This window comes from Pollicipes pollicipes, unplaced genomic scaffold (genome assembly GCF_011947565.3).
Source record: "Pollicipes pollicipes isolate AB1234 unplaced genomic scaffold, Ppol_2.1 Scaffold_3447;HRSCAF=4054_pilon_pilon_pilon, whole genome shotgun sequence".
NCBI classification, from domain to species: Eukaryota; Metazoa; Arthropoda; class Thecostraca; order Pollicipedomorpha; family Pollicipedidae; genus Pollicipes; species Pollicipes pollicipes.
Window position 1 is genome coordinate 31870813 of NW_023596297.1, and position 142987 is coordinate 32013799.

Below are 142987 nucleotides of genomic sequence, written 5' to 3' on the forward strand. Positions count from 1 at the left end.
TAGCAAGTCATCTCAAAACTGCATGACTTCGTCAAACATCCGTTTTTGTACCATATTGAACAATTTCCTAGGAATTGCCTTCACTGACAGCTATGGCCTGACTTTTATCTACCACAGATCAGCGGCCCCAAGAGGTTTGTCTTATTTTGTTATGGAAAATGGCTCTAGCTATGCAACGTTCGGCGCGACTACGCCGTATCGTTCGGAAGTTGGTCTGGAAAAACCCCCCTGTGGGGTGAATGAAACCAACCCTCAAACCGGCGCGTGTTCAATGAAAAGTGATTAAAGTAAGGCAGGTATTGCGCTAGAACATGGCTGATGAGCATTGCCCATCACTCACATCATCGCAGCTCAGTAATTGCTCGTGAGCCTTGTCTGAGGTCCAACGCCGACCGGGTTTATTTTGCTCACTTAATTTCAATAACTTGCAGCTCAGAATAGGAGTCTTAGGCATGGTCCAGAGGCGGTTCATATCAAATTATAAAGATAGTTTCTTCGAAAGTTAAAAAGATACGATGTTTTTTTTGTATTTGTGCTCTCAGGTGCGCGCTAACAAAAAAAAGCAAACCCTTCAAAACGCAGCCTAATCCACACCTGCCCGGGCATTTCATAAAACCTAACGTAAACACATGGCAGCGCGTACAATCTCAGGGAGATCATCGTCTTGGTATAATCGGTGAATTTTCGTAGTGTCCCTCTCGTTATCGGTCCCAGGCATTATCCCTGTGCATGCGACACAATGCGTGCAAAAGGTGTTGGAAAAGCCAGAAAGTTTCAGCGATCCATTCCAAGCCGTTTTGAGGAAACCGGAAAAATTATGGGGACGCCATCCTTTTTATTCCCATTTCCTCCTGTCCGAAATAGTTTAAATTGCATTTGATATAGGTCAGAATGTTCCTTAGCTCTTCTGCGCGTGCATCGATCCGTGCTGCGTCGATGTCGGACACGGGAGCTGCTCAGTGAATAGCATTGCCCAGACCTTTCACGGTACGTGGAGGCCGCCGGCTTTTTATGGCATGGATGGTATGGGAAATGGACCAGGCGCACAAGAAGTGGGCTTTTACCACGGGCAGTTGAGTAAATGACGTGCCATTACCTTTTGTAGTGAACGAAAAGGAACAGCGGGCCAGCATATGGGAATGAATTTGAGCATCTCCATTTTTCCCAGAAGCACGTGCAATGTTGTAATCCAATCGCTAGATCCCGATGTTATGTTGCATTGTTAGACACAATGAGTTCGCGGCTTATCGCATTCCTGTATTAATTTACGCATTCCTGGAATGCCCATGCCAGGCATTCAAGTCATAGCACCGTTGCATTGTGTTATGCCAAGTGATATTCCACGAGGCTGACGAGCGTTCAGGCTCGGGTGCGGTGAAGACATCGTTATTATCATACATATTTTCTCCGAGCCTGTTACGCAATCACATACAGAGTCTCATGCAGACGGCAATTATTCAACGCAAGCGCGCGCGCACCCACGCACATACACACGCATGCGAACGCCCAGACACCCCAATTATGCTGACATGCATGTTTTTTCATATGTAAGTTTAAATTTTAATCCGCGCCCGCCGAGAAAAGTTGACTTACCCGTAGTTTTTGTCGGGCACAGCTCACAAATAAACGTTCACAGCAGCAGAATTAAATTGTGTGTACCTTTCCCATTAATTTGGCACCGTTCGTGCAAAGTTGAAGTTTTGATCTACCAAAGTCAGCGATTTAGTTAAGGTCAAAGAGATCAACTTCTAAAAAGGCTTTGATCACGCATAACGTTTTTGTGCGTCATTTGCCTTCACTCAAACTTGCTACAGCAACAGAATATGATAGTGCCTTCGGTTTGATTATTTAAACGTGTTCGAAACAGCTAATTGTCAATTTTGCTATTTTTTGTAAATGATGATGCAAATTTGCACGCATTTTGCGTAGCTTTGGTGTTTGTTTGTGATTGAAAGAGCACCAACTCATATGCACAACCATTATATAGCAACAGAGCATATGGTATCGCCTTAGGTCATGACCCACTTTATGGGTGCCTTCCGCAAACACGTGGCGAGATCAAAGTAGGCAGTTTTTAGATAATTTTGGGCGCAGAGTTCCAATTTTCGACGAAAAAGATGTTATTACATCATTTAAATGCATAATAAGATCACAGTAGGTCACGTGAGGAAATGCAAGGTAAAATGAGGTCATTCAAGGTCAATAACTTCCTTTTCCGTAGAGGAGAGCCTAGATAAACGAGTGCGACGTATGTAACTATGTCGATATCGTGTTTGTGAAGCCGACGACGTATAATTGCATGTACTAACGTGCTGTTGTACTAACGTGCTGTTGTACTAACGTGCTGTATAATTTTATGTACTAACGTGCCTGTTGTCAGTTTGTTATAGACACATTGCCAAGCATCGAGGAGACTACTTTTAATGTGCAATATAATGTATACAAGAGCTATGCGATCTTGAGTGCTTGTAGATGTACAACACACCATTTTTTTTATAACAGAAATCACTGAATTAGTCACTTGGACCCAGTAAGTATTTATTTTTTCCATTTCGATGGTTTATTTACTATACCTAAGTTGACGTCAGCTGACCTCTAGGTCGGCCTAAAATGATATTATTGTGTCTGGAATGCTTTTCCATCCGAAAAAATAAGCTTTGCCAAAAACACCTTGTGATGGAAAGGAAAAAAAACATTCTTTGTTCGACCAATTTTGAACGATGACCTGATCAGGCACCATGACATCATTAAAACGTCCATTAAAATCTGTCACCTAATGGGGCATGCGGCATTCAAACCAAGAAGAATATAATCGTTGAGTCGTTCACATCTGGCGTTCGTGAACACGGTGTCCAGAGATAACGAACGTCAAGTGGCTCTTGATCAATAATGTACAGGCTGTGCAAGATTCAAACATAAAACACTTTTGGGCTACATAATGCAAGAAGTTGGACATAATTATTGGTTATAACGGAAATGACGTGCAATCGAATGGCTTAAGAAAAAACGTCATGCCTGAGTATGTACATATAGGAAAACACCCAAAAATCATGGGTAAATATGCAAGAATACTACAAAAAAAAGAACAACACACGAGCGCATAGCGATATTCGGTTCAGCAAACACCTCCAGCACCGTCACGGCACCATGGCCGACTCTCGGGAGATTCAAGTGCTTGGTAAGTGCAAGTAGGTGCTTGGGTAGCAATTACGCAAAGCTAGTTTGGCAGCACCTCATTGTCTTACAGAGCTCCATAAAACAATTAAATGATGACATATTGAAAGGAATATTTACAAAATAGAGCAGCACTGCTGTCTAGATCAGTCTTTTCCACACAAAAGTATGTCAACAGTTAAAAATGAGCTTATTTCGTTACATCTTATGCCTGTTTTAATGCCTTCAAATGGAAAACATTCCCATTAGGCTATGCCTTCTTGGAAAACCATCGGCCACGAGCTTGTGCATCATTTATCTATTGATGCATGACGCATCGCGAAGAGAACAGCACATCAAGAAAAAACTTACAACTTTAGCGACTTGTTTCCAACTTCAGTTCAATACCTGCACGGAGCATATGCTTCAAATGACCCAAACATTTTAGTAACGCAACGCACTTAACCCGCAATCGAATTCAACGCCCGCACAACATCCTCGCTAGTGAAGCAGGTGAAGCTGACTCCAACATCCACATGCCACACCCGCGGTGAAATAGGTGAAGTCGACATCAAAACTCACACAACACACTGGCAGGTGAAGCGGCAGTTGATTTCATGACGCGCAGACAATCAGACCATGCTGCGCCCTTTGTCTGCTCCATGAGGAGGCACATTCCTCACTCCATTCACCTGGTCACCGATCCGGCAGTCACCCCCATGTCATATTGGCACCCATCGCGCTGGCGGCAATACAATTCTCCATGAGTCACCGCGCGCGAGCGAGATGAGGACAATCACAGGGCACTGTCAGCACCATCAAGCCCATAAACGCCAATTAGCACACACCGTGTGGCAACCCGTTGAGTAAAACGTATCCGAAAGTGAACACAACGGATCTCATTCGGCCGGCACGCTCGCCGTCCGGGGTAATAAAGCGCCATTTACCCGCCTCCGCTTCCCCCGCGAGCACTTCAACCTCGCTGTGACGTCACAGCGCAGCCTCCGCGGCGCCGCGGGAGCGGACCGTCCGCGTCCAAAGCCCGTGACGTGTCCACTGCCGCCGCGGGCACTGGCGCAAAACGGGTCACTGGCAGCGATGACGCTGTATTGCTGGCCGGAGAGGCCGGCCTTCTTCGTCATCGCCTCACACCGCGCCGCCTCCGCAGCGCGTACGCTAATGACGCCCGTAACGGTCGTTAAGCTCGCTTTGAGTGCCATAGGTATGAGGCGCGGTTGCGCAGGTAGCGGGCAATTTGTTCTGGAGAGGCGGCCGCCTCGCGAGCGTGCCGAGCTCGGCCGCGGGCGCGGCGCCCCGCTCCGCCCCCGCTCGCTGGGTTCCGGGCGGCGGCTGCACACGGTGTGTCTGCAGAGCACGAGAGGCCGCGCCGCGGGCGGGATGGCCGCACCAGGAGCGCGGGACTGGCCCGGTTGCCCAATGTCGATGTTGCAGGGGCACTGGCGGGGCGAGAGGCGCCGCAGAAGGCTTGGCGGCCTCCTCCTCGGACACCTCAGGGGCCTCTGTCGGTGCCTCGCTGTCGCACTGGGCGTCTCACTGTCATCTCGGTACTGCAGAGGGCTTGGCAGCCTTCTCCTCGAGCACCTCAGCAGCCTCTGACGATACCCCGCTGTCTCGCTCCCGGCATCGCGGAAGTCTCATCGGCCTCCCCCTCGAGCACCTCGGCGGCCTCTGTCGGTACCCCGCTGTCGCGCCGGGCTCATTCTTGGCGCCGCGGAAGGACATGCCAGTTGACATGGCCCACGAATCTCCCGGCTTGGTCGTGGTTAACGTGGCCTCTCGGGCCAGGCTTGCCCGGACTTGTAAGAGCTCGGGCAGCCTGAACACTAAAAGTGCGCCAGAGCTTGTGCTATAGTCCAGCCAACACCACATCAAGTCGCGATTTCACCTGAACGTTGTCTTAGGGAAACTAAGAAGTCGCACAATCAGGGCTTGACCCAGAATCGGAGCCATTATATAGCTTAACATTGGTGATAAGGAACTCCGCGGGCTGGATAAGCCCATGGGTACCCATGTAGAATGGGAAACAAGCTGGGTTGGATATGTATTCGGGAGAAATTATGGGTGTAGGTAAATGTATGGGCAGGAGGACATTTGTAATGTGTTGGATGGAGATTTCAAGACATGGCTTACGATGTAAATACCTGTGATTTTTTGGGCTATAATCAGCCTCATGCATACTACTTCGCGATTATCATTTCAAGAAGGCAGTTTGGTGTATGTTTTCCTAAATTTTTCATGATTTAGAACAAAGTTTTAGAAAAGCACAAATGGGTGGGAACACGGGTGCGCACAGCTGATAAGGAACAGATAGTAGGTGGATATGAGTACAATTTTATAAGTAGCGGATGGACTGGGTAAACAAAATATTTCATGCGAATACCTCTAACAGGCACGTTCAACGTACACTAAGTCCTACTGGTTTGATTTCGGGTTAGAACCACAGTCATGAGACTTATAATGCATGATTGGCTTATCCCACTTATCTTTCAAGGTTCGACTCCTAGTTACTGTGAGCCGATTCGCTGAATCGGGTCGCGCTCAGGTCTGCTACCAGCAACCCGAGCGCCGCGGCGAGCAGCGGCGCAGGCGGCCGCCGCCGGCGCCGACAATCACAGCCGTATCACATCACTGTCCTTAGGAGGTGCTGCGATTACGCGCCATGATAGGCGAAGGCAGGCCTGAGGCGGTTCCACAATCCAGAGGCGCCCGGGACCAGACGGACTGCTCGCTAAATAACGGGCATTAGCACCCCGCTGACAGCCATACCCGACGGACAAAGTATGAAGAAGCGACTCCCGTGAAAATGACCCGCTCTCCCTACCAGGTGATTTCTGGTAATGGCGGCATGCTAAAAAGACGTTGGACACCATAAACAAGGCACAGATGATGAATCGTTATGGTGCTTAACGGGATCCAATTCGACAAACCATGTATGGACAGTTTCGCAAGATGCCTGAGGACGGTTGCGAAAGGTCGTTGTGTGTTTCCGTATTTAGCAAGGAACCCGTTGTCCATGCTAAAACTAGTCTGATTATGTGTTGGCTGATCAGGTCGGGTTGAATAATGGATGCAGCGTTTATGCATTTCTAAAAGCGAACCGGTGTTTATCGGAGCAGCACATCAGCATTTGCCCACTGCCCGAGCCGAACGCCAATGTCATCACCGGCAGGTGAAGAGAATGGCTCGATCTCACCGTATGGCCATTCAGCGAGCAGGTTCCCGTAGTCGATGTACACATGGGAGCGGACGGCTGCTGTGCGCAGATTTATGTTGAACTGCGTCCAAGTGAAGACCACCTGCGATGCTGACAGTAGACTGGATTTTCACAAGTCATGGACGGGTTCCCCTCCGGACAGCAAATTTTCGTCCATTTGAAATCCGATCGGACCAGCTATGGGCTGCATACGGATTATGGGCTGTGCACCTGGCTGGACCTATATTTATGGTTAAATAGTATGGATGGCTAGTTGAAAACTGCATTTTGCATTTCGTTGCCTGCTCGCGGCCACATGCATCTTCTTTTCTGTCCCTAGAAAGATGCAGAGTGGTCATGGCAGAATCTGTGAGCACTTTCTTCACCAGGCACCTTTTTCACGATCTTCTGCAAACCAGAAATGCATGCGCTACATTGAGCTCTGTAACCTTCAAGTTTACAGCCCTGTCCCTATTATCACCTAATCCTCTTTAGTTCTTTAGCCACATACTCGCAAAGGTGCGCACACTTTTTCGGGGAGACTGCTTCAAGGTCACCCAAACATTTACATCATAATGACGTCATAGATGTTGGACGCCATTTAAATCATATCTTTCCACCAGCTATGCAACGATCAAGGACGAGACAAATATACGTGTCGAGTCGTTCACAGCTGACGTACATGAGCACGATTTCCAGATTCAACGGCCGTCAATTGGTTCTCGATGGATATTGTGCGAAGTAATCTGACACAAACAAACAATGACTTATTAGGAAGTTTGTTTTTAGCAGATAAATTGTGTTTCCTGGAGCAATCTCTTCCACTTATAATCATGTCAACTGTCAAAAATGAGCTGATTTCATCATATTTCATACTTGCTGCGATAACTTCAAACATGGAGCATTTCATTTAATTGTGCTCATGCACCAGCTGAAATGGTCACCACACCGCGAAATGACGAGGCAAACGAGGACCTAACTTAGCTTTCACTGCGCCCTCTGCTCATTACAAGCTCACTATTGGCTGACAACTTGTTCCTATACGGTTGTATCATTCGTACCTGGCGAGTATCATTTATTTTCTTACTAAGTACCAATGCTACACAAAAGAAAAGGCAGCAGTAACCCACGGTTTCATCCCTCATGTGGTTAAAACATCTTAGAAACCTCGTTGCTAATGCGGCTTTTTTCGTAGACAAAATAAAAATTTTCGGCGATTCTAATTTGCAGCATTTACACCACTATTAATCACATCTGGTAGCTCTGAAAAGTTAGACCCACAAAACATTCAAAACAGTGATCCACTTCCGGTGTATCGATGCCAAAATCCCTCGGCATATGCGCTTACACGAAAAGTAATAATTCAACGGGAAACAATGAGCTAAACCGTTACGTTTAGTAACGGCTAAGGCCGCGAGAGTAAAGGGAATCATTCCATTCGTTACATTTTTTAGTATAAAGCTAGTATACTCTTTACTTAGAGGACTTATTTCGGTACGTAAAGGAACAACAGAGTAGTGGACCGTGCCCACTCATGTTTTTACAAATTGAACTAAAAAACGTTATTTTTGACGCTTGAATTAAATGACAGATACCGGTTGGAGCACAACCAAGGTTGTGACACAGTCTTTGTCCTATGTGTCATGCTTTTCTTTGAGCGTTGTCTCCGTATTCTGCCGCGAATGGGATTTCATACATTTGTTTGCATCGATAATATCGTTGAAGCGTGGAGGAAGCGCACGGTGTCAACATTACTGCATATCTTGCGGAAATTATGTCGGTTCCTATTTGTTGGCACGCACTATAGCACCATGCAAAGATGACGCATTTTCAAAAACGTGCAATATTCGCTTTAATTAGATATTGTCCGTTTTGATATGCATATGGCAGAAGGAGAAAACCGCAGCAACACGTCAGATTGCTTCAAGTTTTATCACCATCGATATTCCCGAGCCATAACTGTCCACCATAGCTCGTAAACGGTGGTGGTTTTGTAATGCATCCTGCGTGCTCTCCTGACAGCTGTACGGCCAAGAGTGCTTTGTCACGGGCATAGCAGCATTCCGCAAGTTTCCAGTTAACAATCATCGCATCCCAGCCCCGGGCTCTGTAGCGCAGCATGCGCATTGCATGGCACTAGGTTCAAAACCATTTAAGCTTAATTATGATCAGACAACAAAACGACAGTAAACTGTGTAAGCTGTGTTGCAGCAGCGTTTCTTGTCCTGGTGGTCTTGCAAACCAGCGACGCTCTTGCAGCCTGCAACAAAGTGACTAAGGTCAAGTGTGTTTAATATCCAACCACGCTCTCCGTAGTATCCCCGCCGGCCAGTTCGGTGCGGATCTGCAGCCTGCCCAACCTCGGAAACCACACACGTGCCGGGGCGCTGCCAACTGCGGACGCGCTTACCAAATCAGGGCACCCGTTAGGGCGATCTCATCACATCTGGCACTTTTACCCTGCTCCAAAAATACAGCGGTCACCGTCGGCCTCTGAAATATGCCGGCCTTTCCCGCTCGGCACGCGCCCGAGCGGCACGTACGTACGACAGAACTTGGCACCGCCCGGGCAGGCCGAGGTGCGGAGGTATTCGCTCGCAGCCCAACGGCACGCTTCCAGAGGGCAACTTGCTTCCCGCAATGGACCATTACGCCTAAAGATTGGACCACGTGTACCATACCTGGCGCCACTGTGCTGCTTGGTCGTCAGCTATTTCGCAAACGCGGCACTCCCACAGTTTCAGGTTGGTCATCCACGGTCCATGGACAGCCCGTAGTGGAATGCGAGATCACCCTGCAAACTGCAGTTAAGCAAGCTGGACGTTGCGATGTGCTGGGACACATGATTGGTTAAGTAAGAACTTTGCCGAGTCAATATGGTTGTTTAATCCTATTTACTTGCACGGAGGGATCGTGAGGGGTTCAGCGTTGGTAAACACACTCAGCGGCCTTTGCGTGTCCTCAGGCTGTATGGAGATGGTCTGTGTGTTCCAGCAGGAGTGCAGACTGCGCCTACCTAATCACCAAGTTTGGGACTTGAAATGCGCCTGACCTTTCTCCAATGGCTTCACCCCGGAGCAGTCAGGGGTTCCCGGTTGCACATCAGCTGCTACCTCATGTTCCCGGTTGCGCATCAGCTGCTGCCTCATGCATGTGTAGATGCAGCCGGGTGCTTCTGCCAACCAATAGGAAAGCAAAACCCACACGACCGTCGCCTCCCGATAGTTCAAAAGACGACACCGTCTTTTTCCGCCTTGGATGTTTTTAAGTCGATTGTACTGGACCGGCATTTACCAGATATTCTTGGAAACGTTTTAAACATGGGACTGTTTGCGAGCAGAGGACGTCAATTTTCGAACTAAATAGGTAGAAATGGTATAATGAATTTGTTATATATATATATATATATATATATATATATAATACTATATATTAATTAACGTAGTAATTGTATAACACCGGCCAGCAGTCAAGCAATCCTGCCATAGTTAATAAACTCGTTGAACTTGATCACGTTATTGACCCATTCATATCAATAAATACCCATGACTGCAGTCATTATTTGACGACTTTGTGTCAAGGGTACAATCCACTGCTCCGTAACAGCGCAAAACACCATTTGTCACAAAATGGTCTCGCGAGCTGTTAAAGCGACGCCATGGGTGATTCGCCTGGCGTGAACTAGTACCGTTTGCTTGCAAAACGTGGGTGATTAAGATATAATAAGCCAAGCCAAATTTCGTGCCACTGCCACGTTCCACTTTTGCTTCATTCCAAAAACACCGTCTTGAGGTGCTATCCGTCCCCTCATTCGGTGATGGGTCAAAAGTCATGTCAATCTAGGTGCATCACCAATATATTTCTGTCAGCTAGGCTGGGATTTTTATATTGTGTTATGTACGTACACAGTGCATAAGCATGTGTATGGACTGAATACACAGTACACAGTGCATAAGCAGTCTGTCTTACCAGCCGGTTACGGTCCATGTTGCGGGTCTATGCGGCGAGACAAGCCACTTAAAGCCCCAGGTCGCCATAGGTCACGGAAAATGACGCTGCATGATCAAGTCTCAAAAATGACATTTGTTTTTAAAGCCTGTTTAATGGTATGCATGATGATCCGACAAAATAATATCGGTGAGGCGCACTGTGACTGAAAGGAGAGTAAGTCAGTTCATCATCAAGTCATCCTGAGGCGTGCCAAGTCGACGAAAAATCTCCATCCACCGCATACGTAAGGTATTTTGAGTTACGCCAAATTAACGAATAATCCCCATCGGCTGCTGACGTGAAACGAAAGAGGCTTCCCTATTGTTACTCCCAGAAATTGGCCTACGAAACATGCCTGCATTTAGCTCTCATTGAGGCAGACTGTATTTTAGCTCTTGATCTATCATCACCTCAGTGCAGGCGCACACATATTCCATATGACGGTCAATTTAGGATAGTTGGTAAATGTGGGCTAGCTATTCCAGTGTCTGTATACTTCACATCTCGTGTCTTTCATGCCGCATATCAGCTCCAAAGGTGTAATCATTTCGCATGACCTTACCTGAGATGGTATCATTAACATCAAAAATGGAATATGGATCATAATCTATTTATTTTTATTCAGTGAAGTGAAATCACAGCATTCATTCGAAAGGCATTTGCAGTTTGGGGAAATTATCAAAAAAGCATGCTGTTTGATCCGACGTGTAACTTCATCAATGATCTGCAAGTCGATCGGTTAATATTTCCAGGCTTCCTATGACCATGCGTTGTATTTTGCCATCCGAATAACGCGATCGCCTAATTGGTCCAAGAGGCATTCGGAGCATGCACGACATCCGCTCGCTCACCGCAGCAAACTGGAGGTTGGGGTTACACCAGGAACTGCCGTGTTCACATGATGACATTCAAATCAACGCCGGTTTTCTTCAGAAGAGTCGCATGCTTTCGCCACCTACATGCAATGAATGTCACTTAACGCTCTGCACCAAAGGTGGCTGTAGTCGAGTGACGTAGCAATGACTGTTGACGGCGGCCGTGAGATGCACAACCAAAGCATTTAAAAGCCTGCAGCTGGTCAGCCCTGCACCGTGTTATCCGCCTCGCCCGCGGGGCAAGCCCACAGTCAGGCGCTGCACGCCCGTGGGTGGCAACCGCGTCGAGGCCTCGTGCTCTGGCCAAGGACTCTGCAACCCCGTATACGTGCCTCCTGTGCGTGGCGGCGTGGCATTTACGGTGATTGGGGAGGTGGCGAAACAGGGTTTTATCGCGCGCAGTGACCGGTTCGGGACAACGCTGGGCAATTGAGAGCATGGGTGCATGTCACCGACGCACCGGACCTGCAGGCACGCAGTAATCGTGGGAAGGAATGCTCGACGTCGCCTTGGGAATGCGTGCCAGCATAACGCTTGCAGTGCCCACGTAGAAAAAGCCCTCTGAGGGCCTCCAAAATACAGCGCCAAGTGAATTATTTCGACGCAACGCCCATGAGGAACAAAATAACTGAAAATATTACGAGACGCCTACATGCCACGTCCGCTGAAGGCATGCAATCTCCAGCCGATGCTAGCGCTTGTGGCTTTTGCGCTGTCAATGGCGATGTTGTAACCATTGTTTCTGAGGCGCTGCAGAGATACGCAACGTCGACAAACCAAACTGCGCGGAGTGCGCATTTCACAGCACACGCTATCCAATACAGGCCTGACATCGGAGGACAAAGCAGCTTCATCCACTGACGAGGTTTTCTTTGATATCTACTAGACACCACGGCAATGACCGTATCGTGTTATCCAAGTGTGAGCGAAGGGCTTAGTTCGTGGCAGCCTCATGGGTCTATACCGTACACACCTCAGTTCCGCGTAAGAGGTCGTACAATGACTAGTGTCTAGCACGGAATAACGCCTGTTTGGCAATGAGGACTGTCACACTACTTCTCGCGTCAATAATATCCCGACCTATGAGCGCTCCTGTTCCTTTGTGAGCTCGAGTGCCTTGTCATCCGTTACTTTCGCCCATCGCACGTACCTGCCTACTCTTTAACGTCCGTTTTGCAACCCGCCGGCTTCCCACCAGCCCCAGCCAAAACGAAGCACCCTCGAGCTCTCGCAGTCAGTGGACCGTGGCCAGATCACGCTGGGTGCAGGTCAGATGAGTCCCGCACGAGCCACCAGGCGGGCCCTCCAGCTCTCTTCAGGGCCTCGCTATCGTGTCACCGTCTTTCCGCACTCTGCTTCCCCTCCCCTCCCCTTCCCCGCGAGACGCGTGCTGCCTGGGTGGAGCCTGACCTGTCAGACCGGGCGCCGGGCGGCGCCGCTTCCGCGCCCCAGCGGCGGCGCCGGTGGTCTGGCAGGCGTCGGTCCGGCCGCTGCCGGCGGCCGCCGGCGCGAAAGTGTGCGTTAGCCGCACGCGCGTGCCGGTAATGCGCGAGAGGCGGACGCGCCGCCCCGCCTCGCGTGCCTGGAATGGGTCGGCTGAAATCGGTGGCAATCTCACCCGTGGTCTCGAAACCATTTGAGATAGTGATCTGATAGGAATGTAGCATTATATTCGATAGATTTGCTCCAGCTCTCTCAGAAAGTTACTGCTTAGTCCTGCCACTGATGGCCCTGTTAGGCATATTAGACCACTTGTACGTATTTTCGTAGGCAGACGTCGAGATGAGAATGGCCTTGTTTCATTTCTCCTCTGCAGGAAACCAATAAACAGAGAACCCACGACATCACATATTTTTGATAGTGAAAAGCAAATATTGCTCTATCCATGGGTACGTTATCCATCACTTTCGTGCTTTTGAAACGAAATATATTTTGCTTTTGTCTTGCATTCTCTCCTGCGTGAAATACATTTCACCCCGCGTGCTGGTCGTTAAGGATTCGATATATGTATTTCTCAGCATTCCCCCAGCTGTTTTGCAGCAGGCAATGCTTCAAACCTTTCGGAACGTGCATGTCAACACTTTACAGCGATCCATTAACGTCAATGCATACGTGATGACACAAGCGAATAATAATCTCAAAGCGAATAAAGGATAAATGCTCGTAAATGCCTTCTTACCACGCCTGCACTCCGTGAAATGTTTAATTCTACAATCCGTCTTTTAAGGGCGAATGATTAAGTTGCCGATTATACTATGATCACCATATTTAACGTTATTTGCTCAGTATATTTAACCAAATGTTGGCACAAGAATGTCGGAACGCACTGCCAATTTAATTGGCCACTTGAAGCAATTAATGTGATTCATGCTGATATTCCGTCACAATCATATTGCATCAGAAATTCATGATTGGTTTTCCTCACCCGCCTTTCAATTAGAGCTACAAAGCATTGCGGCTTGGCGCTAACAGATCGTATTAGCGCGATCGTAAGACAGCTCGATAGAAGACTAGGAAAACTATCTAGAATATCCCTTCGGAGAGACCAGCGAAAGAAGTTTTAGCTCAATCAGCAATCTTGTGCTATGTTCTTTTCATTAGTTTTAGCTTTAACTACACAGCGAGATGTACCTAAAAAGAACGCATGAAAATATCAGGATTATTTGAGATACTTGTTTCCGACACAAGTCGGCTCTGTATGATGCCTGTCCCTCAGTGTACTAATTGATGAGGTCTGATGGTGGGAGGATATATGCATGGCGCATTCACCGCTGCAAGCCTTGCAATAAATCCGACGTCGACATGCCATTTGCAGACACTTGCATTCGACGTGTCAGCCAACTGCGACATTGCCGACCTCTCGTGACCTGGAAGTGTGGGACAAACCGATCCTCAGCCGATTGGCCGGTCGGCCGATCGGCCGATGTCAGGACACACTGGCACGTGTCATGACAGTGTGAGAAGGCCGACAGCCAGCGTTGGGATGCGGAAAACAGCCTTGGTGAAACTCAACAACTGTGGATACATTCCGGACATACTAGTCTGCTTATCCGTCAATGCAGTTACACCAGCATTCATCATAAAGTGTATACGTAGGTACACTGTTCCACAAATTCTTCAGCCTTTTTACAGTTTGGATTTTGGTCACATAAAGTATGGTCTATCTTCATACCTTACCTCAAATCAAGGATGCCGGAAGCGAGGAAAGGGGCAAATGGAAAGGCGCCCTCGCGTTTTTTACAACGTGAACGTCAAACCTATGAGATGGAGTGGAAAGGACCTTAGCAAAACTCACTTTTGCCCCATTACCCTTTTCCTGCGGGATCCATCGCCAGTGCTTGAAGTACGTTATTCCTTCCATTGGCAAAATCACGGATGCACACATGCTCGTGTACGTGCATAACCTGGCACACATACTAGTTATTGTGGCGTGCGTGTCGGCAACATAAACCTGTCTCAGTGGAGCACGTGAGGCACCCGAGCACCTGCAGCTGGTCACGTGACACCGAAGTCACGCGGCGCCCACTCCCGTCAGCTTGCAAAACCCCGGAACCGACGCCCAGGAGGCGGGTGCTATTTGCGCTGCCATCCCCTTCACGGCCTGTCGTGCTGCTCACGTCACGCCGTGTCGGCGGCCTCGGGGCCTCTGGCGCTCCTCGTGACCGGGCTCCCTTTTCACCGGGCCGCCCTCCGGCGGCGTGCGGCAGTGCACCGCACCGCGGGCGCCCCCGAGCCGCGGGCGGGCTGCGACGGCGGCCCGGTCCAACCCGCCGGCGACACCCGGTGACCCGGGTCCGGCCTGACCCGCGGAGGTCTCGGCCCAGCCTGCCGCGGGCGGCACATCCACCGCTGCCACGACGGCAGCTCTCTGACAAATGACGCTACGGTGACCAACGCGAGACAAAAAGCGGCCGTCGCGCTGGCCGGCGCGCCCCGTGTGAACGCTCGGCGGCGGTGAGCGTCGCCGTTCCCACGCCCGTGCACGTGTCAGGCGAGCACGGCGCGCGGCGTGTCCGGCGACCTTGCTGCGGGCCGGCGGTGGAGGGCAGTGGCCACCGCCGGCCGTTGGCGCACTTTTACTTTCTCCGGCTGTGCCCGTAGGAACGGCGCGGACGGAGCGACGCGCGGAGCCTCGTCTCGCGGCGGGGTGGGCGCCGGGGCCGCGGGCCTGTGAATGATGAGGCAGTCGACTTAGCAGGGCGCTCAGGCCACGTAATTTGCGCTAGCCGGCGTTGAGAGACCAAAACAAACAGAGCTCAGTATTCCCATGTGGCTGTCCGTTTAAACGCTCGCTCAACGAATCCGAGACCAGCTTGACAACAGCCCTCGGATGCCGGAAATCACACATCTTGAAGAGCGAGTGCCTGTGTCAATCTCGCTCCACACCCTTTCTCTCTCCCCCCCCCCCAACTCCCCCCCCCCCACCCACATCGCCCAATGCGGGCGTTTCTTGTCACTTCCCCATTGTGGCTTTGGTTCATGATATTGGCAGGTGGGCGGGCTAACTACTCACGGCGGGCTATTCGACCCCATAAACTTGTTCCGCGCTCTGATGTCGGTGAGATTCGTAGCATGTGACGACGAGCATGCGGCCTTGCACAACTCCACCGTCGGTCGTGATTGGGGTTGCAGAGCTCTGGTATTCGCGTCGAAAACGGCCGCGGGGCGATTTGGCGTGAACTGCGCGTTCCACGGAGCATTCACCAGGAGGAGGAGGCCCGGAGAGGAAGCCAGTGCAATAAGCCCCACTTTCATCGCTTTGGTGCCGTTTGGCGTTGCTTCACGGGCCACTGTTCAGTCGGCGAGGGCCGCCTCGTGATTTGCATTGCCGTGACCACGTGCTGACGCGAATAGCTGCTGTGGGTAGTGCCTTTAACTGGCCGTCTCATGGCAGCATCTCTGCAAGTGACGTTGCGCAGTCGACTGAAATGAGGAGCTTTTGGGGGCAACCGGTAGTCATTTGGGTATTGGAGATTTTTTGCTGGCAAGCTCTGCTAATCTTTCGTTCTATGGATCTCTGATATCTTACACCATATCCTCAAGTCTTCTCAGTGTAACCTTACTTGTGCTCGCAGTCTGATCAATGTGTTTAATAGTAACAAGCCTAGTGTATCCTTTATACCGCATCTATGCATGAAGACGAACAACAATGCAAATTGTGGCGCAAATCGTGAGACAAATGGAGGCGAGCTATCGACGTCTATCTGTTAGAACTCATCCTTTCACTGAATCCGTTTGACGCGCCCATCATCGACACCAGACAGCCTGCAAGATTCTGTGCAGCTCCTGCAAACTAAAACAAACAATCAATGTATCTAAAATCCGTCACGTTTAAGGACGATAGGGATGCACGAGCTTTGCATGGTGCTAATGTAACGGCCCGTACGGACCGAGCGCCGCCAGTCGGCCTGCCTAGAAAGCGGCCGGTCGGCGCCCTTATCGCCCGTTACACAGCCCGCCCGGGGCGCCTCGGGGCATGCGGTCGGAGCGGTGGAAGTCACCACTCTGCAGCGTCCCAGTTGCCTAACGCTGATGATTGCGCGGACGCCGAGGAAGCTGCAGCGAATGTCCAGCAACGCCGGAGTGTAATTGCCGCTCGCGTCCTAAATTCAAAGGGGACACCAGAAAGCGGGGCTTACCCGACGCTCGTCGAAATGAGGAGCTTCGAATACAGACCACCATTATCGAGTGTTTCGGGTCTGAATGCGATCAGAAGGGAAGGGCTAAACGGTGTCTTCAGCCTGGCGAACCAGACCGAAATGCCCTTAAACAGCGTAAAAGCGGCTGTGCGATCGCCAATTTTTCTTTGATTTGAATATATTGTGCTGTTCAATGTGGGCGCCGATGGTGTTGTGGTTAATCAGCGCGCCCGGGAAATCAGGTACGGGGTTCGATTCCCCGCGGTGCGTGCTCTTTTCCTGTCAGGGTGAGAGGCAGGCGACGCCGCATAATCGTGGCAGCTGAGTGCGTCGTAAAGCCCAATGCCGGACTGTGCAGTGTAAAAGACGCACTATGCAATGTGACCTCATGCGGGGCCTCATGAGCCATAAGCGCGTTTTTCAATTACGCTTTGATAACGTTTAACGTTATGCCTAGGATTTTTCCAAGACAGCTTGTTTGCCACTGTCGGTAACGCAACGGTTAGTCTACCCGCGAAATGCGCACAAAATTCATCTGATGCCGAAAAACTATGAACTGAAGGCCTGTTTTGCTTAGGTAACGTAGCCTGATGTCACGTCGTGTTATACACCGCTCGAGCCAGCTCCGCACTCCGTGTGGTCGCAATCTTGGCGTGCAATGGGTGCCTTGGAATTCAGGTACAAGTGCCCATCTCGCTATGCTGTAAAAGGAACAGGACCTGTGATCAAAAGTTCACGTTCAGACCTCTCCTTGAAGTTGCATGCTTGCATTCGCACGGTACAAACATGGACCTTTAGTGAAATGCTGGTTTCCGCTGCAGGGAATCGCAGAAGCGGTGAGATGCTGCAGGTCACGTAGCTGGTCATAGTCTTGGCATGGGCGGCGACACGCATTTTTGGGCTGCGGGGGACGGAGATGAGACCAGCTGTGGGTGACTTACGTCAGTTCCGTGGTCCGGAGCTTTTCGACTAATCTCTGTACTGTAAACTGTAAACTCCCACACTTTTGTGAACATTTTGACCCTAAGACTGAAACGCGAAACGTATTGATCGGCTAATCTCTCAACATTTATGATGGTTCAGCGGTCGTTGAGGACAAACCAAATTTGTATGCCCGTGGGGTGCTGTGTGCTGCTGTTGGTAGTTGCACAGCCCTATACAACAAGCATGCCTTTCCATGGGTCGATAAATATCCCACCGCCATAAAAGACAGGATGAAAGCGAGCACTCAGACGATCCAAAAAATAAAAAGAAGATGACAGGCGCACTACCTTTAAGTACCGGAACCAAGTCAAGTGGCAAATTCAGAGATTTGGCTCGAATCATGTAAAGGCAGGCTTGAACATTGCTGAATATGGAGGCTTGTCAATGCCAGAGCAGGCCAAGAAATCACTCTCTAAAAGCGGGAGAGGGAGGCATCCAGGATCCAGGGACCTCGGGTCATTGGCCTTGCTCAGAATAGACGGCCCGCCCTCACTTAAAACACACCGGTGTTTGACCACTTCCTTCCTGCCTCAGGTCCTTTGATCCCAATGTTTTAAAACGAACAAAGCATTTACGTAAGTTATTCAGTGCATTAGTGAGTAACATTATTTACATAGATCAGACAGTAGTATTAGCCTTATTCCTCGGAAAACCAGACCGGATACATGGTTTGGTTGATATTTCGGCAACATGCCTCCATCTAAACAAAAGCAGAAGTGAATTCAAGATTGCCTGCTGATGATTCTACTTGATTTTTCACGTTATTTTTTTTTTTGAAACAGCAAGCAATAGTTTTTACAGGACACCAACATGCAGAGGAGGAGTGGAGTGAGTTAAACAAGGAGTGATCGCCAGCCATTACCAAGATACAGTGCCTATCTAAGAATTCGAATGCCCTGACATAAGTGTACATGCAAACTAACGAAACAAATAGCGACAAAATGTTCGTCTGCATGTACACGTAAGTCCGAGCATCATAATTCTTAGATAGGCGCTGTACCTTGGTAATGGCTGGCAATTGCTATCTGTTTGATTCCCTGAATGTTGTGCCCTGTAAAAACTGTGGTTTGCTGTTTCAAAAAAATAACCCGAAAAATTGACTTGGATCATCGGCAGGCAATTTTGAGTTCACTTCTGCTTTTGTTTAGATAAAGGCATATTGCAGAAATATCAACCAAACTATGTTCCATTCTCCTGGTTTTTCCGGGGAATAAAGCTAATACTGCTGTCTCATCTATGCAAGCAAAGCATTTGGTGAAAATTATTGTTCAGACCTGACTGTTTTTGGAAGCCAGTTGCACATCAACGAGAACGTTAAACATTTTGCCGCTATTTATTTGGGCAATGATCTAGTATGTGCATCCACGAATTTGACCCAATATTCACCACTCCCAGCCAACTCTGTCATCTTTTGCATAGAGAAGCACAACGCGTCGTTCATTTCTGATTTTTGACGAGCCGAGGATGTACAATTGCTACTCTTAGCTGTATACTGTTGAGCTGAAGCGTCTGCTACCGCCTGAACAAAAGTTTGTCATGCGTTTCCTAACGCCACTCAACCAAACAGCACACAACCTGGTGTTTGATCATTTGTACAAGCCACAGCTTGGAGCAACACCCCTTACTAGGATTTTTCACGCTGAATGTGAAACTAGATCGCTCATGTGGATTATCCATTTTTCCAACGGTGTCCAAAGCCGACCAAAATACTACCTAACCGTACCTGGACCATTCCCGTCGATCCAGGCCTCTACCTTTTATCGCACTATCATAGTCATGCATCTCAGCCAGGATCAGATCAGACAGCAGCAATAACAGAAACAAAACAAAAACAAAAACGCCACACAACCCCATGTGACCTCACAAGGACCTCCTGTGACCTTTACTTCACACCAGAGGGCCATTCATCTGCAGGCATGGATTTCTTTACGTGTCAGCAGGGTCATTATCAGGCTGACTCGTTTTTAAAGCAGCTTAAGTGTCCCTTACCAACCAGAGTCTATGAGCGGCAAAACGGGCGCTGTGGAGCTTAATGGGCCGGAAGGGTCCCGAGAGTCATGAAAATATAGGGGGCTCTGAGAATATAGAGGGCTCTGAGACTTAAAACATGCCCTGAGCGGGCCGTGACACCTAGGAACACTCAGAAGGGCTTCTTAATGACCGGAATACTTTTTAATGGCCAGAGTGATCCCTCAGTGGCCAGAAAGGTCGCTGAGTTGGTAAAAGGGCCGCTGGACGATTACAAGAATCTTAAGCGGGCAACGGATTTCTAGCATTTAACGCGACTTCTGGACGTCCGCAGCGTCCGTAAACGACCGAGGGGCTCACAGGGGCTAGATCCAAGACTACTGGAGTTTGGAAGGGATTTTTGGTGGTGCGATGAACGTTCTATGGAAATGATTCGCGCGTAGTGTGTCCGGTTTTCTATTTCCACGGCGTTAGTACGCCCAGTGTTCTGTGTGAGATGTGCTTTAACTCACTTTACCAGAATGTGGTAGATGTGTTCGACTATTTCAGGTCTCTCTAAGGTCGTGGGGGAACAAGTGGGGAGAGGGAGGTGAGTTGCATCATGTTCATTTAGCATCAGGGTGGCTTACTCTAAATGTTTGCGAAAGAATACCGGTCTTGAGTCACCGGGTCGAAGCACAGCAGCGCCCTCTTTTTTCATTGTACTTCTGGGTGCACAGGTGCGCGCATCCTGGGGTGAACGCTACAAATTTGCTTTTTGCGTGTCGCTGAAAAATATAGCGATCGGTGGAAATGAGTGATTAAGGTCTTGCAATGTGGCTAGACTAATCTGAATCTTCTACTGAGGGATGGGGCGTGCATGTGGCGCGTATGTTTTTGAAGCATTTGGCGTTTGGTTGCCAAGTAGTTCGGGTAATGCGAACATTCTTCCAATATGTTGGGCGGTACATATCGTGCCAGCCGTGCATGGGGCATGTTGGAGCAATGATACAATGTACTGGCAATGATTCCATTAGCTGATTTACTGATTATGGTTTACTGATTATGGTTGACTTTGTCCGTCCCGGTGGCTCAGTTGGTTAGAGCTCCTGCCTTCCGATGCACCCACCCGTGGCGGGGTGGGTTCGAGTCGCTTTAGGGCGCTCGCTATTTGTCCTTGACAGGTATGGCCTGCGGCCGGTGGCAGCGGTCGCGCCAAAGGTCAGCCTGACGTAAGGGGGCAGGACGGACCGTACCGAACATTGCGGCACGTTAAGCTTTCGCCCCCAAATTCTGCCGTTGACATGGAATTGAGCGCTCGGGTGGTAGGGGTCAGGGCTCACACAACAAGCACTGCTTAGCGTGAGCTTTGATCCCGGAAATCCATCCTTTCAAAGGGTTCGGATCAAATCTTTAAAAAAAGACTGGCATGATTGACATGACTTATTGTCATCCAGACAACGAATTCTCAAGCAATGCCATTCAGGCTATAGGCGGCGTTTAGAGTACTTTTGCACGGATGCATAATTCTTACCTGAGTAACCAGAATCGTAATAAGGTTGTGTAAAATAAACGCTGCCTGATTAGAAAGGACAAAATTTGTAATTGCGCAATCACAACGAATCACGAAATAGCAGAGACAAGTGTATTTTGCTTACATAAGTAACACCTTCTGTATCCGCGCGTTTTTACCTGTTCCATTTTGTCTTTCATTTTCTTAGTTTCTTTCTGTTTGTCTTCCCCTAACGCTTCCCGTGTCCTAGAGACGGCTCACACCTGCCTTTGAAACGTTTCAAAAGTTCATGTGATTTCAATACCTTTATTTCTCGTTTATTAATGTTATGATTGTTGTTGAACTATAATAGATATATAACTTGTCAACACATTACAAAAATTTCTTACTATCGTATTTTTTTCCAATTCCATGTCATCCGAGTGGATCTTGAACTGAATTCTAATCACTGAATGGGACTGGATGGGAACGGACGTGAGCAGGCGGGACCGCGCGGGATCAGATCACACCAGGAGGGACCGGGCGAGAACAGACAAGATGGGGCCGGATCAGATGGAGCCGGACGAGATCAGATGGAAGCAGATGGGACAGGACCGGACTGCACCGGACGGCACCAGACGGGACCACGCGTAACCGGACGCGGTCAGATGGAAGCAGATGGGACAGGACCGGACTGCACCGGACGGCACCAGACGGGACCACGCGTGACCGGACGCGATCAGGTGGAATCGGAACTCAACGGATATGGTCGGAAGGAACCGCCGGACTGCACCGGACGGTACCAAACGGGACCACGCGTGACCGGACGCGATCAGGTGGAATCGGAGCTCACCGGATATGGTCGGAAGGAACCGCCGGACTGCACCGGACGGCACCAGACGGGACCACGCGTGACCGGACGCGATCAGTTGGAAGCAGATGTGACAGGACCGGACTGCACCGGACGGCACCAGACGGGACCACGCGTGACCGGACGTGATCAGGTAGAATCGCAGGTCACCGGATATGATCGAAAGGAACCGGACGGAACAGCGGGGACAGACGGAACCAGATGGACCTAGATGGAACGAGATGGAACCAGACGAAACCAGACGGAACCAGACGAGACCGGACGAAACCGGGCAAGACAGGACGAGATCAAACAGGACTGGACGGGGCATGATGCTACGGACGGGGCAGGATGGGACCAGACAGGACTGAGCGGAAGTCGATAGGACTATATGCGACTACACAGGACCGGACACTATTAGGCGGAACCGGGCGACACCATACAGAACGGGACGGAACCGGACGGAACCCGACGAAACTGGAAGGAACCGAACCAAACCAGCTGGAACGTACGTAACAAAACGAAGCCGGACAGAGCCGAACGAAACCGGACGGAATGAAATGGAATCTCATCGCCATTCTCTTCCATCCTGACACTTAATTATAAGGCTCCAAGGTTTATACAAAACATTCAAACTCCTGTTTGGGCTAATACTAGATCATCTTACGTTCAATGCTGTATGTATTCAATGCTGTCTGCTGTATGCACTCATCTCGTATATATTATACTGAAAGTACCGTGTTTACTGCGGCATGGGAATTCCAACAATATTTTTACAAACATTAAGGACGAGATGAACGAACTGCCTGGTCTAAATACGTCATGCCTAAAATTATAGGATTTTGTGAGTCCTTAGCCCGCCGCTTACTCTTAGTTTGTAGCTTTAGTTCTAGCTCAATTTAGCTAGAATTGGGTGGGGCTGGAGCCCTCCTCCCTGACCTGAATAAGAAACTACACCTCTACATTCGACATTCTAAGTTTCTGGGCTATTCATATTCAGGATACCAGGAGGCATGGTTAAACGATGTTATAGAGCAAACATTAAGTGTATTGTTGGTACTCGGCGTTACAAGGAGCGCTCATGGTCCCAAATTTTCATCGTAAGCATCCGCTCATGTATCGTGGGCTACCAGTGGGCTTTTATCTCCTTGTTTTTTACTTTGACTTATCCATGTTGACCTTGCCCCCTGTCAAAGCTACCGTGGACTTTTGTCTCGTTTTTTTATATTTTGACCTATCCATGTTGACCTAACCCCTGTCAAAGTTTTGTTTTTGGACTTTTTCAATTGGATTTTCCCCATTACTACTTGCATCCCTTTTGACTATCTGGCCCTCAAATTTCATTCTTTAATCCCTGCTAACCTCAGTCCTTCGACGTTTTCCTTTCAACTCTCTACTTATCGACTATCTGTCGGCCACCTCACGGCGATGCCGATGATGAGTCCAAAAAGGTGGCAGCACTGCTGACGTTACGTGATGTGGTATAGGGGACGCTAAAGTACAGATGCCGTTTGATTTTGCAAAGAGATGGCTTTCTGCAAATCACTCAAATAAGTATCAACTATTGATTATGATGATTTCTGAACGAAACTATTTTTTTTGTAGGGTAAGGCAAAACTGTTTTTAGCAATAATACCATATTGACAGGTTAAATAAAAATATTGTTTGGAAAATGACAGCTATGTGCATCGCGGCCACAAACTTCCTTTTCAAAGTGAGGCGATCATGGCGGTCGGCAAAAGCAAAAACCAGGGGAAGTCTGGCAAGAAGGGAGGAAAGAAGAAGGTGTAAGTAGCCGTGTGACATGTCATACTTTTCTCTCATGTCCTCATTTTCATATTTTTGGTCACCTCGTTCATCGTCAGTTCAAAATCGAGCGGTTTCTTGCCTGGTGCTCTAGGCGGCATTCAACAGTCGTGAACGATTTTTCCTTTTTCGACAGGGTCGACCCCTTCACCCGTAAGGACTGGTATGACATCAAGGCGCCTTCGAATTTCAAGGTCCGCCAGATGGGCAAGACGCTCGTCAACAGGACGCAGGGCACCAGTAAGTTGGTGTTGGACTGGATGATCTGGGTCTGGGTCCAGGATGGGTGGTAACACAAGACAGCAGGCAGTCATTAATAGGACAGTCCATTGTGCTGTTTTTTTCTGGCTGGTTTTGTGCTTGAGTTATTGCCTGCTGGTTTTTACCTTTGCTGGTTTTTATCTTTGCATCATGGCTACTATTGGGCAAATCAGTGGTTATTTTAGCAGGCCTTATGTGCAGTTTGCAATCATATGCAAGTGGAGGGAGTTGTAAATGGTGCTTAAGAAAGTTTTAAGGTAATAAGCATGGGCTGAAGGGTCTGTTGGCTGGGCCTTTGTCACAGAATGCAAAAGAAACTGGGCATCAACTATATGTTTCTGGTATAACAGCAGCATCACAAACCTCACAGTGGGATGCTGTGAAATCTGACTGCCCAGAATTTGGCTCAGTTGCTGTCAACTTCAGTGCATGGAGAGCTATGATTTTAGGAGATTTTGATGTTTTAAGGTATGTTCAGATAGTGAGACACTTGTAATTGAGCATTAAGCATAATCTGGCCAGGTCTGGCCTCTGGGCACATGCACACAAGGCTCATTGCACCCATGGGTCCTGGCACAATGGGTGTATTTCTTTTTTGTAAACTGACACCTGTCTGCAAGCATCCAATCAAAATGTTATGCCAGGCTTGCCTGATAGTCACCATGCATGCTGATAGGTCATCAATATCTTGCAAATATTCTAAGTGATTTCAGTAGGACAGATCTTGGGTGCACCAGGCTGGTGCTGGTTAGTGGCAGTTGGTGAAAATTTTACCTTATTCTGCACTACTATGGTCTTTCTAGCATGGTGATAGTCATGGAGAAGGTGTGGTATGGTGTTTGCTAGGGCACTTGCAAAAAAGGAAAGATAGTGGTAATTAACTGCTGTAAGTAAGTAAATGCTAGATGCACCATGTTGCTCCCAGTAGTTAGGATTATGTTGAAAGCACCCTTGCTGTACTTGTTATCATTGCCCTTTTCTGGAGTATTGTTTACCCAAGTCACTTTCAGGTCTTAAAATAATTGGTGCATTCAACTGGTGTACATTAAAATTTTGCAGATTTATAGCCATACAATTTGAAATTTGCCTGGTGCTGGTATGGGTTGTTATTTAATTATTGTGCTAATTTCCTTGTCAGGTGTTAGTTTTGGGCAACTGATGCACTAAATGTTTAACTGTAAGCGATGTTCATCACTAAGCCACGTGCCATGCCTGGGCAAATAACATGCTTACTATGATGTTATATCTTTATCTTGTGAAAAGTGTAGAGTCAGAGCATGCTCTTCTTATTGGAAATGGAATACACTTGAACAGAGTTCTGGGATGGGCTGGTAAAATGGTGGAGTAATTAATCACAGATTGCCTGTCAATAGTGTTGTGGCTTGACAGGCGTTGACCCAGCATCATGGACAATGACCTTAGCATGATAAATCATGTGTTTGCAACAGTGGTATTCCTGTCTAGCAAAGCTTGCAGTCATGCCAGGATAATTTTTGGGCATATGCAACACCTAAGTTACATCCTATGCCTTTGCAGGGATTGCTTCTGATGGACTGAAGGGCCGTGTCTATGAGGTGTCGCTGGCGGATCTGCAGCAGGACCAGGATGCTGAGAGGTCTTTCCGCAAGTTCAAGCTTATCTGTGAGGAGGTTCAGGGCAAGAACTGCCTGACCAACTTCCATGGCATGGATATCACCACTGACAAGCTGAGGTCTATGGTCAAGAAGTGGCAGGTAAGGCAGTGATATCATTCATTTGGAACATAACATGCATGAGGAAGGATGTGCAGGATGCAGCTACCAACTCATGCCACCAGAATTGTAGCTCTCCAGTATCTTCCACATGTGATTCACTGGTGCTAATCCATTGTTCTTTGACCTCAAACCCTGACATCTGACCTGCCCAGCTCATTTTTCAGGGCTGAAGCACTTGGATGCTTGTTTGGCCACCTGTTTGGTACTTATGTGCTGATTTTAAGCAAGGGCAACAGGCAGTGAGCTTGAAGCTGGAATGTAGTAGCAGGAACATATGTTCACTTCCTTGCCACCCAAAGTGGCCAAATGTTTGAACACTGCCTCATACTGTATTGATTAAGCAAGCATTTGCAGTTTTGCTGCATAACTTGCCTTATCACAAATTTTGAAAATTGGTGGAATGGTTGTGGAGCATAAGTGTCACATCTTAGTTCTGGATAGGCACCTGATCTGGTCATCAATGTGACTATGATTGCTGATATGGTTGCCAAATGCACAAAAGCATTCATCGTTTTGCTGTGATGTGATCCAATGTTATTGGTTTGAGTACAGGTATTAAACTAGATGTTTCCATGCAACTGGAATGGAATGGAAGCTCTGCATGTGTTCTACTTCTTACTGTACCATTATGTTGTGCTGTGTCAATGGCAGGTTTGGCCACTGGCACAAGACCATCTAATTAAGCATAATTTAGTAAATTCATCTTTATGTTGTATAGCTTTCATGCATCAGCAAAGTTAAACTTGTTGAGCTAAACCTTGGCATCATTTGCGCAAGCTGCAAGCAAGTTCTAAAAGTTGCAATAAAGTAGCAACAAAGTTTGGAGAACTTGACCTGGTTTAACCCTGACCCTGAATTATATAAGTTTTGCATGCATGGCGTATTAGACGTGTCGTGCTCGCGTGTCCGACCTATTGCGTTGGCCCGTGAGCGATCTAACGATCAGTGAAGCTGCGCAGCCGGTGTTCCTGTAGTTGTAGCGGCGTGACGGGGGTGTGGGGTCCCAGGTAACCGTCGCCTTGTCCGCCGCCAGACTCTGATCGAGGCCAACGTGGACGTGAAGACCACCGATGGCTACCTGCTGCGCGTCTTCTGCATCGGCTTCACGAAGAAGAACCCCAACTCCGAGAAGAAGACCGCCTACGCGCAGCACTCTCAGATCCGCAACATCCGCCGCACCATGGTGGAGACCATCACTAAGGAGGTGTCGTCCGTCGACCTGAAGGAGGTGGTCAACAAGCTGATCCCGGACACCATCGCCAAGGACATCGAGAAGGCCTGCAGCAAAATCTACCCGCTGCACGACGTCTACCTGCGCAAGGTATCGGCCATTGCTCATTCAGTCTGGGGACAGCCTTTTTCGAGTTTTGGGTGCCAGAGAAATGCCACAGTTTTTGTGCACCAGTATGTGTTTAAGCAATCAAAGTTCCCCTTTTGTGGTGGGGTAATATGGAGTGATTATGCTGTCTGTGCGTCAGGTACCTCCAAATCATTAGTTTCTCCCATCATGTAGACTGAATCATTGGTGAAGTAGCACAATTTTCCCACCCCAGCATCACATTTTCAATCCAGTTTTGTTTCATTATTTGTATACATTTGTATAGTTATCCATTTTTAGACCACACAGACTCTTTGCCATGATGCTCCCAAAAATTATGTGCCTGATTTGGGCAGTGTCACATAAACAATGAAAAGAATCAAGTAGTTTTATGGTCACAAGACAGAATGGCAATGTACTTAAGGCACCTATTTTCTCCATAGAGTCTTGTTTCATTTCAAAACCTTTTCCATGGAAACCTAGAATGGCAATTTACTTAAAGCACCTATTTTCTCCATAAGGTCTTGTTTCATTTCAAAACCTTTTCCATGGAAACCTCTCAACCAGCAAGCAATCACATATTTGATGGTGTAGTGAGCCACTGTGTAGACACAGCTCTTCACATCCAGCAGATGAATGGCTGACAGCTACCATATCAGGCAGAGGACACCATTACATATCAGGCAGAGGACACCATTAAAAACTGGAATAATTGTTGATCAGTTCAAGTGAATTTGATTGTCTATGGGGTGATTTCAGTGGGATGGCAATCCCAGATATTTTCCTCCAGACTGGTGGACAGGACTGAAGTCTGAACCTCTTCTAAATTAGATCTTGGATAGGAAGTGTACACCATGGACCCAACACAAGTTTTGTCAAAGTTCATGAGCTTCTGTCCCTCATGACACCCCAGAATCTTAAGGCGTGTGGCAAGATTGACAGGGTCATGCGGCTCTGAAAGTTGTGTGGTTTTGGGACAGTCACGAAAGTGCTCAAAGAAGCTCAAAGATGCACTGCTAATTCTGACATCTAGATGATTTGCCATTTGTCATCCTCACAATGCTGCCCTGTTTAAAAGGGGTGTTCCACATTGAAGATATTGAAGTTAGGGTCAGATATGATGAAATCAGTTCACTTATTACCACCGGTATAGGTTTGAAGTTGAGAGACTGTTCTAGCCAGTAAAATTTTTTGTTTAGTGAATATGTTGCTCAGTGTGTCATGGTCTGAGGTCATCACACCTTGTTTATCGTCACCTTACATTGCACAACATTGAGAGCCAATGAGTGGCTGCTGTATCTGGAAGTCGTGCTCACGAACGCCACATGCGAACGCCTTGCCAGTTCTGTTGTTCCTGACCTTGATCTCTGCATGGCCCATGGAAAGGCAGGACTTGAATGTTATTATGACGTTATGATGCCAAGGTGACTGAAGTACTCTCTTCCATATGCTTTTTCACATTTTCTCGGGCGTGTAACTTAGCAACTAGAGGGGCTTAAGAAGGGTGGGATTGTGAACAGCTCCAAAAGGTCTTCAAGATGGTTTCAGTTTAAAATCCCATAGACGTATGAAACACTCCTTTTAAGACAGGCCGGGCTGTGCGCCGCACCAAATGCTCTTGAGAATGGCTAGTTCAGTTGAAAGCCTCACACAATTGTGGAATACGCCTTTAACATGATTTGTATACCACCATCGCCACGTGATCGCGACCAGGTACAAGCAAGACTAAATATTCCGAAGTTCTATTCTGACGAACGTCGGATTATTTACCATCCCAGCGCCTATTTTGTGGAAGTTTGACATCCGGCACAAACTTTTCCCAGTCGCGTTGGCATTGTGTTTTTGCAATGGCCCATCAACCCAGAAACAAAACTGGTCAGGTTGACACGATGTGCTGTAATATCCCGCCAATCCAAAAATAAGACTGGGGGTGTTCCACGTTTCGGGCCTGTTTCGTCGTGGGCTTTCCACCGACAAACCACGGCAAAGGGTTTGCTGGTCGTGCATGAAAGAGCAGACGTTGGCTGGGTCAAAATGTCGACAGTGTTCGCGGTTTGTAGGCATCACCTGAGTTACATGCATGCGTACGTGCATGTGGTGTTAACATCCATTGCAAAGACTTCGGAAATGTGCCACAGATCGCTGCAGTGACTGTGCGCATGAACGTGGTATCTTGGGTTTCACGTCGTGTCCATATTCCCCGTCCCGCCCCGTACTGAGTGCACTGCGGCTCGTACTGCGTGTTCCCGGCGCCCTGCCTCTTATGTGTGTGCTGACGGCGCCCCGTCTCTCCGTCATCAGGTGAAGGTGCTGCGCCGGCCGCGGTTCGACATGACCAAGCTGCTCGAGCTGCACGGCGACAGCAAGAACACGACGTCCAACGTGGGCGAGGCCGGCGCGCCCGTGGAAAAGGCGGACGGCTATGAGCCGCCTGTGCTCGACTCCGTGTAACTAGGAAATATACGAGCCGCCGTGTCATTCACGCGTCTGGTCTGGGAGAGACGGAGCGGAGGTGCGCGGCCGAGGTGGCAGAACGGAGCCGCCAGTAAGCCGTGGTGCACCGGCGGTATGCACACAGAGTGGGCACAATACTGCTGACATGCGTGGTCCCCGGCCCGTGTCGGTGCTGGGATTAGTCCTGCCTCCCAGCTAGTTGCCAGGTTTTCTTAAGGTCACGGTTTGAGGTGGTGCGCCAGTGTATTGAATCCTGGGTGAAGTGAGGTGAGCTTCGGGGGCTTGCTCGTGCGATTTCCTTGGCAGCGCTCTGCTGATGAGCTAGGGTGAGGGCCACGATTTAGTGCCCAGCGGTGCCGCAGTCGCCGACGCGGATCACTGCCGTCAGCGTCACGGTGCAGGTGTTGTGTTGGGCGGTTGGGCAGGGTTCAATATTAATAGAACTGAATTAATAGAGGATTTAATGTAAACTGCCGTCGATAACTGAACGTGGGCGGCTTGTTGCGGCCCATACCAGGTGACCTGATCACATTGTACGGGTATGCGTTCTCGCTGGATGACATCAGTCCAGTCTGGCCGGACATAAGCGGGATGTTGCACGCGTGCCGTAATTGGCTGACGTCGCCGACGTGCAACCGCGCTGCGGTCGCCGTGGCGCGCCACCTCGCGGGGTCTATCGCTACTGCGTGTGCTATACGCGGCGCCACCATCGACGCGGTGCACAGACTGAGCCGAACTCCACTGCCTGAACTGTTGGAGGCGGTATGCAAATGCACTCGGTAGGGGGTCGCATGGCAATGATAAGTGGACTTGACACTAATTGTATCATCAGTACCAGTCTGTCAGACGCCTCCCATACACTGGGTGAGTTCTCTCGCGTATCTTCCGTATTGGGTCTTGCTGGAAGTCGTCCACGGTGATGCGTCTCCCCCCCCCCCCCCCCAATGCGTCTGGGAGAAGGCTCGCATATGTATGTCGTAGCGTGCAACTGGGAGTGCTTTGGACGCAGTTGGCTCTTTTACAGCGACTGAAACCGTGCGGGGAGAAGGTGTCTCAGCCGCACGCAGATGCCCTGATACCTGCAATGGTTTCTGCATGCCGACAGGGACCAGCCGATACTGCAATTTTGTATCGATATCAGTGGGGTTTCTGATAGAGCAGTGAGTTGATAAGGTCCAGCTATAAACGAGTTGCCGCACAGCAAACATTCGTTAAACATAAGGATTACATCTAAGCGAGTTCTGAAAGGTGTGTAGAGAAGAATAGAAAACCTTTGTGCTCTTAAAAGACCCAATTAGTCTGAAAACGTATATATATATATATATATATATATATATATATATATATATATATATATATACTATAAGCATCCGACTCAAATCATAAACATCTGCAATATAACATTTTACAAAAATGTGCATTATTCTCGGGCAGCATTATGTCGAGCAAATATATAGGATACAAAATGCGTCAAACAGCGCATGGTGTTCAGCGTAGGTTTAAGGTTCCTTATTTAAATTGAGTCCGCAATTCTTGATTCAGCGCCATCTTTACATACCTGCAGGTAGGAATCTGCAGCGAATTCGTGTCAATTTCCGTTTGCTGTGCGTCTGTGAATTGCTCACCAAATGAAGTGTTTTGGTTCTCGTTATTTGCACCTCGGATGTGCTCGCTACAGCGCCCCCGAATGTTGCGTTTTGCCTGGCCAATGTAGTTGTTTAACGGAGTTGTACATAGTAAGCAGGTAAGGAAATGTATATGTGTGCTAAGGAAAGCGCACGGCTGAAATATGCGTGCGTTTTTGGGGCTAATTCGATGCATTACGATCTAAGATTTTTTATATGTACACATCATGATCTTGTTCATCCAGTTGGCGTTATCTTATATTCGTTTTCGGTAGTAAACTCGAGTAACATTTAATTGGGTATATCTGTTCAATCTAATCGTGCTGCCATTGACACGTTGTATTATGATAACATCAGACCATTGACTCTTTTTCACTGTACTTGTATGCCGTGCGTTTTAATACTCGCAAGGCATGCCATGTGGCTACTCAGGATCGCATCACTGGGCATAGAACCCCCGTTGTGACTGCCAAGTCGCTGACTGAAGCGGCTCCCAGTGGCCATGCCAGCCCCGGCGGCCGCCCGAGCTGCGGGTGCTGAGCCGGGCACGTACGGCGGCAACGGTCTGTCACCCTCACAGCTCGCGCAGACACCAGCAGGCAGGGTGTCTTGCATACACCCGTCACGTGGCCCATGCAGCGTACCGCCGTCACCCATCTCAGGAGTCGCACGCCCCCTGGAACCACGCCAGGTGAATATGTAAGCAGCCTGTCAAAGCGTTAATGATGGTGAAGTCGGTGCGTGGCTTGTGACTGTGTAATGGTAATTTACACGCAGCGTATGCATCACCAGACAGCGCGCGGTATATACTTAAGTTTCCAGAGCGTCAAGTGGCAGCAGGGTAGCTTGTATTGGGTACAGCACAGAGCAGTGCAGGGGCCGAAATGATGACGGGATGCACCAGCACGAGGCGCCCCAGCATAGCATCCGCGCCTGATGCTCTGTCTCCACATGGTCTCTGGAATAGCAGCACACCGGGAGGGGAAAAGCCTCGTGAAACGCACAGCTCATACCACTTAAGGTCATGCACATGGCCTGATGTTTATTCAACGTCAAGTGTGTTTTCAGCGCAGCCTCTCTCCGCGCCTGGCAGTGGGCCCTGTCCTGGCACAGCAGCCTTCCCACGGCCGGGGTGCCGGCAACCGGAGCCCAGCTTAGCGGCTGATTTGAATGGCGGCCTGCATTGCTATTCCGCGCCATGCCCATGCCTGTATACAGCTCCTCGACCAGCTCCTCGACCGTAATCAGCCGGGTCCATGCACCAGCCGTCTACCTCTCACGTCTGCACTCAGCAATAGATGCCGGTTATCAAGGCAGTGCGTGGTTTCATCTCCGTGACGTACAATGGCCCTTCGTTTACGGCCGTCACGACCGGCCCGTCGAAAAGGTCACGGGCGCGTCCAGGTTTGGGGGCGGGGTGGGCCCCGTGCTGGGGTGTAGTTCCTTATTTATCTGGGCTTCTACTCCCCCCCCCCCCATGTTTTGCGAAACCACACCCATAGCCCCGCAACAGCTGACAAAGCGCACTCATTGGCCGGCAGTGTATCTTGATCTTTAGCGGGACGAGGCAGTCTCTCGCAAAGTGTGCCTGTCTGCGCCTCTGCACAGGGTCAGTGCCGTACAGCTCGCCGACTGTAGACGGCGGCAATAAAGACGGCCGTGCGGGGGCGGCCGCGAGCGCCGGCGGCTGCAATGCTGTCACGACCGCCGGGCGCGCGGCGGCGGCGTGAGAGCGAGAGCGCTCAAGGGGGACCGACCAGTGCTGGCTGCGATACGCCAATCGTACTACTCGTTGTCGCGCAATAACCGTTCAGAAAATCAGGCCCGTCGCCAATGCCACGCCAGGATTCGGCAAGAACCATACAGCAGTGCCCAGCCCGCCGTCGTCGTGTGGATGTACCCAGCTTCCTTGAGTGGCCACGAGGACAAGCCGTTGTGCAGCCCAGACGCCGAGCCTCTATCCCGCCTGTACTTACCGTGTCAGCCGCCGAACTGCTGGCGCACCGCCGGAGCTCCGCTCATTAGTCTGAGCTGCTGTGGCGGTGGCGCTGCATTCAGATGAGCAGCGAGCTGGTCGGGCTGGCACTAGCCGAGGCGCGAGCCGCATTCTGAGCGCAGCTGTGACTAGCAAAGGCAAACGAGCGCTGTTCGACGGCGCTGGTGATTTGCGTATCTGGCCAGTGCACAAATCGTCCTCAATGACCAAATACGGCCTGCGTGCTCACCGCAGCCCACGTTGCTACCTGAGAGCCAGAGGCCTGGACAGCACCATTTGATGTTTGAAATCTATCTGATATTCAAGGACGCCTATACACGATCCGGACCGACACATGTTGACGCGTCGGTGTTGTGTTTGCAAACAGTCGGCGGTGTTCGAGTTGGGTCAGGTTTCGGCCGGCCGACCTCGGCTGTCGGCGCCGGGCGCCGGCCTGGTGACGCTGCCAGGTACCGCCGCTACACAGACAGCTACTGGTCTGGTGACACTGCCAGGTACCGCCGCTACACAGACAGCCGCCGCCCTGGTTACGCGGCCAGGTGCCATTGCTGCAAAGACACCTGACGGTCTAATGCAGCTACCAGCTTACGGTACATAATAAATTAACCATTTGCCTGCTACAGCCGTCAGCTGATAGGGGCACTGAAGTCATCAGGTGACGATCTGCTGCGGCCGTCAGCTGGCAATCTGCTGCAGGCCGACGAACAATCTGCTGCAGCCGTCGGCTGATGGTGTGCTGCAGCTGCCAGCCGTCTCCGCGCGTCGATTCCTCTCGGACGCTATGTGAAGGCTCCGTTTTCAAAGCAGGAGTTGAGTGTGAAGAGCATTTTGCCAGGTTCCCTTACCTAATTATAAATATATTTTGGATGGATCTGCTCAGCATTCGACCATTGGCCTTGATCCAATGCGTTGTATAGGTCGAATTTAAACCGCGCAGGAGTAACAAAACATGCGTTTGCGTTGGCACGGGGTGCTCAGTGGGCTCGTGCCCGGTTCTGTCAGATCCCACAGCGGGCTGCTGTTACCTGTCCCTCCGCCTCAACTTCGCGGGCATAGACCCAGGTTCTGGCCGTTCGACACGTCTGCGAGAATCAGGAACCGTTGTAGCGGAGATGTTTAGTTATGTCGGGACGTCGGACCTACACAGGTGGGGGAGTCTAAGGGATGGATCGACACGTCTGGCAGACCGGTCGGCAGCCTGTCTCGGTTGATGGACGGCTGCTGTGAATGCCGGCTCACCGTACACAACAATCTTTCAAGCACTGCGATCAGATTGTTTCATCCGCTGGCGCTGCGCTTATAAGAGCGCCAAGCCCAGTCAACGGGTAGACATGTTCTCGTACGCGTCTTCGGTTTGAGCGGCGTTTCAGTTTCAGTTTGACGTTGGAGCTGATTGGATTGAAACACGTATGCGGTACTCCGTGGACCGGAAACGGCTCGTGGGCGGCTGGGTGTGTGATAACATGTTTAGTGGATGGGTGTGGTAATCACTGCTCCCAAATTTGTCCGCTCATACCGCATGGAAATGGGATCATTGGTAAGTAGTTAATCTGACGCACGCTGCATATTCTGGGCGCGTTTCTACGAGTTCGGCAATCTTGTTCTGTGGCGATGGAGGCATGTCCCAACATCTGCTGAATCACTCTAGAAAGAGATGAAGCTTTCTATGACCGCTGGCTAGCGTTGGTAAGCTCCTACATCAGGGTTAGCAGCAGAGGGCTCGGCTTTCCATTCTGATCCTGCCATAATGGCGAGACAAATGCGGCCTCCAAGACCGCACTTCATGGCTCACATATCACTATTAAAACGTCATTTTATCTTGATGACCTCAAAAATGGGGTAATGAACGTCTATTTATTGCATTCTATATAAGCTCACGGCATCAACCCCGACGCATGATTATGGTGCCTTGTAATGCATAGACCATGGCCAGCGCTCATGCAGTCAGCTTCAACATGAGACCTCTATTCATCCGCATTTAACTTGACGGAGTGCCCGGTCTCCAATCACCATGTTTGCAGACTCGGGTCGGCACGTCCGCTCTGGCGAAGGTCATGGCGTCGTTGTCGGCGCTCCGGGTGTTGTTGGGGTTCGGTGCCGCCGGCCACCGGCGACGGGGTCACTGGCCCGCCGGCGGACAGGTCGCCGTCGACGCGTCGCCCCCGCCGCATCGACACCGACGGAGCGGGAAGGCACGCCGCGGCCTGAGCTGCCAGCAGAGTTAGCCGCAGCGCCAGCCGGAAGGCGCGGTGCCGGACGCGGCCGTGTTGCGAGCGCCGAGTGATTCACGGCAACCCCTGGCGGCCGTCTTGTACCACGTCAGATGATGCACCCAACTGTCTGGGCTAGCGACGTGCGGAGTGGTTGGGCAGGTTGGACAGGAGCGCGGCTGAGGGAGGGGCCGAGGGTTCCGTTCTTCCCTTCCCCACAGGCTCGGATGCTTTACGTCTCATCCTGAAGGCCTCACTGTAGAAAGTAAGAAATCGGCGTGATGCAAGCTTACCGAGCTCCGGGCCCCTCCCTCAAGGGAATTCTGGCTGCATCCCTGCGGTTTGGGAACGGGTTTGAGAGACGTGGCCAGTATTCTATGGCAAAGCTACCACTTGGAACGCTTTCCACTTGCATCTAGTAAGCTTATGAGATGAAGGGCGTTCTGCTCCGCTTAAATTTTCTTCTTGCCATTGTTCGACAAATACATACACATTACGTAATGAACGGGCAAAATAGGCGCGGTTGTCGCCCCGTCATTAAACTGCGATGCGTGCTGTACTGTTCCCTTATGAAACTGTCCGAAAATCAGCAGTTATAACCTGCCAAATAAAACACAGACTCAACAAACGGCGTGTTATCTTTACGCCGCCAATTGGAGCCAAACACCGACTGACAGCAGTTCGTCCAGCGCCACTTATGGTGAACGTTTTCACTCCCTGGTGAGTGCTGGTTTCATGCTAGTCACCACTGACACATAACATATTGTATGCATTCATATTATACCACGGACATGTATAAGTACCACTGACATGCTGCCATGCTCAACTCAACCCTCCCTGATCTCCACATCTCAGCCTTTGGTCCAAGGCTGCAGAAGCCAACACAGCCTTTTGGACCACCGCGACCCCGTTCGGTTGACCCATCCGTCAGATGACAGCCAGGGTCACCGAGGGAGCCTTCGGCTGCGGGCCATGCAGTGCTATTCTGGTCTGATTGTGCACGCCTCCTGCAGCAGCCGAATCAGCCAGTCACTGGCGTCGGCAGCCGTCTCATCCGGCCGACGTTGTGTAGGATGCCGTCTGGCGTCCGGCACGACGGCAGCCGCCGCACCGCCGGAGCACGTGACCCGCCCGGCCTCCGCCCACAGCCCGACACTGGAGCACGTGACCCGCCCCGGACCCCGCCCACAGCCCGGACACTGGAGCACAGTGACCCGCCCCGCCCCCGGCGGCAGCCCGACACTGGAGCACGTGACCCGCCCCGGACCCCGCCCACAGCCCGACACTGGAGCACGTGACCCGCCCCGGACGCCGCCGGCAGCCCGACACTGGGGCACGTGACCCGCCCCGGACCCCGTCGGCAGCCCGACACTGGAGCACGAGACCCGCCCCGGACCCCGCCGGCAGCCCGACGCTGGAGCACGTGACCCGCCCCGGACCCGCCGGCAGCCCGACACTAGAGCACGAGACCCGCCCCGGACCCCGCCGGCAGCCCGACACTGGAGCACGTGACCCGCCCCGCCTCCGCCCACAGCCCGACACTGGAGCGCGTGACCCGCCCCGCCCCCGCCGGCAGCCCGACACTAGAGCACGTGACCCGCCCCGCCCCCGGCGGCAGCCCGACATTGGAGCACGCGACCCGCCCCGCCCCCGGCGGCAGCCCGACACTGGAGCACGAGACCCGCCCCGGACTCCGCCGGCAGCCCGACACTAGAGCACGTGCCTCGCCTCGGTCCCGGCCGCAGCCTGACATTGGAGCACGTGACCCGCCCCGCCCCCGGCGGCATCCCGACACGAGCACGTGACCCGTCCGGCCCTCGGCCGCAGCCTGACAGTGGAGCACGTGACCCGCCCCCGCCCCAGCCGTTTAGCGGACTGGCTGGGTGTCCAGGCCGGAGTGGTTCAAAGTGGTGACTTCAGGCTAGTCATGGAATGGGATCACGACTCTGTCTTCATTGTCCAATGTTTTTATTATCGTTCATAACTATGTCCAGAGGTCTGGACATGTCCGTTGCAGAGGTCTGCGGCCTGTCTGAGAACTGCAGATTGTGCTGGCGGTGGTACTAACTTGAGGCCGTGTTTTGGTAATGCGGCGCTAAATGGCGCGTGGCGCGCTGAGCGTGTGCATATTAGGGCGCGGGCCCGGAGACAACCTTTGAACTGAGGTGGTCTCTGAGATGAACCGACAACTGAGCCGCGATCATCTCCGCAGCTGCCAGCGTTTTAAAGGTGACGCTCAAATTAGCAATCAGTCGCCCACAAAGATACGCTGAAGGAAATGCGTTGAATCGGCAAAATAGTCATGCTTTCCAACTGAGTCGGCTCTATGATACAGTTCTATGATACGTGTACTAGTTCTCTTTTGCTGACGTCGGAACACCGGACCATGTCTAATGAGCTGGCCAGCAAAACACCATGCTCATTTCACGCCCTGTCACTCGCGTTCACACCTCTCCACGGCAGGGCGCCTGAGCCGAGGTGTGAACGTCGTATGGCACGGTGCCCACCGCCGGAACGGGGGGCGGCGCTGGGACCACCCCCGGGCCATCAGTCTCAGGGGCCTCGGACGCGCCGGCTGACAGGGCTGAGCTTGGCAGCGCCTCTAACTACCGGGTGTCGACCTGACCTGTTGGCCTGCCGGCCAAACAACAGCGCCGACGTCTCGTCGGTCAGCGGACGCGGCCGGGCTGCAGGCCCCACGTCTCGGCGGGCGGTCCCAGCGCGGTAACTCACCGTCACCGACGGCCCGAGGCGGGCAGCAGCGCCGACCCACGCGTCCGCCCGACTGGGATCTCGTGTCTACAGAGCTACGCATCTGGGGTTTAAGACCAAGTGTTCACTTGAAAGAAGTCCACTGGTCGATGCAGTGTCTCATTGCGTCATTGACAGGTCTGTTCCCAGCCTCGCAGCCTGTTAGCCAACTCAATTTCTCCGATGCTCATGCGCCCCAAGCGTGCGAGCATGTTATCCTTTCGGCGATCGACAACTCTGCACGAAGCCTATCGGGCCTGTGGCACGATTTCATTTGCGGTGTTCACATGACGCCTTGGCCCGCCACGCCGGGAACAGACGTCGCCGCGCCCGATTCGCGGCACTCCGAAACTTTCAAAGACGTCAGCGGCGGGCGTAGCTATGGCGGCTTGAGGTGAGTGTTTTTCCAGCCAAAGCATAAAAACTACAGGTCGTCCCTCCTGAGGCTCCGACCGGTCTTTCAATGGGTGCATCTTTCTGCTTCTTTTTGCCATCTTCCACTGGTGGCTGGTCTTTTGCCCTCCGGCCAGGGCTGCCGTTGTCCCTTTTTGTTTCTGGTCTGGAAGGAAGCTTTGCCTACTTTTCACACCTGTTGTTCTTTCACTTGTTTATCTTTTCCGTTACCAAGAGCCGTTTGGCGTTCATCTCTGGCTTCCGGATTCTATTGTTTCGTCTGCGGACTCGGGTTCTCCATCTGTTCTTTTTACCTCTACACATTACCACTTCCCGTCAGTGTCGTCTCCTCTCGCTGACGCCCCCGCCTGACCATGGATCCTTCCTCCAGCCCGGTCCACCGGCCTGCCTGCCAGTGACGGGCCTGTCGCTGCCGGCGTCACTCCGACGTTGTCCGGCCCTGGCGAGCCAGCGGTACCCTGTATATGCCTAATCTTTCCTGGCCGACCGCACTCTGACATTGTCCGGTCAAACCGGCCCCAGTGGCAGTGCTCTGGCCGGGTCTGTCCCGCCCGACGATGCTTTGACCGTGTCTGTCGCGCATGACGGTGCCCTGGCCGTATCTGTCCCGGCCGGTGGTGCTCTGACCGCGCCTGCCCCGGCCGACGGTGCTCTGCCCGTACCTGGACTGTCCCGGCCGGTGGTGCTCTGACCGTACCTGGACTGCCCCGGCCGGCGGTGCTCTGACCGTGCCTGTCCCGGCCGGCGGTGCTCTGACCGTGCTTGTCCCGGCCGGTGGTGCTCTGACCGTGCCTGTCCCGCCCGGCGGTGCTCTGACCGTGTCTGCCCCGGCCGGCGGTGCTCTGACCGTGCCTGTGTTCTAACCGCGTCTGTCCCGCCCGACAGTGCTCTGACCGTGCTTATTCCGGCCGGCGGTGCTCTGACCGTGCCTGTCCCGGCCGGTGGTGCTCTGACCGTGCCTGTCCCGGCCGGTGGTGCTCTGACCGTTCCTGTCCCGGCCGGTGGTGCTCTAACCGTGCGGCCGGCCGGCTCTCTCTCCGCCGCCAGTCCGCCGCCGCGCCCGGCGCCGTGCCCACGTGCCAAGCGGTGCTGCCGCTCGGCCTTGCCATGGCCCGCCGCTGGCTGCTGCTGGTCAGCCTCGCAGCGGGGCTGCTGGCCGCCGCTGCCGGCAAGCGTGTGCCCTGGTGGAGCATCCGGATCGCCCAGCAGCAGGGGTGAGAGCTGGACACCGCCGGTGGCGAGCTGCCGGCGCTGGAGCCGCTCCAGCCGTCAGTCCGGCCGGCAGCCACCGGCGGGGTGCCCCGGAGCGGTGGCAGAGGCTGGGAATGGGTTTTGTATCGAGTATGCGTCTGCCCTGCTTTGTGGCGTGTCAAGTTATTTCGTGGCATCGCCCTTGTTTTGAATGCGTAGTTTGTGAAAACCGCGTTTTGGACTGCATGTAACCCGAGATTGGAGGCAGGAAATATGGTAACTGGGTTTATCGATGAGAGAAGGACCTAGCCCACACAATACGCGCATGTCTCAATGGATGCAGCTTGTGCGTCCGTGGCTGATAATACATCAGCTGTTAATGAAGAACCGGGACTGTGGCTTAGTTATATGCAGCATGCATACACAGAATGAGGGCGATCGTGGCGATCCGTCCCTGCGTCTGATTGGACAGTAGCGTGCTGCGCCTGCCTAACCTCAGCGGTTATCTCTGGGCATGAATAATAAAGCCGTTTCCAATTTGTCTTTTATGCACGAGACCCCAGTTACGTGGCCGACGCTGGAATACATAAGTGGCCAGATCATTACTAGCGGGATCTCATTTCCGTTCACCTGCGCACCAAAATGATCCTAATAATTCACAGGTTCATTGACCACAATGTCGCATGTGAAATTATCAACATTGCATTCATTTTGACGTCATGAATTGTGGCACTTATGATTCTGTATTTAACATGTGCGCAATATGGTTCTCAACTCATATATCACAGGGAGAAACCATCCAGAGAAGTAATGCAGGTAAGCATGCAGCAAAGCTGATTGGTCGCTGACCCATTAAGCAGCCTTGGCACTAAGCAAAGATGAACTTGGCACAGTGCCTCGTCCGGGGTGAGAGTTCATCGGATTGGACGGGCGGTGACGCGGCATGGTATCACTAGGCCATCACAAGCCGGCATCAAAGGCACGCGCAGGACATGGCCCGGGCTGGGGCACAGTCAGCACCACGTTTAAACAAATGTCAGCTGAATGTAGGTCGTCCAAACTCGATGATCATAATGATCATTTGTGTTTATTGGCGCGTGGGGCTCGACGATCGGTGTCAATGCTCAATGTCGACAGTCAATACTGCCGGCTGCCGTTCCGGCTGCGCGGCTCAGGCTATGCTGCCAACCTCCGTTCCGACTGCCTGGCTCAGGCTGCACTGCCGGTTTCCGTTCCGGTCACGTGGCTCAGGCTTCACTGCTAACTCCCGTTCCGACCGCCCGGCTCAGGCTATACTGCCAACTCCCGTTCCGACTGTCCGGCTCAGGCTGCAGTGCCAACTCCCGTTCCGACTGCGTGGCTCAGGCTATACTGCCAACTCCCGTTCCGACTGCGTGGCTCAGGCTACACTGTCAACTCCCGTTCCGACTGCGTGGCTCAGGCTGCGCTGCCAACTCCCGTTCCAATTGTGTGGCTCAGGCTACAAATGCCAACTCCCGTTCTGACTACGTGGCTCAGGCTGCGTCACTGCGTCACTGTGAGACCCATGCAATGGGCTATCAAAAGAGCTCACTGGCCGTGGGCTTCAACGCCAGTTGATAATAAAGGATAATGCTCATGTTTAAAGATTATATTTTACGTTGATAACATTAAGACTGCTGTATACATAGAACAAACACACACACACACACACACACACACACACACACACACACACACACACACACACACACACACACACACACACACACACATGCACACACACACACACACATGCTGTGTGTGTGTCTGTGTGTGTGTAAACGAGCACCCAAACTGCCTTTGCTCAACGATGTGGCCCGGGATTTTCGCATGCGTCACGTAGCAGACGATTGGCGGCCCGACCACCTCGATCGTCCTCCGGTGGCATTGGTGACCGGTGGCTGTGACCAGACCACAGGTCCGCTGCCTGGCACGCCTCAGGGCGATCGGACAATGACACCTCCGGAGCACACTGCCGGCGGCGCGCGGCCCCGGTCATATTGGCTCCGTGCCAACAGATTAGGGGCCGGACAACTCTTTTGAAGAGGTACTGACCCAGACACAGCTTTCGTGAGAGCTTGCTAGTAAATTAGAGGTTTGATCTTGTCAGCACTGTTCTCAGAACTGTTTCCTGGAACTGAAAGTTTTATCAGGACTACCTCGCCTGAACCAACGTTATTCCACGATAACTTAACAGCCACGGCTCCTCCCGTGTGGCGAGATGCCACCCGCCATCAGTCATGATATCTTGCTCTTCGATGACTGTGGACTCCCAGGACTTATCCCTGCTCTTGTGGGCTGCATCGCCCGTCGTCGCAAACTTATCGAAATGCCTCAAATGATAAATATTGCTGCTTTTAAAATGATACAATAAAGCACTGTACGTGATTCTGGCTGGACTGGACTGGCACGTAAAGTTCTCCGCGACGCCTCCTACTATCTGTATAAATATAGTCACCCTGGTGGCTATTCTCAATAGTAAACGAGCTATGTTATCATTTTACATAAACACATGCATGTTTCACTGATACAATAAATCATTCAAATTCTTGAACATCACCTACATCATTCAAACGAATGCTTGCATGAGGGTAGCGATATTTGAACTTTTCCCAAAAGTGAAGTTCTTGCCCCTTACGTGGGGAGATATTATCCAAAGTTTATGGAAATGCGCATCCTCTATCTACCGCTCCACTTCACACATCCCATTTTCTTCTTGAACGCTACAGTCTCGGGCGAAAGTGGGTTGGGTCTAATTTCTAGAGGCAACCGGCGGCGCTTCACCTGTCTGCGATAGCGCCAGATCGTTTGGCGGCATGGCCAGCTTGAGCAGTAGCATATGCGCCACCATTCCATCCTCGCGCAGACCCGTGGACGCCTGACGCGCCGTGTGGCTCAGGTGGTGTGACTGTGCCGTGTTCGACGTGGCTCAGGTGGTGTGACTGTACCGTGTTCGACGTGCCTCAGGTGGTGTGACTGTACCGTGTTCGACGTGCCTCAGGTGGTGTGACTGTGCCGTGTTCGACGTACCTCAGCTGGTGTGACTGCCGTGTTCGACTCGGCTCAGGTGGCAGGCTGCAGCAGGCTAACGATAAGCTCGGCTGTCTTGGCCAGGAGCTGCTGCTCTCTGAGCGCTCTGGCAACAAGCGCAGCGAGGTGGCCGTGGTGGCGGCTTGTCGAGTATCAGTGTATCGACTACTAGTGTCGAGTATCGGGGCAACTTTTGCCCGTGGAGATTACGAGAAACACGAACGACGACGGTGGGCACCTTTATTTTCGAACGCGTGCTGGAGTTCACAAAAACCCAGTGAACAAGTGTAACGGCAAATCTGAAATGCTTTCATTATCAAGGCATATTCGCTTCTTCACATATCTCCTGTCTAAAGTGAATGCGAACACGTTGGATGCTCTAGCGCGTTCCATAACACAGGCTGATGGTTGCCGAGCACATCCCGAGTTGACTCTCTTCATAAATTACGGGTCGGTAGAGAGACCTGGTTCACTGAGGCTGGTGATGTTCAACAACATCAAGTCAGGACCACCTTGTCTTACTGACTTTGATGTCCACCTACATCAGACCGGAAGCAGTGCAGTTTCATGACTCAATGAATCTCAAATGCATCATGTTTCTTTTATCAAGAAATGTGGCCGCATGAATTGCTTGATGGGGTGGTCAGATTATCAGGTCAGGTTCCTCGTTAAGCATAGGCTGGTGCGTGGACGTCGACCCCCGTCACCCAAGTGGTCTGAATTTTGAGACAACTTTGTTCCAGGCTGGTAGCCAATCGGTCTTGGGGATTTTTACCATGTCTTGGAATGTCATGACATGATCGCTCTGCGACAAGGTTTCCCTTTCTTATCGGGAAATGCCGTGTGGCGAAGTCGGCGCTCAAACCACTGAAGCCCCTGGGCAGGCATTTCTGCCAGGAATGGAGTGCACTCATCGCCTCGTGAGTAGCACTTGGATGCTGCGCAGGGGTGTAGTTCCCAATTAAGTTGCGGAAGGGCATCAGTCCCCCAACTTGGGATCTGTCCCCCCAACTTTGGGAAGAAAGTGGATACAATCTGGTGAGAAACCTGTTAGTTGGCAAAATGTGGGGGCATACTGATCTATTTTTCATTGCTCAGCACCCCCGCCCCCTCCCCCCCCCCAACTAATTTACGAGAGGTGTGCCCCAGGACCCATGCACAGGGTCATTTGACGACTCCCTGATGCTGATGTCAACCCGTGTCACCCCCCAGGTCTGCCTGTCTCCAGTTTGGAGGAGCGCCCCTTCCTTGGCGATTCTGTTGTAGGCCAAAAGAATGCCAGGCGCCCGAGCAGACGCCAACCAGGGAACTACCACAGACACTTCCGCGTGTCCGTCACTGTCGCTGTCGCTTGTAGTCATTGGAAAGGCCGGTTGTCGCGCCGGAATGGGAGCCTCTACCGGAGCCTGATAGATTTCCCAGGCTACAAAACCAGTTTTTAAGTGGTGTTCGAACAGGAGCTCGTAGAAGTCATCCGACGAGATGTTCTTAATGTCGTTGGCCAGCCGGAGCGCGGAGAAGGGCAGGTCCGAGCGGTCCAGCAGCTGCTCGTTCCTAGAGACCACGTTGTCAGCCGTCCAGCCGCCGCTTATAGTGGAGAGGATTTGAGTGAAGCCGCCAATGGTCATGCGGCAGCGCAGACGAAGCGTCTCGCCACTGACGGCGCCGAAGTAGATGCCGTCCTCGCTAGCGCCAAGTTGCATCAGCTGGCGGCAGGTAAGCGTGCGCCGGTCGGTACAGATGCGGCCCCGGCACCGGTCCCCCTCCTGCAGACAGTCGGAGTCGGTGCGGCAGAACTCCTCGTGCCCGGACCGCCTGGGCATCACGAAGTACTCGAAGCGGTCGCCGCGGGGCAAGATGCGGTCGTACCGGGCGACCGAGTCGAAGAGCAAGCAGAGTTGGATGTCGGCTCTGAAGGCGAGGCTGGCACAGTCGGCGCGCGCGTGACACTCGGCACAGCACTGGCAGCTGCTGGCCGTGAGCTGCAGCATTGCCAGCGGGACCATCCGGGGGTGTACGTCTGCCAGAGCTGTGGTCGCACAGCCCAGGACGGCGCGCGACAGCAGCGGCGGCAGCAGCAGCAGCAGCAGCAGCAGCAGCAGCGGCGGCCAGAGCCTGCCCGCCGCGGCCCTCGCGGACCCGGCCATCCCGGCGGTGCGACGGATGGGCGAGGAGTGGCGCGTGCTGAGGGCAGCAGCCGGCAGCGCGGGAGCAGGTCGGTCGGACACCCGCGGCTCACGGCCAGTAGTGACAGACACGCCGCCACCAGTTCAGCTGCAGTGCGGCAGCAATTAACACGGGTCAGGACTGACCGCCAGCCAGGCTCGTTATGCGGCCGGCCTACTTTTGGGGCATTGCGGCAGCATAACGGAGGCTTCATTAATAGTGCACGTGAATGTATGACCATAAAGAGTGCTGCTTACAAGGCTGCGTGTAAGGCAATAAGCGACGGATGTCATGGAAATGTTACAGCTGTACTGATCGGCCTCTTGCCTGTGCTTGGTGAGGAATATTAGAAGTCGCGCTGATGTACTTTGGGATTGTCTAAACTTAATACCAATTTGTTATCGACTCTTCGGAGCTGGTGAAGATAAGATGTATAGAGCGATGTTTGTAATCCGCTGCCAAAGTTCAAAGTCTAGCATTTAAGAGTTGAATAATGATCAGAGTTGACTCATTAATGCAGAGTTGAAATGTCCTTGCATGTGTTGCTGTTATACTGAGAATTATGAAGCTGTTCTGACAGCGTCAGTTTGTTAACTTAGTACTATCCGCTTGAAGTCCTCGCGACCATATGATTAAGTCATTAGCCGGACGTAATCACTGACGCACTGAGCTTCGCCTTTCGATGCTACCGCAAGCTATCGGCAGCAATAAGGTAGAAATAAGCAAGCGTCTAGATGTCAGGTGGCAACTGATAACACCTCATACTGCATGGCCGAAGAATGCTATGTCACCGAGCGTGGACCGATATGGATGACTACGGAAAATGCATTCATGTTCAGTGGCTTCCTTCCGGTGCAGTGACCTCAGGATGAACACAACAACCTCAGTGCGTCGTCTTCTCTAAATTTATGAAGTTACTTGTTCAGACCATTATGAGCTAGCGCCTTTGCTGGCGTACTTGACATTTTGCGCCAGTTATATCGCTTCTTTATGATATATTATCTGCCGTTTACTAATTTACTATGTTTACCATTATATTATTTTTATTATCACTTTTGTCGCCTTTTTTACGTCATTTCGTAGCAGCTATATTGACATTATGAGTACGCCGGCATACGTGTTGTTTTACTTCAGCTGCCACCCGCCGTTGCCGTGCTCGACGTGCGCGACTCCCGTCCTCTCCTACCGTTGCCGTGCTCGGCGTGCGCGACTCCCGTCCTCTCCTACCGTTGCCGTGTTTGGCGTGCGCGACTCCCGCACTCCCCTGCCGTTGCCGTGCTCGGCGTGCGCGACTCCCGTCCTCTCCTGCCGTTACCGTATTTGGCTTGTGCGACTCCCGCCGTCTCTTGCCGTTCCGTTCTCGTGACGCCGGGTTTCCAGCCCTACGCGACGTTCAATGCCCAACAGCCACCCAGCCGTCTCCGCTGGCAGCAGGAGAGACAGCGAGATCGCGTCATGTGACGATGGCCGGGTTTGCGGGACAGTGCTGGCTGGGGCTACTCGCAGAACTTCCCTTGGGCGGCCGTGTCGTTTGTCGGATGGAGTACTCCCGACATACCGGCAGACCCAAATGTCCGAGAGAAAAATTGGCTTGAGTGAATTAGTTCTCAACGCGTGAATGCTTGCCTGCATTATTTCCGTGCTCAGTTATCCCAGTCTTCAAGTATGTCATTACCATAACCTGTGATGTCATTGTTTGTGTTTGTAACCAAAGTCCTCTAACAGAGCAACTGCCGCCGGGAGCTGATTTAACACCAGCAAATGGCGCACGGAGCAATGATCTTGGCTCCGCTCACGGGTACTGTCGGCACCCCCGCTGGGTGAGGAACCGGCGCGGTACCCCCAGCGCCCGGGGAGGGGGGGGGGGTAAGCCGTGAGCCCCTCCCCACGATGTTTGGGGCGACTGGTGGCGATGTTGGTAACGATTCCCCTGTGGAAACGTACTATAATCACCTAGGGCAATCATCTGGAGAAAAAGCCCAGCGTTGTGCATGATTGCACGCCGGTGGACGCGGTCGCATGACAGCACAGTGTTCTTATCAGGCGAAGTGGAACGTCGCTCCGGAGATTAGAAGTGCCCCGCAAACAACGCTCTATGAAGATTAGCTTGTAATATGCCTAGGGGTCAATACGGCTGCTTGAACAACAACGCACCACCCAAGTCAACGAGGGTAAAATGGCACTGGGTCGCAGCATAATTGTGTTTTGGTCGGACGAATGAGCTTTTCGCATCCAATTAATCGCAGGAAGCTCGTCGTTGCTTTGTTCCGTGCTAGACTAGGACGCCGGTCTGCAAAGCCCTACCAGCACTCTTGTGGAGCGATCACCGTGTTTTAAGGGCATTGGCGGGTGAAGAAGCTGCCACGCACCCCGTTCCCGAAGCTCGCAAAGGGGTTTTGACTTTTCTGCCAAGAATAGGAATCTGAACTTGCGTCAGCGCAGTGCACACAAAACTTGGCAGCGGCGGTTTTGGAGCATTAACTACCCACAACCTGAGGTTGGTGAGCTTTCTGATGCATAAACATTGAACAGCATCAGAGGGCCGCCGACTCATCCCACCAATGAAAATAAATGGTCAGCTCTGCATGGCTATAATCAATCGTTATGGGGCTGTAAAGAGCCCCTAGCACGTCCAGGGCTGCACCATCCCCGGCGCGCGGAGACATAACAAGTCGTGGTTACGGTGGACAGCCAGCCTGCTCCGCACTTACAACTTCGGGTGCTCTCTGCACCATGCAGTTTGTCGTGTCCATTGTCCATGTCTGCGCCATTGCAGTCTGTCGTGTCCATGCAACCTTTGGTGGGACCCGTTTCTTGCAAGCCGTATGACGTCCGCAATTTTCATATCCAGTTCGATCTAACTAGTGCCTACAGGCGAGCCGAGTCGGATGATTAGAATGACTTTGAATCTATAGAAGTAACTATCTTTAGGGTCGCGCGAAATGCGTGTTTGGTTTCGGATCGTGCCGGCGAAAGTTGTGCTCAAGAATGATGCGTGGAAGAAGTCAAGAAATAACTATATTAATAGAAAAAGGCTGCGTACAATAAGAAAGATACCAATCAACCCCATCCCATTAACGCGTTATCCGAAATTGGATAGATCATACCGATTGCTTGCAAGACCAATTTAAGTTCATTGGGAGCACGCCGTCAAATGCAGCGAAGCATGGATCGAGTGACACTGCATGCCCCACGTGGTTAGATACCTCACTCAGCAGTGCGATCAACCAGCAAAAACAGCTGCCACTGAAACACCCTCATGGAGCTTGGTGCACAGTCTGATAGCAATGGTCCTGTCTGGAGGTCTGTTGCAGTGTCTAGTAGCAGTGGTTTTGTCTGGAGGTCTGTTGCAGGACAGTGTCTGAAAGCATTGGATCTGTCTGGAGGTCTGTTGCAGGACAGTATCTGATAGCAGTGGTTCTGTATGGCTGGCTGTTGTAGGACGGTGTGAGATAGCATTGGTTCTGTCTGGAGGTCTGTCGCAGGACAGTATCCGATAGCAGTGGTTCTGTATGGCTGGCTGTTGTAGGACGGTGTCAGATAGCATTGGTTCTGTCTGAAGGTCTGTTGCAGGACAGTATCTGATAGCAGTGGTTCTGTATGGCTGGCTGTTGTAGGACGGTGTGGGATAGCATTGGTTTGGTCTGGAGGTCTGTTGCAGGATAAAATCTAATAGCAGTGGCTCTGCCTGGAGGTCTATTGCAGGACAGTATCTGATGCCTTGTTCCGGCCTTGCCCGGGGAACTCGCTGACAGGTGTTCTCTGCGGTACTCCTGTATCCTCTGGCGCGTTATGTCTGAATGACTGATTGTGTAAATTTGAACAAAAACCAACAAACATGGGAATTCCTTACCACCAGGCGTCAAAGCAACATCTCTCACATAACGGGTGACGTCACAGGCCACGTTAAATGTTACAAAACATCCCTAGGATCTTTTGAAGACTTCGGGACCTTACAACACCCATAATAACATTAAAGCTTTGCATGAAACTTAACAAAAAACCTTCTTGAGTGTCACCCATGCATCATAATGTTACCAACCAAAAATGAAGCTTCGAGACAATTAACATTCAAACTTATGTCAGGTCAAGGTTCAGGTTCGGTTCAGATCAAGGTCACGTAAACGTCACGTCACTGGCCATGACCGTTCGTATTTGAGACACAAATGGATGGCGCGAGTTAGTTGGATTTAGCACTTCTCAGGAGGTATGACTTGATTTCTGAGTCGATTAGTTGATTGGCAATGAGGCTTCTCATAGGCATAGATGCAGGCAGCTATGCTAACCTTTACCAGTGACTCTTTTCACACCCCAATCTTTACAGATGACACTTCACTAAGTCACTAATGACTCTATGACCTGACCTAGTATCAACATATGAGTTACTAATGACTCTGTGGTCTAACCTAGTACCCAGATATTTTTGTCAGAAGTGCGAAATTTGTGATCTGACCGTTACCGAACGTGTAGCGGGTCTGCCTGAAACGGTTCTGTGGTTTCACTCTGGTTCTGGGCTGTCCGAGTGACCGATTCTCTTCAAAGGCTCCCAGCCGATCGTGGGGCATGTTTGGTTGAGTACCGCAAACATTCACCACCGTGCGGTTGGACGAGCGGGGTATAGCTGACCTCCGACCCTCCCCACGGACTCGGGCTGACCTCTGACCCTCCCACAGACCGCACGCCTGCGTCGTGGAGCAGGTGCCCGGCACCTACATGGAGCTCTGGACGGAGTGCCGCTACTGGATGCACCGCAAAATATGCGGCCAAAAGACGTGAGCAAAGCACCGGCTACCTTTCCATGGCTGGTGCAATTCAAGCTATGTCTCTGACCTGGCTAAAGCGCCTCGAGATTAGTGATTACATGTGACATCAATATTAGTGAATGAGTAGCTACTGCCATCAGAAAAGCAGCGTGTAAGGAATTTATGCTGCCCACGAAGGCCTATTCGTCAGGAATTCTCTCAGTGCATGCCATATACAGATATAATATAGGTAACAATCGTGAGTCAAACGCGCACGCAATTCTTTCTAACAATGTGTGTATGCGTCTTATCGATGAGCATAATTATGCACACATTGTTTTCGCATCGTCTGAATAGAACTGGAAAGAAACATAGTATTGCAAGCTGTTGTGTAATTCTGGCCACTTTACGAGTTGCAGGCTGATTCGTTACGAGTGTTGCGAGGGGTACCAACAGCTTGGGGAGGACAGCGGTTGTACCGCCGTCAAACCTCTCAAGAATTTATTGGAAACGGCAGAAGACCTTGGAGCCGGCCGGTGAGTTTAAATCTGCTGTGGGCTGTTCCTCTGAAGCACTACGCTTCAACATAAAAACATATTTCAAAACTATGACCACTTTTCATTGATGTAACTATGCGGTATCCACGGAGTAATTTTGATCGAAAAGATCTTACTTTGAACTAGAATTAGCACGTCAAAAAACACGGATATCCCGTGAATCGTTTGCAAAGGCCCTGCGTTTCTTCTAAAGCATAAGCGTTAAGCTCTGTGGCAGTGCGGCATCACGCTTTATTGCGCCACCGGGTGCCGGTGATGGGGTCCCACGGCATGTTTTCCGCCGGCGCTGGCAGCGGTCGTCCCAGCCTGGCTGAGGCGCCTGGTTCGGTCGGCGCTGTCCACCAACCAGTCTGGGCCCGGCCACCGGGAGGGATGAGCTGGTGCACCGTGGAGTCCGGCGCTGCGTCAGCACGTGCGGTCACGAGCTAGGCAAATACGTGCCATAACAATGGCGCCATTTGTCGTCGGCTCATGCATCAGAACCGCCGCCGTGGCAGAGCCCGTCCTCAGCCTACCATACTTGGCCAGGCGCGCGGCGGTCTGGGTCGGCATTGGCAGTGGTCTCAGCCGGGCTGAGGCGGTGCGCTCGGTCAGCGCTATCTGCAATTGTTCTCAGAGCCGCCTCCCGGGCGATGGAACCCTTTGTCGCGTGCGCTCGGGATCTGCCGCGTGCCGCAGAGTTGGCACTGGAGGCATTCGTGTTCAGGAGGTTTCTGTCGCAGGTTCGTTGCTGCGATCCGAGGCTCAGGTCTGGCGGAGGAGCTAGGAAAGGGCGGCACGTTCACTTTGTTCGCGCCGACCGACAGTGCGTTTGAGGTAAGACGCTATTTTTAGGCCACGCAGTCAGACATAAATGCTTGACACCGCTTCGGATAGTTTGGGGAGCTACATGGCCATGTAAGGCATTTGCTGTGTCATCCATCACAAAGAGATGAAATGCATCACATCAGCATATCGTAAGCTTCTTATCTTCAAGCCCTCTGAGCGAAGCAATCGTCTTCCAAACAAATGATCTTATGCAGCGAGCAAACGTCAAGAGCTGCATGGAGTACCATCACACACTTGTTAGGAAGGAACGTTCCGCTAACGTCCAGAGCTCGAACACTGGAGATCGCTACCCAAAGTGCAGAAAGGGGAGGAAGAATATTCTTGGATCGAAAATGTCTAATATCCGCCGCATTCCTAGCGTTAACATTTCAAGATCCAGATGGGGGCCCGATCCCAAATATCTAGGATCTGCAGCTACGCGCAGTTTTCCTTCCAATGGTTGCAGGTCGCGAAGAATAGGTGCAAACATTACTAACCGTATCATTTCGCTAGGATAACTCGCCCTCCGTGTTCCTCCCGCCGTGCTTCCCGTGGGCTCCGTCTACCACATTACTCGAATCGCGCTGCTCGGATGGAGACAGAAGATACCAGGCACGGTTTAATACTTTACAACACGCTTTGTAACAGCATAGCATCTGGTGTTAGCATCATAACATCATTTTGCCGTAGCATCCAGTGCTTGTCTGTCTCGTATCCTTCGATGTAAACCCAAATCACGGAAAGCCGCAAGAACACACACGAAAGACAAAATATTGATATTGGCGGAAATCTGAGTCTCGGGCCCGATTTATTTGATGAAGCTCCACCTATATCTGGAGTCGCACACCTGTGACACGTCATCTGGTGGCGGACGTCTTCGCCGTCCTTTTTAAAAGATTAAATCATGCCTATCCCATGGTAACCTCTCTTCCGACTGTTATGCTGCGACGATGAAACGAAACTTTCCGGCACGATTTTCCTTCCATCGCCACAATTCCGTTACAACAATTATAAATACGGTGCGTGTACAATCACAGTGTTTAGCCGGCAGAACTAGAGGTGGGACAGCCCTCTCCAACTCCTTGGAGTACTGGCGTTCAGGTCGGCGCCAGGTCAGTGCTTGCCCAGCTAAAAACATCATGTATGCTTCGCAGCTGTTGGTGCGGCGTATGCGGATGGGCTGGAATCTGCAGTCGTTGTACTCGTGCCAGACCCCCCAACAGGGGTGTTTACAGTGGGCCGTGTAGAGGTCCGAGTGCGCCACGCCGGAACGCTGTGTCACGCTGGACAGCTTGTAAATCCCGGCTCCCGATACGGAGTACGACGGCAAGTCCAGACCACTGGCGGAGCAGTCCACAGTGGTATTGAGCTTGTGCCCGTTCTAATCCAGCTGCAGCAGGGACCGTTTCAAGTGCACTTCAAGGATGCGTGAGAACCTCTGAATCTTAAGGTTCTTTTAGCACTTCTTACGCTTCTGGGACTCAGCGTTCTGTGCAGTTTGCCAGCAACTTACGAATACCGCCGGCTTAACTTGGCACGCACGGCGATGTCGCGAGCATGAAGCTGTCCCACTCGTTGGCGCGGCTTCAGTAGAGTGGCCGGTGTCCTGCTCCTGACACCACCAGCGGCTACCTCCCGTCTGGCACCACGCAATCATGAGACCCTCACGATTGCGTCTTGACACCATTGGCTGTGCCTCCAGCGGATGCCGGCCAGTTTGCGGGAGGCCCTGCAGGCGGGCGGCGCCGGCAACGCGGTGCTGCTGTACCATCTGCTGGACGGCAAGCTGACCTCGAGGGAGATGCGGGCTGACCAGCTGGTGCCCACCAGGAGCGCAGGCCATAGAATCCGGCTCAACAAGTACTCCAACCAGGTCAGCCGCGCCTGGTTACGGCGGACCTTACACCTAGCGAGTACGATATTGCAAAACAAAAAAGGGATTGCACAATCGGCATGCGGTTACGTGCATGAGCTATCTTCGATAGAGGTCGCAGATAGCCATCCATAGCATAGCAGATAGCCATCCATCCATAGAATACGACGTTATCAGACTGCACGTGTAATCATATTCATTAGCTTAGCAGTAGTAGCAGCTTTTCCATTCCAGGTAGGTGTCATTGCCAACTTTAGGCCTCTACCGTTGGAATATGGTGCAGGGAATGTGTACTTTGCCGGCACGTTTTCTTGCTGGTTGACTCTCCTAATCATCCGGGTCGTCTTTCAACAACATGCATCAGACGAAGCACGACCGTCCAGGTCGTGCTTCGCCTGTTGTATTTTGTTCAACCTAGTTTAAAACCTCACGGAGGGAGAGAGAAAGAGAGAGAGAGAGAGAGAGAGAGAGAGAGAGAGAGAGGAGAGAGAGAGAGAGAGAGAGAGAGAGAAGAGAGAGAGAGAGAGAGAGAGAGAGAGAGAGAGAGAGAGGGGAGAGAGAGGGGGGGGGGAGAAGGAGAGGGAGGGGAATGTTGAGCCATGATCCAGTTTGTAAATGCCATCAGCACACGTACCTGCATCAGGTATTCTTGTGCGCAGCCAAACCTTCAATTCTGCCGCTAATAGCCACCAGCTGTTCAACATTCTTTGATCATACAACATTTATTCTATTTATGCGCAGCCTAAAGGTTTCCTCGTCCTTTTTTGTCCAAATGTCCCCTGGTTTTACCGCTCAGACGCGGTCTCTTGTAGCCTGAGCGGCAAAAATGGCGTGGTTCGTCGCAAAGTACTGGAATTTGTGCGACAAAATCATCATTGTAACACCGATTTTGTCAGAGAATGTTCGATGCGATATCGCTTGTGAGGTCTCCATCACCCACCGTCGCTCGGCCTACGGCCTACTGAGTGCGTAATCAATATGGAATTTTTCGGCTTTAGGGCAAACTAGTGGCGTTCTTACCGATAAAACAGCGTACACTCAATAACACGTCACTCAACATGAGCAGTCAAAACGCATGACAATGCAATGACTATTGTTACATAACAATTTCATATGCTCACATATTGACAACCTAAGGAAGCGAGTACGCTGCAGAGGTGCTCGAACTGTCGAGTGTTTTGCGCTGTGCCGATGCAGCGTTATGGGTTAAATAAAAGGTGCAAATGTTACAATAACTTCAGTATTCACCATTCTGTTTGTTAACTTGAACAGCTGTATTTGTAATCACCGTTTCTGTCTTTATCTGGTGGAAATGAAGTCGCACAACTTTTGGGGCGTGCCTGATCTCATTAGACGCTGACGGAGCATGACACATTACATTTACACCGACGTTTGAGGGTGAGTCAGTCTTTCCTCCGACCGCACGAGAGCGTGATTCAGCTTCCGTCCATTTAGATCAGGACTGCCAACTGTCGCCTGCTGATGAGGAAGGACCAGAAGGCCACCAACGGCATCGTGCACGTGATTGACGGCGTGCTGGACCCCAGCAGCATCAGCAACGCCTCAGTGGTGGACCTGGTGATGCAGGTAACGCCCTAGCTGCAGCAGCCACGGCGAAACGCTGACACGCAATTATGATCTGTCAGCTGATAGCACTTGACGTGTGTGGGATTTTATATGTGGATGGGGTGCCTGCTGAGGTGGGGCCGAATCATAATGACTTGTCGCCCACTAGTACTCCCCGTAAGTATCTCGCACGGTTGCGGAGGCTTGGCCGCCGTTTAAGTGGCGACTCTAGATTTTTTACGCACGCAATTATACATCGACTGTCCTTGCTGCCCGTGACATGTTTGCGATGCAGTATATATCGAACATTAAGCCGACGGCGCTGGAGACCCCATTGCGAAACGACAGCCGTTATCTGCGCGGCAGGACGGTCGATTCACCATGCTGACAGAAGCACTGCAGAGGTCCGGGTATCTGCGGGAGCTGCGAGACCTGCCGCGGGCCATCTCGATCCTGGCGCCATCTGACGAGGCATTTCAGAAGCTGCCCGCGCGCCGGCGAGAGAAAATTATGCGCGACGCCGGCGCTGTGCGAGGTAATGCCATCACCGCCCGGAGGATGGAGTCATGTTACTGGCAGACGACAGGGTTCGGCAATGGCTGGTCGTCTGGCGATGGATCGTAAATTATTGATATGTCTGGACAGCAGGAATACTTCGCACGTTTGAGCACTGTCGTAAAATACACGGCTGGCTAGAAGTGCAATGCATGACAGGATGTGATTGTCCAGCGTTGGCTGACGGAAGTACCAAGTGCCTAGAATAAGCAGCGCAAAAACTTGAGTTATGCTAAGTTTAGCGTAAATAGTCGGTTAAACGCGCTCACGAATAGCGTTGGTATAGATCTGTTGATAAATGAGCATGTACATAGTGCACATGTGGCATCCAGCGTGCTTCCTTTCACAACGACTTCGACAGCTTCATTTATATACAACCATGAACTCGTTTAACGGCATGACACTCGTTTTGCAGCGCTGCTACAGAATCACGTAATGCCCCACCCGATCTGCAAATCAGCAATATTGAGTGAGCACAAGATGAAGTCCATGGCGGGAAACAAGCTAACATTTCAGTGTGACAGGTAAGGCCATAGTTTGAAGGGCGTAATCATGCGACTTCACTGCCGAGGTACACGGGTCAGGCTGCGAAGCCGCCGGTCTTAGCCATGTGTTGTTCCGCCCCTCTGTCCGTCTCTCTGCCAAACTACAAGGTCGTGGCACCACCGGTGTCGCTGAGTGTGTCGGCTGCGGTGCCTGAGGGTCGGGCCGCCCCGCTCGCCGCAGGGACTCGGTATTCGTGGACCGGTCGGAGGCCAGGAGTGACGAGCTGATGGCCGAGGACGGCGTCATCCACCTACTGGACGACGTCATCATACCGGACAGAGGTACGGGTGCCTCGAAGGGTTCCCGTCGATCGCAGGTGTGAATCCAGGCATGTGAGAGTCAATGGAGCGGGGGTCACCGAAACAGACGGAGCTCGGGCAGGCAGGAGTCGGGCGCAGGGGTGAATGAGGAAGGGGAGGGCCAATGGTCGTGTAGGTTTACTGCTTGGCTGATGGGTAAAGTCATCCAGATTCCAGATAAATAGCTATCAGCTGAGTAGAAGTCATTGCGGAAAAGGAGTCACTTGAGTAGGGGTCACCCAGACACTGGCGTCAGTGAAATACAGGTCGTTTGGAGAGACCGGGTGCAATTCAGCGCACAGAGTCAACATAATCACGCAAGTCTCTTGGACCAAAGTCTGCCAATCCACTCGCATTTTGCGCAACCCAGCGCTGGTGACATAGTCCTGCTCTCGCCCCCTTCCTTAATTTCCAGCGAGACCTAACAGACCTGTGAGACCGCGTCTTTGCCGCAGCCAAGAGCCTGCTGGAGCTGGCGGAGCAGCAGCAGCTGGACACGTTCCTCAGCCTGGTGGAGGTGGCCGGCCTGCGCGACACCCTGCGGGACGGCGGCGACTTCACACTCTTCGTGCCGGACGAGAAGGCCTTTAGAGGTGGGTGCCCCAATGGGACACGACCGCCGCACCGCGTGGGACGCGTCACACACATCCCACGGCCTCGTGGTGCAGTTTCGGACCACTTCGCTGCAGTATTATCTTCTCGGTTTGCTGTTCAATAGCAGCTATCCTTATTCTGCTGATATTCTCCGTCGGCTAGTCAGCTGCTGGTCAACTGCTGGTGATCAGCTGATTGCCTATCTTTACCATCCCCAAAACAGGCATGGATTTAGGTGGGGATATCAAAACCCCGCGTTAGTTTGCGCCCAGCGTACGTCTGAGAGCACCCGTCCGGCGTTGAGGATTCGGCTTCGCCCCCAGCGATGCCGGAGCGGCTGAGAGAGGCTGCCAGATCGGACGCCAGTGCTGCCAGACGGCTTCTGCTGTTCCACGGCGCCGAGGGTCGTCACCTCTCCAAGGACATCGCCGACGGCCAGGTCCAGACAGACCCCCAGAAATTGGCTGCATCGACCCACACATGAGGCGTTAGGAATCCGATCAATCACGCTCTATTTTCCCCTTCCTTGGCGCCTCGCCGAAAGTCGGTGTCGTGTCATCGAATCAGAATAGAGCCATGCCTTTCTGCCAAAACCATGGGCATAAGTGGTGCAATCGTTGGCGCGGTTTATGATTAATCCTGACATCAGATCAATCATTATTTCATGGAAATTTTCCTTGGACTTGATAATTTGTGCCAACTAAAATCGCGACACTGAGTTGTAATTCTGCTCGCCAACACGCTTCGTACATCAATTGCTTGTCGAAAGTTGTTAAGTGCATTTGCGAGGAACTTCATTCACATAGGTAAGGAAGTAGCCATATTCCTCGGAGAAAAACTATGACAATGGAGATAAAGATGCGTTGATATGTCGGTAGCATGCCTTTATCGAAACGAATAGTAGACATTCGTTCCGATAAAGGCATGCTGCCGAAATATCAACGCATCTAGATCTTCATCCTCCTGCTTTTTTCTCCGAGGGATAAGGCCATTACTACTGCCTTATCCAATTGTTTGTCGAAATTATTTCCGTCAGCCGGGCAAATGTATGACGTCACGTGACAACGTATGGCTACCGTCATCCGTTCGCAAACTCAGCCGGTGCGTGGCGTCACTGGGCGATGTGCGAGTGACGTCACCGGTCCACAGGTGGTGACGTCACTGGACAGGCAGAGCGCGTTGCGGCTGCAGGTTCACCGGAGCGCGCTGGGCGTGGAGGACGCCATGGTCCGGCAGGCCGACCTGGAGGGCCAGAACGGCGTGCTGCACGTCATCGATCGCGTGCTGCAGCCGGTCAGCGAGAGCGCCGGCGACATCCTGCGCCAGCGGGGCGGCTTCAGGTGAGCCGCTCGCTGGCGGCGCGCGGAGCCGTGCAGCTGCGGCGGCGGTCCCCGCGGCAGAGCCGCGGCAGAGCGTCGCCTCGCTGAGAAGGGACCGGAACCACACGAGAGCGGCTCAGGCTGTGTCTTCCGCGGCAGAGCGTCGCCTCGCTGAGAAGGGACCGGAACCACACGAGAGCGGCTCAGGCTGTCTTCCGCGCGGACGTTGGCAGCGCAGATAAGCAGCCCCTCGCTGAGAAGGGACCGGAACCACACAAGAGCGGCTCAGGCTGTGTCTTCCGCGCGGACGTTGGCAGCGCAGATAAGCAGCCCCTCGCTGAGAAGGGACCGGAACCACACGAGAGCGCCTCAGGCTGTGTCTTCCGCGCAGACGTTGGCAGCGCAGATAAGCAGCCTCGGCTGCGTGAAACATCAAGTTGCAGTTCGGCGCTGACCAGTCGCGCCAGTCCGGTGCCGACTTGTGAACGACTTTGTGAAGCGTACCAAATACTGTAGAAAAGTGAGAGAAGTCGCAGGAAAGGGCGTTTCGAACGGAATCATGGGATGGGGTAGCGTCCTGACAAACCAGGGATCGCGGTTTTGCGCTGAGACATAGATGCCGACGTCGATTCTCCAGAAAGTACATCACGTATTACGAAATGAATATTATTGCTAATGAGCAAGTATATAAATGTTTATATGTGTAATATAAACGTTTTGAAACATTTAATATAAATGTCATGAAGTAAATGTATCATTAAATTACATCTTCGCCGCCCAGTTATCGTCCAACGGTCTGCTCACCCCGTTTGATCCCGTTTACAGCACGTTCCTGCAGGCGATGGAGAAGGTGATGATGACCAACGCCAGTGACCTGGCGCTCCATAACCAGGGAGCCTGCACCTTCTTCGTACCTAACGACGAGGCATTCAAGGAGCTGGGACTGGCCAAAACGGACATGCTGATGGGTGATGCGCAAATGCTTGCACAGGTGAATTCCTGATCATGCATATGCATGCGGTTCCGATTTTAAACTCGAGATAAGACTTCTGCAAGCCCTGGCCAGTGGGCGTGGAAGCATGCCGACTCCACACACAGCTTCCGCGATGGAGCTGCAGACCTGATGGCTCAGTACAGCGTCCTGATGGATCGATGGTGTCCCAAGATGAAGATACGCGCAGAAACCCAGTAGGCGTGCACTGCTTCGATGATCGAGCGATGGGTTGGGCTAGACCGACCGGCGGCTGATTCGACAACTGACGGCGCCGAGAGCGCCGTCAGTACGACAATACGACAATGTCGTATCGCGAGGACGTAACGTGACTGACGTGGATCCACAAAACCCTCCGCAGTAACGAGTGAAAACCAGCGACAATGTCAGTAAGCGTTTTGAAGGAACAAATAAGTTACGATGGCACATACTGCGCGCGCCTGCTGTCGCTGTCGTGACCTAGTTCCTGTACACCTGGACTGTAATCTAATGACGTAGTTAGGTGTACAAGAATGCCACATTAGACCATAGACATTCCAGACACGACGTTCTGATCTTCAACGACGTTCTCCGACTACATCGTCCAAGCATGGTTCGTTGATCGCATCGACCACCCACGATGCGGCGGGGGCACTCTCCAATGGTGCCTGGCATAACGCCACCCAAAGCTCATCGGCGCTGGAAAGTGGACCCGAGATACGTTATCAGCACCTAATCGCGAGATCACGAGGGTGCGTAGGGAGTTGAAGATAGCCTAGTGCGGCAGCACGGTTTTCGCTAGGAGCTCCGAACATGTTTGTAGGTTCCTACCGCGCCGAGGCACGCACACTCGCATCAGGTACGGGTGCGTTTTACAATACGGGCCTGTATCTGAACGATCTGTTGTCTTCGCTATCAGCGGCGGACGGCTAGGCTGACCAATACTGAGCGATTTTGAAAATTTGTGGGTACTTTTAGGGAGCTAGGAGAGGGATAACATTTACTGACAGCCAAAATTAACGCCCCTGGGGGATCGCAGGTTAACGGCGGGAGCAAAGAAGTGGTTATCGTGTACATTCAAACTCAACGCAATGCGTGGTATAGCGAGGCCTGCTGTGCTGCAATGCGTACAGCTGTTTTACCCAGCGTCGACCTTCAGTAATTTGTTTCCGAAAGCGATTTGCGCTTGGTCGGTCCCTGGACGGGACATGGCATGACCCGGGAGGACTGTCACATCTTGCTGTGGGAGCAGTAAAGAAGAGCGCGAACTGCTCAAACAGAATCAGGAAAATAGAGCGTCAGGAGCTGCTCGGTCTGCTATCGGTCCGTTCTTCGGGTTTCCGTCCACCGGTGGGTGAAGCTTGCACCTCTGGAAAGGCTGTATTCGCCCATCTCTTTGTACCCCAGCAGAGACGTAACACAGGCTCAAAATATGGGTTCCAAAGGCATTTGGTTACATTTCATTCCGAGCATTGATACATGGGCTAGCATTAAATTACATCGAGAAATGGGGTGCAGTGGCGCCTATCGGGTTTTCGTCCTTTTAATTCCTACTTACCAAATGTCTATGGCCTCAGTGCGGTATCTGATTCCCCTCCTTGGTACAACCGTACATCCGAAGGATTATGCCAAGCAACAAGAGTCGCATCTGTTTCTCGAAAACCAGTCAATCAAAAATGTATTATATGAACCTCTACCGCCGCTTCTGACTCCCTTCACCCTTATCCTCTTTCCTAATCTGTCGTCCCAGAGACACCACCTTCATCCATTGCACCCTTCCCACGCCAGCTGCACTCAGCGTGGGGACTGGTGCACAGGAGCCGCTGTCGAACGTCGCACTGACGTAGACTGCATACGTTTCTGCGCGCTCGGTGAGCTAATCTATCGCCGCACTCCCGCCCGGCGTGCGAGCGACGGCTGGTAACTCTCAACGCCAGTGGGGGGCAAGCGCTTGTGTGTGACACGTATACATATGTGCATATGCTTATGTGCTGCTACCTATCCGATGCTATCGTGCAGACGCGAAACGCGATGTCACGCTGCGCGTTTTCCCCGTGAAAAGGTACTCGGATTTTAACGACGAACGCCGTGTGGTCGTGCCATTGCAGACGGTGAAGCACCACATCACGGACCGGATGCTGCCGGCCGGCTCCTTCAAGCCCAAGCTGACGTACCACGTGGCCACCAAGCAGGGTACCGTGGACGTGCAGAAGGCAGGCGGTCAGCTCACGGTGAGGCCCACGGGAGGCCGCCCGCCCGAGCACCACGGCACGTGACACGGGCGCGCGGAGGCCAAACGCGGGCCCGGGAATCGGTCTCCGTGAGTCACCTCGGCGAAATATGGCGGTGTTGTTTGTTTACACGTCAATGTTGTTCAGTATGTATTTTGGTCGCGTTGCCTGAAATATCAGTCCGGGACTACGCCAAACCAAGCATATGGGAAATGCATCTCATCAAAAGTTGTCCAATTACTCCACTAATATGTGGATCCATTGGAACACGGCAGGCCTCAAACTAAGACCGGCATGGAACCCCAATAAATTCATTAATGATAAAGCTTCGGAAAATATTCTTTTAAGTCGGATAGCGCATAGCGTGTTGCGTTCGGCGAACCGCCTAAGCTATTTCTAAGTAGATGTCTCTCGTCTGCAAGAAATGAAGGGCCTGTGTCGGCCCATATATCTGTCAACATTTCTGGCACATGACTCGTAAGATACCCTTCGTCTGAGAGCCTTCCTTCGGCACCAGGTCGCTTGTAAAACTAGATGTTTCTTGCAATGTCAAAATAACCTTCAGTACCTTCAGTAACAGGAACATTGAAATCGATGAATACAGAAGAATAACCTTCAGTACCTTCAATAATAGGGGCATGACATTCATTGAAATTTCTTTGTACAGGCGTTGTTTACAGTTCAGGAGGCTTTCCAAGTTGTCTTAGGTAAGGGCTATCAACCTCCAACTCAGGGGCACTGTATGACCCATGGACCCTGTTCGGTTACAAGCGATGCTTTCAGTCAAGTAGACGTGTCTGACAATCCAAGAATATAACCTACCTTCTCAGGGAAGTCATGCAGTCCTACCCAGGCCACTACTTATTTTCCTCAATGCTTGATGATAATTTACAACACGAAGTTCTACGTAGGCACTTGCATGCACCTAAACACAGCATACTGCGACCGCCGCCAGTAACGCCGTTCAGCACCGAACTGCGACGTTCCGTGCGTGAGACCAAAGGAGTAGCGGCCAGGACGACCGCTAGACCGAGAACGGACCGATACACGCCACCTAAGAGGCCCTCATTGTAGGTTTCCTGTGATCAGTCCTCCTGCGCGTCGCAACGACAGGAGATTTTCAGACACTCGCAGATTTAGACGGGAGTCTTGCGAGGCCTCTCCGCGCTTCTCCGAGGGGCCTCCGATTTCCTCAATGAGGGCCTGCAGCCACTAAGACGTGCAGTCCTGCTTGGCTGCGTCACGGGCACTCTTCGGCGGAAGGGGCACTGCGGCGCTTGCCTCGTTTTTGAGTTCAGTGAGAGCGCACAAACGCATCCTTCTTTTCCGTAAATTCATGTTAATGGTACTGCAGCTGTGTAAACGACACATCAATAGTGATGACTTCTTTGCAGGTGGACAACGCACGCATCCTGAAAAGGGACATCCTGAACACGAATGGTATCATTCACGTGATCGACAAGGTGCTGCTGCCATCTAGCGTCGTGGAATCGACGTTTAAGTCTCAGAGTGCGACTCGCCGGCGTGCCAACAGTAGACACACCAACCACGGTACGCTCACCCGTCTTCTTGTCATCTGCACCCAGCTCGGCTGCAAAATGCCAAAAAAGTTCGCATGCCCCGGTTGCTGAAGTGAGTGTCCTTCAAAAACGAAGTATTAAGTGCAGCTTATTTTCGGGGAGGTGTGCCCGCTGCCATATCTGCACGAGGTATTTTCCGCGTGGCATCCATGGGTGGAAAATGCGGCAAAGCAGAATCCCCACGTCCATTAAAACAATAATTTCAACATCACGTTACTGGAAGATGATCGCTCCGACTTTGGTTTGGCTGAGCCGGGTTTCTTTATCTGAACACGTACAAAAGGTGCAGCGGACTTTACGGATCTCTGGCACCTTTCCTTTTTCAAGGAGTTTGCTCTTCTTAACCCTTTAAGACGTAGACGAGGATGACCTTGTGAGCCTGAGGGGCGAGAACGCATAAGTCGTATTTCCCATTACTAATTGTGTCATTTACGTGACATGCACATATATATATATATATATATATATATATATATATATATATATCCATCATCATTTGCTCTACCATGATCGGTTCTGACCACCAATACGCGCGCCAAAGCTCTATGACTCGTAACTGATGGCTCTGGCTGCGGATGTGGGTTCTGCTTCGCAGCAACCAGCACCAGCTACTCGCGACGAGTGACGACCTCGTCATTCCGGTCGGAGAGGCGGCGTCACCGCTCGAGGCGGCCCGGCGCCTCCCGCTCGCGCCACTCCCAGACGTCGCGCCGAGCACAGACTTCTGGATGAGCGCCGGCCCGCGCGACCACAGCGCTCCTTGCGACCACGGCGACCCATGCGGCCACGGCGACCCATGCGACCACAACGGCCCGAGCGACCACAGCGGCCCGTGCGAGCACAACCGCCCGCGTGACCACAGAGGCCAGTGCGACCACAGCGACCCGTGCGACCACAGCGGCCTCTGCGACTACGGCTACCCACGCCACCGTATCCACGATGGCGTGGGAAGCCGCACGTGACCACGATCCGTGCGACCACAGCGGCCCGAGCGGCCACAGCGGCCGGTGCCGGGCGAACTGGAATGACGTAGCGTTTCCGCTGCCGTGAGCGGGGTCGATGCAGAGACCAGCCGTCGCACGGAGTGGCAAGTTCCTCTCCCGATGAGCCAGGCGCCGAGTGGGGCGTCGCATACTGCCACCCCGGCCACATACTGCCACGTGTGACTGTAGGGAGGTCAGAGGTTTGCCTGACACTAACGCTTGGGATGTTTGCCTGTTTTGCTTTGTACATATTACCCGCGCGCCATATGAGGATCTGGTAGATTCTTCAGTCTGATTTCGACGATGCGTGATCACTGTTGGGGGAAAACCCTCGTATGCCGAGCAGCCACAGGTGTTTCTCGCGCCTTGATGAGTGTAAACTAAACCACTGCGTCACTGTTTGAAATGACACTTTTTGTGCACCAAGAGATTGCAGCAGGCTTAGGGCAGACTTCATAAGGACATGGCATGACTTCACCGGAAGGAAAACGTTGAAAAATACATGACTAGCTGTATTTGAAAAGCAAAGATGGGGCATACCATAAGTACACATGGCGGCAGTGCAGATGACAGCCTTCGTAAGCAGCGAGATATGTCGGCACAACACTTTCCAATCGCAGGCCCGATTTTGATGCAATTCTGAGAACTCGAGACCGCTTAAGCCTATCCTGTTCATATCCCAAATCAGGGTGTCATGTCAACCAGTCAGCCTAAATGATCAATCGCTGTAATCACCGATAACAGATCTGCCGACGGAGTCTGGACTCAAGCAAAAGGAGATATTTTTCACACACGGAGTCGGCGACTGTCCTGTCTCCTTGATGACGCTAGGATTAAGCGCACGAGCTTTTGCGAGACATGCACGAGCGGTAGACATTCAGCTGGGTGCCGCACGTCGACGGAAGTGTAACTCTACCATATGCGGAGGGAGATGACAAATTCGGTTTCGCGTGATGTACGCAGCAGGGTTACAAGTTCCCACGCGGTGCGCACGAGCGCGGCCCGCGCCCCGGCTTCAGCAGTCGGCGATGGTGGAAACAAATATGCAAAATCACCAGCCACCGCTTCGCGGACCAACTGTCATTTCAGAGCACACAGAACACGAGAAAGGCTGGCACCAGCGGACGCGCGGGCCGGCGAAGGATGGCACGCAACAGGATGTGACAAGACCACAAGTGGATGTAGATGACAAGTTGCCCACTGACTAGCAGCGACCAGGTACTTCACAGCCACAACATCCAGTGTTGCGCACTGTCGTACCATGGTGCACACAATATCACGCACTCCTACAGAATGAAACACAAAAGAACGTCTGTAGGCGAGCTCCTCCTTACGCACACCGAACCGCTCCCAAGAGTTTTTAGACACATGATAGCACACTGGCAACGTTTGAACTTAGTTGGAATGGAAGCGATCATTTGACGGTCCCGACGATTCAATACAGACTGGTCTTCTTCATGATTCGCAGAAACTCGTCCTGATTGATCTCACTGTCGCCGTCCAGGTCTGCCTCCTCAATCATCTCCTGCAATGTTCACAAGACCGTAGCCAACAGTTACATTGCACTGATTCAGACCTGCGCCACGCCAGAACTGAGCTAACCGAATCCTCTCAGCAGCAAGGTTCCTCTTCTTCAATAACACGTGACATTTAGCTGAAGGGGTCAGCCTCACACAAATGTATGCTGCATTACAAAACATGGAACAGCCTGCTTAATGCTTACCTGCAGCTCCTCGTCCGTGAGATTCTCTCCCAGCTCTTCCGAGACGCGCTTCAGATTTTTGAAGGAGATCTTCCCAGTTTCATCATCGTCGAAAAGACGGAACGCCTTCAGAATCTCCTCCTTCGTATCCTTTTCCGCCATCTTGGACGTCATCAAGGCCAAGAAGTCATCGAAGCAGATCTTGCCTGTCGACAATACGTGACGTCACCTCTGAAGCGGAAAAGGCTACTCGTCGAAAACACAATTTTTCCAGTTCCTAAATATGCTCTTCAATACGTCATTGCCTGAGTGCGTCATCGTACCTTGCACAAAATTGATTGAACGCCTATTGGCGGCCGTTATATCTGGAAGTCATACTCACAAACGCCCGGTATGAACGACTACGCAACTACATTTTGTTGACCTTCATCGCCTCACGGCTAAAATGACATAATTTGAATGGCGTTATTACGACGCCATGGATGCCCCGATGACCTTGCAATAGTCTCCCCAAAATAGTCTGCCCATCTTTGCGGATGTGTAGCTCAGAAGCTAAAAGGGTTTGGGCCTTAAGAACGGCAGGACTGTGAGCTGCACCAGATAATCTTCAATAAGGCTTTCTTAATTCAACACTGTGTACAAATGTGGAACATCTCTTTCATGGATCAAATGAAAATATTCCAGGCGGCGGGTATTTCCAATCCAGACAAATATTTAACCTAACGAAAAGTTTTGGGCCAGTGGTGCATTTATTTAGCACTGAAACAAGCAAAGAACAAGGCTTGATGAGCAATTCGATCATTGCCATTTTATTACATTACTGCTGTCATTACCATCACATCACATCGCGCAGAATTCTAAAGTTTAGAGAGCAAAAGGTCTCCATGAGTAATTCATCCAAGCTGGCCAACAAACAACTTCCGTTCGTTATTCCTGTCCACACAGGTGTTGTCAATGCTCAGGAAGACGTCAGTACCATCATCCTTGGTATCCTATAGTAGTGCACACCACATAAACCACAAACATAAACAGCATACCCTCAACATACAAGACCTATCTACTTCGGCCCTTCCAACGTCAAAATGCCATTTCGTACCATGGTATAAGCTGGCGGCTGTATCTACGGATGCATATTCAGCCATATCAACTGTGACAGTGTTCACATTCACGGGATGCCTTTGGTCTACGGAGCACGAGCTGGCCTGTAGAATACACCTCTCCTAACCTATTGAAGGTTAAATGAACTCAATTCAGTTTCCCGGACAGGGTACTTCACTTCCAGGTATTTCTTCCAGGTACTCCTACGCCTATGTGTTCGATTCAATCAGTGCTTTATTCCTCGATTTGTCGCCGACGTGGCCTATGGGAAAAAGACTTGAACGGCACACCATGGGCTTGCGAGTTAAGTCCCACAACCAGCAAAGTATTTGACCCAGCTGACACAGAAAGCACAGTCTGGCAACTTGCCAGAGTCCACCTGGCACGGGCAGCTGTCCTGCACCATTTCGTAACATTACATATTTTTCCCCGCTCTTAAGCCGGGTCAAAAGGGCCTACGCTTCGACAATTCTTTGAGGCGAAATTATATGCATTGGGTTGTTGGGCTCAAGGTGTGCACGGACAGATCTGTTTACCTTTTCCTCCGGACATGGGCACCACACCAACCATTTGCAGTGCGCGCCGAGCCGAGCTAAGAATGACAGGCTTGCAGCCGCCAAGTTTGTTTTCATCACATTACTTACCAGTATTGTCTTTGTCCACTTCAGCAATCATTTTCTTTATTTCTTCTTTCCGAGGCTCGAATCCAAGCGCTCTCAAAGCAACCTGCCAGTTAAAACATATGAATCAACCATGTCATGTGGTGCTCAATTAAAGCCAATCCAAAGTGCAAAGAAAGATTCTGGTTGAGGCATATCTCCGAGGCCAAATAAGCCCATCTGAGGCCAACGAAAAACATTTTGTGATTCAATACACCTTACCTTCAAATCTTTTGAATCAATGGTTCCTGTTCCTTCGGTGTCGAACAGATCAAAAGCTTCTCTTATGTCAGACTTCTGCTCCTCGTTGAGATCAACTTTAGGGCCAGACGACTTCTTCTTGGATTTCGTTCCAGACTAAAACGAAATGCATCATGTTACACAAGCATCATGCTGCAAGCAACGCACGCCCGAATTCGCAGCTTTAGAGAGATTACAAGGTCGTATGGGTTGAATTCGATGAAGGCTGGATAGCTGCAAACGAACACCGAAGGGTGACATAACACCACGAACCACAATCGGTCAGATTTCGTCTCGTTCAAGGGTATTCACGTTCAATGTTCCACGCAGCAAATACTCTTCCCTGAAAGTTTGCTGGAAATCATTCTGGTTGTATGAATATTTACATGAGTAGACACAAAAGCAGGTGAGAACAGGTCCAAATTTTACTGGTGCAAGTCGTTGTCATTCCCACTTCAGAGTCCTTTGCAAATGAAGATGAAGGCAGGGGATGATGGGCTCTGCCCAAGGGGAGGGTGAAAACAATTTATGTTATACCTGAATATGCTTCTAAGCAGTTTTCCAAAGTTGGATGTTTTTTGGGGGGATCAGAGCTTTTCTGACCAGAAATGATCATTTCAGGGGTATGGGATGAAGAAAAATGGTTGATGGTGGCACGGACTTGCATGTGCCTGGGACAGGAGCAATCAGCAAGCTTTAACCTGTGCATGCATGCTGGGTACCCAGTCAGGGTCCCCTCCCCACAGGGCTCTCAGCCCATTCAAGGCTGATGTTTGCAGCCTGCCCAGGACAAGCAGGGTGCAGTGAGGATGCAGGATGGAGCAAGATAGAGGGTAAGAGGGAAGGATCTCATTTCCAAATTTAGTGGTGGATGGATGAACTTGGTGCCAAGACAACATACAGAAAACAGAGAAACATCACAGACATCAAAACATCACATCAAATGATATCACAGTGTGCTCTGATATTGCTCAGCTATGTAGTATTCAAGGGAAACTATTCAGACCTGTGAACAAAAGTTTTCATTTTGGTGGGAGACAAACTTATGTCAGAAAATGCCTTTGGTAGCAAAGGTGCAGAACAACACAAATTATACATTTATGTGTATATTCATAGCCAGCATCTTTTTAAGCCATATTATATTTTTTCTCCATATCCTGATTGTGAAGAATCACATTTTGCAGCTGCTTCATGGGTAGATGACTGAATCATATACAACTACTCTACAAATGGAGCTAATGAAGATTCAATGATTCTGAACCTTTTTGTGCCTGTCAGATGAATATCATCTATCTGCAAAGCAGCTGCACAAATTGGTTGTTCATGACCAGAGTACACAAAAAACAACACACCATAGGCAAATTTGGTAACTTTTCCAGCATTCTGTGGAGCTGACTTCACCATTCCAATATGATCCTGGCAACCACCATATCCATCAATACTGCTATGGGCCCTTTAATAAAAAAATGTTCAGAACTTTCACAGTTTCTAACCCACTTCCACCCTGATTACACACTAGTTCTGCTGGGAAAACCAACTCCTCCCAGTGGTGCTGTGTTAAGTGCAATGACCCAAAAGGGTAGCATCCATTTGACCCCAACTGAGCTCAGGGTGAAACAAATGGGTGTGTTTTGTCTACCATCAAAGGAACAAACTGCTCCCAGTTTAGAGCTTCAAAACATTGTTCTCATATTTTAGTACAATTTGAAAAAATATACAAGCTTAACCACTTTATCAAACCACCATCAGTATAACACATGTAATTCCTGGATGACCCATAAGCTGTCACTGCCACATTTCAATGCAACAGTTAACCCTCTATAAGCATAAATGCTAATATGTTAATATCAATCACTTTGAGCATGTGACCCCATGTAAGATGGCAATATAATTTTATGCATACAACTATCTGATTTTCATGTTGACTGGATATTCTCCCCAATAACCCCAAGCCTATCTGCACAGTTTTAACTTTCAAATAGACCAAGTAGAGGGTTGGTGCACCTATAACCATTACTATGTATTAGTACTGTCACTTAACCCTTATTGCATGCCATAATACCATTGCATGCGGAGCTAATATGCACAAACATGGCATAATATTAAGATGGGCAAATGCTCAGTTGTCTTGCATTGCAATTGCTGGGAAGATGTTTGTTGGGATGACAATTTTCATTTGTCTTATCTCCTTCATAATTTTCCAAACCGTTTCCGCCTGGGTTAAGCAGAAGCCTTTCCTTACTAACCATTGTCACTTATGCCTCAAATCGCAACGACGGCCGGCTGCCACCCGTCACGCTATCACGATGGCCGGATGAAATGACTCAGCGCAGCACGTCAGATACGCAAATAACCGCAGCCACCAATACTTCTCAGCCTGTTGCAGACCGGCGTGACATTTGTTTATCATTTTGGCATGTACCAAATAGTAGGAACACTGTTTGATACTAAAACTTAGTTTATTTTGAGGAAGTCAAAAAATTATATTTGTAATTGGGCTCCAAAGAAATATTTTTGGAAAAAAATATGCTAAATACTTGTTTAATTTCGGCATATCACTTATTGTGAGGAAAAAATACGTGTCAATCTATGTGACACCACTGCCGTGCCACTGGTAGAGTGGCTCTGTGGTATCTACCAATGTATCCACTATGTAAAAGGTTGTAATCACAATCCGCCGCCATCTTTGTGTTGTTCTGTGGAGGGGAGAAAGTGCGAGGGCGTAGCGACGTTTCGTCGCGCATTTCTCCTGTTGTATAGAGGAGTCGCTATAAAAGGTCAGTGATTTGCACTTTTTCACCGTTTTCTAGGTTGTGCTATACTTATTAAGATATCGCATGGTCTTTCCTGCTCGTGGAGCCCTGCTGTTCCAACCGGCCGTTCTGTCTCCCGCGCCGCTTCGGCCTCTTTTGCGAGTGCTAGACTGAGATACTCGGAATGACATTGAAAGGACCTGAGTTTCAATATTCGGTCACTTGGGGAGCATGATGTTGATATTTGTCATGCCATTATACCCGTACCTCGGGTTTCACTTGTCTGCTGCCTCTTCACTTGCTCGAAGTCGGCCAGTCAAACGACGGGGAACCTGGCGCTGGTCAGCCCAGCATATAAATGCCTCGTGGTTGATTAATGGGTCGGGCAGGTCAGATGTCTAGGTTTCGGCATAAAGGGCAGCAGATAATCATCAACAAGTGGAGCGTTGCGGCCACCAGAGAGCCAGGAAGCTGGTAGCTTTGATTTATATGTACATCCCAAAACCTCATTGTATTTGTTTTGGAATTCTGGAAGGGACTTGTGGACTAAACACGCCCACAGCTCACACACATGTTGAGAGCATGGCTGTTATTTTACATCTTGTGCATTTGTTCCGTGTTATTAAAGTAAAAACATTGATTGAATTGGTGCTATTGTAAGGAAAGTCATGATCTTATAGAGTCCCGTTCAACATTTTTAGCATCCTGTGGAATTTTGATCAATGGAAGACTGTTTGTGGCTTGATTTTTACTTCTTATGCTGACTGTGTTGGAGGATTTTTGACTTACTAATTATTTTTGGTATCACCTAGCCAGGTACAGCTTCCAAGAAGGTGCATTCCAAGCAGAGTGCAGCTAGGCCCCCAAAGGCAGTTCCTGTGGTGTCTCAGAAGGATCAAGACATCTGCATCATGGCCTGTGGCAGTGTTCCTGTGACTGATCAGCAGGCTTGGTATGAGCACATGATCCGGCAGCAGAATGGTGAGCAATCTAGCAGCACCTGGCAAGTCCTGAGGGGATGTTTATGGGCACAAATAACTTAACCAGAGGGTTTGTGCAGGATATTTTGCAGTCACCCCTATCCTGCCCCTGTTTTGCCATGGTCTGCATCTGCATGCATTAATGCATCCTCTGACCATTGTCTTAAATTTTGATGTTTCTTTGTGTTTTTTACCTGAATACATTTTGTTCTCCACTGATATGCTCTGGCAGGAATGTAAGAAATTTGTATCTGTGCTCACTGTGAGATGGAAGTAAGCAGTTTCCAAAACTTTGACAGCATTGTGTACAACACTCACCACTACTTAATGAGGAATGCTGCTGACTGGTTTCAGGCAAATCTCATTATCATACCACACTTAGTCTTTCCTTTCAATGCCTTCATTGCTGGGGTCTGTTGCTGCTCACCAGCACATGTTTAACCCATCTACTATTTACCAACAACACTCCAGCACTCAAGCACTGGACTCTGAGTCTGCACTCAAAACAACTGCCACTGCTCCTGATGGGATGGATAGCCAGGGAGAAGAGAACAAAGAGTATCTTGCATTAGTCACAATTCAACATTTCTGGATTGGGCATGAAAATCATTGTAACACAATGGATATTTATATGAAAATGCATATCACACAGTTGTATGAAATTGTGTGATGTGTATGTTTGTGATGTGAAGTATAAATTAAGTTGTTTGAAAGGCAATGCAGTGACATCAAACACCATCCTTAACACTCACTTGGGCACCCAGAAATACATGGCTCTGCAAGTCTCCACTTTTGAGAGGATTTAGCATTGGAGATAGGACATATTCTCCACCAAGAAATCTGAGCTGAATGCAGGGATGAAAACGCACAAAAGGGGCGCAAGATGAGAACGTGTGACTTTCTCTTTCGATGTACAGAGCTTCACCACCAAAATAGGGTGTATTTTGTGTGGTGTAAAGGTGTAAGGGTGTAAAGCTAAAGCAGAGTTTCCTGTTCACCATTAGGCAGAACAATTGGTTTTGTATTAAGATAATTATTTATGTTTTTTAGGTTCACCTTTTATTTAAGCTGGGTTTTGCCAGTCATTAACCTTCACAAACTTGTTAAGGCCCTAGAAAGGCAATATCAAAACCGATGATTGTTTACGTTCTTTAGATTCATGTTTTATTTAAGCTGGGTTTTGTCAATGAAATATCCTTACAAAATCGGTTAAGTCCTAGAAAGGTCATATACAAACCGATAAACAACTTGCGGTGGCTAGATCGTTGCAGACTGCTGCTCTTTCCGCCCCATTTCTGTAGTCTTCCGACGTTTTTTTTAGAAGAGCCGCGTGAGGCGCCGTGTCGGTCGGTGGTAGTGGGATTGGTTGATAATGCAGATAATGACAGTATATTAAGTCAGCTCAGCATCATACACTGAGAATAGTACTGTACCAGACTGAATGTCGGTGAGAAGATGTAGCGGTGGTGACTATGTGGGGCTAGCTCTCTATGAAGAGGAAACAATTCCTCTGCCCCCGCCGCATTGACCTCCGAGCCCCGATCACACATTAGTCTGACGTCCCAGATGGTGTAGTTTTGTGCACAATGTTGTGGAGGGGATGAGCAGAGAAAGAATTAAACCCAAACAAATTGTGCAAGCCATGTTCTCCCTGAATTTGACCAAATTTCTTCTTAAAGTTGGGGAGGGGCTGGAATCCCACCCAACTGTAAAGGAAACTACAATCCTGATCCCAAAGTAAATGGATCCAGGTCATTAGAAACCATGGTGGGTATCGCACTGCCCCAGCATCTGTCCCTCAGGTGGGAGAGATTGTGCCTGGGGTGGAAGGTGGCTGCACTGGCTACTATGCCCCAGATATTCCTATTTATATGATAGTGGTTTGCACGACATTTCAATCAAAACCTGGACGTAACGTGCTCTGGGAAATTATGCAAGGGTTGCACAACATTTAAAATATTGGTTTCTATCAGTCTTGATTGAGACTCAAACCTTTGTAATAGAATTGTCAATATTAACAGCTCCCTATCAGCTCAATGGCTTCAAAAAGTACAGTAGATATGAGTATACACATACAAGGGAAGCATTTACCCAGCAAGCTAGAAAATCTAAGAATAGCACATGGCCAATCTTCAGTGGTGTTTGGCAGTCACTGAGACCAGCTAGTGCTTGTGCATGGTGTTTACTGTCAATTTCTGCTAAAAATGTCTTACAGCACCAGTTGTGCACACAGTGCAAATTCATCTGGACTGTTTTGTTCTCACTACAAACCATGATTTTAGAATTTTTCTCCCACCAGCTAAAACAAAATTTCGTATCTTGCCTCTGACTCCTGTCTGTTTGCAGGGATGGCAGCCCAGCCTTCGCCATTCACTGCTTTGGGCTTCGGCGAGCCAGGACTGGCGATGCGCGCCGGTCACATCAGCGCCGCCGGCCACTACGGCTTCCAGCCGCCGCTCCAGCCGGACCAGCACATGGCCGACAAGGAGAACGACGCCGGCGACGGCGGCGCCTTCCGCAACGGCTTCCACGGCGGCGGCGGTGACGTGGCGGCCGCGTCCCTGTGGGCGGGGCGCGGCCCGGTAGCCGGCGGCAGCGGGATCGGCCCGCTCGGCGGCTACCTCGGCGAGCGGAAGCGTGCCCGGGATGAGGTAGTGTTCCAAGAGTTCAAGCGAAGACGGCTGGCAGGTATGTGCACGGGCTCGGACGTGCGCGACATCACGGGCTGTGGGATGGGTACGGGTCGGTGTGGATAGTATGATCGTGCGGATGGGGCTTCAATAGTCAGCTTCACATGTAGTTAGTGACCTTGAAAATCCGCACAAGTTGACCATGTGCGTAGTGCACACGAAATTTTCAGTGTTTGATGCGTTCTTTTCACGTCTTTTGGGGGTTTCGATATGTCTGGTGGTGTTTCTTACTCTATAACATGATGGACTTTCCTTGCAGTGTTGGCTGACACTTGAAGCGTCATTCGCTCCATTTACCAGAGTACTTTGAAGTAGAGTTGTCGTTAGTTTCTTCTGTGTGGACGTCGTCATCTGGTGACCGAGAGTAGGCGGCACTGTGTGGGAGCTATCGCAGCCACAAAATGTCACGGCAAGGCATGGAGGTTGTCTTTTCATTTTGCTTACAATCTAGGGAAATCGGTGTCGAAATTACACGATTCAGTTTGGTGCAGTATTAGGATTTTTTGGCATGCATCCCATCTGACATATTACAGTTAACATTTGTATCCACTTTTGTGGCGTGAAGACTGGTTTAGAGTAGTACAAATACCCCTTATCACTTTTTCAAAACACTGTTCCGCGGAATAAGTTCTAGATTGAAAGCTCCGTAAGGGTGGTTACGGGTCCTGTTGCTATGATCAGACAGGTCACTGAATGTCCGAGTAGTGTCACCATGGCAGTGATCTTTTCTGAAACATATGATAGATGACAGAGAACATGTTTTGTTTTTTCTCGGTAATGTTTCTGTAAGGATTTCACCCACGTAGTTCATGAAATCAACAATCAGCTTGTTGCGCCAAATTGTGTGATACATTACCGATAATGTCACGACACCCCTTTGGTGGAGTAAAAACTCGGAATTGTGAAGCCTTTTTGAGTTTTTGTAAAAATTCGGCTGATAGTAGTTTTATGTTCATCCAGATGTTTTGATCGGTCTTTCCTGTGCAGGTATTTAGGTCTTCAGTCACTGTTAACGCAAAGAAGGAGACCTTCGAAAACCAATAGCTGGTTATAGAAAGACAACCACCATCACCTTTGTGTTAGATTATGGCCAGGTACTGCACGTGTTGCATCCTCTCGGTCACCATGTGACGTAGCTCCTGCATTTTAATCAAGTATATACTGTAGAATAAACATGTTTTGCTCAGACCTTTTCCTTCCATTGTATCTCACCAATACTCTGTCCTTTGCTCTGGGTAGCGTCATGCACGGTTTTCTCATAGTCGCACAACAGAAAGAGAAAGGGGTCTTATTGTTTTTTGTACAATTTCTGTCCTCATGTCAGAATCTTTTGAAACTTTTACTGTGAATCTGGGCACAAAATTGTAGATTAATCTGCTTTTCAATATATTTTGAGATATATTTGTATCAAACAGCTTATCCATATCATAAGTGTGGGTAGTGGTTGGGCATAATTGCCAGTTAGGCGCTTATCTATGAAAGTGCCTCAGTTTTCCCGTTTTGGGTTCGTGCAGGGCAAAAATTATCAAAACGTGATCAATCAGTTTGGATAAATGTGTTGTGCTCGTGTAAGTAGGTATGTTTCGGCACGTTAATTGTGGGTCTGTACAGGCCTGACTTCTAAATTTCTGGATATAATTGTTTGCGTTGATCGTCAATGTCACATGGTTTTTAAAACATCTCTATATTCGTTCATAAAGTTCCCATAGGCGATTTATTGCCAGCCTAGTGTTCAGAATGTCATCACTTCGGCAAATCTTTCTTTCCACCAGACATTACTTCCTGGGCTGTTGTTCGCATTAAGGACGTTCATAGTTGACATACTTGCGAAGAGTACTTATAGTCAGGTATAAACGCAGTGACGCTGAATGTTTCGATCAGCTGTAATTCAGCTGGTCCTCCACCCCTTCATACGGCTCTCCAGTCGAGACTGGTATCGCTACCCAGAGCTGCCTTCTCCGTCGCACCCTGGACCGCCCTCTCCTCCAGATGGTCATGTATGATCGGGTCGGAGCCGTTTGTGAGCTGAGGAGGCCTTTCACTGTCAGCTGTGTGTCACCAGCCGTGTCGATATGGCCGTGTCGCTCGCCGGCCGGCCCGCCGGGGCCGTGTCGTGTTGCCTGTACACTGTCCCGCCCGCGCCCGGCCGCGGGCGGACAGTTAATCCATGCCTGCCTGTACGCTGCACTAGGTGTTGTGTAAGATCAGCTCGCGCGCGCCGCCGCCGGATCGTCCCAGGTCCATGACCTGACCTGACCTGACCCTGCCGAGGTCGTCTGCCACCCCGTACGATGTACGGCGGGTCGTAGGTACAGTGGCGGTCACGCCTCCGGTGTTTCTGTTGCTCGCTGGTCACGCGTAAGTTCGCACCACCTGGCTAGGCCCAGGGCCCGGCCTGCTTGCGTACGCTCAGCGGGCTGTGCCCGGTAACGTGTCAGCCCTCTTGCGAATCGGCTCGGTTTTGATAGCACCCTAGTCGGAAACTGTGCACTGCAGGCTTGTCCTGGAGCAGGTCACTACAGTCCCCAGACGCTCGTAACCGTTCGACATGCGTGCGCACTCGACAGTCCGCATACTCTGTCGAGATGCTAATGACATTCATAAAAGTCGAAGTTTTACACGGAGGCCTTGCGCCGTTTGCCGGGAGAACCAAACCTGGTGATGTCGCGGCATTGCCCGGAAATCTCACGCTGGTCCTGTGGGAGGTAGATGTGAGGGGCTTGCCGCCAGTCAGACGCGACGGCATGCGTAGCACGTGTGTGATAGGCTGACGCGGCGATGACGGATGCGCTTGTACGTTGCGACAGCGCCCCAAGCGCTAGGCGTATCGTGAGACTAGGCTGCGTCTCTGTTGTATCTCTCTATTGTCGGTTGCGTGTTATGTTTGTTGTCGTTGCTTCGCTTACCGAGGTGCGTGACGTGTTGTACTAAGCGGTCGGTACGGAGTTCAAGAGGATACATCGGCGATGTCTGAGAAGACAACTTGCGACACTCCGCGGAGCGCGGATTGCTACACATTTGAAACGTATGCGCTTTATGCATCGTCTATTAACATCTTTGTGGACAACAACGTCCCATGCGTGAATGTATGAAAAAGCAATAAAGAAAAAGGTGGAGGTCCGCACGTGAAAACCATTGGACATGTAATGGGAAAACTGCGCTGCTACATGAAGAGCGTGGCGGGACGCAGCCAAGAGGAATATACCCGTCTTGATATGTGGGCTAGTTCCAGCGTGAAGCACAAACTAAATGACAGTTGTCTGTTAGTGACAAATAATGTCTGGTGGTGGTTTTTATACTGCTTTTTCGCTGACACTGGTGCAGAAGAATGCGACGGTCAATCAAGATTTTGACATCGTTTTTGTGCTGAGGAACGACCAAAGAATGTCTACGTAAAGTGATGAAAGAAAATAACGCAAACGTGGAGAAGCGCTGCAAGGATGTCGATATCTGAATTGACGTGCGAATTCCTGCGTGAGGATTGTCATCGGCATCGAGAAACGATGCAAGGATGTCGGAATGCGGTAGCCAACATGCGACCCGCCCATGGAAATCCGAATGTCTTCCCGAGGATTGTCGCCGGCGTGGAAGACGACGCAAGAATGTCGGAATACGGGAGCCACCATCCGATCAGTCCACCGACATGTAAATTCCATTCTGAGTGCTGCCGTCAGCATTTGACATGGTGGTTGCTATAGTTTAGCGGGCGCTTCTGCTCAGATCGATCCATTCGGGATAAGCGTGACTATATGGCTCACCGGAATGTCGAAAAGGCAGGTTCCAATGTAGCGCAATACCCAGAAAGCAGGGTGTTTCAAACATGGACGGGGGCTTGCATTCCTTTGTTTATCTGCTGCTCCCAGAGCAAGGCTCCTAGTGATTTCTGTAGCTGGTTAGGTGTGTAACTAATTGTGTTCCTGTCTGTGTTGACATGAAACTCGTACATGGGCTTTGCAGCATTCGGCGCTGTCTTGTCAAGTCAACTTGACTTAAAAAAGGCTTACCCTAGTAACGGATTTCGCCGTGACATGTCACCGCAGTAAAACAGACGCTTGGTTTTTTAACTGACTCAAGGATATGTTCCTCGATTCGAGGAAAGTTTAAAATGTCAGCGCCATCGACCTTGCTTTTCCAAGTAATCCACGTATCAGTTGGAATTCAGCTTATTTTTGGTATTGAAGCACCCAGTCTCATTGTAATCCTTTTGTGCGGTTGCTTTGTTCACAAGCCGTGGTTGAATGCTGGCGGCAACTCTCCTCAGCCATGCTGAAGCTGGCGGAAGTCTCAAGAGGAGCTACCCCACCTCGCGCTGCAGTGTCAAGTGTTGTGCCTCAAATCGTAGCGCCCCGCTATCTCACTGCATTCCAACATTTGACAGGAGTGTTTGATATCGCCTTGGCGACTCCTCGTGTACATACGGACTTGTCGTGTCAAGGATGCCGCCCACGCCCCACGACGGATAAATGTCGGTCACGTCCGCCATTGGTGGTATAAGCTGTTCGCCAGCAAATCAGACAAGACTTCACTGTCTGTCGGCTGTGCCGCATCCTTGCCACATGGGTTTGATTGTGCCGCTAACTCATTCTTTCCAGGTGCCTTCGCTTGCATGTCTCGTGTAGACAATTCACCAGCACGTGGTGATGTGACAGCCAACAACTGTATCCCGTTCTGAGGCTAACTGTAAAATATATGATACAGCGCAGTACTCCTGACCGATCATGAGCGCAAAATGCAGTCCACACCGTTTTCCAAGGATTTTAAAGCATGGCAACAATCGTGCACGAATCCCGTTTCTGTGGTAGAAATATATCAAATTGGGACGCCTTTCAAAAACAATGGCTAAGTCAAAGCGGAAATACCATTTGAACTGTCTTGTCTTGTCCTAACATAATCCTTGTCTTTGCCTATTTTTAGTAATAAAAAATGAACGCTCGAAGCGTTCGCGCGGGGCACGTTTGGCGATCAGAGGCGGTGCTAAGCATAGCTTGGCTTGGTCACTGACCCCGCCAGGTAGCTAACGCCCGAATTGAAATGAACTTCCCCAGGCTTTTGCCAAAAAGTACAGAGGGTTGTAGCCAATCATGCAGTACCATGACGCTGTAGCCCAGTGGAAAGGTTCCCCTCGTCAGGGGAAAGGTGAACCCTAGATGGGGTTGGAGCCCACCTGGGTGTACCGCACCAAACATAAGGCGTTTGCCACTCGCGTGCAGAGACCGACTCTCGAGACATTCTAGTCATTGGGCCAAGGTAACGTCGTTTTGTTCTGACCTCGTTTTGAAAGGGTCTAGACGCGATGGGTCATTCGCTACCTGTTTTGTGACGAGCTCCTCGTAAGTGACTGTTTTGAAGAGCGTCTTGCGGTATAGCATCACCAGTGCGGACTCCGACGCAGGGAAGCCGGATTCCATGGATGGTAGATACCTGATCCCGGCGCTGACGTGACCACTGTTTTCGCAGCGTTTTGTGGTTAGGTGAACGCGGGTATACTTTTGTGGGAATTTTTATCGCGACAGGTCAGTGGACTGCATTTTGAGCCATGTTGTCAGTGCGTGTGCAATGAAGTACCCAGCTACGACTATGAAGTTTTAGATATATTCAGCCTTATGATTCCTTAGACCTCCGGATGGTGATGTTTGCTGGCTGTCTCAGAACCATGCTCGTGTGATGCGTCGTGGGGCATCCCCATCCCAGTCTCTGGTTTCGGTCTCTGCCCACCATGTGTCTTTCAGAGTCTCGAAATGAGTGGCCGGCAAATCTGCCGTGTAAAGGCAAAACCACGCATGTCTCGTTCCATCGCAGTTTGCGTGTGACATGTACTTAGTCTGCGTGGTTTCCCTTCGCGCGGCAGAAACGCCGGGGTGTGAGTAAGTGAGGTCACTACTCGGAAATAACACCAATTCATGGAGAGTCTGAACGTTCATCACCCTGGAAATTCTAAGTGTGCATGAGCGATAGTTGCTGATTTTGTACCTTGCAATGAGGCTGATTGAGGTTTCCTGTGTCAACGCATAATGAGGCAAGCTGAGACCAAGCTCACTGATGTTACAAAGCTCGTGGAAATGTCAAAGTCGGTATAATAAGTTGGTCCTTTTAGAATAATTACAAATGCTTGTATTACTCTTAAAGGGAAACGAAATGATTGTACATTTTCAAATGACGTGAAAAGTCATATGCTGATTTAGTGTTACAAGTCTTATCTCATGTCCTTTTACTGTCACGAAGTGGTAAATTCGTCACTTTGTATTGAATTCGTCACGACGCTTTGAGACGTTTTGGTTTATTTTTGTTTGGAACGTGTCATATGATTTTTTTTGTGAAAAACGTCTGGTCCTTTGCTTAATTTTTGTCGCTCCTGAACTCTACTCAATTGGGAAATACCTCATTAAGGCATACGTTAGCAAATCACAGCGTTCGTTATTAAGAATTTGCTGTGTGTCTTTTGAAGAAAGTTTTGCAGTAGTACGATAAGATTTACAACATTTGTGAGTGGGGTCACGAATCATGTGAAAAAGCGATGTAATGTTCCTTGTGAAATTGGTCTCAGATCGTTGTTTGTAAGTAACCGCTGGCCGTTTAGGCCACGTTTGTGCGCCATTGGTTTCCATTTCTTTGATATCACACGGATGTGTGTGTGTGTGTGTGTGGTTCTTGCGCACGATTTGTCGTTAATTGCCATGAAGTCTTGTGGTGGCTAACGTTTAGAGGGTGCTGAATGCAGCTACTTTGAATTGGTATTATTTCCTACTGGTGGCAGTCGTAGGCTGTTACCTCATGGGCACCGATATTGGCTCTGTCGAAACCCTTCACCTATGTTGACGCTGTTTCAGACCTAGGTTAAAAAACTATTGTTATTCCACATCGTAGCTATATTGAAGCATTGGCAGGTGTAGTAATGAATCTGATACGTCTCATAAATTCTTCTTCGTTTGGACTTTGGAGCGGTGCTTCAGGAATAGTGAAGATATGTTGGCTTGTGAAAAACTGTGTTTGGCGGCCGCTTAGTTGTAGCCAACAACGGAACAAACACCAAAATCAAAGCAAATCGGCGTTTGCCCCGTGGTGTACAGGACTTTCGGAACTTTTGCTCGTTGAAACATCAAGCGTAGCACGAAACGATGCTGCAGTAAATTATTTGCGACCATGCGTAAAGGCTTGATATTCATCGTAAGGATGCAAAGGGTTTGTCGTCAGCAGGCCTGTGGCTTACTAGTCATTAGGATGTAGCTGTAACTTGTCAAACGGTATTGATAAAATTAGGGACAAAAAGAGAAAAACAAAACTTGCGGTAAAATTTACCCTCGTGAACATAAAAGTTTCTTCGTGTTGTATAAAATTTGGGTGCTGTCCAGTAGTCTTGCTTTCCTAACGTACCTTTTTACACCTTGTTCGACGTGATATCATCTGTAGTTACAGGCACTGCTTTTATCATGACAGGTAATGTTGCACTCGGTTCTAAAAGTACGGGCCAAAATCATGTACAGTGAGAAGTACGATAGATTATGTTCTAAGGAAGCAGGTTTCCTGGTTTCACAATGCCGTCTTGTGCATTGATATGAATGCATTTGATCTTGATGTTCATATATTCTTCTGTTTTATAGAGGTTTTAATTCAAATTTGCTTCATGTTTTCTTGCACTTGTTTCTGTAATATGCAGGTCTCAAACGTTCAAGGGTTTGCTGAATCCCGCGCGATGTGCTGGTCCACTGCACGGTGCCAGTCTGATAAATGTGCCACGAATAGATGATATCACTTGCCAACTTTCTCTGTGCATTCCATATCCCGGTTTGCTAGTGAGTGCTGTGCTGACGTGTAGCTTGTGTTCCGTTTCCGGCGGGGTGCTGCTGTGTGGGCGACAGTCGGCCGACCCTGACCCGTCACGCCCCGGCTCCCGGTCTTGCGTACCGCACCTCCCCTTGACAGGTGCCGACCAAATCACCAGTTTCTACAGACCAGTTTCCACAGACCCTCCCATCCATGTGCCGTAGCCGGGCTACTATCACTGGTTCGACCCTCTTTGAAACCAGTCATGACGATGCCCCTTTTGCTGCGTCTCTATTCTGGCCTCGTGGTAGAACTGTTGCCAATAAACACCTGAGTCACCACAGACAGCCGTCGTTCCTCGCGTCGTAGGCTGGCTCTCATTTGTTTGCATTTGTATTGGCTACCGTCAGAGCAGTCGTGTGATCACCGCGCTTGCGGGGGCTTCGTTCTGAGCAGTCGTCTGGCCTGCCCCTCACCGCTCCCCCGTCGGCCGACCTCGCCCGACAGCGGCACCCCGCCGGCCGCCGGCCGCCGGTGACCCGTGACCCCGCCCGCAGAGCCGGAGGCGCCGCCGCCACCGGCGGCGCCGGCGCCGGCGCCGGTGCCGGTGCCGAGCTCGGCGCCCGGCCAGCTGGGCCTGAGCCGCGGCATGTGCCGGGCCAACGGCGCCGCCCCCCGCTGTCTGATGCGCCACATGATATGACTAGGAGGTGAGCCCTCGGGCCGGGACGCCGCCGCTGGGGGCTCGTGTGCAGACGCTGGAGCGTGCCGGCCGAACCGGTCTCGGCGGGGAGGGGGCGCGCGGCGACCGACTGTGACGCACTGACGTGACGCGGACGACCGGAGACAGCGGCTCGGACTGGCTCATGGGCTTAACCTGACTGTGTCGGACGACCGGGACGGAACTGTTGCGGCGCCACCGCTGCAGGCAATCTGAAGGCGCGGCTGGCTCTGCGCAGGCGCAGTTCCGCTGCCGACCGCTCGTGACCGTCGTCCTTCTGCTCGTATCGTGTGAGGCGTCGACAGTGGGGGGCGAGCCGGGTCTGTGCTCCTGCCCTGCTCCGTTCCCCGCTCCTGGCCTGGCCCGCTCGTGACCGGCGCCGGTCGACTGGGCTTCCCGGCCTGCTGCAGAGCTGATTGGCTTGGCGCGGCGACCGGCATTCAAGCGGCCGGTGCCTTTCAGAGATTGACACGAACGCGGCTCCGCGGCCGGGAGCGGCCGCCGACGCCATGGACGTCCAGTGGCGGCCGGCGGCCGACTCTCAGCCGGAGCCGAAGCCTGAGCCTGAGCCGGATTCGGAGCCGGAGCTGGCGTGGCGGCTGCTGCGCGCCCTGCACGGCGCCGAGCCGTACCACTGGCCGCCGGCTGGCGCCGACTAGCCGCCCCGTGAGTGCCGCCGGCCGCGGCAAGGTCTCCCGGGCCCGCAGCCTTCTCCCTTGTCCACTCTCGCTCCCGCAGCTCGGCTCGCCTTCGTCTCTCTGTGCCTCGGTTAGCGCCGGAATAGTGACAGCATGAGACACGAACTAGTGTGAACTGCGTCCGTCGAGCGCGCGCGTGCGTGTATATAGTGGCGGTTCGTCAGACAGCGGGGGGGGGGGGGGGCGAGTGGGGGTCTGCCTCCACGCGTCTGCTGCGGTGGGGCCCCGGTCACCGGCTGCCACCTCTCCGTTCCTGAGTGCCCCGCGAGGTGCTGATCCGCTGATCCGCTGCTGACTGCGGCTTGCCTGGTCCCCAGACCAGCCGGCGCCGGTGCTGCCACCTGCCGGCGGCTCGCCCGCAGCGCAGAGCACCTCCGTCGAGGAGATGCGCTCGGCCGTGGTCGCGTCCGCCCAGTATGACCAACTGTACGCCGGCGTGCAGCACGACCTGCTGATGGAGGAGCACGGCTGCTAGACTGACGAGGCCTGAGCGGCGCCGATCTGTAACTGTCGTGCCGTGACAGGCCTGTCACGGGGTTGGGGGGCTTGCTGCGCGTGTGACGCGACGGCGGTGTGGAGCGCCTCGCGCTGGCTTCAACTGCACTGCCTTGGTCCTTGTATACATCTCCTGCTGTCGCCTCCAGTGGCAAGTGGGTGGATGGAAAAGTGCTTTGTGCTGCCAAAAATAGATGACTGTCGTGTGCCAAGTGTTCGGAGACACCTGCGACGTGTTACGGAGGTGAACCTGCGATCCACGGAGCGTTTTCAACAAGAGCTGGGTGTCGTCTTCGGCCAGAATATGTGAGTGTAAATAATGTGCATTCTGAGTGACTTCCGGGAAGTTCGCGGTGCTTGTGCACAGCCGTACCGTTCTGTAATCGTGTGTTCTCTTGCTCTGATCTCGCGAGACCTCTCCGGCGAGGACTGCCGGTGGTCGCCTGCCATTAAACCCATCGCTCGTTCCTTTTTGTGTGTTTCTCGAACTTCGTTTGCTAAGTTTGCCCTGTCTCGGGTCCGACGGGCGATGGCCTTGTCCTTTTCTGTCGCGCCGGGACGCGCGCTGGTTTGTCGCGTGGGCCGCGCTGGTTTTGTTCGGTAGTGTGTCGCCCTTTGGTGGGCTGGGTTTGCTAGCGCCCGTCACCATCGCTCGCCGGCCCAGCGCCGTGATCTGGGCGGCACGCCGCACGCTTGTATAGCGTTTTAGTTGTCTGCCGCCTCTGCTGCGGTGGTTCGTCTGCGTGCGTGTGTTTAGTCCAGTTGTGATAGTGTGCAAACGGAGGCCACCGGTCGCAGCAAAACGCAAAACGATAGTGCAAGCTGACGAATCATCGGCGCCGAGCTGTAGCCCAGTTTTGATATCACCATGCAAATACAAACTATCTTTCAAAATGTGATTTCAACCCGCACCAGATTGGCTTAGGTTGGCGTCGCGGATTGGGCATATGAAATAACTGGAGTGTGATGGTTTATTCTTATGACATCTGAGGTACAATATTAAGCGTAAGTTGCATTCAAACAAACAGTTGTGCTTCGCAACAAGCAATACGACATGCACACACAGACACGCGCACAACGCTGTCATGAACTACCGGGAAGCACAGCTCGTAGCCGGCAGTCCCGTAACCAACCAAGCCCCAATCATGGGGCTTCTGAATGACAGCAGTTCGATCTCGAATGCGAGACACATGAGCTGATATTCGGGAATATGGCTTGTTGGGGCGCCGGCACGCGTCGGGCGACAGTGGCAGTGGTCAGCTGACGCCCCTGCCCGAGACGAGGTGACCTGGTGCTGCTGCCCCGGCCGACCAGACCACCACACCCATAGCATCACCAGCTCTCGCCGCACTCAAGACTAGCGTCGTCAGCGAACAGCGACGTCGGCGGCACGACTCGCCGGCCAGACAGTCAGCGGTGGCCAGCCGCGTCGCAGTACGGGTGGGGGCACGCGCCGGGCACGCGGTGGGAACGCGAGACCTGAGATCGGCGCGTTTAGTACTCCCCAACAGTGACAGAACTATCGGGCACCGGTCGCTGGTGATCAGCAGCACCACCCGCCGGTGACCGGCACATTGGGCGCCGGTCATTGGTGACCAATATCCTCACCAGCCTCTGCAACCCCGCCGGATTGGTAGCGCATGACACACACATTAATCGGCAGCACCAGTCTGTCGGGAGATGGTGCGGCAGCGTGAGCACACGCTGGCACTATACGCCGCTGCGGCAGCGTCTCAATGCCGACAGCGCGACAGGCCAGAGGGGTCAAATCAACACTACATCCCGGGGCCCGCTTCGCCGCTCTGGGTTATTTACGGCCAGCCGGTCACACACTAGGTTTTGCTATTTCCGAGCACAACGGCGGCTGCTGGGCAGTGGGTTCAACTGACCGAAACAGGGACAACGAGTGAGGGGCGGTGGGCCTGAACTGACCTGATTAGACCATCAAACGTGACGCGTGCAGTGGGCTACCGTTCGCCTAACGGCGCGGTTGTGTACGAGGTCGACGTCACAGGCTGTAGCTAAGGTCGTGTCATTATCGAATTTGTTTGAACTGTTTGTGCTCGAAGCCGTGTGGAAGCAGTTGGGTCTTGGTGTCAAAATTTTCAGCTTGCTCCAACATTTTTTCTTCTCGTTCAACTCGCTACGGCGCATCACATCCAATACACACAACAAGGTACAGCGGTTGACTATGCGAAGTTCACAGAGGTCCCATGAGGCCGTTACCAACGTTGATACGTCTTCGCAGACTAACATTCGACATCTTGCTTTGAGGTTGTTCTTATGATTGCCATTGCGTGCCAGTTGTCTGTTCGGACCCACTGATGGACAGCGAAACAAAGGCACCCGTCCCATGCCCGAGGACGTCGTCAGAAATGCACCTCTGTCACGTCTGTCGGTGTCTCGGCCATACTATATTTCGTATTTTCATCACTAGATGTCGCCCCGCTTGAACCTGCTGCGTTGTTGGCATGCTCTTCTGTGAACTCGCGGATCGTCTCTTCAATTTGATCCAGGCAGCTCCGCAGCAGGTCCTGAAAGCGAGGGATTTGCCAATTAACGTCCAGTATTTTCTCGTTTTACATTTACGGAACATTTCATACGTGGGCGGAAGACCCATTCTTAATCGCCCTGACGCCCTCGTTCAAAAATCACACGTGCGCACACATACACCCTACCAGTCCACACGTCCTCGTTCCATCCTGCATCCTCGCAACAACCCTACCCACCGTCAGCACGAGTCGGTCTCACAGCCGTCCTTACGGGACTGTCCTCGCGGGACTGTCCTCACTGGAGCCCCGCCCGGGTTCGGCACACAACCCAACGCCTGGTCCCTGGACTCAGTGTAAGCCTTAGTGGCGACACGAGGGTGGCAGCCCAGCAGGGCCGCAGTGCTGTTTCATCTGTTGCCTTTCCCCCATATTCCTGTAGCTCTGCAGTGACTTATGACCGGAAGAACTCTAACCTAACAAGTAAACCAAATGCAAGAAATGCCGTAGTGCCATGTAAAGTCGTCAGTTCCATAATCTCCACGAATGCCTGTTCATATACAAACGCACCGTCGTTAAATGTACCTGCTCCTAACTCGCAGAATATGCCGTGTTTGCTCGGTGCTTTTTTCCACACAAATAAGACAAGCGCAACGGGAGAACAGCATGCTGGTATCGTGCTGTTCTCACGGTTATGCGGACCCCTCGTTTACCGTGGGCTATTTTGACCGCGACCTTTGTTTTTGACCGTGACCTGTCCAGAGGAACTCTTCCGATGACCGCGCGGGTAGCTGTCTGAGACTGTCGAGGAGAGCCTGTTCTCTGACTGCGTGTCTGTCTGTGCCCCGGTCCAGAGCGCCCAGAGGATGTCTGAGACTGTCGAGGAGAACCTGTCCTCCGACCGTGTGTCTGTCCGTGCCCCGGCCCAGAGCGCCCAGGGCGGTCAGCCTTCATCGCATCTCTCCAGCCGCTCATTGGACGGGGCTCGTCCGGTCACCCTTGACAACCCTCCCCCCTGACCGGCTGCGGAGGGGGGTGTGGAGGGGGGGGGGGGGGGCGAAGGTGGGTGGGGCGTCACGCCGCCAGACCCGGGGCTGGCCGGCCGGCGGCCACTACGCTCCGGCTGCCGGTCGGTGATCGGAGAGGAAGTGTACCCATCCGACAGGCAGGAGCATCGCGCCATCTCAGAAAAGTCGAAACATGCAGAGATGCCACTGGTACGATCTCATAGCAGTGGCGTCCCGTTCTGACGCGGTGTCGAATTTACCGGGAGCAGAACTGACATTACGGCCCTGGTGCAGGCATGAGTGCAGCCGATGGTAAGGGAGTCTCTGCTACGCGGTCTGAGGGTACGGGAGACTCGGCTTCTTATTATGGGTTGTCACCCTCTTCTCCATTCAAGTATAGTCACGAATGTCCTGTTTTCATTCATCCTCCTGAATACCGTCCCCAAAACCACTGAGCACCGAAGCTGCCGCCAAACTGCCGCTCCGGTGCGATCCTCGCAAGACGGCTACATTCTTGTGATCTTTGAACCGAACGCTCACTTCACTCCATGACTATGAGGAACAAGCGTGAGCAGTCCCTGGACCAGCAATCCATTCACGGATGTAGGGATGCGGTGCAGCGTTTCAAGCCCGTGGGAACGTCTCGTGCGGGGACGGGTGGTGGGACCAGTTTGCTGGACCGGGTGAACGGCTCTGCCGAAGGCCAACACCGTCATCCGCTAAAAAACGACATGGCTCGTTCCTCTTCATTTGTCTTTGCCAGCAGAACGACTGCGGACGACTCGTACGGTGAGAGTCCATTGACTCTAAAACGACCGCCCACGGTTGCGAAGAGCGAAAGTTTTTACGCCGTCTGTTCACGAGCGGCCGGCAGAATATCAACAGCGCGTTGGCGGCATGACAAACGCATGGTGGCTTACTCAAGATGAAAGGATCGGCCAGAGTTTCCGCTGTTCTTAAGCGGGACCTCCAAATCTGCTTTAGTTTCCTTTTTTAGATGGGTTAGGGCAGGGCTTTTTTGGCCGTCGCAGTCAATTTCTACTGACGGGATTTAAGCAGAGAAGTAAAAGTCGGGTCCTGACGCGACCACCCTGCAAGTCATCTCCCGCAGCGGGACTCCACGCACAAGGAGCCCAAATCAGGCCCGTGCGGACGCTGGGGTGGCGCTCGCACCAAAGCACCCGCGAGGCAGGTCCATCGCTGACGGTCAACACATGCTCGCCATGAGAAGAGACTCCGGGGTTGCCCAGCGTGAAACGATGAATCCCGGTACAGGGGTGCATGTCGGCGCTGTGTCCCTTTAGCGACCATGTGTCGCATGACGTCGTGTCGCGTCCGACGTCAGAGTTTGCGAAGTCCCTGTGAGAGTCAGGAATGTTGTCCGACAATGACAGAGTGGTTACTTGTGAGGCGCATTGCCCATAGACGCTATGGTATAGTCACATTACACAGCAACAACATTGTTAGATGACTAATGCCCATGTGTTAAGAGTTACATCACGCGTGTCATAGGCCATTTTAGGTGTGTGTGTGTGTGTGGTGTGGTGTGTGTGTGTGTGTGTGTGTGTGTGTGTGTGTGTGTGTGTGTGTGTGCGTGTGTGTGTGTGTGTGTGTGTGTGTGTGTGTGTGTGTGTGTGTGTGTGTGTGTGTGTGTGTGTGTGTGTGTGTGTGTGTGTGTGTGTGTGTATGTGTGTGTTCTCACAGATGAACATGTTTTACATCGAGGCACTCATAAGTCGTTCGCGCGTTTAGATTGTTAACAGCGGCGCCACTCCCTACTGTTTTCTTGCGGCCGTCAACAGAAAATTGCCCCATTCATCTCAGCATTAGCGTGGGACGACACTGTTTATTTTCAATGAAGCTGATGCAGGCGTGGCTCCACGACAAAAGGGCGGCGAGCCGCCTCGCCGATCTTAAAATTAAACATTTTGCCCTCAAGGCGTTGCATGGAAAGAACATCAGCTGATTTGAATCATCATCAGCTGATTACTCAATCCTCAGCCCTGAGTGGATCGAGTGTTGGCCAAATGAATGGCACCCAGACAATGTTATACTATTTCCGTATGTGAGAGCATGTGGATCGCATCCCCACCATGCGCGGTGTCTTTTAAGCTTCCAGACCCCTTATGCTCGCCCCTGGCGTCCTGAAATGGGTCACCAGCACGCCGAATCATATCCCTGCCACACCGTCCGCACCAAGCCAGCATTTCAACCTTTTCACGAGCATTTGGGTCAAGATCACTCTCACTGGCGCGTTTTGCAACCTCCTCACTTAGTGGGTCCAAAGGGCAAACACTTTCTCGGTAACCCTAGAGGGGTGGGAAATCATTACAAAGCAGGGCAGTCCGGCACCCCAGAGCTCACCCTCCTCTCCCCTCAGTATACGTTTCGCCTTTTTCCCTTGTGTTGCGCGGCCACCTTTGAAACAGCCCCCACACCCCCGGCCAGTGAATAATGCTCCTGTTAAATTTCATTAGCGTTTTATACCACCGGACAGAAGTTATATATCGCAGCAAATCTGGCAGGGTGGAACAAGCGGGGGTGTTCTAATGAGCCGCGTTTTTGGCCAGTGTCGACATGTGCAGTTTATGAGGAGACCGCACCGCGGTGCGTCAACCGCATCGCAATGGCGGCGCTTTACATCCGAAAACAGGGTTCTGCTCCATCCCCTTCCCTCGCGCAACGTCCATGCCAACCCATGCATAAACCAATGACACATGAGGTGCACCCGGCGATTGCGACAGCGGTGGTTCACGACCAGCGGGCCTGGCCCAGGCAGCTACATCGGCCGTCGCCCGTCGGCGCCGGTCCCAGAATGGCTCGGCTGACATCACTGACCGTTTCGACGGCGGTGATGCGGTGCAGCTGACTGAAGATGTCGCTCATGGCGGCCTCCCGCCGAGCCGGCAGCAGGCCCTGCACGGCCGCCGCCAGGCTGGCCGCCGCCACCATGCTCGGCGTGTGGATGCTGAACTTGAACTCTGCCGAGACAGCAACGGACAATGGTCAGTCACATGCAGTGTTTGAGGCAGGATATTCGCGGGGTACATGGAGGGCGCTCCAAGGGCATCGTGTGGGACTGCACGGTTTGACTCCGACCTGGCGGGCCAGTCTGACCCAGGGCGGATGGGACACACTGTCCAGCAGGAAGGCCGCTCCGTGTGTACATCTGTTTGGCTCAAGAGACAGTTGAGAACATGAGAGGAGAATTAGACAGATACGGCTACATTTGAAATCGAAAAAAGATATCTTTTTCATATTCAAAAACGTACTGTAAGCCCTGGTAAGACCCCATTCAGTTTCAGCGCCCTCCCCACCCTATCTCATTTACGGCATGTCATATCTGGCCCGGACGCTGTAGACAAAACAGGTCGGCGGCACGTTCTCCCCTCCCCTCTCTGGCTTCCGGCGCGGTGGCTGCAGAAAAGCCCCCGCCCCCTCGCGCCGTCAACACGCCTCTGTTTGATGTGCGTTTCCCGAGCGGGTCGGTACACACAGATTGGCGATAAGGTTCATTCATTCGCCGCCGCTCCCACGAAAACGCGCCTGACCGCGGCCGGGCGGCGCCAGGATAAGTGTGCGTTAAAGAGGTCATCTCTCGCGCGCGATCAGCTCAAACGCGGGCGGTGATTGGTTGAACAGCTCACATCACTTTGTCCCGCGCCGTGCGGCCCGCGCGGTGTTGAGATTAACGAGCCCCCGGCCGCAGTTCGGAGCCCAACAGCTCGGACATTCCTCTGGTCGCCGCGCCGGGCATTTCCGTTGGGGGGGGGGGGGGGGGATAGGGATCTGGGGCAGGACCGGTTGCCATTCCAGGTATTTATCTGGGATGGGGAAAGGGGTGCCCACTTGATGTTCCCGCCAATTTCGGCCGTTTGGCGCCAGTCGCGTCGCCCGACTACGCGCCGCGCAACTGTCCTTCCCGACGCCCGAAGTCGAACGAAAATATGCGGCGAGAAAACAAAAACAGTGTTTGTAGAGGGGCGAGGGTGAGAGTGGACGTCCCGAGGCTGAGGTGACCACCGCCATTACCACCGGAGAAATAACAGTTGAGCTTTCACACGGCCACTCGAGTGATTTCGGCACTAAGGTCGTGGAGTGTCACACTGGAACGAGCGCTCCAACTCTATCGGGACCCGAATTGCTGTAATGGTGTCGGTTTAAACGAGTCACTGGATGTAGGGTACCATTAGAAGCGATCAGGCGGGTAGGACTACCAGCTTCCACGATGGCGAACCGACTGGCGAAGACCACCATCAGCTTCCATGAGCGGTTTACTGATGACCGTCGTGTTAGCGTAAGTGTCGCGTAACCCACCAACTTTGGGCGCCATCCATTTTAGATCGGAGCATCTCCTGACATTGTGAGAGGTGTAGTGAGATGGAGTGGTATCGAGCCATGCGCACCTCAGCTAAGTTCTCCAAGGATCGGAATAATGACTCAATGATGGAGGATTTCTGTGTATGCAGGAGTCCGGACTGCTACGATCCAACTCGAAAGCATGTCATTTACGTTAACAGGGAGCTGTTAACGCCAACTGCATTGCAGTAATGCACAAAGCGACAACACTAATGCTTCTTCCAGTTGCGTAGGAGGGTCCAAAAAGTGTAAGGCCAGAGCCACTTCTCAAGTCAAGCCAGATCCGCGCATCCTTCACCGTTGAGTAGATGAGAAATCTTCATGAAACGTGAGGGGAGCCTCCGCCTGCGTGCTCTTTCGCCTGTGCCTTGCACGGTGACAGTTCCGTGGCACACCGCTGAGCGGACCGGGTGGCCACGCTGGAGAGGGGTTGGGGCCTCTGCAGCTGAGTCACCGGTGTGCGCACGGCGGCCAGCGCGGCCCCGCGGTCCTGCAGCCGGCCGTGCGAGGACGAGTGGTTGGCGGGGTGGAGGGCGGGCTCGCGTTACCCCTTTACCGGCCGTTCCCACGGGGCGACGGTGACCCAGTGCCCCACACGCGGCGGCGAGCGGGCCGACAACACACCGGCGGCCGTCCGATGGCCGCCCGCGCCGGACCTGACGGACGTCATCGGCGGCCGCACTCCGTCAACAGGCGGGGCTGCCGCGGCACGGCCGGAGGAGGGGTGCAGCGGGCGCCGCTGCCCGGCCGCCCGTGAGCAGAGTGCCGCGGTCGAGCAGAACGCCAGCAGAGGCAGCCGTAGAAACTGTGCCATCGGGGGTGAATGGAGAGCCGCAGGTTCAATGGCGGTCCGGAGAGGACAGCGCCGCAGCCTCGGCCCGCCGGAAATGCCCCGGCATCCCTGCTCGCTTGGGCTTTGTTCCTCTGCGTTTGTAGAAGCCGTTTGCCGACGGCTGAACACCACTGGTCCGCAGAACAGCTGTGTCACGACGTCACCAGCGGCTCTATCGCCATCGAGGTCGGTTCCCCAAGAACCTACTGTATAAGAACCTGCAGAAGCCCTTCGACATCAGGAGCAGAAGAGCGGACCGCCAGCGTCTTCGGCAAGCTGAGAACCGGCTTGACGGTCTAACATGCCATGCAAGTTCAATGTTCCACCAATGGAACGACTGGCCAGTGCCGTGTTGAAAATATGTCTAATGCGATATAAAAACACTAGCGCAAAGATATGTCAGCCTTCTTCAGATTGAACTACGAGTCTGTGCCACTGAAACCTTTGTTACACACCTTGTAATATCATCGTGATGGTGTGGATATTTTACTACAAAAATTTACAATCTTTAACATGATAGATTACACAATCGCTTCGCTGCATTGTACATTCTTAGAACGCTGTACATCCAAAGCGACAAAGTTGACAGCATTTTTATAAAGCTAAGATGTCATGATATTTAATCTGACGTCAGCGAACAAAAGGCTGCTTTCATCTCAGACGCACACATCATGAGTGCGGGCTAATCTACCGAGCGAATTGGCGTTAAGACGGTGTACCGGTGACACATAACATCCAACGCCGTACCACCAGCACCGTTTGAAGTCTGGATGGCTATTCCTGTAGCCCGGCCCCAAAGGCGTCAGCAGACAATTACGCGTTGTTTAGCTCTATTGACATGGGTCTCGTGGGACGGACAACTTTTGAAGTTCCCGAGCCCTCGGCGACTGGCACCAGCCTACAGGTCCCAGTGGCGTATGAGAGGGACGTGCATTGATCGATGGTATCCAGGCTTACCACTCACAATCTACTCTTGTTACTGTCTTGACGAAAAGTGTTCCTGAAGGGTGTTGGCATCAGGTGTGAGCGCCGGGCCCTTTGACCACCTGTCTCATTTTGACCGGCCATGCACACGTAGATGCGTCTGGCTCTATCGATCGCTCTCTTGCAGGGACTGGGACGGCACTGGCCTCAAGAGACAAGAGAACAGATACGGGACAAGAGAACAGATACGCGGTCTACGCGCGGGCGACGCGTTTCGTCCGGCAAATTCGTCACATCGGAAGCCGAGTGGAACAAAAACCGTACTAGACCGCCGCCCGCGCCGTCAGACGGAGGAGACGGCGACGGCGGCCCCCCAGCCCCGGAATTAACCCCTTGGCCCCAGTCGGCTTTTTTGCAACGCACCCCTTGACCTTCAATATTGAAATAAATCCATCACACCACGGCGATAGATGGTGGAACGTGCGACCTACCGCAAGTCCGCGCCCCACCCGTAGACTGTGAAAATGAGCCGAGCAAAAAATCAATTATGGACGAGTTTTGTGCAATCATTTTCGGTCGCAAAAAGTGAATGTGCTCTCCGTCTACGAGCCCAGTCAGGACCGGCGGGCAGACAGCCTTGTGTTTTTACCGCACGTGTCTGCGTTTTTTCGCCCGCTCTCCCTCTGACGGGCATTTAACTCGCTTCGGCCAGGACCGTGGACACGCGTATCCACTGCCGAAATGAATGACCTTTCGCGCCAGGCCGGGGCCCAGATTGGATCGCGCATTCCCGCCAGGCGCAGTTTTTACGGCGGCTCCCTCCCCTTTTTATCACCGCTTCGCCTGCCTAGTCGGGGACACACGAGCCGACCGTGTTAAGTGCGCCACAGTTCTGGGCACGACGTGTCATTAGAACGGGCGTGAAGGCGACGTATTCCATTTGTAGCCGTAGCCAGGGCTTGACTGAACTGTTTCTGGGCATGAACACCGCAGCGTGACTTTTGCATCTCTAATGACCTCATTCCAATCCATGCAAGAACTAGTTGGATTTAGCTGGTCGCATGAACTTCACGCATTTACTAACTCGTCGATCATGGCCTCAACACAACAGCGCACGACAACAGACGGTCCAGTGCCAGCCCACGACGTCATCGGCGGCATTGGCCGAGGTCTTAGACGCACATGACTTGGGGAGGAGGGGCCTTGAGCAGGCGGGCTCACGGCCTTCACCGGACATGCTTCCGTCTGTTCCTCACCTGTAATCGGGCCCAGTAATCGGGCCGCGAGACGTAGAGAGCCTCACCCCGGGCCGAAGGCGACTTCTACCCACCCGCTCAGCCCTCGCCCGGATAATTTAATAACCATATAGCGTCACAATAACCCCGTTACGTCACGGCGGGTTTCGCAAATCTTCCGCTCGGCCCCGTGGAGAGCGAAACGCTCATCACTCCCGAAGTCTATTGTTCGCGTCCTTTCGGTCCCTACAGGGCTTCCCACACCGGTTGGGAAACTACACATCGCTCACACAGCCTATTTGGGGCCCACCTCTCGGTGTTGGAGCGACGGAATTTCGGCGACCAGTTGCCAACAGGTCCGGGCAGTTTCGCACAGAGCACAAGGCAGCCCTTCGCATGGAAGCCGACCAACCACAAAGCCACCGTCAGCCGTCCACCGAAGTGGGCAGCCAGCTGATCCCCACCCAGGGAGTCGAAGGAGGCTGCGCTCAAAGAGGTCATTAATTCGGCATCACTCTCCACGTTGAAAGCGCGAGGAACGCAGGGTCGGGCAGTGCCGGTCACGACCGCGCCCCACCGCAGTCCGCGTCGGAAGCCCCACCAGCTCGCGCCTCGGGCACCCAGCTTCCTCCGAATAGACAACTACATATGACACAATCGCGGGCATCATTTTTTAGATTTTCCGCGCGGCCGGTCGGCGTAGAAGGTCGGACAGCCCGGTCCCGTTCCGACAAAGCCGGTGGCCGCGTCTCCTGGCGGCGAGAAGCCTCGCTCGGTCATCGCCGTCGCCGCACCGGCGTCGCCCGGCGACGGCTCAATACATGAAAGACTGCCGAGCACGTCCGAGTCGACGACGGCTCCAAAGCGACCGCCGCGCCGGTGTCGGTTTTTCAAAGCTGAGCTCAAAACGTCCAGCCGGAAGTGTCGGTATGCCGCGTTGGCGGGGACCCGAAGATCTCAGCAGTGAGTCTGTCACCTCCAGATGGCTCACCTCTTCCACATTCGAAGGGAGGCGCGGCGCGGACAAAGGCTCGCGGCCGGCGACACGGGAGAAGGGTCAACTGCGCCAGATTAGTCCCCCGCACCGGCCGGCTCCGGATACAAACGGGAGGATTTCGATTGACGATCGGCCACCCGCCGCGGTCCCGACCGGCACCGGTCTCGGGCACGCGGATGACCTAGCGCGGTCCTGCGGGGGTCCAGAACCCCGATCGCTGTATGTCCGGGGTGCAGCCAGCGATGTCGGGCGCCGCGCCCGATGGGACGTGGCGGGGGGGGGGGGGGGGGGGATACAGGACAGTCCCTCACGAGGGCCCGTCGCTGTCCCGTCTATTGTGGTCGTGTCTCGTATTGGCTGTATTCTTTACAGCGCCTGCTGCTATTACTCGGCGGTATAGGGCGACCGGCGAGGGGGCGGGCCGTGGCGCTCTCTGTGATTTACTGCTGGGCAAGTTCACGGTCACCGAGACCCAGGTCGTGTGGCGCAGAAAGCAGGGAACGCTCCATGAACGAGCTCAGCGCCATTTTCGGGAGCGGAGCCGCGGTACAGGCTGGACTGTCAGATCTTATTAATAACGCTTAACGTCTAGGCGAAAACAAGACAAGGGAAGCGTAATTTGTTGATGGGGCATTTAGTTCGTAACGAAAGGAAGAAGTGGTTCAAGGAACATGGCGAAAGTTAATCAAGTGGCTGTTTCTGTTTGCCTTTTCAGAGCTTGCCAAATATTTATGACGTATCATTTTTTTTTACCAGCGCAGTGAGGAAGGCCGCGGCTCATTTGCATATGGTGTTTTGGATAGCCCACCAAAGATAAAATAAGTGCTTAATACCAAATAAGCTAGCACGTCAGTTGTAATAGCTATTTATTCAGATAAAAATGGCGGCATTGCCGACTGCGATGTTCAGTGTACCAACATGGACAGCTTTTACAAGACGTTCCGAGTCCACCATCTATATGCGATATCCACACAAGAGTTCTTGCCACTCACAGTATTGCTGCCGAAGACAACGACATTTTCACAGTGATGCACTTCTGTAACAGGGTGCTCGTGCATGTCCCATGCGCTTAACGTGCACCGGCCAGCAGGTTTCCTCAGGTAGTTGCCGAGAGGACGACGGTGCTCACGATTTTTCGCGAGACAGGTCTTATAACGGACCAAGCCCAGTTGGATCAGCTTGCTCACTTACCCTTGGCTGGGTCCGAGGTTCAACGTGGCGAAACGAATCGCTATGTCACAGGCTTGTTTCGCCGGCCTTGCCACAACCATGGACCAGAAACGTACAACTCACGGAGGCGGTTCGAGAATTCATGGAGATGGGGCGGACACAGTTGCCGGGGGGGGGGGGGGGGGCAGCCGGGGTCGTATTGAGGTTCTTAACTGGCGTGACTTTTCCCTGGAACAGCGAGTTAGACGCTACAAACCGTAGCTTTGTTGAATTCTAAGAGTCCCGCCTTTTCGGGGTCAGGATGCGTGGATGCAAATGACGGGAAAGCGAGTCAGGAAATAGTCAGGCGAGAGAGACGAGACGAGTCAGGAAACAGCTCAAGTCGTTTTCCAAAGGTATCTGTTTCTCAGTGAGTTCCGAAACTCCCCAAGCGAGCCGCACGGCGCTCTTAGTAAATTCTGGATGTCACCCTCTTGAGAGTCATGCAATTTTCCATCCGTAGATAGCTTGACTGCCTTTTTTCTTTTCGTGAGCATTGTGACCCCTCCTAGCTGGGCCAGGTGGTCTCCTATGAGAGCCACTGAGCAGTAGCAATGGTTTGGCTCCCCAGTGCGAGATGCATCGGTAAAATACCGCATGCATGCATGAAACAAACGATGCATTCACCAACAAGCTTATAAGTGCTTCAGGGCGCGGCGCTCGAAGTTCCTCGCCAACGTAGGGGCGGCTTAAGCTCGAACGGAGCCAGTTTTGTTGACGGGACGCCGATTGCATCACTGGACGACGCTGGACAGAGCTGCTGCCGGGCAGAGGAGCGGCAGCGCGCGCCTTGGCGGCACGTCACTCTCCAACCCAGATGCACTTTCAAGGACGCGATAACGTGATATCCCCATTCATTTCCATCCCATTATACAATCCAAAGACGTTGCAGAACAGTCCAAACGGTCAGATCGGGGAAGCACAGATGGTGAAGGTTATAGTGTCTGGGTATCGCGGCTGACAACAGCAGGCGTTTGTGTTGCCAGGACATCACTTGACACCCGTTAGACGTTCGAGGTTACCGCAGGTCAACAGGACGTCTCTTGGGAATGGTTTTCGAACCAAGCTACGCGTGGCAGAAAGTTGGTGCCTGCGAGCGATCACGATTGAAATTTCGATGCGGTTTATAATGTGGCTGATGACAGATCTGCAGATGCTTTCGGATGAAGTAACCAAAGGCCTGGCGACGGCCGAAAAAGGAGAGGAAACCAGAGAGCGGTGATGGGGTGGATCGCCCGCAGATCCGGCCAGGGGCGGCACCAAGGGACGCCCTTGCCGGGCATTGGAGTGTGCAGGGATGACAGGGGACCGCAGGGCGGCGCAGCCCTGATCCCGCTTCTCGAGACGCGCGGCGACATCTGGCACGCTTCTCGAGCGCGTCGCCACCCCGCTTCCGTAATGCGAGCGCACCGAACGAGCTTGTTACGAGCGCATAAATAACGCCGAACACGCGTTAGCGCCGCCGTCTGCAGACTGCTAGGAGGGCGACTCGACGTCCCGCACGGCCTGGAAGTAGGCGTGCAGGCTCCTCATGCCCCCAATGAGCTGTTCACGGAACAGCGGGCTTACAATGGGCTTTACAATACCGGAGAAAACTTGCAAACGTCCGCGGCGTGGGAGTGAGAAAATCCTACCCATCTAGGGAACAAACGCCATCAGCAATTGCCACTAATAGCAGTACTCCCAGCAAGACGAAAGCCAAATATTTCATTCACGGATCCATTTACTGGGAATTTCATCCCCGTGCGAGGAGATTCCTCTGCTGTGCTTTCTCACTGAACTCCGCGGCACCGCACACTCTCCGCCCAGTGTTGCTAGGCGGGCCCGTTAGGAAATCCCCCACACTTTGAATTCCGGACCGGTTCCTCGTCGGTAAACTCACGGGTCGACGACGGCGCACCCTGCCATGACTTGTTGCCCGGACGGCACGGCCATGGGCCTCGTAGACTGCCCGGCTGCCGACAGGTGCGGCGCTGGGCCGTACTCTCGCCGCCTCCGTGCTCTCGCCGCCTTCGTGCTCTCGCCGCCGCCGTGCTCTCGCCGCCTCCGTGCTCTCTCCGCCGCCGTGCTCTCTCCGCCGCCGTGCTCTCTCCGCCGCCGTGCTCTCGCCGCCGCCGTGCTCTCTCCGCCGTCGTGCTTTCGCCGCCGCCGTGCCATCGCCACCGCCGTGCTGTCGCCACCACCGTGCTCTCTTCGCGCCGTGCTCTCTCCGCCTCCGTGCTCTCTCGGCCTCCGTGCTCTCTCCGCCGCCGTGCTCTCTCCGCCGTCGTGCTTTCGCCGCCGCCGTGCTCTCGCCACCGCCGTGGTCTCCAGCCATCGGTGGGCTGCGCGCGGACCGGCCGCCGATCTAGACCTACTTTCTTCCGATTAAAATACCTCTCGAGCGTCATTTAAAGGGCGGCGGCAGATGGCGGGCCTGGCGGTCGACTCTCTCTCCCTCTCAATGCTTGGCGACAAAGGCCACTCTCGCTTTTGTAGGGTGTGACGTCACAGACGCCTGACCCGACACCGGTGGTTCGCTCCAGCCCGCGTGAGCAGCCGGAGAGATTTAAAAATCGAACGCTGCAGCATGGCGAGGGCTGACGCCGCGAGACCGTCCGCCGGCAGCGAGGGATGGGCTGCACATGACAGATGTACGCGCCCTGGGCCAGGTCGGACCGCATTGGCGCATGGTTGGAAGTTTGGCGTAGTCTTGTAGCATCACTGTCATAAAGCTATCGCGGCTGTTAGAGAGCGATGTACGCCCGATATGCCACCATACAAGGCGGCGGAAAAATCCGAAAGTCAAAAATCATCCCTCAGCTGGTTTTGTTGGATTACCTCTTTAACTAGTTGAGTAGGTCTCTAGACAAACATGCGATATTCTTAGTTGTAGCCCAACATCAGGATTTACGCCATATATATATATATATATATATATATATATATATATATATATATATATATATATATATATACATGTTTGTTTTCGCGCAGAGCCTTGGTGACCTCTGCTCCCTCCCCAATCCCCGCATAGCGTCCCCAGCTGGCCGCCGCTGGCGCGGGTCTATGCAAAGACCAAGAGGTCGGCCTCTAAGGCACATAGCAACAGTCGGCGGCGGCGCGCATTCCTGCTCCTTGGTTGGAGGTCTCGGTGTGCTACCGACCGTGGTCCGCGGCGCAGGGGGCCGACGTCGGCAGCACATGCCCGCCACCCCGCTCACACTGGTCACAGGGGCGGGGTAGGCACGGGCGGCACAGATGCATCCACCAGACCACTTCAGAGGGTTAGAAACATGGCGTCCCCACGGTGAACTCCACTCTACTGCACATGGAAATGCCTCTATGGGGCCCATATACATGCCCTATGCATGCCCTATAACATGCACTGTTGAATAAAGAAGGGAAATTCATTTTACGTCGGCTGACCAGCCTCTGAACAGCTTGCGTTCTTGCTGGCTTACCTTGCCCATGGAATGACTTCCTTTCGGCCCGTACTGACTGTGTTGCGTTGTAGATGCTTGTGACAGACCTTCAAACAGCCTTAACCGATTTGTGCTCCGCAAAGTGGTGTGAAGTCTGTGGGACACTGATCTGTGCTGTGTGTGAGAGCTTTTTCGTCGCCGCGATTGGTCTGTGCTGCACAAGTGAGACATGTGTGACCTTGAATGGCATGAGCTGCGCAAGACGTGAGCTTTGTGTAACCCAGCATGACGTATGCTGCCCGCGAGCGTGGCCTGTGCGCGACCCAGACTGACCTCACTGTACATGCTAATGATCTGAAGTGGCATCGACTTACGTGTGGTGAGCATGGGGACTGTGCGACTCTGGCCGGTCCATGCTGCGTATTGAGACTATGTGACCCCGGCTGACTTGTACCAAGCACAAGGGCTTTTAGGTGACTCGGACTGGTCTGAGCAGCATACAGGTGATCTCCATGTGGCCCTGGCTGACCTGTGCTCCACGTAAGTATCTCTCCGTGACCCGGGCTGACCTACACTGCACCAGAAGACCTATGTGTGACCCTGACCGAGCCGTTCTTAACGCTGCTGTGGTCAAAACATGACCCGGACTGACCTGTGTTGCACCAGAAGACTATACGTGACCCTGACCGAGCCTTTCTCGACGCTGCTGTGGTCAGAACATGACCCGGACTGACCTGTGTTGCACCAGAGGGCTACACGCGACCCTGACCGAGCCTTTCTTAAGGCCGCTGTGGTCAGAACATGACCCGGACTGACCTGTGCTGCACATGACGATGAAGGTCTGTGCCTGTCTCCGCACGTCAGGTACCCTGGAGGGCGGCAGGTACCGCTCGAGAGACAGCCGATGGAGCAGCGGGTCCAGGAAGTCGTGTGACGTCACAGCGTTTATCTCCCATCGCAGCCGGTGGAGCACCAGCAGCTCCCAGTCCTGCAAGAGGTCAGGTCAGGTCAGGTCAAGTCAAGTCAGGTCAGGTCAGGTCAGGCTAGGCCATAAAAATAAAGCAATTGCAAACACCAGAAGCCTCCACTCTTGCCCGGAGGTCAGGTAAGATTGCTCATAGGTGCCGATTTGTATTTGTTTTCCCCCTCTCCTCAGGCTGGGCTGAACCCTCAATGGTGGCTTGGTCCGCAAATTTTTTGGCTGGAGTCTGGTACAAGAAAAGAAAGTTTTAATATCACGCCAAGCCTATATATGGGGCGGGGACATCATCTGATGGTCTTTACTGCTGTGCTGTTCAAATATAGCTATTTTTCGTCAGTTATGCAACATCAAGCTCGTCGTAATGTGAGCCAAAAATTGCTACAGTTACACAAATTTACGTCCCTTCTCACACCATTGTCAGCTGAAGCATTTTCGAAACAACCATTAGCTTCTAATCCAGTTACATGTGACGTTCACGACAGCGGCGACACGAAGATGGCTGTACAGGCACCGGAAGGGCTTCGAATGCCAGCCAGACAGTGAGAGGTCAGAGCGGACCAGGCGCTGAATGAGAATGAGCCGGTCTGGCCCTCGGCTCTCCGTGACGTCACCGGTTGTAATCACACAGATGGTCGCTGCAAAGAGAAGCCGGCAGGTGGTGACAACCAGCTCCGTCATCCACTAACGACTGGAGGTTAGGTGCCTCCGAGCCGAAGGACCAAACACGACACGGGCGGTGACGAGGCGAGCTTATGGAGGCCACCCACAATCTCTCGCGGCTGGGCTGGCGCCGGCAAGAGCTCGTGTGAGAGTTGGTAACCCATCGCTGAGATCATCACGACCTGCCCCGCTCCAAGGAGAGCGTGCGCTGCCGAGTGGAGGCAGGGGCACCGGCGCGGAACGGCGCGCGTAGCCGTCTTTGGCAACGCCAAAGAGACAAGGCCGGGCCCCGGCGTCCTGCCTGACGTTCAGACAGATGGTTTTAAAGACATAAGCTGACGCTGCCCTTCAGCAAGCAGCGGCGACCGAGCTGCGCGATCTGGCGCTGACGTAACGCCTGCTAACGCATCGCAACTCAGGCGCTCCCCGTCCGGCAAGGACAGCTAACTCTTCCAAGAAGTCTCCCCATCGACGACTCAGTGCAGAGGACGACAGCGCGGCGTGGCCGACCCCACAGCCGGGAAGTCCGTCGCGGTCGTCGCCCCGGGACACCAGCCCTCTGAAGGGGGCGTGGCGGCATGGCCGCCCCGGGAGATGCGCCTCCCATGAGGCGTCGGCGGCGCCGGCGCAGCGGCACGCGGCAGTCGTTCCAGCCTCATCTCGGCCGCCAGCGGGGGCCATCGAGACGCCGCTTTGATCTCGCATTGCAGCCGTCCGGTGACAGCCCGCGGCCGCCCAGCTGACCTCCCGGTCACCTTGGCGGCCCCGTATCGGCGTTACGACGGCGAGGCGTCGGCGAACACCGGTATAGATCAGGCTCAGGTGCGGAGACCACCCAGCCGCCGCCGCCGGCACGGGAGGGCCAAGACCTGGAATGTGCCTCCCGAGCCCGCCCGGCGTTCCGGGAGCTGCGGATGACGCCGGAGTTCGAACCGGGTGGCCGCGGAGGCTCAGAGGTCGCCAGACAGACCCGCAGCGGCCGGCTGGTGTCGCCGCTGGCTGTGGACGACGCCGTGGCTCGAGCCGGGTGGCCGTGGAGACTCGGAGGTCGTCCGACAGGCCCACGGCGGCTAGCTTGTGTTGCCGCGGCTCGAGCCGAATGGCCGTGGAGACTCGGAGGTCGCCCCGATAGAGCCGCGGCGACTGACTGGCGTTGCCGATGGCAGCGGACGGGGGTCTGTTGACAGGATGGTGTTGCCCGACATTGGCCCCTTGCTCCGACGGCCGCGGAGCGAGCGTGGCCGTCGCCGAACAAGGTCACCAGGTCACGGTTCGGCCGCCGCTCGGCCCGTTGCGAAACGAGCCAGACGGTGGCCGTGACGCCGCGTCCTGCGAGACGCCGGGGGCCGAAGTGCGCAAGGGCAGACCCAAGGGGACGGGGAAGCAACGGGCTGAGATTCCATAAAGAAGGCAAAAATGTGATTTCTCTCTTCCGGCTTCACTTTCGGATAGCTGGCGCTGTGTCCCGCATTTAAATATCCGATACCGGTTGTGCTCCTGCATGAGAAGACGGGCAGCGTCGTGGGGTGAACGCTCGTAAATTCGTGATCGTTCGGGTCGAATGCGTTGCCACAGATACCCATCGGATGTCTCCACCACTCGCTGCCCGGCGACAGATGGGCTGGGCGCGGCCGGCTTAAGTCAGCGCCATCCCTCATCTGGGAGCGCACGGCCTCCAGGAGCAAAAACGCAGCGGTGCAGACATGCAGGAATTCGGCAGGGCCGCGCAGAGGCTGCGGGGCATGTCGACCACCGGGGCCGTCCGCTGTTCTCCGATGCATCAGCTGAAGCGACACCAGGCGGCGAAGGACGGTGGCCGTCGGAAGGACATACCCAAACGTCACTCCCGTCCTCGACGGCCTCAGCGGCAGCGGTGTCACAATGGCATCGCTGGTCAGGTGGACACACCCAGGCGTCCCCTTGAAGTGACCCAGGTGCCGGGTCACAAAAGGCAGCGCTGGCTGTGTCGTTCGTCTCTCTTTCGTTTTATTCGGCCCGGCTCCAATAAACGGGTGCCCGCTATTAATCCCATCGGAGGATTGCCGGTCATGAGACGGTCCTGGGAGGGCGTGACGACGTTAATTATGTCCGGCGACGAGCCGGCGGTGACGGCTCGGAGTGGACGGCGTCACACGGTAACGTGACGTCACACGGCGCATACCAACGAGACGGAGGGCGAGTGGCTGCCCGACGGCGTGTGATCAGGGTGGATCGAACAGGAGCGCGAGGGATTATTGGAAACATGGCCAAGCCCCGGCCAAACTTCGCGCGTTTTGAATGCTTTTCTTCTTCTTCTTTAGTGACAGCACCACAAGTCGACTGGGGCTATTGAATTCACCAAGCAATTCTTTCAGCCATGCTTACAGGACGGACAACTATTATTCCGGTGCACCCACTAACCGATACCTCCTTCCCACACCGTGCATGCGAGACCAAACGCGACAAATTACGCAACAAAGCAGCGTATTGGCGTTTGCGATTTTTGGACCATAGCGTGGCAACGGTTAAAGAACATTGCGACACAATCCGTGGTCACACATAGTGGCAGCGCGTCACTCATTCTCTGCGGCCCATGCGAGGCCTGTCGAACAGTGACTGTTGAGTTCGCGAGGGGCGTCGGTACACGGGTACCCCGCTGCCGGCCCCCCCCCCCCTCCTCCCGCGATGACGCCAGAGGAGGGGGGGGGGGGGGCAGGAGCGGCGGCCGCGCAACGGGGCTCCTGGTGTAACCCCGCCCTCCGGCGCCGCCCACGCCATCGCCATCTATAACCGGCCAGGTCGGAGCACTGTCGGCATCATTATGCATTTTGATGAAGGCTGGCGAGGGCCGAATTCCTCCGCCCGAAAGGATAATCGACCAGAAGCTGAAGGCCGCGGCCTCAGCTGACCGGCGCGAAACTCTCTGGACGTGGGTACATCCCGGCTTTTGGAGTTACCAGCTTCTGTTAGGACCGGCAAGTCACTGAGGACACCGTTATGGACAGGCGGTGCGAAACGATAAATGCTAAACCGAGAGGCATTTGAAGTGTGCGAAGCTCTCTCCTCCCAGCCCCATCACTGATTCACGACGTTACTAGGCGGCCCTGCTCGCCATATGCTCAGCCGAAACTAACCCCGGCCACATCATTTACAACTCTTCAGCTTTTCTTTGGCAGCTAATCACAGGCAAGGTCGGGCGCCCGATACACCAGTCATTAACTCCAGTTTGTTTGTCAATATCTTTCCACTTTCCCATCGTCTGTGTGAAAGCGAGCCCGTAATCGCACGGCGAGTCACCGGCAGAGAGAAATGGAGCGCCGCCATAACCCCACTGGCTTCAAAAGCGCTGAATTTAACGATGCCGCGCCTGCCAGTGGCAGACGCCATTGCCGGACCGCGCGGCGCGGCGCGGTGTGTTGTGGCTGCGGTTGAGGAGCCATTGCGTACGTCCGCGCACCGGTAACGAGGCGTGGCGAATGCAAATGAGAGCGACATTTGTGGACAAGAGACGAAACGAGCCATCCGCTGCGATTCTACGGAGAATGGTCAAGGATACGCGTCTGGACAACTGCGGCTGGGCTCATCTTTTAAACTTTGTGTATGCCGTTGGCTATTTTAATGGATGGTCAATGGCTTCGGTTCTGAAAAGCCCCGAATAGCAAGGTCAAATGTCACGCCTACGGATGTCAGTGAAGGCGCGCATGCCTTTTTCAGCTCGCGCACATCTGCGCATGTGCGAAGACAATATGCGTTGTCTACCTCTGCGTGGTTTGAAAGGAATCGGCGACAAGCATTCGTGGCTTCGGAATATTTGGAGTTTTGGTAAGATTCCATGTGTCTGTGGGACAATTTTTCGCCCTACGTGTTAAATCAACGGGCACTAAATCAGAAGCAATCACGTAATCTGGTTGCACTACAGTAAATTAGCTTGCTAATCTGTTAAAACAAACCAACACAAAAACAATCCCATGTCTTTCATGAGTCGGAGCCCCCAGACCCGTCAAATCCCTCACACAGCCCGAATACTGATCGGCCGGTAGCAACGCTACTCTCAGATTTTCCTGCCTTTTCTGTAGCTCCCTCAGCACCACATCTCCAGACAAGGTCTGCACTATTGCCCCCCCCCCCCCCTCCCCCTCCCAGCTGGTCCATTTCCGCCGGCAAAGTTGAACGACAGTGTGCTGGTATGTGTCTGTGTACCGTTCAAACACTCTAGCCGCACATACAGCCACACACGCGGGTGGAGCGACCAGCTCGTTTGCTTGGCTCGAGCGGGAGGGAATGCCGCCGAGCCGGACAAAAAGCGGCGGCCGTGAACCTGACGGCCGTGATTCACGGGTGCGGTGCCGCACACTCCCGCGCACGAGCAGCACCTCGAGCCTCAGTCCTCCCGGTGCGGTGGCCCCGCTGCGGCCGGCCGTCGGCGGCGAGCCAGAGCTGCAGGTCGGCCCGGAGCGGGCGGAGGACGGGAGGGAGCGCAGAACCCTGCGGCCACGCGAGTCTCGCACTAACTCAACGGAAGTGAGCGTGACAGCGGCCCTGCAGTCCGTGGAAACAGAATCCACGGTAACGTCGTTGCGCAACGTCACACGGCGACGCTGTGCATGCTCCTGCACATTTACCTGCCTAACAGCCGCCGCCGCGTGTTCGCCCCTGGTTGTCGATGCACCCACGCGGACCGCAGTGTGGACATTGACGGAGCGCGCTGCGCGGGCCGGCCAGTGTCGGCCGACCAGACGCGCTCACACCCCACCCCCGGTGTATAAACAGCGCCGGACACGTCCTCGTGCAAGACGAGGTCAGGGCCACCTACTGCACCACAGCGGCACGCGGCTCGACTCGGCCGGCCGGCGGCTCCGAGCCTCCGGGCCGGCCGGGTCGACTGAGCTGAGCTGCCGCCTCTTCAACGGATGCCAAGCGACGCCACGGTGGAGCGCGACTGCTAGAGAACATCACTTTGGATGATGTCATACCGCGGGTACAATATCACAGCTCCTATGGAGAGGACTGGACCTCACACTCACACAAGTGATTCCTTCTGCGCCTCCACGTTAAAAAATTATCAATGGGTTACGTGTCCGTGAAATGAGCCGTTGGCAGGGCTGCAGCGAGCAGCTTGGGAGGCAGCTCTAGGCCGTGGCTTTATGAGATAGTTGCCGGTCGTAATTGCGTGAGACTTTTGTGATGAAGGCGCACGAACTGTCAGCTTATGAGGTAGCGGACTTTGAGGGGCTTGAGCCCCGCAACGTTTGGGGAAATTTAGCACCATGCTTACGTGGATGCATGAAAAGAAACGACCCAAAGTGCTCCTAAGATCACCTCTAAAGAACTTCCCCTTCTCTTTCGTGAGACAATTATAGGCCGTAGCACCGTGAACTATTGCGGTAGTGATTTCGTGAGTTGCGCACTGTAGCTTCGTGAGCTTACTCCAAGCTACAGTACCGGACCGATTCTTGTCGACGCCGCACTTGACATGCGCCCGCAGACTCCGGCACAAAGGCCAGTCAGCAGAGGCCTTTTTACCACCACTAATCGGAAGCAGGAAGCACGCGCCGTTCGAGTTGCGGAGCCACGTATTGCTGCGGGGCGATGACCGGCCGGCCCGGCTAACCGGGACTGATGGCTGGCGGCCAGTTTCGAGCGAACTTTTCCAGCCGCTTTGGGCCATGGCGATACGTGAGCCTTGTTCTGGCCTCGTGGCCAGCGGACGGCGCTGAGACTTTTACAGCTGCGAGCGCAGCTCCAGCGGTCTGCTTCCGGGCGCAGCTCATTCCGGGATGTAGTGGGCACGGCCAGTGACGACATGCACGTCGCATTACCGCAGCATGCACGACTGTGGCGTTGCATATGCGAAGCACCTTCAGCCCTTCAGAACACGTGCTTGCCTTCGGTGGCGAACACGTATTATATTTTTGCGATTCAAAGCAAGCGTACGGGCTTTCAGCATGAAAGCCGAGCTACAGCTTGGAATGTGTCCAAGGTAACGGTGCATGTTTAAAAAGTGCCGCAGCGCTTGCTGGAAATGGCTCTATGTTAGGAGCAATGTCCAAATTTGAAGTTAGTAGTAACGAGCACTGCCATTCGTATCATGCAACCCTCTCTCATGAGTTTTTGTAACGTGCTTGAGCCTCTTCGTCACGTGAATCTGACGTAAAAGATATTAATAGTGATAAAAATGGAAGATAAAAGTGGAACAGACTTCATTAACAAAGTCCTTGCTTGCTGTGAAATTACAGTAAATAGATAAAGTCCTATGCTGACAACTCACAAATTAGAGGCATAAATGAACGCCAAATAGCCGAGATGCTGCTATGAACTGTTTCTAGCGCATCCCATTGCAGAAAAATGCAGTTCTCGCCGCTGCCAAAATCATAAATAACATTCGTATAACATAAGTTGCAAACACCGCCTCGATAACTTTTCACCCTCTCTTCTTAACAGCAGCGCAATATAATCTTGGCTTGTCTTCTGCACAGATCAGTATTCAATAAAGGGTGGGCTACAAGGGCAGCACCACTGGTGCTGGTCAAGTGTGGGGATGGGGGATGAACGTGTCTCCTTGTAGTCTTCACACTGCCACAGCACTAGGCACATGGAAAAGTATACCTCAAAGGCCATCCGTTGCCTACAGTCATCAGTTGGTTACTACGCCGTTGGCTTATGTGGCTGACCCTGTGCCGCCCTTTTGTCACGACCTGAGAGTCATGGGGTTGAGTTCCGTCGGCAGGGCGCACATTTCTTCCAGTGAGATGTTCATAAAACGAAAGCTTATGACCGGCCAAGATCTTGCGGCGCTGGTTACACATGCGAAGCAGCAAATACCCCAACACTGGATAGCACGTGTTCTGATCATGGCATACAGAAGGTTAAAAATCAAGCTTGCACGACCACAGTCACTGTATGTCGAAACTTAACAAAGGTGAAATGATTCAGGACGAGAAGAGCAATGTCTGTCTCATGCTAGCAGGATAAGAAATTTGATCGGAAGGGCTTGGGACCGAAATGCCTATGCAGCCATTGTTCAAGCTCACGGCTTTGTTAGTACGCCCGAGGTACGCTCGACAAATGGCGACTCACAAAAACGAAGGTGGGAAGCAACTGTCAAGCAAGCACATCACGCCAGAACGAGACAAGTCTTGACTAAGACTACTGCACATGGCACGCGCCCGGTCTCACAGATCACGATAAAAACGGCCAACCGGGACGCACAGGTGATCTTGTTTGAAACGCGATCTCAGCTTCTTCCGGCGGCACACAGATACATCAGCTGAGCGCGCCTCCAGCGCTGACAGAACGAACGGAGCGCAGAAAGCTGCGACGAGAGCCCTACCGCGAAGTCCGTTTTTGCGCGAGCCTGAACATGAGCACGCAGGTGCATGCAATTCGGCGAGTTCAGACTGCAGTGACTCCACTTTTACACCCGACCTAAGCGGTGGGTCCTTCCCCTCTGGCGCCATGGGTGGTGCGTAGGGAGTCAGGACCCGACGGACTTCATTCATTCGGCCCAGCCAGATGTTTATTTATCGTCAGCAGGGGGACAACGTCTGGACACCGTCACCGGAAATGGTGCTCAGCCTCCTCCCCTCTCCTCCGCGCGGAAGGCTCGCTCGCCGCAAGGCGGCCGAAACGTTCATCCAAGCCCCCAGGTGCTCTGAGTCAGGGGCACGTGCAATGTGCACTGCATCACACTTCATACATATTGTCAGCGCCCATGAAACTGCAAATATGATTACCTGCCATTGGCATCGCAAATGAACCCATTTGAATGCATGAAGTCATTCATCTTCAATCCTCATCGGGAGTCCAACAAAAAACTGACCGCTAACAATGCTCTCATTCCGGGCCATGGCGATCAAAGCGCCGCCAGGTCAGGTATCGCCTAATGCGCGCGCGCCAGGTCACGTCTCGGCGGCCGGGGGCAGCGGCCTTGGCGACGGCGGCGGCGGTGTTTGTTTGTTCTGCGTCGGCGCGGCGCCGGTGGCGTCTGGCCGACGGGATCAGACGGTCCGCCGGCGGCACCGCTAGCCCAGGTCAAACAGGCGCCGACGGAACGCGATTGGTCGGCGCCGCGCCGTGTCAGCAGTCGCCCGCGGCGGTCGTCAGCAGAGCGCGTGCCACCGACGGGGTCGGACTGGCAGCCCAGGGTCGTGCGTGTTTGCCCCTGCCGCATGCTCGTTACCATGGCAGCCGATCACGCTGCAGCTGGTTGAGGTCACGGGAGAGGGGGGGGGGGGGGAGGGGGCGAGGGCAAGATACAGTAACAGCACTTTTGCGCCTATTGGCAGCGACGACTGTCCATTTCCAATCAGTGATGGATGGCATACGCCTATTGTCGGGTAACCTCCGATTACTAGGAAGGTAAAAGGCGCTTGTTGAATCTCAGTCTCTCTGGAGCTTTTTATGTTCTGATGTAATCGCAGGGGATAACGTCAGAAAGTGTGAGCAGAAGCGGTGTCTTTTCTCGGAGGAAGCCGACTGACCTTGACGCATTCCAGTTCAACCGTAATAACCCAAACCAGAAAGCAACATAAACTACTAAATTTCGATGGTTTCTTTGAAGCAACTCCCAGCTTTCATTACACCCTTCATCCCGGCACTAAACGTCCTCCATGATGCGTATTCTTTCCCTCAGCCCTGTGAGCGGCGCTGAAAAGGGCTCTTTACGGTCGCCGGCTGAAGGAGGCCATCATTGTTCCGGGGCCGGTCCCGTGTGGGCTCCTAAGAGGTGACGCCCCGCGGTCCGGGGACAGCCGCGGGTCCCGTGTGGCCGGCGCAGACCCAGGGTGGTCGCCCTCCCAGCGAGTGCGCAGTCGGTGGTGACGAACATCGGCGGCTCGTATGGCTCAGTCAGCTGGAATTTGGACCAGCTGGCCGCAGGGCGTTGCGGGTTGACCTTGGTGAACGCGTCACATAACTCTGAGAACCAGACTATAAAATGAACTAGATCACGGAGCTTTATCAGCTGAGATGAGTTGAGCTAAGCCCCAGGAGCGTTTTGAGCCAGACGTGACCGATGAGTTCACGGTGGGCAGTTGGGCAGCTGTGGACAGACGAAAAAGACCTGCGCCCCTACCACGCACACACAGAAACACACGTCCAGCATTAGGCTAATTCATTACACACCAAACTTGATGCGGACGTTGTTTCCAGCAAGGATCCAGCCATTTCCAGCGAGGGTCCAGCAAATGCAAATCGCAACGTTGCCGCCCATAGTAGGAGGGGTTTCCGGAAAAATTAAAGTCATGCCTCACGCTGGTAGCATGGCGTGTAAAGATACACTTCAGCGGGGGTTGATTTGCGTGCCGACACGCTCCCAATTTTGGACGGTCCATTGCGTGCAGTCATGCGGGCGTCTGCTGAAGCGGTCGCTTTCAGCGCGGATAGGGATGGCACCTGTGATAGTTGCTGTTACAATAAACCAGTAGCACTTGCCTAAAAAGGTTCGTTTCAAGAAATTAACAAAGTGCTGCAACAGCCGATGCAGGTAGATGATCGGCTCCTCTGAATATGACCATCAAAACTCTAAAGACGGCAGTTTAATACTAAAGTGAAGGGGTTCCAGTTTGGCGCAAAACTGTAATACGATTGCAGTTCTGCAATATCGTACACGCCTCAATAAACGCACCCGCATGACATGATCCAAAACAAATATCAGAACGAAGTGAGAAAAAACGGGCTGCACGCATCTAGCAAAGATAAAAGATCTCTCCTGAAAGTGCGCACCACTGCACACCGCTGTACACAGTCATGACTGTTGCAACGCGCCGTCTGAGGGGCGGCGCGTTCTTGTTGCTTCACCGAAACCCCGACGCCGAGCCAGGCTCACTGCAATGTCAACTGGGAACCGAATGTGTGCTGCGCTGCGCACCGACGGCTGCGTTGCCGGCGATGCCCAAACAAGAGTTCCATTTGACACTGACCCTAGGCAGGCCTGCCAATCATGTTTAGAAGCGTATGGGGCCTGGTGACTGGAGCCATGCAGTCACCGATTGCAGTTAGAGGACAATAATTGCACGACTATTTGTCCCGCACTGTTTGTTTCTGTCACGCTGATGGATGCCCTGTGCCTTGAACAGGCTTAAAAGAAACCATTCGGATGGTTTATGATGCTCTTGGCGAGATGTTCGAGATAAACGTAGGACATGTAGGGCGATTTTAAATCTTCCCGAGACATGTGACCCCAAAGTGTCTTTAAGTCATATTACACCATTTTCTTGTTGCGGAACAGAACAAAACTACTAAACTTAAATGATGCTTGGAGAAACCTTTTGGATGCAACAACTAACATTTTTAGCGGCACCTCCAGGGACTATTTCCAGTGACTATTTCTGGCTTTATCGCTCTAATGATCACACACACAAAGACACATGTAACAGCAGAGGATGTGCAGATACCATGGTGGCGAAGGTACTCACGATGACGTCCATGGCGGTGATGCTGTTGTCGGCGCACTGTGTCAGCAGCTCCGCCGTCAATGGTCGGGTCTCCCTCAGCTTAGAGCTCACAAACAGACAGACTGCCCCCAGAAGTTGCAAGTGGCCCTTTTTTACGTTCGTCACACTGAGGAATCTGTCCAACAGGTTCATGGCTAGAGGGAAGACGTCATCTTGGCAGCGTTGTTCCTCGCATACCTGAAAAGGCGGGTTCTGTACTCAAGAGAAAGGTAAGCACTTTGACCTTCTGCTGGTGTTTGTAGGGCCTGATTTGCAGCCAAGGGAAGCGGTACTGCACACTATTTCAACAAATCCACGCCATGGGTGTAAGGCTGCAGTGATTGGGTGGCAAAATGTGATACCTGTCATATCAGTGATACCAGGTGACACAGCAGTGAAATCGTGCAACCAGCCAAAACACTGTAAATTAAACAAGGAAGTTGCAAAAACTCATCGCGGAATAAGTCTGCCTTGAAATGGGGGGGGGGGAAGCTACACCTCATAAACATATCGCATTGATTACATTCATGCATTGTCAAACGACTCTGTTCTGCTTACAAGACTTTGGCACATGACGACGCTATTTGAGAGACTTTCGACTTATCACTAGTGTGCTATCTCTTCTGTCGAGATAGTTCAGTTTGTTACCACATTCAGCGCGCCCGTTCGACACCGATAAGGAATCAAGATCTTTGCCTGCCACAACCACTCACCTCCACCATCCAGTACGCCAGGATCCTCCGCATTGGCAGCTTCACCTCGTTCTGCACGCACTTGAAGTAGGAACAGGACGGCAGGTAGCGACTCTCCGAGTCGAGCAAGTTGGCCAGAACTCGCCTGTCGTTGAGCAGGGCCGGGTCACGAATGGCCTTGCAGACCGGCTCTGGCCGCAACACGCCTGCCTCGCAGCAGAACAGACTGCTGGCGAGGTCACACTCCATGACTGTCCAGCGGCGGCGGCGCCGACAGGTGCAGTCGGCCCGACGCCTGCTCCTGTTGGCGCTCCCCCGTCCGCGCCGCTCTCGCTCTGTCAGCGGGGGCCGTTAGAAGTCGGTCCGCCTCTGCCTGGCGGAAGACCACCAGCTGCTGGCCGTCCTGAGTCCTTTCCGATGTTCCTTCTCCGTTCAGCAGCGGTCCGCTCCGAGCTCCTTTCCGTCTTACGGGATTTTGTTGCGAAGTTCCTCACTCCTCCCACAGGAATCTTCTCCGGCGTTTTTCCTCCGTCCCACAGCAGTTCCTCCGGCCTTTCTACTCCGTACCACGGAAGTCCCCTCCGGTGCTGCTCCTCCGCGCCACAGGGGATTCTCCTCGACGCTTGTCCTCCGTCTGGCAGGAGTCTGCGCGACGCTCGTCGCCTCGACGCCGGCCGTGGACTGGACGGGTGGCCGTGGAAGAAAGCGCCCGGCCGGGCCGGGGCCGGGGCCGGGGCCGTGGCGAGCCCGGGCGGCCGGCCCCCCAGTCGGCCAGCAGCGGCGCAGGGACAAGCACGGCCGACGCTGGCGCCCGGACCGACAAGGGCAGGCGGGCGGCAACGCAGGGGAGCACGAGCAATGTTGTTCATGGGGTGTCCGGCCCGACAACGGAGGCAGGCGTCTCTGATTCAAACAAAATTGGGACCATCTTCCAAGGACGAGAGAATCAGGACGGCCATGTCACTGGGGCTTCACGACGTACTCGGCTGCTGAGGTCATATGACGTCGCCTGTCTCTCACGCTAGCAGGAAGGGCGGACACGGCGGGGAATCGAACACTGGACCTCTGGTTTCCGAGAGACGCAGCTTTGCCACTACACTTTCGATGCCCCGGATAAGGGCCGGCAACCACCAGCGCTCTACGTGTTTGAGTTTACAAGACGAAATGTGTCGAGCTCACACCACAGGAACACCATTCTCTTACAAGTTTTTCACTCAACTTCAGCTGCAAGCTTTATGGTCATCCCGCTGTATTCTCAGTTGGTATGGTGTTAGAGCTTGAATCTATCTTTTGGGCGACACCTCAACTCGACTCAACACGCTTCATACAAGTTCGCCGGGAACCAAACAGAAAGGCGCGTATTTGGGGTTTGGATGCATGCATCATATTGGGCGTTTATTGTTAAGTGCATTTTCGATGAATATCATGTATACAGATGAGGCAGTGTCAATGGCCTTATTCATCGCAGAATAAATAGGAGAATGAAAAGACAGGTGTATCGCCTATCTCTTCATGTTGATTCTAGGGGGAATAAGGCTTTCCACACTGTCTCATATATTGGGCGTTCAGATGAATCAGAAGCAATAGCAAGGCACCGTAGTTAGGAGATCCAGAGGTAAATACGCGAAGTACGAATAAGAAGAATACAAGACTTCACTACGAGGATAACAATACCCCTTTGGAGAGCTTACCCGAGCACTATGATAGCCTCTAGAAACGACACTGTTCGTCGTCACTTACCCGTGGGTGATGCGCGAAACGCTTTCGTGCTGCATTCAATATTACGCAATACGTGAATGCTTTCGAACATCTTAACAGTTTTGCACATTTTTTAATGATCAATGTCAGTTATTTAACTTCTTGAAGCTTATATTTGCGCACAAAACGTCTTTAATAATTCCAAAATGTTTGGAATAGCTCACGCAGCAGGCAATCATGAAAGCAGCTAAAACTTCATCTAGTGGAGAAAAGTGTCAGCTGTCTCCTATTTAATCGTACATTTACTTGACGTTCGGTTGCTTTCGTTGCCATATAAGAGTGTGTGTTCAACAGCGCTGTATTTCTCAAACGTTCTGAAAAACGAAATCAATATAATCGTCGACATTGCGAGAAAAGCAGAGCAGGCATAGGGCTTTTCACATTCCTATGCTTCTTACTGCTCAAGTTTACTAATCGGCGCTCATGGATACCACAAATCGTTGCCGCACCAAATGCTGTCATTCCAGGATGCTGATACGTTAAACGGCCTATTTACCGGGCCTCCGACAGCCTGTTCCAAGTGGCACAATGAATGGAACCCGCCTGTGGTGAGAACAATCAGCACACAGAGAGGACCAACAGTGGCATGCCAGTGAAATTGAGCTTCAAAGCGGCGCCGCGCGCTAGTAATGCGATTTTGTTTGGCATGGTTTTGTGTCCCTGGTCTGCTACACGGACTACTGCTGGCCGTGTTCGGGGTCACCACGGATTGACCTGACAACGGTCAGAGAACATTCAACCGACCTAGGGGCCATGCCAGAGTTCTGCTCTGGTGCCTCAGTTGGCCGGAAGAAGAATGACCAAAAAGTTATCCGCATATGTACCTACAGGTAATGGCCAGAGAGCAGGCATTTTTTTGTGCCGGACAGAATGCGAGCATGTAATCATATTAGCATGCTTTCTAGGGAACTACATTCAACCACTACCGAATCACACATGCTTTTTTCATTTCGTCCAACAAAATGAATTCGATTACTAGCAGAAGTTATACGATTTCCAGCGTTTCCTCCAGAGCTGACGATAACTATGCAGCAGAAACACTTATTTAATTGGAGCACCCAAGTCCAATTTCCTGACCTTGAAAACACGATAAGTCTTCAGTGCATGCCATGCTGATGTCATCAACAGCGATAAGAATGACGTCACGGCTTTCAGAGCATCATCCCGGACTGTATTTGAACAACAACTCTGCTTCGCACGCCAAGACGGTGCCTTTGATATCTGCTACCCATCCCAAAATCCAACCGCAGCTGTGTATTTACTTAAGTAAACAGGAGCGTGACGTCACCTTCTTCAGCGATTGACGCCATGTACACTGCGAGTTAGCAACGCGGTCTGCTGCCATTATGGAAATTTTGCCATCATTAACGCCGTTTGACAGAAATAAACAGTGAGACTATTGCTGTTGTCGATGTGGTCTATTTATATCTTCTACATGACTGAGCATCCAACACCGGATACATGTGTCGATTCGTTTAAAGGATTAGGAAAGGGCAGGGGGAGGGGGGCAACCGACGGCCTGACAATCTAACCTCCCTCAGAATTTTGTTTGTTAACTAATTTGGCCCAGTATATGGAGAAGAAGAGCAATCATTTTGGTTACATTTTTGATCATTACGAAACAGGCCATTGTATGGGCGACGTAGTAGCCATGGTCATCAAATACTGTCGAGTACACCAGTGTTTGCTTAACGTTCAGTTGTTCTTAATTTTGGTAATATTCCACCACGAATATCGGACATTCCAACGAACATTAAGGGGCCCAAATCAACATTAGGGGGATGCGGGACAGGGCCCTCAAAAAACATTTATCGACAGCCATGTGCAACGGTGGAACATTTCTTTTTACCATAACTGCCGAACGGCTGTGTCCATGATTTCAGCCTACATCTTGAGAGGCTCGGCATTTGCTGGGCAAACCGTGATGCAGGTTTATAAATATGGGTTGTGACGTGACGCGCGTTGACACTATTTTGACAGGCCACATTCCAAACATCAACGAAACAAGTACAAAGGCATGTCAAATGCTTATCTAAAAAGCTAGTGCGAAAAAAGGCATTCAATTAACATCGGTTTGCATGCGAAACCTAATAAGACGAGAACCCTCTGCTATGGGTGACATTAAGTTCGGAATGTTTTTCAGCTATCTATCAGCACACGAGCCCTATCCAGCATCACAGGTCGCGGGGACGCTACCCTTCACCACGCACTCACTCTTCTCGCGAGGCTCTCGTTGGACTCCGGCAGAGGCTGGAGCATCGCCCACGGCCGCCTGCGCCGCATTCCGCCGTGTCGCCGGCTATCGTGGCGAACAAAGAGCAATGTGTGCGTCAATTACGGCCGCCCGCTGCCCACCGTCGGCGCACGTTTTTAGTGGCCGCGACCACGGGAGGCCTGCTGATTGTTGATGGAAATTAGCCGGGGGAAGGTGTCGTGGGATGACTGATAGCGCGCGCTGCCGGACAGGGGGCCCCCAGCGGCCGGCAGGCACCCGGCTGGATCGACCGGCCAGGAATGTCACATGGTGTTAAAGATATCGCTATCGCGCTAAACAGGTGTGCGTCTCCTCTGGTTTGGTTAATGACACGGTCAGTGTATGTGACAGGCTGAAGGCGTCGAAGGGTTGCTGGAGGGCGTGGGTCTGATGAGAAATTTCCGCATGCTGGTTTGAAATATTTGACGATCGGCATCGAACATTTGTTTTGTGGAAGGTATTTTTAGTAGATAACATGCAAGATAAGCAAAGCAACAAATTCCGATAACTGTCAAAATGGCTCACTGTGATATTCTGGGAACTAGGAAACAAATCAGAAAAAAACATGGTGGGATTCATTTGAAGTCGCTTTATGACGGTGCTTAAAACCTCTTCACACCAAACTTCGATAAGAGGCGATGCTCAGATCTCTAGATGCGCGTACCCATCAAGAGACACTAGCCGAGCTTATCTGAGCACTGCCCATTGGTTTCAGCTGGCCCTCGCCATGCGAATGCCCGTTGCTGTTAGAATCGGTAGTTGTAAAAAATTAGCGAAAATACGAGCTACACAGCATATAATCTACAGGTATTAACGCTATTCAAAACGCTTGAATTGATCATGCGGTGAGCAAAGGACGAACCACTGCCGCGTGGAATTTGTGTTTCCTCAGCCATGTTCTGACTAAATCAGTATCTCGTTAGATGTCTGTGGCCCAGCCCCTTCTCCTGCACAGGGTACAGGCGTTTCAGCCGGGGTAAGCCCATGACAGCAGTCGTAGAACATGCCGTCTTGCCCACCTTACCCCCACGAACGATAGATCGCCGTCCTTGCCAGAACAAACGCCTGCAGGTGCAGAGGCCGCAGACGTGTTATTGACAGGGTGCACCTGCCTTGGGGCCGGGGTTGGTGACCTGCGCCAATGGCTTCTTGCACTGTGCAGACTGGACTTGGGCTGACGTCAAGCGGGGTTGTATAATTTCAGGGTCATTATTGGTCAACAGCCTCTGGAGGAAGACAGACGTTCGTAAATAGCTGAGATCCCAAGCAACTTTGGATTGATAACTTATCAGAGTGAGGGTGATACGTGATTTTTCACCAAAGGTTCACTGCACAAACCAGATGCATAATAGGATCAGGGAATAATAAAACGCCCAAATGCTTGTATGAACCGTATTTTGAGTTTATCACTTCGATCTCCTGCCGCGCCATGCCCGTTTTTTATTGCTCACTCTGACCCTCACCTGGTGATCCAAACGGAAATAGCCACGTCGCATCAGCTATTTCAGGATCATCGTTGTAAGTAATTGATTCATGGCATCGAGGGCGTACCAAATACTAGGGATACAATAAATGAGAAACAAAGCGCCGGCAGCGACATTCTCACGACGACTGTTAGCTTATCAACGTGCGTTGCTCTGCTTTGCTCCACGTGGTCATCGCTTGGGTCACCACCAAGGCCACTTGACCATAAACAATGCATTAGAGTGTGAACACATCTAATGTTTTGACATGCTTGGAAGAGCCCTTGTTGATTCCGCATTTTCCATGATACGAATCGCTTTTGAGGCGTGTCCGAAGACTCCATTCACACCACTGTGCTGCTGCTGGAGACGTTTGCAACACTTGCCAGTACAACTTGACCCTTGACCCTATCCCTTTGAGAGGCTGTAAGGGTCTCTAAGGTTTTGTTTTTCAACTGCTTGAGATGGAATCTTGAAAACTGGTGAGTTTTTTCCCCAAATTGTAGTCAGATATGCCCTCAAAATTGAAACGCTAGTGCGGTCCGCAGCGGCACCAGATCAATGTTTAGTGAGGAATCAACGAGGAATTACGCGCACTTTCGAAAGTCAAACGCCAGGTTCCAAACGCATGGCATCCTTGAAGGCAGGAAGTCTGGGTCCTTTGGAAGAATGACCTCCGACCTCAGAGGCATGTAGTTGTCTTTATGCAAGGCAATGCCACTGTTTCAGTGACATCACTTGCTGTTGTGCCATGTATGCAAGGCGTACAAATGCAATTTTATTGCATACTCCCACGCCGTCTGACTGCACACTTGTCATAACTTAATCGTAGGGAAGAACAGCTTTTCCATGTGTCATAAGTTATTTTCTCTGATACTAGATGCATCATTTCAGTAGTGCGGCAAATTCAACATCTCGAAAACCTAACGTTTTTTACTGATTGCTTATCAAAAGACGCCAACGACTGCGAAGTTATTCAGGGGCATGTTATTCGTCACACGCTGGATGCTAGATGTCGGTCACTCACACAAACTCTGTTCATGATATCTGGCGTTGTGGTGAAAATATGTATGTGTGTGATCGCAGCATGTTGCTTTCACTGTCTGCTGATTGACGCGGTTGCTATGGCCCTGTCGTTAACATATGTTGCGTTATGACAGTCCATCGCTCAGCGTGTGAATCCCAGGAGCGCGCTTAAAGAGTCCTCTGACGCAAATCCTGGTCTCCTGAGCAACACGGAAATGGGGTCAAGACGTGCTTGTACTTATGATTGTTTACCTCGCCACTTGCTGACCATGCTCAAGTTATCTTGCCGTCCCATGATGTTTGCATGAATTCCCCGGACTCCAAATGCCGAGCGGAAAGAAGGTTTTTGACATTTTCATAACTCATACCTGTGGCATGTCTCCAACGCATTCTTTCTCGAGAGACGCATGGAGCAGCGGCAAGGCACCACATTCTCACCTACCTACACCCACGGCTCAACCAGACAAGTCATTTGTACTGGTAACACGGCGTTTTATATCCAAGCAGGCCCCACAAACGCGTCCCGTCCCTCTGCGACACCCCGTTGACGCGGCGACCGTCGCCGCCTACGCCAGTTTTGTCTCCGACGCGCCGCGTGCGCTGGCAGCCTGATGCGGTGTTTGCGCAGTGACTCGCCCCGGCTCGCCATGTGTGTTTGGGTTGCGAGCTGGCACGTCTGTCCTGGTCTGCAACGGCGGCGCGCGCACCGTGTTGAGTTACAGGGGGAGTGGGGAGCGGGGGGTGGGGGGGGGGGGACGCACCGTGAGAAGCTGGCCAGGACATGCCGCGGCGGCACGCTATCGAAACTGAGGAGCCGTTATCAGCAGCAGTGCCATGTTCGCTGCCCATTGGCGCAAAGAAAAACAGTATCAGCCGGTCATATCAGCAGCGAAGGTAGGCAGACCTTCTCTCTACCGGGAATGCCAAGGCTTCGAACAGAGCACAATTGATAATTTCCTCGCGTGCGGGCTGACTCGAGCGTGTGGAAAGTAAAAAAAAGGTTCTAGAAAACTTATTCCAGTTCTGCAAAAGCAATACCCAAGCAAAACCATCATCGAAGCCGAACACCGGAGAGCTTCAGCTCTGTTGCAATAATCTCGACAAATTCAGAATGTTTCGGGTGAGGCGCGACTGGCGAAGGGACGCAATGAAGAGTGACAGTGGCCTGATGAAGCCGGCTGTGGTGCTTGCCAAGTCAACAGTTACTGCTGAAGTGATCCATTTCACGTACAAACACACACTTTGAAAGCATTATGTGCTTGTCAAAGCTACCGCGATAAAGGGTGAGCCCATGAGTACACACCAAAGACGAATACAACGCACGACCCAAACCCTTTTCTCTGCAGGGACCGTCGCGCTCCCGCCGCGTTAGCGCCGCATATCGAAACAGGTGGACCGCTCTGGCGGCGGCACCTGAGCCGCCCAAGCTGCGCCGGGCCGCTATCTTTCCATGTGACTTCAGGTGGGGGCCGCGGACTCGAAGGCTATCTGGGAGACGGCGATCGGAGCCGATGATTTCATTAGCGGCCTGTGGTGACAGCTGCCGGCTGGCCGGCGAAGGCTGTCCGGTGTATCTGACGGCGCGCGCCCTTGATGGGGGGCGGGCCGCGGCGCCGGCCCCAGCCGTCACCCGTCAGCACGCGCGGTCGTCAGGCGACGGCCCAGCGCTAAAACAGGGATGGTCGCGCTGGGCAGCTCTGACCAGCAAACGACCGCTGTGATTTGTTCCCATGGAGACAGAAGCGGGGGTAGAAGCGGTGGGGAAGACAAGCCCCCGTTTCAAGTCCGTTGTTTCCATGCATGGGGTTGATGTTTCAATCACAAAAAAAACGTTTCCCATGGTCCGCACGCTCCCTGTTCCTGTGCCTACGGGAAACAATGGGAAGCGCGGCGGCATATTTATACACGCGAAACCATAGCGAATTGCAAACCGTAACCTTGAGGTTCTTCCGTGCATATCCTGCCACATCTTTGACCTCGCATCCTATCACGTTTTCTGCCGCACCAAGGCTGCAGAAGCGCGCCACGAATGAAATCCAAAACTGCGAGTCCGACGCGCTGCCTGTTGTGTACACTTCTGCTGACCCGACTATTTCTGACCCGACGATCTTCTATCTAACCAAGCTACCATCAGGGGGTTGTTGGGGCTGGCCAGACGGAAGACTCCCTGCCCAGACGAAAGAAAACATTTCCTGCGTGTCTTGCAGGCAGATGCTCGTTATTTTCTTCCAGGGCAGTGGCACCCATTCCAGCTGACTGGAGTCACTCACAAGGGCATGTCGCGTGCGGGAGGCGCTGTGGAGGCTCATCGCCGCAGGCGCCAGACGATGGCAGGCGGGCGCCCTCTCCCAATCTCACGCGAGAGGGCGGGCGGCTGGACGTGAGAAACTATTCCGAGAATGCCATTGCTGCACGGTATGGACTAGGTGTTGCGCTATATCCGGCCAGCGCTGCTCTCCGCTCGGTGCCCAGCAGGGGGGGGGGGGGGAAGGGGCAGCGGGGTCAGGGGGCGCGTGCGGACCGGGCACTCGGCTGCCCCTGGGCAGGCTTGGGGGCGGAGACGGTCGGTGGCGCGGCACCCTTTGTTCTGCGGCGAGCCTGTCGTCACGTGATGCGGGGTCATAGGCCAGCCAGCGAGGCGCCCGTCGTAGTGGGCGCTCTATGGCGCTAATTCCGATGGGAGATGTTTCAGGCTCATTAGCATCCATGTCTGCATGACCACCCCACGTACACAGTGTAGGTGGGCTTTGCAACTCGTGCAAAAACTGAGCTATTGAATGGCCAGTTTTGCAGAATTTATTGTCAATTAGCAGCCACAATAATTGTCACTGCAAGGCTGGCTTTCAGCACCTGGTCAGTCTTGGTAATAACCATCCATTTGCCTGCAGTTTTACGCGTGCTCTTTGCATAAGTGATCGAACGGCCGTAAAACCAAGCGTGACAACCGCTTGTCAAATAGGTGGGCAAGTCAGGAAAGCTAGAGGCCTTCGCGGATCGGTAAAACGTAAGTAGTAAAAGAAAATTAATAACGTATCAGGTACGGTACATATTCGTGAAAAATTACGTGTGTGGGCTCATAGAAGGGTGGAACTGCAAGAGATGTGTCGGAAGTTCATGAAAAATGGTAAAAACACTCCCGGCTGTGTTTCCTCCTGTGAGCAGTACTTACGTTCACGCAACCCTGATAGTTCCAAAAGCGGAATAAGTGTTCCCAGGCAGCTGGTGCTAAGTTGTACAAAAATCACATACGGTTGTAACGACACAATGAAGCGGGAACTTCGCCGGGGACTAAAGTAATGCAACATCTAAAACTGGAACCGTTCTTCCTGTGCCTGACTCCTTCACGTGTGACGTATGACACATAGGACATAGGACATAGGACACAGCACGAAACGGAACGGAACGGAACGGAACGGAACGGAACGGAACGGAACGGAACGAAACGGAACGAGACGAGACGAGACGAGACGTGATAGTTGTCTTGTACCGGGTCGACGAAATGGGCCGAGTGACGCAAGCCAGAGCAGGACAGAATCGGTGTGGGATCCAATGTTCTCCCGTCTCGTGCCGTCTCGTGCCGTCCCGCGCCGTCGGGTTGAACGGACTGGACCGGGCTAGACAGGACTTGCCCCGCCTCGCCCTGCATTGCCATACCCCTGCATTGATGCAACACTGCCGCTACTGCAGCGCTTAAACTAGTCTGTGTGAGTTGCGGCTAATTCTGGAGGTGCACGCTGCTTTTCTGTTGCATTGCTAATTTGACACTGCTAATTTTCTCGCATGAGTTTCACAGACTATGGGTAAGGCTTATCAATGGCTAACAGCGGCGAAACGGACATTTGAATGTTTATTGCATGTGTACATTCACCAAAAACTGTGCTGCACAAAGCTGCCAATTTCACAGGCAGGACTTTTTAAATGAGAACCTATGATAAGTCAACTCCAAATGCGATAATGTTTGACGAAGTTAGACACCAACAGAACTCTGAAGGATTTAGCCAAAGTAGTGTCACTTTTGATCGGTCATTTCTTGATTTGATCGCGTCGTTATAGGTAAACGGGATTTTTGCCAGTAAACAGGACATGCGCCATTTGGTCATGACACACGCCTAGGTCAAAAGAAAAGGAGTGAGCGCTGGCAAGCTCATTCTTCCCTTTCACTCAAATGGCCTTTCATCAACATCATGCTATACTTGTCCTCATTTTTCCTTCCCCGGCTTGCCTGCGCCATAAAGCTGTACTCGGTATGGATTACTTTTTGCAGTCAGCATATGCGATGTTTAAAAGCTAATGATCTGCGCTGCAATGATGAAACTTGCAGTGACGCGCACAACCTCATTGAAGCTGATGTAACTCAAACTAATAAACCACCGGTGGACTCAGGCTGAAGAAGTATCAGCCAGCATACAGTATGTGACAAAAGCTTTCTCAATGACAAACTTTTTATGACAAAAGGCACAAAGACTGCTAAGAAAGTAGATAAGCCGCTAATCAGGCACGTAGCCGAAATCTTGATTAGGGGGTGAGTGCGGGTAAATGTCAAATGTTTTCCGAAATCATGCAAATTTGGGCCAAGTTCGTGGGAAATCACCGATTACTTGGTGCAAAACCATGACCTTAGAGGGGGAGGTGAGGGGTATGGGAGCCATGGCCCTCTTTGGCTCAGTCCCTGTCGTTGATGGATAAAACCAAATCATATCTTGCTCAAGGAAATCTGATTATCATGGCTGCCAGCAGAGTTCGATGGAAAAAAGTTCGCAAAAATAGCTATTGTAAAAACCAGAAAACTGCCTCCGAAGCCCGAACCGGACATACCTGAACCACTTGCACATCGTGGGGTTATATTTAAACGTGAATTAGGTGCTATCCCTTCAATAGCTTCGTACAGTGCGTACGCCTTCTCAACAACTATGGTACCTTACGTCACTGACAGGGCGGGCCAGGATACATCGTGAGACACCGTGGCGTGGTCGATGATCCACTGTAATCACCATTGGCCAATCTTATGCAAGGCGACTTACGTAAGTCTCACCGCTCTGACCTCGCGCAGTGTTCGACAGTGTTGCCGTGGGCGGGATGGGATGTGCCCCGTGCCAGTTCAAAGACAGGCAGCAGTACGGAGCGGTAAGGAACGGCGTGTGTTCATTAAATCTATATATTGAGTGATCATGAGACAAAAACAAGGACCCGCTTACGTCAAATGCGGTCAAACCCACGGTCTTTGTAGGAAGTCTGCGAGTACTGCCCACCGTTTGCTTTGGAATGGTTGGCATTTCCGGCACTACTCGCGGATGGTTGGGGTGAATTACCCAGGTTGTGTCGGACAAGCCAACTCGAAATGTGAGGCAAGCCGATTTAAAAGACTTTCGAGGTTCAGTGGCCTTTGAGGGTTCTTCGAGTGACGTCACTAACCTGAAAAGCTATCCATTGTTTCCTGTAGCATCTTGTACGGGGCAACTTAGTTTTGCTGACAACAATTCAACCACTCGTTGTGCGTGTCAAATCAGCCGAGGCTAATCTCGTGACAGCAAAGACTTTCTCGGACATGTGTAGGACTTTTTAGTGTATGAAGTTCAGGCGATGCAATAAGCCTCAGAGCTGCTTGCTTTGAAATGCTGACCGTGCACTAATGCACGGTCACCTGGCCCCGATGTCAGTCCGGGTGTAGATAACGGTCCGCAAATACCTTGAGGAAAACTCGAGCAAGCAGTATGGTCAGTATCAACACAACGGCAAACGCCAGGACCTTACGTCATTTTCTTCATCAACTACACATGCGATAAGCTTCGGAAGGCAGTTTTGGACCGCCTCAAACCATGAATATCCAGTGAGCCAGGAATCAGCATTCCTCGAGTTCCTTTCGACCACGGCTTTCCATATCATCGCATAATTTATGGCGTCTGTCCGCCCTACAAGGACTAAAATCCTTCTAATTCGATATCAGATTTGGCTTCTGTGCCAGCGGTCTGGCGGGTGGCTGCGCCTCTCACAGTCCTCCATTACCCTCTCCGAGCCACACCTGTCATTTATTTACAAACTAATCAGACTGGGCCGGGTCTGTGTCAAAGAGTAGCGACGTATCACACCATCAATCTTACTGTTGGATAATTAAAAACAAATAATACGAATATCAGGCGGTTTGTGGACCGCATGGAATGCAGTCTCCATTTGACGCGGATGCCACTGACCACAGATTGGGAAAGTGTTGGCCGCCGTGCTTCAGATCAGACTACTGTACCCCGTGCCAGCATGGCTCCACTGCAGAGAAGAGGTCGAAAGTGGAGATAAGGAGGGCAGTGTTCTGCTAGGATGACTTTGACTACCTCGGCCCATGCGAAGTGACAGATTTACGATGTAATTTGACAGGTGGCCTTAACTAATTCGTCACAAATGTGAATTGACAGCTACCAACAGCCAATAAACGCAATAAACGTCGAGAATAGCCTAAACCCGGCAAAATGAGTTAGCGGCCTTGTGGGACGAGGGAGGTTCATCTGTGTCATCTATTGGATGGCACGACTTTCGTCCATTTATTTATCAGTGAATCTATTTAGAACTTTTATGTGTAACAAATAGTTACAAAGAGGCAAATCTGCTTAACCATAAGCTTCAGGCAAGAACACATTTAGATGCTAGTAGTTATGTCATGGCCGACCTCGATCGGTATATGGATTGTTGAAGTCGAATAACTTATTAGATCTTTAAGTTGGAGCTCAGGCATTCAAAAGACAAAAACTTGGTAAATTTCACCAAAACGTGTGGGCAAAAGCCACTAGCTTTCTATTTCAGTGCCTCTGCCGTATCTGTACCAGGAAATGGCACCAAAATTTTGATTGCAGTTAACATATCAAACACACCAAGAGGATAGTGTCAAAACCAATATTCAGAGGAGTCTGATGGACATTCACTGCATGACCATATGCTAACGGTTTGTTCAGCCAATTAGTGACTCCATATATGCTGAGACTATGTGTGGGCACGCTAGGATTAAACGTTCCGCGACATTGCATATTTCTATTTGAAATTTAATCGAATGTTTCATGGCTGTGGCATTGGGATCAATATATTTGCTAATCCTTGCCTGCTGCTGTAACCACAATACCATCAATCCGAGAGAGCAATTCTGACTCGTCCGAGGTTTTGCGCCTTGGCGTGCCGCCACATTGCACCGCCAGTGATCCTCCCCGTGCCACGCAACGTCATGTCGCGGTCGCCCCCCGCGAGTCGGGCCCCTGGTGGCCGGCTGCTGCTGGCCGCCTTCAAGAAGCCCATGTTGCTCCCTGTACGACACTGACCCGCGCGGTCCGGCGCGCTGGTCCGCTGTCTCGTACGTAATCAACTGAGATGTGAGAACGTCTGGAGCAAACCGCGCACCTAGCTCGATTCGAGCATTATCGTCTGAGGTGAGTAACTATACCATGAGTACCACCGTTATTGGCGATCTATCATAACTTGGACGATAGAAGCATTACGTAAGCTATCCTCAGCGTTCGACTCCTATGCAAAACAGCACTACACATGCGTTGTATCTTTATCCATTGCACAGGTCAAGGGCATTTTCCTCGGACCAAACAGCGCATTGCGGTCCCAACATCGCCATGTAACCCACGACAGAAGAACTATATGCACTGACATAACTAAGGCTCCGTCAACTGCGACAATATAATTAAAGTTGGTGAGATGTTGCAATATGTTGACAGAAGAGCTATACGCACTGAGATATTTAACGAATGCCCTTTTATGATGATAGTCGAGCCTGAATTTGTCAGCACATAACTGCTCAATGGCACACCTGCAGCCCCCCTCAAAATTGCAGAGGTCAACCCTATTTGTAAAGCAGGCGACAGGAAAACTCTAGGTTGTGCCTGGGGAAGTGAACATTCTGTCTTGCATGTCGAGGCTCCTTGAAGACCACGCATTTTAAAGACACATAACTCATAACACAGGAAACTAACGACGTGCTTAAAAGTGTCAGAGCTCGTAACACAGAAAGCTATTGAATTTCAGCCAAGGTTTTGAACGTGCTTATTTCTTTAAGGTGAAACTACAACAATTTTAAAAGCAATGGGATGATGTGTGAGACATTTCCGAGCTTGAAGATGCCTTCTATACTGTAAATCAAGATCCATTTAAGCTGCAAGTGGCAATGCCTTGCAACGATATAATGATTCCTTACATGCCTTATGTAACAGACCGAACGCTGCGTATTGTGTCCTTGATTCAAAATCGAATGCATATGAGACAACCCGATGCCGTTCCTACGATCCATGCTGAGTACACCGTTTCGTATCTTATACAGCAATGGTCCTCAGACTTCACAATGCTTCCCTTAATTCATCATGCATGCTGCATGGAGATTACTCAGCTTGATCTTCAAAGATCTTATCAAGGACAGATCACAAGAACTGCTAACCGATGAACTGCCATATACATACCGACGCACAAAATAAAAGGGCTGTCTTTAAACAGCGATGGGACATTTCGACAGGTGCACGAGACATCAATATATATTGGTGCGGGTGAAGAGAAAAGAAGACACTGAGTTTAAGGGGCAACGAAATAGTTAGGCATGCCAATAATGTGAGGTCGAGTAAAAACACTTCCAGTCATTTCCAGTCATTTCTAAGTCTTCCAGTCTTCAAACACTTCCAGTCATTTCAAAAACATTTCCAGTCACATGAACATTAAGTCCTAACCTTGCTCTGCCTTCTAACACGTATTTTTATACTGGCCAAATGCTGATGTGTAATTGTGCAGTCTTGCCTAGCCGGCCGATAGTGTTATGACTTGCTGCAAGGCATGCTTGACTACAATAATTTAGCCGGGAGAGTTGGCAATAGGTGTGGTCGCCCCTCTCTCCCTTTCACGAGTTTGGGACGCCTGGGCCCCTCCAGGTGGCATCCAAATCCGGCGGCATTCCGTGGCATTTGAAAGGCATTCAGATATATGCGTAATGCATATTTTCCTTGAAAGTGAAACGTCACGATGATGACTGGGCTTTCTACGACGTTTCCGGAGGCGTCTAGGGCCTGCTAGTTTGATGTGCGTAAAACGTGCAGACCAAATACGATACAAAAGCTTGAAAGGCACTAAGCGAAACCGTGGGCGCCCTAACAGAATTAATAACCTGAACTGAGCCATTGCAGCATGATTTTAAACTAAAGTACGGATAAGGAATGTTTGCATATCATTTTTGAGACTGCACCAGCTAATCACACGGCCGGGTCAGGTTCTCTGGGGGCATTTGGATCCTTTCTTCTTTTTGTCGCCTACACTTGGTGTATCACCAACGCCGGTCCTGGTTTCGGAGACAATTATGCGGCTGCCGGTTCCTGAAGTCTCCTAGTAACTGTCCCAGTCGCACCGCCGACAGCTACACCGGCGGTGCCCTCCACTACTGATTGCCTCTCCAGAGACAATCTCTACGACCGCATGCTAATTAGGTGTATGGTCTGCTTTGAGTACATTAATCTAAACATGAATATTAATGTTTCGGCTCACCGCCAAGGACGCCGCGACATCTAATCGCCATCTCCAGTTCACAAATTAGAGTCGTGAGGTGAGCCCGCCGACGTCACGCACTCCCCGGCCGTGTGATTTATACACAGGCCGGGTGACAATCTGCCCCGCCCGAGCGCCGCTGGAAACGGAGCCGCTCGCCGCCGACGAACCGTCGCAGCTCGGCTGGGTAGCTACGGTGGAGCGGCGAAGTAGTGCTGGAGAGCAGGTTATTTACTGCTCAAAGGCTACACGCATGCGAAGAATTTCCGACCATTGGTAAGCCTCGTAAAACGCCGACTCGCAGCGGCCATAAACGGCGAATCAGGCGGGCCCCGGGTCGGCAGGGCTCCGGCGTTGTGATGCACCTATGAATGTGGCGTTTTGTGTGGCGGCTGTTTGTTTGCGCTGGAGTCGGGGAGGTAACCGTGAGAACGGGGCCGGCCAGGAGGCCACGGTCCGGGAGGGACGGCCGCCATAAACACATCTGCACCGTTCGTCGACTCAAGGTTCGCTCGAGCCGGGCCACCGCAGGCGGCGCCGGGCCCGACCGGCAGAAAACCGCAGCAGCCAGACACCGTATGACGCAGCGCAGACAGATATTCGGATGTTTATCGTTGGATGTCAGGGTTATCGGTTACATACACAAATTGTGAAGATATCACAGCGGGAGTTAACATTGAATCTGTTGGAAGCCAGGCTATGTCATATTCTTTCAACACCAGGGGATATTGTGAACACGGAATACATAATCCATCTTCGGCATTACCATAAATATTTTCTAATGCATATGCAGATGCATAACCAGCTGATTGCGATGGCCCGGACAACTGGATACGCATCAAACAAAATGACCTGGAGTCTCAGGAGCGCAGCAGCTCATTCATCAACAAAATGCATTTGTGATGCCGAAAGCTAAATCATGTTACATTATAAGCTATGACCCACCAGGTACCGGCAGCCAGCCGAACTGCCGGTTTTGTTACCAGAGGGCTAATAACTAGCGTTGGATAGGAGTATGAGTTACTTTTGGGTGTGGGGTAAAACACGAATCCAGATCTTTTGGGGATGGGATCCCATTTTGTTAAGCTTTGCATGAAAAACTTTGCATGACATTTCTCCGCACGCACATGTTTGTAACCGCAACAGTTCGCAAGGACAGATCTTCGTAATTACGTCAAACTTCGTAGCCGCAAAGCTTCATGTGCACAATTTTTCGTGATGCATTTATGATATTTTCATATCTGCTCTACCACATGTCGTCTCATATTCCATGCCATATCGCCTACACCATACATTTACCACAGTTTTACGTGAGTCCCGTTCGTTTCATCGCATCATAAGTTAGTGCATAAGTGTTGTACGATTTTCAATGTCATAATTGTACGATAAGGTAAGATATGATTCATAGCCCCATAAGAACGTAACCATTTCTTCAGACAATCCTATTTATGGCAACGGGATATTTGGTCGTGCGTTTTGTGGGTTGCAACCTCAAATGTTTGTAACACATTGATCCCAGTATCCGATATTTTACCACATGTGCTGCAGGAACGAAGAACAGGCATAATAAGAGAATCGTGACACACATCAGCTACGCAAGGGCATGTGTGGAAACAGAGTATCATGATATGTACCTCGGGATGATAGAATACCCTTGCCCTTTCAGGTAAGGGAGGATAATAAATAAGAGCCAGGAGTAAATGATAACAAGGACAAACAATGGGAGCAACGGCAAGAATAAACAAACAACAACAGCAGTAATTCTTCTGGCAGTACCAGATGGCCCTGGTCCTATTTGATACTTTTATCGGCACCTGGTTCCTGTCAAATCGGCCGCGCCCCAACATATTTTTGGCCGGCACACCCATTCGGGGGAGGTAGCTACCAAGCGAAAAGTTTACGCGCGAGCTTCCTACTTCCCAGAAGGTGGCAGTCTTGCGTTGTAGACGTTTTCATCCAGTCCAGTATACAAATATCGGTTAGCGGGCATTTCACCTCCGATGGAGGCAAAGTAAATTTCGACCTTCTTCACATGTTGTTCTCATCCAGCACTCTGCCGTTCGTGGGATAGTTGTGTAGGTCGCACACGCTGTCTTGGACTGCGTCGCTGTGATGAGCGGGGTTCTTACTCCCTTAATGTACTTCACACCATCTCCTGCAAGAAGAGACAGATACACCCTCGGGAGTCAGTCCAGCCATAAGCGATTCGCTGCATGATTTGCCGCAGCGCTCCGACTGTCTTGTGGGCCACAGTGCCGGTCAGGCTGACCCCCCGCCCCCCCCCCCCCCGGAGACGGCTGTGGGGAGGGGAGGGTTCAGACCAGTCACACCCATCTGGTAGTCGGGAGGGGAGTGGGGAATCACATCTAACGGTGGCCACCCAATCGGTCGACAAGTGGGGACGATTAGCGGCGTGGTACAAGTGTCTGCCGGGTTTGCGGTCCCCTCCCCTCCGGCTTCAGGTCCAACAAGTGTGCGGAGCGTTACGGCTCAGCCCGCGCCGCAAGTAGAACCACATTATTGTCGAGCCCTTCCGGGATATGTGTGGTCTGATATATGCTGCTTAGAATTCGGTGGCTAGTGGGAAAGTCTGGGCAGATTGTGTGCGCTGATACGACTCGGTCAGATGCGTGAAACGTTTGCATTTGGAAACGAGTGTGCAGTAACGAATCATGTCGCTAGAATTCTCCGAGTCATAAGTCCCGTAAGCTCCGCCAATCTTCTGTTGAGCATGCAAAGCTAAGTGATGTGCGAAAATCATTTTGCAAAATGGGCATAAATGGTTGTATTTTTTTCATTAAAAAGATACAACAGTATTAGAGACCAAACTTTTCGGATTTTCGAGACTCAAGCCACTCTTTTCGTGCCCTCAGATATCATGTCAACCTGAGGCCAAGCTCTTCGAATTTTGAAAGCAAGGCAGAGACCATGTTTGGGGTTGCCGGAAAACCAAGCTATTCCTTCATAATCTATTATTGAGGTGAGGTATTTTTATGCAATGATAGGCACGCTATGTGAGCAAAAGTGAGTTGCGCGCCCATCCAGTACGCCTTCATGGAGGGGCGCGGGAGCTTGGGAGGGGGAGGGGACTGAGTCCCCCAACTTTCTGAAAAGTTAGCATTGACCATACGGGCGTCGACTGCAAAGAAATAACCAAAATTGTCCATGATACCCCTCAACCCCCAACCCCACCTTGAAACTCGAATTGAAAGGACGTCTTTGCCTGTGCTTCTGGTCTCACCTCACAAAATTGGGGCCATCTCTGTTGTTCCGGCACTATGCAACCGCATTTCAGACTGCAGACGCGAATGCACTCTCCCCGGCGCCACTAGGCCTTCTGAGTACGGGATCACCGTGAGCAGGCACAACACGACAAGCTAATGACATCATCTGGATGTGAGCTGGATGGATTTTCCCCATTCCCTGTCCAAATGGCAGCAGTTTGGGGCCTGTGAGCGTTTTTAAACGTCCATTTCCCAACTTCTTTCTTAGTGTGGACGATTGTAGCAAGTGCTACTCGAATGGGTGCTGGAGCGCTAGAAGGGGAGGGGATATACTCATGGGAAGGGGCATGCGTGGGTGTATGCTTTTACGTGAAGGTATGGGTGTGCGTGAGTGTACCTGTGGAAAGCGGCGTGCGTATGTGTGCTCTTGCGTGTGTGCGTGCGTGTATGTAAGTGTACGTGCGGGGAGAGGCGTACGTGTGCGTGCTCTTACGTGTGGGTGTGGGTATGTGCTATTGTACCCGTGGGAAGGGGCGTGCGTGGATGTGCTCTGGAGTGTGTGTGTGGGCGGGTGGAAGTGCACGTGCAGAAACGTACACGCGTGGGTGTGTGGGAGGATGTAAGTGAGCGGACGAGTGGGTAAGTGTTTACTAGATGCCACATGGGTACAGGTGACAGGCGACGTCGCATGTGCAACTGTATGATGCTAGGTTCAGCATCTTATTCTTATTTTCATTTTTATTTGCTTCTGGTTGTGGTGATGATTGTGGCATTTAGATCACAGTAACTGTGGTACGATAAACATATCACAAGCCTTGCCCATGTCCGATATTCATACAAAATTTAATTTCGAACAAGCGTCAAACCGGATTGTCTAAATCATCACGCACCCATTGACATCAGCTGAATGCACATCTTTTTCAATGAAACTAAATCAGTGACAGCGCCGTTATGTTCTCCTCTGTGCTATATTTGTTCTTAAGAAGTTGGAAGCCTATGATCTGGGAGCGCATTGACACGGATGTATCTGACTTTTTTCGCTGATAATCCGCATCGGATCGGAATGGTTTTAGACATTCGGAATCAATGGAAGGGCGGGCGGATTAGCTCTTGACCACCCGGATCAGGCCAGATCAAATCATACAAATTCATCAGTCCGCGAAGAGCTTTACGGGATAGAGCTATCACCGAAGGATGCGAATCACCGTGACGCATGGAAATTGCATAATTTGATGGGCTTATCCTCCCCCCCCCCCCCCCATTTTAGGGAAGGTCCTTGGCGTCGCTCAATTACCACGCGATAGCTGGGAGATATAACATCAAACAGTCCGATCACTTATCAGCATCGTTATCCTAACGACGATAGCTTGCATAAACACTTTAGCCGTGGCGGTGGCTAGATTAGGTTAAGCACTGCCATACGCGGTGCTGCAAGCCGACTCAAGACGTCTGTAGAGTATCGAACATCTCGGGTTGCATTTGGTTGTTGCAGTGCGATGTCATGTGTCGCAGCGCCGTGTCGCTCGTTATTAGGGCGTTTTCTCGTGATGAAGACGTGTGTTCGAGATGAGCTTCCGGCCTAGTTTTGGTTTTATCCGCTGAAAAGGGATTGTCTAAAGCGATAACATGTATATATTCCAAATGATGCAACTCACAGCCGACGAACGACGCCACGTGTGCTGTGAAACAAGGCTGACACATTACGTCAAGCTCCGCCCGGGCCACTCCACGGTACTTAAGACCGGCAGCCTTTTCTAAGCCAGCGGGAACTAGTGAAAAATCGCATCTTTTGTCCCAGCAGGCATCATGAAAGCTCGGATAACGCTAAGCATGGCCGACTTTTGTCCGACCCGAGCTAGCGCCCGCCACACCTGGTTTGAGGACCAGATGGACGACCAGGTGTGGATTGGACGGACCGGCTCGTCGCGCATGGTGGTCTCTCGTCCTGTCCTACTCCATCAGTTCCGTTCTGCCCTACTTACCCTGTACCGTCTGCCCTATATGCTTTTCCCGTCAGCCCAACATGCCAAGTCCTGCCCCATCCGATCTCGGCTGGCTCTGCCCTTGGTCCGGTGCCGTCCCACTCTGTCCTGTCTCATGCTGACTGTCTCTGTCTCCGGTTCGGTCGTGCCACTTCCTGCCCTGCCCTGCCCTGCCCTGCCCTGCCCTGCCCTACCCTGCCCTGCTCTGTCCTGCCCTGCCCTGCCCTGCCCTGCCATATCCTGTCCTGCCCTGTCCTGTCCTGTCCTGTCCTGTCCTGTCCCGTCCTGTCCTGTCCTGTCTTGCCCTGCCCTACCCTACCCTTCCCTGCCCTACCCTACCCTACCCTGTCCTGTCCTGCCCCGCCCTGCCCCGCCCTGCTCCAAAGAAAACCCGAAAACTGCACTCCCTTCTAAAGACAGTCATCGACTTAACTGACCTACTTTGATTTTTTATATGTTAATTTACCCTCTATGACTTTTTGTCCCGTTGACCGTGCTTTGCCTTGGTTGACTCATGTGCTTTGTGACGTGTTGTTAAGCTACCGCTCATTCTGTCTTTCATAATTGTGGAGTGCTATGACTTTTGACTTTCCGTATTTTTCATTTTTCAGATCAAACTCCATCGGGGGATAAAGCGCAAGTGCAACATACAAGAGGGCTTTTGCGATTTATAAATTGATTTCATGCAGCCAGAGATCAGCAAAGAGACTCAACGGTGCTTTGCATCACAAAGCGCCATCAACAAGCTCAAATACATCCTCCCCAAACCGATATTAACGTTTCTAATCGAATCCTTAATATTTCCGCATACCCCATACTGTTTACTCGCATGGGCCCCGGTGACGAATATTCGGCACAAACCCATCGATAGTCATCAGTGTCGCTGCCTGCATTGTGACGGGCAAGCGAGTTCGAGAACACATCGCTTCATCGCGTTTGCATCTAGAATTGCTTACCTTTGACGAAACCACACTTGTTCCACGATTGCATAAGCACGTGTTGCATCATGCATCAGGCGAACAGTCCGAGCCCGTTTAAACATCTGGTGAGACGCAGATCACAAACCTCTGATCCACTGGCGGGGACCACGTTTGGGGAGCGATCTTGCAAACCATCGCGCGCGGACCGCCCGGTCTGCAGACATCGCGCTCGGACCGCCCCGTCTGGAGACATCGCGCTCGGACCGCCCGGTCTGGAGACATCGCGCTCGGACCGCCCGGTCTGGAGACATCGCGCTCGGACCGCCCGGTCTGGAGACATCGCGCTCGGACCGCCCCGTCTGGAGACATCGCGCTCGGACCGCCCCGTCTGGAGACATCGCGCTCGGACCGCCCCGTCTGGAGACATCGCGCTCGGACCGCCCCGTCTGGAGACATCGCGCTCGGACCGCCCGGTCTGGAGACATCGCGCTCGGACCGCCCCGTCTGGAGACATCGCGCTCGGACCGCCCCGTCTGGAGGCATCGCGCTCGGACCGCCCCGTCTGGAGACATCGCGCTCGGACCGCCCCGTCTGGAGACATCGCGCTCGGACCGCCCCGTCTGGAGACATCGCGCTCGGACCGCCCCGTCTGGGGACATCGCGCTCGGACCGCCCCGTCTGGAGGCATCGCGTTCGGACCGCCCCGTCTGGAGACATCGCGCTCGGACCGCCCCGTCTGGAGACATCGCGCTCGGACCGCCCCGTCTGGAGGCATCGCGCTCGGACCGCCCCGTCTAGAGACATCGCGCTCGGACCGCCCGGTCTGGAGACATCGCGCTCGGACCGCCCCGTCTGGAGACATCGCGCTCGGACCGCCCCGTCTGGAGGCATCGCGCTCGGACCGCCCCGTCTGGAGACATCGCGCTCGGACCGCCCCGTCTAGAGACATCGCGCTTGGACCGCCCCGTCTGGAGACCATCAAAACAAGTGTTCGAGAGCGGGGCAGCTGCTTCGTGAAACTCCCTACCTACACTGTACGATGGTGCACGGCTCTCAACTCGTTTAAATTTCAGACAATGCTGCCTTTATAAAAAAGTGACGACGACGTACAATACTAAACGTAATTGTAGTTAGACTCATTCAATTATGCCTGCCTTTATGCCAGCGTTGTGTAATAGCGAGTTGCGTCCATGCCGTGTTCTCTCATTGGGTATGCATTTGTAACGTCCGGTGTTTCCGCTTGGTGCACAAGCATTGATCCGGTGACCGAAAATCCATTCGCTTGGACGCCGCTACGAACCGCGATAAAAAAGGGCTGTCGCAACAACATAAAAAGCTGCGTTTCCAGCATAAAACCGACTAAGACTGAAGAACAGGCCGGGTATCCAGTATAAAACACACCAAGGCTGAAGAAGAAGCCGCGTTTCCAGCATAACACACCAAGTCTGAAGAAGAAGCCGCGGTTCCAGCATAAAACAGACCAACAGGCCGCTCAACCCACATAGCCGTGGCATCAGTGTTATACCATATGCCATACCATATACATTTACATTATGCCATACCACCCCAGGACAATCTTGTTCTTATTGTTGATCAGCTCTCAAAGACCGGAGTGGGCAGACGTGCCAGTGCAGTAGCCAGACCAACTACAGCTTCGCATTAGCCTTGAAGGGTGTGTCCCAACTTTAAGGCATATTTCAAAAACATACTCTGGTGAAACATCATGATCACTCATGCCTAACGATAGCACTGTGTAGTGCGACTGTAGCACCAAAAAATGAAGAATTTCTTTTGATAAGTTTCTTGTCAGCTTACCATGTCAACGTTTTGTCACAGTACTCCGCTTTTGTCTGAAGCCCCAGCCCGCGACAGCTGGCGACGGCGGAATCCGCTGAAGGCCGTCGTCAGCTGTTACGGGCTAAAGGACCGCTTTTGAGCTGTTTAGCCCGCACATTGCGGGTCTGTGTGCTGAAAAGTGGTGCCTCTACTGGTCTAAATGACATCAGTACAAATAAACGTTTGTGATTGGTACAGCGGGCGGCGCAAGTCATTTCCCGAGAAGCGCATCAATTGAAACTTGAACCAGTGCGTCGCTTTAGACCATGTGCTGTTTGTGTTTCCCGAAGTCAGATTGCGCTTCGAAAAGAGGCACAGTGCGAAGCGCCGCAGGAGAGAAATCAAAGCCATGCTATGATGTTTCGTTGAAATTGCGTGATCATTTCCGATATTCGCACATATTATTCCCTGAACAAAGTGTTCCTAGATTTTGTAGCATTTTTTGCACAAGAATTTTGGCAAATTAGTGTGTTGCAAGCATAACAGAACACAAACGTTGGGGAGAGCAAAGCAACTGAAGTGTGTTACTTTCGTAGTGATGAGAGGAGAGTCCAATGAAATTTCTCCCGTCGAGTCAAAATTCTGAACCAATCAGAAAAATCGTAGGCAAATTTTTATTACCAATCAATTCGGACGCCCGTGGCATATCAGAAGTCTCATTTAACAATGCGTGAAAAGTTCAAAAAAGGTGGCATATTCCGTTTAAGGGGAAGGAGAAGCTCATTGGGAGTTCATCACGCTTGTCATTGGAGCCTTATTTAAGATTTTGTCAGGAGCCATCTACGGGGATAACAAATAAAACAGAGCCCAAGGGCAGGATGGGGGGGGGGGAAGGTAACCTCACAGCCCCTCTTTCGCTGCGTCATTGTTCTTCGGAATCCCCCTCTCATCTAATCTTTCCAGATTAAAGACAATAAATTGAATGCCCTGCATTCTCTGCTCGTAGCACTTATTAGGCGGAGATTGTTGCGTGTCTCTAGATCCCACCTCTCGAAGTAAGCCGATTAAGTTCATCAGATGATGTCCCCCACGACCTCCTTCCCACACAGGTCTTGGAGCGCTCTCTGTGCGGTACAGTACACTCCGACACGGCCGCACAGGCCAGGTTGACCCTGCGCGGCTAGGGACCAGCAGACCCTTCCCGGTCAGTTGGCCAAAGTCTCAACACAGCCGCACGGACCAGGCTAGCCCATGTTGGCCAGTTGCCAGCAGACCTTCTCCGACAGAAAGGTAAAGCATCGTGTACCGGGTACATTTGTGTTACGAGCCAGTCCCCTTCCACTCGCCCACGAGGCCTGAAGGCGCCACACGCACAACAGTACTTACCCGCTGCTCCTGTCCCTGGCTTAGATTTGCATACAAGGCCAGACAAATTAAAGCGGTCTAGCGCCGTTTACAGACGCAAGGAATGCAGTTTGTGTGAACCAAGCTTTAATTTACTTAATCCAAGCAGAGCCAGCCCGCCACGAATTCCTTACCATTGAGTCAAGAATCTCCATCCTCTGGCGTCCACAGCAAACAGCCCTTTCCTGGACTGCACCAGGCGGTTGTTGGCTAGCATCCACTTCTCGCCTGAGGCGGGGACAGTGAGATCCAGCTGTTCTTTGTTTTACTTACCTGCTGCCCCTCCAATTCGCTTGGCACATCATTTCTTTCACGCCGTTGTGGCTGAGAATGTACCACATAAATAAGAAAAGGAATGTGTGCTCAAATCAGCAAGGACAGGACGCAAGAAAGTAACATAGCAAATGGTAAACTTTCCTCGTCCTGAAGCGGAAGTTAGGTCATTTGTCTGCAGACGTGCAGCCAGTAAGGCATTGAACTTCATCCGCAGTCCCTTCGTTCAGCTTGATTCAGGCCCTCCGACTTCAATAAGCGGGGCGCAGATATGAGCAGCATGATGTGCTATGTTCAAACAGGTTCAAACAAGACCTCTTATATCAGGGTTCACAGAAAATGGCGACGAATGCAGCCGTTTTTCATCGTTCGTGTGTTTCCACACTTGGTATCTCTCAGCCCTCCGACACTTCCATTACTTCCCGGATACAGGAACATCTACGCCAGAGGTTTGACGGCCGCTGACAGATCAACTGGCCCCGGCTTCCACGGGGCGGATCACGGCAATGACAACGCAGCTCATCAATGACAACGTAGTAGCTGGCAGTTCTGTGCATCGACAGATAGTTTAACAGCCATGATTAATGGAGCGCGTGCGGCCTATGCACTGTTAAACACCCTGTCCATGTGCCACAGCACCTGAGTGAGGGCACCAATCAGGTGGCGACGAAGAGCGCTACACCGGATTACCTATCCGAAAACGCCTCGCCCTGCGCCGGCGCCTGAGAGTGTTGATGCGAAAGGGCCTCGACAATCTGCCGCGACAGGGCGAGGCCGGCCGGCCACTTTCCCAGATCCGATGTCAAATTAGCACGCCGTGTAAATTGATAAAGCCGTGGAAGGAAACGCCGGCGCCTCACGGACAGCGCAGGGCAAAAACCGAGCGCAGCGAACGCCATCTTAACACCGGCCGACAACCGTGGCAGGGATGAAGCCGAAAATCGACCAGATCAAGGTCGCCGTCGGCTCCCGTTGCGGCGGATGAAAGAGTTGCGTCGCCCCCGGTCACAAAGTTAGATGGTCAGGCAGTCTCTCATTCATTTTTTGGTCGGCATTTTTCCAGTGAAGGCGCGAGGCTGGTAGGGACAGGCGCGGGCTCAGCCATCCGCCCCGTTCTCTCAGACGACGATTACGGCGAAGCATTGCTGTTATTATCCCTCACCTGTCGTTCAGATAGCCGCTTTGGGGCCGATTCGGCCTGTGGAAGCCGCGTGCTGCCCGCGGCGGCCCGGAAGCTGTGATTGGCCGGCTTACTGAGGGACTCCCTCGGCGGCCGTGACCCTGTCCAGCGCGGCTCCCCCATGACGGACTCACGAGCCGGCCAGCGCGGGTCACCAGAAGTCAAGGCTCGTCGGCCAGAGGTTTTAAGCCGCGATAAAGAGCAGTGACGGGCGAGGCGCGTCTACGTCTGAAATGATCCGGCGCCGGGAAAGGGCAAAACACGACAACTATTCGGGGGTGAGTTTGATAACAAGCCGAAACGTTTTCAGACGGGCCGTATCTGATGGGCGGCTGCGACTGCTTGACCAAACAATGTCCCAAAAATGAAGCCAGGAAACCGATATCATTATTTAATCCATTCCTGAGATCCGGGTCCAAATACTTCCATGAGTTGCGTCGGGACACAAGGTTGGGGTCGGTTAAAGCATCAAAACCCCTTATAAACTGTACTTAGTCTGGAACAATACACACTGTGAAAAGTTTTTGTGTGACACGATATGAGCCTCCAATGTATTTGGCAACATTGTGTGGACAAGGGAGCAAATTGTGCCCTGCGTACTGTCTAAACGGAGCACTGGCCGAGCTCGTTTGAACACCACGCATGTCGCCTGTTTTTCTGCATGGGGCTGTGGGTTTCGCATAAATACAATGGTTCTGGACAATGGCGGGCTTTTTGGCCCAGTTTTTATTTCGCCGAAGCAAAAAGCGTGAAATTCTATCCCGGGTTCATCTGACAGTTTCGCAGCGGGACACCGGTTAGCGATTCTCTTCAAAGGTTTGGCTCACAGACCTGTCCAATATCATTAATTTCCCGACCTCATTTTAATGCTCCTCTTCATCAGATTTCCCGATTCGATATTAGACAAGACCGCTTTAAATTGTGTTCCACCTCCAAAGGATGAGGCAGCTTGCAGCGCAGCGGTACCTAGTTATCACAAGTTGAGGCTTGACAAAAGTGAAACGCATTAGCATCTTATCTGCATGCAGATGATGTTTTTCTGTGCTCTAAGGCCTTCGTTTCTCCGTAACTTAGATTTAGCCCAGAGATACTGGAAAGCCGACCACAAAACACGCGAATAAAACTGATGTACCTTAACATGACAGCGGCTTCGTCATCTTTAGCGTTATCAAAAACTTCAATAGCATTGTTCTGTGATCTTTTTCCCGGTATGGTTGTAGACCACGCAGGATTAGAATGTGAAGGCTGTCCATTTCAAAGGGCCCAGACCGGCCGTTTCTATGGGAGAGTCAGTTACATGCATGTCGGTATGGGAATCTCTGCAAGTATAGTCTATTATATATACGGAATAAGAATGTCTGGTGTCACACATGTTATTGCTGCTGTCTTGATTCGGGATCTTGGCTGGATTGTCTGATTTTGATTTTGGCTGACTGATGCCAAATGATTGCCGTCTAAACTTCGCATCCATTTAATCCACTGAAATTGTAAGTTGGAAAAGCCTATTCCGAAAATAAGTTACCCTCCATATGCCAGGAGGCACTGATCAAAGTACGCTTTTAACTGAGTGTAGTGTTGCTTAACTACCTCAGGGCTTTAGAACCAGTTTCGTATTACATTTTTGTTAGCATTGTTTTGATACGACCATTAACCCCCCTCCCCTTTTAAACGTTAAAGATATACCTACGGTATTCGCCACATACATTATGCTGTTCGACCCTGACAAGTAATTATAGAAAGCTACATATAAAAAATACATGAATTAAAGACCGTACTTGCATCTGCTATGCAATCATTTCCATCGTTTTGCACATCAATGCCAATGAATATACACTAGATCAGCATAAGCAGCTTGAACGAATCAGTCATGTCAATGCTATCTGACTATCCTTTCAATATCTCAATAGCTGTGGCATCCCACTGTGCCATGCATGTGCTGAGCACGGCATGCATTCCATTGTCGCCGTGAGGCGTCGTTTATCATGACATCCAGCATTTGTACCTGCTGATCTCTAATGAGTTGATGACTTAGGCATCTTACGTTAATGAAATTGTACCCAAGCTTTGCGGATCTGACCAGATTGTAAATTGGCTGCAGCTAAAACGTTTACGCCTGAGCGAACAACGACGAAAAGGGTGGAATGGCGCCGACGTTATAAATTTAGAGTCCTGAAAACTCGCCGAAGGCCGTATGGCTGACGTTAACACGAGCTCAGGTGGGGGTCAATTTGACCCCCTCGAAGGTTTTTCAGAAATGGTTTCCAAACGACGTGGCGTAGCTGCCCCAAATTTTTCATGGTTGTAGAAAATTGAATAGCAGATCTTTGGCATGCAAAATTAGATGTACCTTGTAACGTCACTGACCTACGGTAGGTCAAAGTCAGACCATGGATTCAGCGGAGTAAACTTCTAGGGAATCGTTTTATGTGATGCAACAACGGAGCGTTGGATGAATTCATACATCTCTGGGACGCTTCCTTAGGTAACACAATACTCGGATGAGCAAGTTCAATTGACTTCAGTCGGGTATAAAGGTCAGACCAAGGTCAAAATCAACCTGCTTAAGTACTCTAGAACTTGCTGTATGTGGTTGTTTCAGGTGCTCATTTCGAATTTATTGTTAACAGGAACCATATTATACGTCTTTCATGGAATTCTTAAAGGGCATGGAAGGTCACTGACCTAAAATGACTTCTGCCAACATTTTGTATTTAAGGTCATTCTGCCTAGCGTAATCTTTGTCGCTTATTCAAATGCAAAACAAACAAAAAAACAGTCTGTATGATTTTGATCCCATGATCCTCGAAAGGTCAAGAAAGGTCACTGACCTTGAATGAGCATGTGACCTTTCGCTTGGAACAGTTATCTAGGTTCTGGGTGCACTTTAGAGACCAACCTGGGGCTTAACCTTGTTTGATCTTATTTGAGCCGAAAATCATGATCTAGAAACCTCAAACTTTGACCTACGTGAGTTCACGTACAGGTCAATACATTCTATGAAATTAGTGTCTCTAGCTCTTTTAGTTCCTGAGATCTCAGGAGATCGATTGACCCCATCCGAGCAAAAGGTATCCAACCGGTGGCTCGGGCGCGCATAAAAAACACGAAAATCCCTGCAGTTTTTTATGTCCCGTTCACAGTGCAAGCGCAAAACTAACGACATTAATACCTGCCATGTTCTAAGACCTGCGCTGTACGGTTCGGCCCCGATCGTTAAGGTGGAAGTCAAGCGTCTTGAGCAGCTCGCCTCCCCTGTGCTCCGCGCTTGGCCTGCTGGGAAATGGCCATCCGTCCCGAGACCCGCTCATTCTGCACAGGGGCGCACGGGCCGGGCGGCGCGCCGTAAAAAATGGTGCCAATTTCCTCGACATTCCGCGCCGAAATGACGCGCTTCCGTCCGCGGCCGGCCGGACGAGCCGCCGTGAGAAGAACGTCTTCGTCGAGCCGATGAGGATGCACCTGTC

The 142987-nt window shown here is 52.0% G+C and overlaps 5 protein-coding genes across 8 annotated transcripts; 3 read left to right on the plus strand and 2 right to left on the minus strand.

Annotated features, from left to right (window-relative positions):
• The first annotated feature begins 23845 nt into the window (after positions 1–23845).
• On the plus strand, positions 23846–29761 carry RpS3A (ribosomal protein S3A). The gene is made up of 5 exons (XM_037214620.1): positions 23846–23931; positions 24087–24190; positions 25748–25944; positions 26999–27286; positions 29585–29761. The coding sequence occupies exons 1-5, from the start codon at positions 23870–23872 to the stop codon at positions 29732–29734; spliced, it is 801 nt and encodes a 266-aa protein (XP_037070515.1). The 5' UTR covers positions 23846–23869; the 3' UTR covers positions 29735–29761.
• A 10036-nt stretch (positions 29762–39797) lies between these two features.
• On the plus strand, positions 39798–64116 carry LOC119091675 (transforming growth factor-beta-induced protein ig-h3). The gene is made up of 16 exons (XM_037214487.1): positions 39798–39947; positions 49815–49913; positions 50303–50419; positions 51163–51256; positions 52950–53120; positions 54576–54707; positions 55053–55221; positions 55657–55765; positions 55968–56068; positions 56542–56679; positions 57004–57119; positions 57830–58020; positions 58825–58990; positions 61078–61200; positions 62595–62751; positions 63376–64116. The coding sequence occupies exons 1-16, from the start codon at positions 39841–39843 to the stop codon at positions 63510–63512; spliced, it is 2127 nt and encodes a 708-aa protein (XP_037070382.1). The 5' UTR covers positions 39798–39840; the 3' UTR covers positions 63513–64116.
• A 146-nt stretch (positions 64117–64262) lies between these two features.
• Positions 64263–69858, minus strand: LOC119091677 (caltractin). The gene is made up of 5 exons (XM_037214493.1): positions 69709–69858; positions 67445–67579; positions 67208–67289; positions 65487–65671; positions 64263–65288 (listed from the first exon to the last, which is right to left on the minus strand). The coding sequence occupies exons 1-5, from the start codon at positions 69709–69711 to the stop codon at positions 65199–65201; spliced, it is 495 nt and encodes a 164-aa protein (XP_037070388.1). The 5' UTR covers positions 69712–69858; the 3' UTR covers positions 64263–65198.
• A 283-nt stretch (positions 69859–70141) lies between these two features.
• On the plus strand, positions 70142–84446 carry LOC119091676 (uncharacterized). 4 transcript variants are annotated; one of them, XM_037214491.1, is made up of 5 exons: positions 70142–70239; positions 71028–71196; positions 73542–73883; positions 82204–82356; positions 83383–83502. In XM_037214491.1, exons 2-4 carry the CDS (start codon positions 71127–71129, stop codon positions 82347–82349), a joined length of 558 nt encoding a protein of 185 aa, XP_037070386.1. In that variant the 5' UTR covers positions 70142–70239; positions 71028–71126; the 3' UTR covers positions 82350–82356; positions 83383–83502. The 4 variants fall into 4 exon arrangements, with proteins under 4 accessions (XP_037070386.1, XP_037070387.1, XP_037070383.1 ...); XM_037214492.1 differs by lacking the exon at positions 83383–83502 and adding an exon at positions 82830–82865; XM_037214488.1 differs by lacking the exon at positions 82204–82356 and having other exon boundaries at positions 83383–84446.
• A 71-nt stretch (positions 84447–84517) lies between these two features.
• LOC119092383 (G1/S-specific cyclin-D2) lies at positions 84518–113425 on the minus strand. Its single transcript, XM_037215346.1, has 5 exons — positions 112784–113425; positions 112053–112268; positions 100833–101004; positions 89895–90037; positions 84518–86094 (listed from the first exon to the last, which is right to left on the minus strand). The coding sequence occupies exons 1-5, from the start codon at positions 113009–113011 to the stop codon at positions 85930–85932; spliced, it is 924 nt and encodes a 307-aa protein (XP_037071241.1). The 5' UTR covers positions 113012–113425; the 3' UTR covers positions 84518–85929.
• Between the last annotated feature and the right edge of the window lie 29562 nt (positions 113426–142987).

Coding starts and splice junctions, on each gene's coding strand:
- RpS3A (XM_037214620.1), top strand. CDS start 23,870: ATGGCGGTCGGCAAAAGCAAAAACCAGGGGAAGTCTGGCAAGAAGGGA. Junction 23,932..24,086: donor AAGGGAGGAAAGAAGAAGGT/GTAAGTAGCCGT, acceptor CTTTTTCGACAG/GGTCGACCCCTTCACCCGTA. Junction 24,191..25,747: donor CAACAGGACGCAGGGCACCA/GTAAGTTGGTGT, acceptor ATGCCTTTGCAG/GGATTGCTTCTGATGGACTG.
- LOC119091675 (XM_037214487.1), top strand. CDS start 39,841: ATGGCCCGCCGCTGGCTGCTGCTGGTCAGCCTCGCAGCGGGGCTGCTG. Junction 56,680..57,003: donor GGACGAGAAGGCCTTTAGAG/GTGGGTGCCCCA, acceptor CTTCGCCCCCAG/CGATGCCGGAGCGGCTGAGA. Junction 58,991..61,077: donor ATGCGCAAATGCTTGCACAG/GTGAATTCCTGA, acceptor GTGCCATTGCAG/ACGGTGAAGCACCACATCAC.
- LOC119091677 (XM_037214493.1), bottom strand. Junction 67,290..67,444: donor TTGATTCAAAAGATTTGAAG/GTAAGGTGTATT, acceptor TTTAACTGGCAG/GTTGCTTTGAGAGCGCTTGG. Junction 65,289..65,486: donor TCACGGACGAGGAGCTGCAG/GTAAGCATTAAG, acceptor TGAACATTGCAG/GAGATGATTGAGGAGGCAGA.
- LOC119091676 (XM_037214488.1), top strand. CDS start 71,127: ATGGCCTGTGGCAGTGTTCCTGTGACTGATCAGCAGGCTTGGTATGAG. Junction 71,197..73,541: donor CATGATCCGGCAGCAGAATG/GTGAGCAATCTA, acceptor GTCTGTTTGCAG/GGATGGCAGCCCAGCCTTCG. Junction 73,884..83,382: donor CAAGCGAAGACGGCTGGCAG/GTATGTGCACGG, acceptor CCTGGTCCCCAG/ACCAGCCGGCGCCGGTGCTG.
- LOC119092383 (XM_037215346.1), bottom strand. CDS start 113,011: ATGGAGTGTGACCTCGCCAGCAGTCTGTTCTGCTGCGAGGCAGGCGTG. Junction 112,269..112,783: donor TGGCGTACTGGATGGTGGAG/GTGAGTGGTTGT, acceptor CCGCCTTTTCAG/GTATGCGAGGAACAACGCTG. Junction 101,005..112,052: donor TCACCGCCATGGACGTCATC/GTGAGTACCTTC, acceptor GACCTCTTGCAG/GACTGGGAGCTGCTGGTGCT.